The following is a 144,179-nucleotide window of genomic DNA, read 5'->3' on the forward strand; positions in this document are numbered from 1 at the left end:
CAGCAGCATCAGCTGCTTCATCCACAGATCCAGGGGAGAAAAAACACCCAAAAGCTCAGGGAACCACACGGGGCCTGAGCAGAGCAGACCTTGATGTGAAGGAGCAGCATGGTTTCTCTCCCTCCCCTTAGCTGGGAGCACATTTCTGTCAGAAAACCGAGGTTTGGGAAGCTCAGGAAGAAGGGTTTTGGAAGCGCGCGCGAGCATTTCATCAGAGTCACCTCCTGGCTCAGGAGGAATTCATCACGAGAGCAGGATTTATAGGAGAGCTGGGTAAAACCTCGGAGAAAGAAAACAAAATCTAATTAAGCCTCCTGTTAGGGCCGTGGTTTAGCAATTTTTGCTCAAATTCAGCATCTCAGGACATCACCCAGCTCTGGCTCGCCCTGCCCGGGCGGGATGCTCTGTCCCCCTCCAGCACTGCCTTTATTCCCTCCCAGCCAGAGCCCCCCCAGCTCCCATTCTCCTCTGACATTTCCCTTCCCCTCAGCTCCCCCAGCAGGTTCCAGCCTCGCCAGCTCCAGGAACTGATGGCTGGCAGAGTTTTTCATCCAGCAGAAAATGAGCAGTGCCCACGGGTCACCTCTGCCTGTGGCTGCTCTCCGGATTGTTCCCAACCGAGGGGAGCCCACAGCCCATTGTCACCCCGAGCCACGGCTGGTGACACTTCAAAAAAACACTCCTGCCTTCTTTTCAGCATTTTAAAGAGGGATTGTCAACAGTAAGGAAAGAAAAAGGGCTAAAAATACCGTAATAAACCCAAAATGCAGGGAGGAATTGCAGACGGTGAGAGACAAGGGCACAGGCACAAGCTGCTGCTTCCCTCCATCAGCTTTATTTTTATACCAAGGCTACACCGAAATTTCCTGCTCATAATTCTTCACCTGCAGATGCCGAAGGAGCAGCTTGTTGTGAAACTCATCAGCTGAGACGTTGGTAGCACGGGTTAATTGTAATTGGGTACATAAATCCCAGCCTGCATTACTGTCCCTTGGAATCACGTTCTCGACGCAAATATTTGTTCTCATGAATTCGAAATGATCTCACCATTAATATTTTTCACATATTTGTTGTTTTCTGGCAATACTCCTGAGCTGATTTGCAGGACTGTTGGAGATGTTGAAGACCAGAGTGGGGCACTTTAGACCCAAAATGCTCAGTCTCAGCACCTGAATAACAAAACTTCTCTGTCCTTGATCCTGGTCCTCTGGTCTTTTTAATCAGCACAATCCTGTCTATTACAAGGACTCCCATTTTAAATTAGCCTCCTTATTAACATAAAAAAGTAAATAAAATGTGAAATGCTCAGCTGTCCCTGGGTTCTCCCAAATCAAAAGACAATAAAAGCCATTTACATTCTTATGCCATACTTCATTTTTTTTTAATCTCCCTTTCATTTTTATGACACAAACCCAGCAATATTAGTGCTGCTGTTGAACTTTACAGAGGATGAAATGCCAGCTGATAAAAAATCCTGGTTGCTGCAGGGACACACCCCTGCTCTTCCAGAGGGTCACTGCTCTCCTTGTGTTAACAAGGAGCAAGTCTGCAGATGTCTCGTTTTGATCATTTGCTTTTAAAAGGGAAGAAGAAAGACAACCTCACAAATTCCAACAAGTTCATGACACACACACGTCTTTATAGGAACTAATTATCTGATATTGCAGTCACTGTCCCTCAAAGCAAGAGAGGAGACACAAACCCCAGCGACTCGGAGCCAGCTTTGTTTTGGGGCTGCTGCTCACAAAACAACCAATTCCCTCCTTCCAACCAGGGAATAACCACAGGAAAAACAGCTGCTGTCTGATGTGCAGAATCCCAGCTGAAGCCACCCCTTCCTGTGTTTACCTGCAGCAAATCTCCTGTTCTGAAGGACACCAGGTGAGTTTAGAACAGAAGCTCTGACTTGCAGTGGAACATTCGTGATGAACCAGGGCATTGGAGACCTTGGGATTCAGCTCCTGCTCAGTGCTGGGGAGGAGGACAACACACCAGGACATGGCCTGAAGGCCAAACTCTCTGAGGAAACCTGTGTTCAGCCAGCTTGGGGCTGATCTGCCCCCCTCTTGCACGGGTGTGAACTAAACCCATGCAGGGATCCGTGCTGGGGTCACACCAGTGGAGGTGAGGGGGGCAGGAGGAACTTTTGAGGTCTCCCTGCAATTGTGGGTGACAGCTGGAAGGGGACCCTGAGCCTCCTGCTTCACTCCATCCCTGCCAGCATCTGCCACCTGCAGGGGCTCAGCTCTGGGTGTCCTGGCACGGAGTGAGGGATTCCAGGTAGGTGCTGGTGGAGAGTCCAGGCACAGGGGTGTGAAGGGCCCAGTCCTGCACTGCCCTCGTGCAAACCCTCCATGTCAGGGGACTTTTGGATGGTTTTGCCACATCTTTGGAATTCGCAGCTCTGGAGACACCAGAACAAGCTGTGGAGACAAGGCTCAGGATGGGGATCCTGCCACACAGCAGAACCCCCAGTCCTGCTCACCCCAGCCAGGGCTGCAGCCCCACAGCACAACACAGAGCCCAGAGGCTGCCACTGAGAGACAAATATCCTCATATTTAAGCTGCATTTCTACCTTGAAAAGCAATTTGCAAACCCACGGAGCAATTCTGCCAAGCCTCACTGAAACCACGTTCTGAGTTTGCAAGAAAGATGCTTTCACCCACCTGCCAGCCCTGGGATTCATCATCATCAGGCCTTCAAAGTGCTCTACAAGGCAAGCCAGCTCTCACATTTGCACAATTCCAGCAGTGAAACCTGTGAGCCTTCAGGGGGCTTAGCCAAGGATGTGAATTTGGGGTTGAAGAAGCTGCAGGAGCCCTGTCAGGTACCCAGAGCCCAAGAGCTGTTGGTGTGGCCAGGCTGCTGCACTGCTGATGGGATTCTACTCACTCTTAACATTTAAAGCTGTTGGGAGAGGCCAAAGAGAAAAAGGAAACCTTTCTCACGTGTTCTTCGAGCCCTTCTCCAAAAGGTTTAGCTTTGAAATGGGACCACAGCAACAGCACTCACTCTCTTACTGCATTCCTGGGGAAACACTTCCCTGTGGATCCCTCTGGCTGCTGCACAGCACCAATTAACCCAGGGCCTAATTCAAAAAATGTATTTGTTTCTGAGCAGACCTTAAAAATTTTGGGAAAAGGCAACAAATATACAAGAAAGGAAAGAGAACTAAAAGGCTTTGGTTAGAAAATTAAAGTTGTTTGCCATGGCTTGATGGCTTAATCAGTCGATCAATATTGTTCACAGGGCAGGCAGGGAGGGAGCCATGAGCTGTGATGAAAAATGCATGAGGGGACAAGGGAGACCTGGGAGTAGAAAATTAAAAAGTCAGCCTGTTACATTTGTCCAATATTGGCAGAGAAATTAAAGCAGTTTGGGGAGGGGTGCGGGGAGGGAAAGGGGAGCGGCTGCGAATCTGCTGCGGGTTCCCTTCACCAGAGGAACGTGGACATTAATTAAGTTGCTTTCTTAGCAAAAAGATGGATTTTGTAACCTTTAGCACTCGCCAGCACCACGAGCACAGCGGGAGGGGGCTGCACAGGGAAAATAGAAGGGATTTCTTGCCAGAGGAGCAGGCTGGGCTCAGGGAGGTGACACCGAGTGACAGTGCCCAGGGCGAGGGGCTGCACCTGTCCTGCAGGAGGAGCTGGATGGATCCTGCACAGAAACAACCACACCGGGATGATTCAGCTCTGCCACAGCCAGAGCCACCACTGCAGCTCTCGTTTCTGCGTGTGCATCACTTTCCTTTTCTCTCTCTGCTCAGTTTGGCCACTCCTGATTCTGCTGGCCTTGCAGAAATGAGGAGAAGGACAAGTGCAGGCCTGGAAGATGCTCTGGAAGAGGTGAGAGCCAGCCACTCCTTGTGGATCACGGTCCTTGGTGTTTGCCTTGGAGATTGGGGCTGCTTTAATACCTGTAAAAAACTCCAGTGGTAAAGAGCAAAGTCACTCATTCTTCAACTGAACTGCCTTTGGTCACCCATCTTTTCTAAGGGTGACAAAAATAATTATCCAAAGCTGAGAAAAACCACAGGAATTCTGTAACAGTGAGGATGGCTCTGTGCTTAGGAGGGACCTGCCAGTTTCCAGCCCTCACACTCAGAGCAGGCTTTGCTTTCCTTGGGAATCCAATCCACATCCCAGGGCTCTGCTTTCCTTGGGAATCCACATCCCAGGATCACAGTCCTTGGTGTTTGCCTTAGAGATTGGGACTGCTTTGGTAACTGCAACAAACTCCAGTGGTAAAGAGCAAAGTCACACATTCTTCAACTAAACTGCCTTTGGTCACCCATCCTTTCTAAGGGTGACAAAAATAATGATGCCCTGTATGCAAAGCTGAGAAAAACCACAGAAATTCTGTGAGAATGGCTCTGTACCTCCCAGTTTCCAGCCCTCACGCTCAGAGCAGGCTCTGCTTTCCTTGGGAATCCACATGCCAGGGCTCTGCTTTCCTCGGGAATCCACATCCCAGGGATAACCAGGCCCTGCCACCAGGCTCTGGACTGCCAGGACAACGAGCAGGGACAGGCACAGACTGAATCCAAACTGCTGCAGCTCCTGAGCTGAGTTCCAGTGCCCCTCATGAGAATATCCCACCCTGCTGCCCTCCAAGGCTTGTAGGGACAGAGCTCCCTGGGAGGGGAGAGGATCCTGATCCCCCTGCTGCAGCTCAGGGGAAGGGATGTGACAAAGGGGTTTGTGCTGCACTTCAGTAAGACAAATTATTTTTGTACTGAGGTGCTTACAATGAATTGTGTGACTCCCCAGTTACAGGTTTAAAATTTCAGGCTCAATTAACAGACTTGGACAACGCTGTTTTCTGCAACTAATTATCTCCAAATGCCAAGACACGATTCCACACACTTTTGTGAACCTCAGGATTTGCTTTCTACACCATTATTTAAGCATAAACAGAAGGGAGCAGCCAGCAGTGCCTAAAGCAGGTTGGATATCATATTATGACCTTTATGGTAACAAAAAAAAATGCTTATGCTATCAGAAAGCCAGGCCTTCTAATTAGCACAGGAACATGATGGAGAGTGGGGCTGATTATTTCCAAGGCTTGGGCTCATCCAAGATGCAAACATTGTTCTGTCTTGGCTGATCTTTGGACTGAGAAGGCTGCTTGGGTCAAGTAACAGCACAAAAAGTTTTCATTAGGTAATTCAACTGCAGCTGGGTTTGAAATGGCCATTATCCCAGTGCTAAGGTAATTCTTCTGTTTGGTGACTGGGAATGTTATTATTAATGTGAAAAAAATATAGATCTCACTATTAACATCCTCAAACACACACTCTCATGCTTCACACCCTATGTTGTGCCTCCACAGTCGTAAACATGCATTTTATTTCAATTTCTCTCTCCTTCATACGAGCCAGTGCTGTAACAGAAGCGTGTCCAAAGGCAGAAGGAACCTCAAAAATGACTCTGCAGCACTGTCAATTTATTTGACAATTAATGGAGGGACAAGAGTCCTCCAGAGCTCCCCTTCCCAGCTCCCAAATCAGCTGATTACTGAAGCCTGGGTGGTCTGTAGCAGCAAAAGTTGGGAATGAGAGTGGAATTAATCAAATTGGCTGTAGGGGTGACACAGGAGGTGTGGAGTCAGCAAAATACCAGAGGAGAGACTTCACCCCCGACACCCCCTGGGACAGGACCAGGGACCTTTCCCTGTGTCTGGGGAAAGGAAAACCAGGCAAGGCTCACAGGATGGAACTCTGCCATCCCTCCCAAGCTCAGGGATTGCTGGGAGGGATCCTGCTTCTCTCCAGCGTGTTCCATGTACATTTTAAATCATTTAGGAAACACGCTGGGTATCTGTGCTGCAGAAACTCTGCTTTAGGGCTGAATTATTTCAGTTGTAGAACACGACTGTCACTGCTCATCACACGTTTCCTAACCACTTAATACATGCAGATTTTGTTAACGTTTCTCATTACAATTTCAGTAAAGAGAAACATCTGTTTCCCCCGCATTAGAAAGTTACACTGCATCTTCCAAGCTGCCACATGCCTTTGAAACTCTGTGTTTAATCAACTCCATAATCTGCTCTCCCACAAAAATACCCCAGCACTCAGATAAGCAGCCTTGCAACAATTCCCTCCCCCCAACATTTCAGCATGTTTAAATGTTTCCAGTTCTCCCAAAGAAAAGAGCAGCACTGAAAAATCCACACCAAACCCAAAGGTTTTGCTGACCAAACAACGAAACAAACAGCACAAATTTTGAGAATACAAAATTTATTTCAAGCTTATAAAAGTCCCCAGCATTGCAAATTCTGTCACAAAACGCAAACTGTACAGTGGATATTTTCATTAAATTTTGGAGTAATGGTAATTACTGCCAGGTCTTTGCAGGCAGATCATTTCAGATCACACACAGCCTCTCCTCCAAGATGCATCAGTCTCATGTGTGCCTCTGGCTGTTCCAGAGTCAAATGTTTCAGGGCAACCTCACTGCTCAGGACAGGGAGGTTCAGGGTGGAGGCATCAGGGCTGTCCCACACCCCCAGTGCTGACTCCTCTGGGCTCCTACTGCCTGCAGGTGTCGTGGAAAGCCTCCAGGGTTCGGAAGTCCCTCCACGTGGGTGGCAGGCCATCCTGCAGGAACTTCCCACAGCGCTGGCACGGAGCCTGGAACAGCTTTATGTAACTCCTTAACCAGGTCTAAAAGGAAAAGGGAGAGAAAGTAAAGAAAACTGGATGGGGATGTTCCACTTTGGCATCACTCTTGTCAAACAGGAGCAGCAAGGACAGAGGATGTGCTTTGGCCAGGCCCCAGTGAGGTGCAGGGTGATTTTATCAACACAAGCACACTGAAGACTACAAGACCGTTATAGAGCTGAATTCCCACCTTATTAATCATCTCTTTCTTTTTTAGTCACTTAAGCAAATTTGTTAATAGAAATTCCTGCCCTGTGAGCAGGAGGCATTTGCAGAACTGTGAGGGGAGGCGAGTGCTGCCGTGCCTCACGTTTTTACTGGGATATAATTGTTCCTCCTGGTGGTGCCTTCTCCAGCTGAGCACTGGTTTGTGTCTTGCCATGAGCATCTATCACCCCCTGCTGCACTCCCACTCCAGGCTGGGCTCTCTGAAGACAGAAGGACTCCCACATCCAGCTAATGAACTTCCTCTCTAATGCGATTTCAGGATCAATACTCCCTGGTCATAAAAATACTGAGCCATTTTAAACCTGATTACACTGATGACTACATATATATAAAATAAATAAAAGGCCAGTGGTGCTGAACAGCACAGGGTCAGTTCAGATGTTCCCTCACAAAGTTCCTGCTCTGAAATGGGTTGTTGCCATCGTCACACGCAGCAATGAGCATTGCATAACCCAATTCCCCACTCAAGGAGATACACAAGTAAAAAAGCCCTAGACCAGCAGATTTATACTGTGAAGGATGCACATGAATCTTGTCATTTAAAGTCCTATTGAGTTACATCGATAAGAGAAAATTGTTCTCTAAAGAAGAGGTCAGCTGAGTTTATTGAAACAAATCCTTCCATCTTCATCAGAGTCTTCTCTATAGCAACCAAACCTTGGGCTGTCAATAACTCTCCTCCAGAAGAACTAGATCTTGTCTGGGTTGAGCAGTAAACGTGGGGACAAGGGCAACACAACTCTACAAGTAAATTGCTGTTATTTACTTCAGCCTGGATGGGTTTTGCTTGCACTGTCGAGAAATCGAATTTTCTGAGCCATAATACAAAAATAGGTAAATGAAGTTAAATAGTGCACTTGAGACGTGTGTTGACAGAAAAGAAAGGAATGGTTTCTACATTCCCATCAGAAAATTAGGGCTCCAGAAGATCCTGTCATGTGGACTGCACAAGAGACAGCTGAAAGGCCCAACATATTGACACTTGTGCTGGTTTTGCTTTGTTGGAAGCTGTGGTGTTTTCTCTGATCAATACAGCAGGGCCTTGGCTCACACAAAGCACTTGTTCTACTCAACATTCATTTTCAGGACCATGTTGAACATGGATCTGACCAGTAATGGTTGCTTTCACCTTTCAAAACCTATTATTTTAAGATGCACTTTGCAAACGTCTCATCTTAGTGGCCTTTTTATTAAATAACCAATCCAGCACAGCAGGGAGGAGAGCCTGACTGCTCTGAAATTGCAACTGGAAATTAAGGATGTAAGAGAAATGGTGCTAGACACTCCTAAAGACAGCGAATGGCAAAATGAGATTTCTGTTTCCCAAAGTCTCAGCTGCATTGCTCCAGGTGAAGGGGCAACATAAAGGAAGGAAGTGGAGGAAAAAGCCTGAATTGTAAAGAAAATCTCTCCCCAAATCCTCCTCTGACTGTAGCAGAGAGAACTGCAAGAGCCTCCACTGCCAAAATTCATCTTGGTAGAAGGAATTCTAAACCTTAATTCCTTGTATTCACCCTCTGATTAACACGGCTGCTTCTTATGCAAGTTTATATCACAAATAGGATTCTAAATACAAAAAGAATTAAAGGGGATAAACTTAAATCTGTACATCAAGGTAGAATTGCACTGGATTAATTTTATTCAGTCAGAGAAGATCTGAATACTCCTGTATTTCCTTGCTTCTCCAAGCAGCTGCTGCTGCACAGGAACAAAGTTTGGATAAAAAAGGAACCTTCTGTAAATAATGCCCATCCCTTCCCATACTGGGCGAGCTCCTCAGCTGGGTTACTAATACTGGGAATTTCAATTTTCTTTTACCAGGGCACTGCCAGTGGAGCAGATTTTGTACATCCAGGGCTGGGCCAAGGACAGAGTTTGGTTGAGGGAGTTTTTCCTCCTGTTGTGCCAGATAACCCAGACCTTTGCAGACAGGAATCATCAGGCCAATGCTGAGACCTGGACAGAGGAGCCATTCCCAGCTCAGTTTTCCAACACCAATTCCAGGGAAATGGGGATGGGCTCTTCATCCCTGTCCAGGCAGGAGACACAAAGCATCAGAGTCTCCAGTTTGTTTGATCTGGGGAAATTCCAACTGCACCAGAACTGCCTGGTGTCAATCACTGCCAACACACTCAAAATGGGCTGGGAAAAGGTGTTTTCCAACACACTTACCATGAAAGACCTGACCACCACATCTGGCATCTGGGGCAGCTGGTAGTGCAGCAGGGCAGTGGTTGCATGATCTGTCACCTGCAGCAGACCAAAGGAAAAAAATACCTTTATTCACTCCCCATTTCACACAGAGCAGGAAAACTATGAATTCCACGGGGAGGTAGCAAAGCAGGGAGTACAAGAATTACTCAGTTTCATTTCCTCTGACATCAGGAATCAATTAATATGATTATGGTTTATAAATACGTGCATTACTAAAAGATTTCTGATAAAAAGCTTTTAATTTCCCAGACAGAGCCATAACGAGATCACACATCTGGGAATTGCACATGCACACAATACATATAAAATGTGTATTTATAATAACAAGAATAATTAAAGAAAAATCAGGAAAACTAACCAATGCTGACAGATATATATATTTTTTAATAAGTACAGTTTTTCAAATTATTCTGAAAGGGACAGTTTCTGACAGTTATGATACAATTTTCTACCAGTATTCAGCCTGTCAGTTGTTAAGCACAGTCAACAGCTTACTGCTTCTTAGAAATTCCATGTTGAATGCAAGAAATTATTGGAAAAACTCTTTATGCTGGACAATAAAGAATTCAAAACAACAACACAACCACAAGAGCTCTTTCACAGATTTCAACTCATGAATCTCAATGGTCCTCATCAGTAATGTCAAAGCTTCCAACAAAACACATGACTTTATAGAGAGTGATTTAATTGTATTTTCTAGTTCTGGCATGGGGAAATGGAACTCTTCTCAGGGCCAGTCCACAGACTATAGCAAACTTTGAGCAAGAGGAAGTGAGAACTGAAATTCCCACTGAAATTCCCACTGCTATTCCCAGCTAGCTCCAGTTGCTCCCATTTGCAGTCAAGTCCAATTCAGCAATGGGAGTTGCAGCTCTCCAAGCTTCACTGGAGACAAGAGAGGCTCGTGCTTGAAGCTATTCAGGGAGGTGGTTCTGCCAAAGATACATCCCTGAATAAATCCATGCATAGCCAGGCTCTCATTCACACCACACAAACTTCCTCCACAGAGCTCTCCATCACATCAGTCTGTCTGAATCCAGTTCTGAGTTTTCCTGCTATTTCAGACCCAGGATCTGCTCCCCATCATTCTCACACACCCAGCTCCCTCACAGCAGGAACTCACATGGGATTCTGACATTTGGAAGGAAAAACTTTCAGGACTTTGCACATCCTGGTGAGTTTGCAAAAATATTCACAAAAAGGACCTCGGCCTGTTTTAGCCATTTCTACGTTACCATGTAAAAATAAATATGAGAAATAATGTGATGAACTGTGCATTAATAGCACAGCATAACTCAAACCAGCCATTTCTTCCAAACACATCTCATGCAGTGCTCAGAAGCCCCACCAGCTATCTGAATTTTTTTTTGAGGTGGTGCTTTTACAGGATAGTAGCAGACATGTCAAAGAATAGGAAGTTCTGAAGATATTTATGAGCAGCCGTTCTCCTTCTGCTGTATTTCTACTTCTAACAAACTGTGGTTTGTTTTTTGTTTTTTTTTCCCTCCTGAACAACAAAGTTGTTTTCTCTTGGCACCCAAGGAAGTTGCTTAAAAAATACTGCTATTAACAAATTTAAATTGACTGGCCACTTTGGCAAAGTTGCCCATATGCTGTTGCTATTGTAATGTAAAGATAATGAGATTCCTGGGGGAGATGAAAGCCATCCCAGCATTGCTGGAACACTAATAATGCCTTCTGCACTGAAAAGAAGGCAATTTCTACCCTAAGCAAGAGCTGGTAGCTAAAAAAGATCAAAGTGGGTGTCACATTTGAGGAGGAAAAGTCAAGGAATGACTCCCCACCCCTTCCCAAGCCAGCAAAGAACGTGATGTCAAACAGAAAAGAGCTGGGCCATGGAAAAACTGCCCAGGGCATGGGAGTGAGAATTTAACCCCCCCAGGATTACAGACAATGAGAGAAAACACAAACTGAAAAAGATTAAAAAAGAAGAGGAAAAAGGAAAAAAAAGAGGAGGGGGAAAAGAAAAAAAAAAATCCCGAAAGATCAATACCCAGCTTTCCTAATGGCAACACAATTTCACACCAAAGCAAAGCAAAGCAAAACAAACTGTGGATGTGCCAGCTCACTTAAGGGACACACTTTTTCTTCCAGCCAAGCTGGAATCAGAAACTAATTTATTCTGGGTGTAGGATGATATTTTGTTCATCTCAGGGTTTTATTTTATTAACTCCACTTTTATCATTGTGCCTTACCTACTGCTGTCTAAGTTATCAGTCACTTTCTAATTTCTGTACTTTTTTTTTTATAGGGAAGCATATTCAGGGGAGCACACATCGATTGGGATAGCTCTGCTCTGGACCTTGAAATGGATTTTCAAGAGATCTTGCAGAAGAGCTCAATATTTCACAATTCATCTATTGAAAAGCACTTGTGTTTCTTGTCTAAAAAAAAAGGAAAAACAAGGCAATCTCCTGCAGCAAAATTCTGCTAAATAAAATAGCCATTGTTTAACCAAGCACTTGGAGACTGAGGAAAAGAGACTTCAGTGACATGGAAAAAACAAATTTGGCAAAAAGTCTCAATTTTTCACAAGAAGAGTTGTAATGCTTTGGAACAGTAGTGAGTTTTCCAAAGGTGACACATCCAAAAATGGCTTTATTGGGCTTTGATGACACTGGTTAGTCATACAGCATTCCCAAAGCTGGAAAATCCATTTATAAAAATAAATTATACAATTTACAGGGGGAGAAGGCTGAGCAAGTGCTTCCTGTAACTGGGAGAAGCAGCACAAAAGCAAAGACCTAAGGCACAGCTTTGCTCCACCACAGACCAGGTGAATGCAGCTACACCTGGCTTAACAAAACCATCCCATGACTGAATTATAAAAGCTCTCCCTCTGCCCAAGTATTCATCTCACTGCCAGGAAATATCCTTCTCAGAAGTGAGTGCAGAACTTCCTTTAAGAGCCACAACTTTCCTTGCCACTAACTGGTTTATCCCCTCAAGCATGGCATTGACAACTCCATCTAATATAAAGGGATTCTTTAAATCCCCTGGAAGGTTTTAAACTTTTTTTTCCCCAAACCCTTGTAAGTTCATGGCCTTAACAGTAGCCTGTAGCAATGAGCTGTGAAGGCTGATCACAGCACTGAGGGAAAGAAAAAGAAGGAAGTTGTTTTATTAGTGTTTAGATCTTTCATAGCGTGGAAAACTGCACGAATGCCTTTGTTCATTTCCAAGGATTCCCATCACTCAATCTTCTCTCCAGGAACACATCAGAGCCTCTCTGGAGGGAATGTGGAGCACAGAACGTGGTGCCTGAGAGGTGCTGGGAAGGATGATGGATGGAACAGGCACTGAGGAACTCACACAAATCTTTACACACCCTTCCCCACTCCCAGTTCAGGAAAACCCCACTCCTCTGAAACACAGGATTTACCCATTCTTTTCAGAGCTCACAGAGTTTAGCTATTATTTTGCGTGTTCTGCTTACTTGGACTGGGTCACAGAGGTTTTATTTCACTCAGGGAGGTCTCTGAGGAGAGCCAAGGGCTGATCCTGCCCAGGAGCAGCCGTGCAGGTGACCCTGGAGCAGCCCAGCTCCTCTCCTTGAGCAGCAGCAGCAGCACAGCCCACGCTTTGTCTCATGCATGCATTCATCCTGCATGTGATCTCACTCTGAGATTATTGACAAGAATACATCTTCATACATTACAATACTTATGTGCCCTTGTGCTGGTGAAAATGGCAGCACTTTGGGATCACACAGCTCACAAACAGCTTCTCCAAGTTCTGGTGGAAATCTGCTTGGGGGAGAAGCAGATCAAGCAAAACCACAACCAATTTGTGGCACTGCTAGAACTGGTGAGACTGTTTAGGTGAAAATAAGGATGGGACTGAATGAAATATATGGGTTTAAAGCCTCTGAATAAGATTTAAACAGCCAACCTCCTCATAGAACCCAGCAACACCAGCTATGCTGCTCTTAACTGAGCAGCTGTTTGACACCATCTCCCAGTCTGATCCCCTCACAGCAGCTCCAAAATTCTGTTCTTCCCTCTTTTTTTGAATGCAAAGTTAGGAATATTGCACACCATTCTTTACAATTAGAATTTTGAACCCTCTGGAATTATGCAGCCTTCATGTACACCAGGATTTAAGCCTCAAAATCTTTCCTGATTTCCTGTTTTATTCCTCCTCTTGCTTTAGTGGATCAAGAGGCACGAGGTGTTAAAATTAGGAGGTTTAAGATGAAAACATTTGCTGCTCCTGTGGAGTTTAAATGTCACACCAACATGGAAGCCTGAAAAACCTTTTCTTTGCTCCTTGTGCTTCTGCCCTTTCAGCATTCCCCTCTCTTATTTCCCAGCTCCATTCTCTGGATCTAACCCTGCTGCTGCATTCAGTGCCTGTAAGGTTTCTTCACCCCAGGACCAGATTCAGGAAATCTCCAGGGAACTGGGAAAATAACTGTACACTGGAACAGTAATGGGCCCTCCAGGAGCTGGCCCCCATCAAATCACACACACCCAGGTCCCCTGCCTAATAAGAAGGAGAGAGAAAAGCCTTGCTGACACAGCCAATGTTTGCAAACAAAAAGTCAGGACAAATTTAGCTTGGTTTGACAGGGTTGGATTGAAGATCAGAGGTCTCTGGTCCTTAACCTAGAAATTCGTGCTGCAGCCCTGTGGGGATTTGACAGCACTGCAGCTCCCCCAGGCAGGGACCTGGGGAGCTCCAGATGTTGCTGTGTTATCATTAAAGACAGATTTTGGGAACTTTGGTTGGGGTTTTAAAGAGGAACAGCCTTGTCCTTCTGTACATTTAAAGGCAGCAGAAAGGGCTGCCCAGCCTCCTCCACGGGGGCAGCAGTTACTCATCCCTGTTTTTCCTTCTTCCACATTGCCATGCTGGTGACTGCCATGAGAAACACATTTCAAGAACATTCAGATGTGCTCTGACACATTTACTCATGATTTTTTAGTGGCATGAAAACATTTGTTCAGAAAATCCTGCAGTACAGATCCTACCCTGCTAACAGTGTGTAATAGTTTCTGTAACACTATTTTATCTATTTCCTTCATTTTGCTACTCCTAAATCACTACTCCTGGGTATTGCAAATAGACACAAGTGCAGCTTTAGAGAATAAAGAGGAAATCAAACCAAGCACTGCACCACAGAGAATTTACTATGCTGAGCCACAGCACTTTCTATCACCTGTTTGAAAACCTGACGTGGGTCCCAGCCTTAACTTCTTCAACTATCAGCTCAATCTACACCACCTATTGATTAGAAGCTGCCATCACCTTGCATTTTTATCACATTTCTCAGGCAAGAATCTGAGAGCTCCATGCAACCAATTCAGTGAGAGCTCCTGTGAAGTCAGCAAATATTACCCCAGCCTGAGGGATGAGAAACTCAGCCAAAGAGAGGTGAAGGTGTCCAAGGTAACACAGAGACAGAGCCAGCAACAAAATCTATGAAACTACTATAAAAACCCCCCACAGACAGTTGTTCTGCTGGTTACAAAACACCCTTTCCCTCAAGTCTTTCTGGGTTGGATTTATTTTTTGGTTAATATTACTAATTTAGAGAAAACTGAACAACAGGAACTTAGGAAGAGAACAAAGATTCTCATTTATCCATACTGCAGCCACAGAGGTAGCAGGAAGAGGGGTATTTTATGTTTTCTCACTGATCTCTTCCAGCTTTTGCTTTAAAGCATCACCTGGACATGAAGGGAAATTTATTCCACTTATTTATGCACCCTGAGCCCTTAACATGGACATCTAAGCAAACTGGACATTTACTGAACTCTGTTATCTTGCTAGAGACAATTTTATCATCAAAACCTGATTATTTATTATCATTTAACACAAATTTCAGCAATATGACTTTACCCTTTCAAGTTATTCTAAACCAAAACATCCAGGAGGACAATTTTATGCCCAAATGAGTGTACAACCAAACACACACATTGGGAAATTGAGATGATGCAGGTCATTCCAGAACCTTACATTTACTCCACTGCAAAAAATCACTTTAAAGCAGGCTGATAAACAAATGCTGTTTTACTTCCTGCTCTATTACCCTACTTGATGCTAAAATAGAAAGAATATTTAAACCACTAATCTCCGGGGTAAAGAATCAACTGCAGCAAAAATTCGCTTTAATGCCAGGCAGAGAAGGGAGAGCAACCAAGCTCCCCAAAAGCTGTCCTTTGATCTGCAGCAGGGAAACATCCCAGATCAACATTCTCCCCTCCTGAGTGCCTCTGAAATCCTGGAAGGGAGCTGCACAAGCACAGCCAAGATGCCAGAGTTTTGACCCCTGTTTTTAAGCCCTTTCGAGTCCCTGACCCCCATTTGCTTCACAAACTCCAAAGGAGGATGAAAGGAGCCAGAGCAGCAGCTGGAGGCTCCAGCTCCTTGAACTGGGGCTTGAGGGTAGGGAAACTGGAATTTAAACTTGGATCAATCTGAACTTACAGCATTCTGACAAGAAGCCTTCAAAGAGAAATCTTCCCTTCCTTGAAAATAGCAAGATATAGATCTTTCTAAAACACACTTTAACCTTCTTAGCAGTTTTATTTTTATGGCTGCCATTCTCTCATCAGGCTGCTCTTACTTTATGGCATAACATTCATTCCAGTAAGTCCCTCCTCTTGCTTACACCATCGTGGGAGGAAGGGCAGGCAAAAATAATGTCATGGAAAATATTTCCAAACTCATTTTGGAAAGGGGTTCCACTGGTTTATTAAACTCAAGCTCACAGGAATGCGAGGCAACCAACCCCAATGAAAACAACAAAGCAAGATCCAAATGAACCTGAAACAGTCCTTTCTCCCCAAAAAGATTTAAACTGAAGAAGGGAATGCTCAAAGATTTCTCATGAAATTTTAAGTCTAGTGTAGTATAATCTCTGATTTCCTATTCCAAACCATGGACTGGAACTGTGATGGGAAATAAATCCAAATTAAATAACACTAGAAGTGATCTTCTTTTCTACTCACAGTTTTCCATCATTACAGATTATTGTTTGCTATTTGCAAGTTGTGATGACAAAGAATAAATTCTGAATTATTTAACATAAGAGCCCAGATATTTAAAACCAATTCCACATATGTGCCTTAGGTAGAGAGAAATGATGTGAGGCTTACCTTCTGAAAAACTTGATAGTTGGATTTAGACCATATGTCAAGCTACAGTAGGAAAAAAAAAAAGAAAAAAGTTATCTATTACTACAGATAAAGAAGCAGCTTTGGAGAGAAAAGGGATCAACAAAGATGCATCTCTGAGTTCACTCTTTTGACCCCTTGCCCTCACCTGCTGCAATCTAAGAAAGGGAATTAATAACATAAGATTTCCTTTGTATTGCAATGAAGAATGAACATAGTTCAGCAGAGTTTCAATAAAAACATTATACATACAAGACCTGTTGAATTAATGAGTTCTCTTTAAAAAAGCAAAATCTTCATTTGTATGGGGTTGTGGCTGATCTATGCAAATATTCATCAGCTTGAGTGTGTTTCTAAAATGAGGGCATTTTTATTAAGTTTATGCTTGTCTTGTGTTGAATAAGTGATTCAGTTACCAACGACACAAAGAGCATTTAGCTGAATTAAGCCAAAGCTTTGGGTCTACTGGGGCTAAATAAAACATCCCTCAGGAAACTGCATTTACATTTGCAGACAAAAATCACACTACGAGAGATTTAAGGTTGTAGATAACTGCATACATCCATGACTTCAATGTGTGCTCAGCTACACACAAACTAGAAGTACAAAATTGAAATTTAAGATTTATTAGCCCAGTGGCTCTGGTGTTTAACAATTCCTACTGACATGTTAATGCTCTCTTAGCCAGCCCTGTGGAACATCTCAGACTCTGTCAAGGAAAAGCAGCAGGGAAAAACAAGAGGAGCTTCCATCAACCCCAGACTTGCAAATCACTTTTTTTTTCCAACAGATCCCAGTGTACTCAACAATTCTGTATGCACAGAACTTGTCATGGGAAAGGTGTTTGATAAAGCATTAATCTCAGGAGTCTTAGTCTAGACAGAAGAACTTCTGAGTGTATTTATGAAGCAGGGTTAGCTCCTCTAGTGCCTGATACCATGGTTGGACACACGTGTTCTCACAAGGGGGGTTATCTCTTTTTCTGGTACAACTGATTATTTCAGTTCTGCCTTAGGTGCCCATCCTTTCTAACTGACAGTACAAGATTCTCCAAAGGCACCAAAAGAGGCTGAAATGAAGGAAGTCATATGAAGTGAGTAAAACACATTAGAGGGAGGTGAGGGAAGCGAGGGGGAAGGATGCTGAGTCCAAGTGATTAATTCACCATGCTAAAAATGGTCAGAATGCTAAAAGCTCTCACTCTTTTAGGAGCAGCAGTGTGAAGTGGCCCACGTCCAAATCCTGCCCAGCAGTGACTCCTGAGTCCCCAGTGCTCAGAGTGGACAGGACGTGCTGCTAAAACTTCCAAAGCTGCTCCAGGATCGATGTTTCACGGCTCAGCACCGCTGACCTTGCCCTGAGACAAGAGGCAGCTGATGTCTCAATGCCTTCTGCAGGCTGGATGGACACAGGAGTACCCTGAGGCACCTCCCTGCAAACCTTGTAACACTGCCTGGCTCTTGGGGTGAGATCAAGAACCTCTGTGAACGCTCAGGGTGCAGCCCAGACCTTGACCCAGGCTTGATTTATTATCCCACCTGGGCCTGCTGGGAAGGCATCACTGCACTTCCAGATCAGAAAAGCCTACATGTGAAAATAAAAAATTAATGTATATTTTAAAAAACCCTCCTGTTTTAATGTAATTTACAGGTTTTCTTTGACTGCAGAGTTGCTGTAATTGGAATGTATAGATGGTTTGCTAATCTCCAGTGATCAAACCAAGTATGTGATCCTCTCTAGTTAGGCTCAAAAAAAAAGTCCACTTCAGATGCTGCTTTAAGATGAGTCCAACAGGTTCTGAATGTTCATTAGTTGGCATGGAGATGGGAATGCTGAAAAAGTAATGAATGCCTGTCTTACAGACGTGATGTTATCCATGTTAAAAAAGGAAGAAAGAAAAAGAAAGAAAGAAAAAGCCACTAGCCCCTGCTCCACGCATACATCCTAAATGAGTGCCCACCTTTCCCTCCTGAAATTGAGGATTAAGGCAGAGGCAGATTAAAGAATGCATCGTTATAGGTCTATTATTCTTCAACTTTTCACTTTCAATCAAGACACACATTTGTAACTAAAAAACTGCTGAAAGCACAATTTCAGGGCATCCTCTGCATGTGAATGAAACAGGGGCTTTCTCTCCCCAGTGCCCCTCTCCCCAGCCAGCCCCAGCAGCTGGAACAAGAGGCCGTTTTCTGAAGGTCGCAGAGCGATTTCAAAGGCGATAACAAACCAGAATGTTCCCTGCATCCCATATCAAACAGGTCCGGTGCCAACACTTATTAGAGAAATCAGATTCAACCCCCCCTTCACCCAAACACACACACAGCCAGCTTTGAAGTGGTGAGAATGCAGGGATCAGAAATTACCCCAGAGACAGCTCTGCCTGTCTTTGAAGCTTTCCTTTGATACTACTATTTCTTCTCCTCTCTTACGCTAGGAGGCTAAAAGCTGCCTTTTCTTATTGATATGGGGTAATTAATGAAGCCATAGCATTAACATAACCCAAGTTCCTGAACATGAGAATTCAACAGAGACACTTATGTTCCGTTAGTTAAGTCTAAGGGATGCAAAATAGGAATTTGGCTAGGCAGTGATGTGAAGTGCCCACATGCCCTGTCAAGGTGGTTCTTGGTCTCTGCATCCAAAGAAAAGCACAGCATTATCATGCCAAAAAATCCCAATATGATTTTTTTTTTGTTGGCAGGCCAATGACTCAGCTGCCCTGTGAAGATGAGCTGCATAGCTTCATTTAGTCAGGAATCAGGAAAACACTAGTAATTAATTACCATCCATGGTTAAATTTCAACACACAACAAGCGTGTCACAGTCTGAAATTAAGGGTGGCACTGTGCCACCACTAAAATCATGAGGGTAATTAAAATGCATCAGTCTGTGGTGGACATGAAGGGTTAGGATGGTGAGCAATATCAACTGTGAGCAGGTCCAGCACCCACGACATGTCAGAGCCTGCCAGATCTCACTTATTGTTTTTGCAAAGTGGCACCAAAAATGTCCAAGTTATGCAGCTGGCAGCTTGGCAAAGACATTCTGCAGGGTCTGTGAATAATTCACGAGAGAGGTACACGAGGCACTTAAGAAATGCAATGATTCTCTGTATAAGCAAAGCTTGAAAATAAAACCTCAGAATGGCTGGTCTTGTTTTACTCACTGCAAGCTTAAAACTTCTGCTCTTTCACCTTAATTTCGAAAGTATTTAAATGAGTAAGAGGGAGAACCCAATTTAGGGAGACCTCGGCAGAGACCACGTGAGGCTGTCATGTAATCACCTGTCAACCTGCACAGCTCAATGTGTGAGCACACAGCAAGATAAAGCAACCTGGAAAATGCAATGTCAGCTTTCCTGGGTAACTGCTGGTGTGTCACTGTGCAGCTCCACAACCAGGAAAAAAAACCAGATTTTGGGGTTTTTTTGGCAGGCTTGGCTGTATGAAGGACCAGAGAGTCTCAACAGCTCTGCTGCTAGCCCTTCTCCCTTCCTTTTTTCTTCCCAGCAACGCAGAATTTGCTAAAACCCAGTGTACTTTCAGTTATAAATGAGGACTGCTCTGATCAGAGCAATCTTTGGCCTCTTCTGTGCACAGCCCATTTCTCACAGTGTCTGTGTGACCAGTCTCCCAGTGATGGCCAGTTCCTCTTTTTTAAATACCACTGAATACATCCTCTCTACTTATAAAAAGTCTTCTTCCACTGAATTTCACTTTTTGTACTTTCCAGTGTGTGCAGTTTGGAGGGTAACTCAACAGAGCCTCATCCAGTTATTTAAGTGCAAAGAAGATTTATCCAGTGTCCCTTCTTCAGCGTGCCTTACAGAAAAGAGGCACTTCAGCATTGCCATATTGCATGTTAGCACCTAATTCCTCATCTCCCTCTTGTTTACAAATATTAAATGTTTCCTAGGAATACACAAGCTAAGTCCCAAATCAACAATGACTGTGTAAACTGCTCCCTGGAAAAATTATCACCGCCTACTGTGTTCCTGAGGGTTCTCCATATTTCTGTTATTTAATAAGGATGATACTCACTGATCTTTTTCTTACTTTTTTTGTGTGTTTCTCCTTAATTCTGGTGCATTTTTCATGCTATCAGGCTAGCAACTGAGAAGCCAGAATGGTGTAGAAGCCTCACTGAAGTACCTTCCCAACAGCATCTGTTGTGACAGGGAAGGAATTGCAATGGACTCTGTTCTTAACTGACTGCAATCGCTCATTCCCAGCAGGCACAATAAGGAAAGCAAATCATTGTGAGAGCACAATCTTAATTCTTATTCTCCAATTACCAGAGTAGTTAATTAGTGACAGAAAAAAAAGGAGCTCACTGTTTGTCAATATGTGCTCCAGTTGGCAAAACTAGCAAACTACGCATTTATTTAATCTTCCAAGCCAAATTTGCTCATGATTTAAGTGGCTCCAACTCCAATTCTACTTCAGTCAAATGAAATGTTCCTATTTATACCTAAAACAGAGACCTTCAGGTTTGCAAAATCTCTGGGATGCCCACTGGAATAGCAAAGTGCCACGTAAAGGTCACAGGTTGGTGCAGCCTTGCAGGAGCAGTCACACAGCCCAGGGTTGGACACAAAGCTAAATGAGTAAAGAACAGACTCCCCTGCAGACTGGCTTAAAGCAAGAAATAAGCCAGGTGTTAACAGCAATGCTCTGGAGGAGCAGAACTGCTCCCCACTGACACAGGCAAAGGTTAGTGCCCCGTGCCCAGAGCTGGCCTTGGCAAGTCCTGCTGTCCCCGGGCAGCAAACGATGGCAGAGGAACAATGTGCAGCTCCCAGGAGAGTTCACCTTGAGCTGAACAGAATCCCAGTGCCAGATGCTGAGTTTCAGAAAGGAACTCCTTACTTAGCTTTTCAGCATATATAGCATTATTGTATTTCAAGGGAGCTTCAAAGGAAACTGGATTCATCAGAGAAAACGAGCACACCCAAATGAAGTGTGACATGGGAATCCATCACACACTGTCAGTGCTCTCTCAGCAGACCATCATTTCACTTCCATGCAGAACTTGGGGTGAAGAGGGGCTGGTGCTGGAGCTCTGTATTTATATGCAAATATACAGGGAGTAGAGAGCAGCTGCTTCTGTGGCAAACTGGTATTTAAACCTGCCTATCTGAAAAAGGCAAATCAAAATTAAGCAATTTTTATTTTACGACTTCTTAGGCCAATCCTCAGCCCTTTGAGGAAGAATGTCTCACCTGGGAAATGGAGCTGCACTATTTCCTTCAGCAGCTCAGCTCCTGGCCTTTCCCAGAGAACAGAGGTTCAGACCCAGAGCTGCTGAACTCTGGGTCAGCACACAACGTGCTTCTGTGTGCTGAAACACAGTTATCACTTTTGAAAGGAATAGAAGTCTCACCTCATTATAACATGGCCTATGGGTGCCAAATATTCATCTTGATATAATGAACTTCTTATTTTAATAGGCTTCATAAGCAGAAGAGAAAGCTCCAGAGAGACAAAGTGAAACATGGAGGTATTTAGTGCTGTTAGTGGAATGGAGAGTCCTGGCAGATTTCTTGGGAACAGAGATTCTTCCACCCTGGAAAGAGACCTGAGCTGAGCTAAGGCCGTCAGGTCCTGTTAACATCTCCTGATGTGCTGAGGAGAGCCATATGGAGTGTGTGCAGGAACAGGAAATCTCAGGGTTCAAGCAGGGTGAGCTGTTCACAAAATAAATCACTTGTGGAATCAGGTAATGCTTGCTGTAGTAGCTGCTGTTCAAGATGTGCTGCTGCTGGGAAGCAAATTCTTGAGGAGCACCTACCAGTGATCCTCTCGGTTGTGTTTACCAAGCCAAAAAAAACCAGCCCAAGGTTTCTCAATGGCTCTCAGAAAAGAGAAAGCTGAACCTTGGGCTGTTGATGTGCTGGTACACTGCAAAAATGTTTTCTCAGCAGACACTACACAAACACAGCAACTGAGGTCTAAGGTGATCAATCAGAAATTCAAGCTAAGGCTTCAGAGCTTAGAAAGAACTCAGAGATTTAGGGATGCAAAACCCAAGCAAAACAAGACAGATTTAAACTGGAACATTCTGCCGACATTCCGAGTCTTTTGCCAGTTTTGCATTTCCAGGGTGCCCGCAGTGGGATCCCAGTTTCCTGCCATGTAAAGAGATAAAGATGAAGTGCAGATGAAGAGATAAAGATGAAGTGCAGATGAACAGATGGAGTGCAGGGCTGCTGGAGAGGCCGTGACCCACCTTGCCATCCTCGGTGTAGACGTTCTCGTTGTAGCCCTTGACGATGGTGCGGTCGATGAAGAGGCTGCGCATCACCACGATCACCTTCAGCACCTTCCCCAAGGTCACCTGGCAAGGGCACGACAAGGACACAAACGGGCTCATGGTGTCTCTGAATCCATAAGGCCATCGAGTTAACAGCCTAAGCTGATGCGATTTCAGTTTTCAATATTTTATAGAGAGACCAAAATAAAAGATCTAAAAGCAGTGTGTGTTCTGAGGAGGAGAGCTGCTACAAAGTGCAGAACAAACAAACATTCATTTGCAACTGAAAATGTATGAGTTCACAGAATTCCCTTGTGCAGACATGACACTGCCAAGCAATTCTCTCCATTTTATTAACACCACAACTCAATAACTTGTCAAAAACAATGGGCAAATGTGATTATTTTCGATGAATTTGATATTCACCAATATAAGTCCACTTAGAGAAAAACAACTTGAAAGAAGAATTGGACTCTCCTAATGCTGGCTTGTAAAAGCATACCATGAGTTTAATGGAAAACATTTTCTGTCCAATAAAAATGTAAAATTATTTCAAAGGAAACTACAGCTTAAAGTAAAAATGTTACATTTTCAAAGGTTTCATTTCCTTCTGTGAAAGTGTTAAAGTGTAAAGAATAAAACTAGTATAATGGAAAATACAGAGGGTCAGTCAGAGTATAACAACAGAAACAAGCCTAAATTATATTATTGACAAAAATGCAATAATGAAGGCATTTTAATCTAAAAATCAATTTACATTTCAAAGATGAAGTTGTACTTCAATACAGTTAAGATGTGTGTCTAACAAGAATCTCCTCTTTGTATTTTGTTATGCAGAGATTATTAGAGAGTTTTCCTCACCCACAAAAGCATAAAACTGAGATAAAAAAGAAACAATTAGTTCATTTTAATATTTCCCAACCAGGAGCAGCTCATTTTCTGCCTGTGTTCCAACATTTCATCCTGTATAGATTAACACCCACTAAAACAAATGCGTTCTTACTGCTGACCTCAGCAGACAGATCCACACCTAAAGAAACCAGTCAATAGGCACCTTTATTGATCTGTTGGATGTTATTCCTTTGTAACTTCTGTTAATGACTGCTGCCCATCACCTTGTTCCAACACCAGCAGCCCCAACCTGAGCTGATTTAATCAGGACAGAGCCACAAACCCTGGACAGAACTGATGCCAAGCCTTTGGCACAGCACAGGGAGAACTCCAGCAGGGAAGAGTCTGAACTACAGGGCAGGACAAGAGAAAAGACAGGGGAACAGGAAGGGGAGACAATGACAGCCATCAAGCAGACAGGCTGCCAGGCATAATGCTGCAAGAACATAAAAAGTGGGTCAGAAGAACGGGTAATTTGTGAAGAAAAAAATGTGAAAGGCTGAAGGACAGGAACTTGTATCAGGGCCTGAGCCATGCACACACCAGGCACCATGAACATGTAAGGAAACACCATGTTGTGCCATCATGTGCTGTGAATTTTGGTTTAAATGCAGTATCTTGCCAGGGTACTCATAAATAAGGTCTAGTTGGTCCTCATATACAAAAAACTGGCAGAGTTATTTCACCACCTGGCACTGTATTAATTAAGTTGGAAATGCAAAGTCATTACCCAGAGGTGCCCAAGCTATGATGCTGATCACCCACTGCAATCACAGTTTTGTCATAATTGCTAAGAGGAGGAAGTGAATAAACTTTGAGAAAAGTTGCCAGCACATTAAGAGTTAACAGTTTTCAATTTATTTTTCTGCTTTATCAAAACTGGCACGTCAGTGGGATATTGGTCTGCTGAGAGAATGGACTCTTATTTATAACTTCACACTAGGCATCAACCACACATAACAAAATTAAAAGGAGGAAAAGAAGACATTTTAAAGAAAAAGAAATCTTAATTGAACAAGGATAAGGCTGCCCTACAAACACCCAGACCCAGCTTTCTGTATAATATTTCCTATCCCCATTGCCTTCACACACTTTAGTTGATGATCTCTTTCTCTTTCCATTGTGCATTCACAGCACCTCCCATTGCTGCCAGGTAGAAATAAATCTGAGGTTGATCTGAAGCCTGTGTGTGATGTTCCTGAAAATCCTCAGAGTGAACAGTGGAACATAATGCAGTGAAAAATCCTGTGTGTGGCACTCCAGCTTGCTGGAGTGAACTCCCTGCTGGCCTCAAACCTCCTCCCCACATGATTTACCTGCACAGATGCTCCCTGCCCTTTTCCAGGTGATCTGACTTCACACCCTTCCAGTGGCTCACTCCCCACTTCCAGAATCCATCACAGCACTGGAATGTCACATCCTGCACAATGTCCAGGACAGAACCTTGATCAGCCACTTACCTGACCACAGAAATTCAGAATTCCTGTCTCCCACATGGGTAAGGAGCTGTGGAAACCCAGCTCTAGCTGGGTACCTCAGTGAGCTCCCTGAGAAAGGTCCAGCAGCTGAACTCCCCCTTTACAGGATTTTTTTGTAAATCCAAACTTGGGCTGGGTTGGTGCTGGGTTGTCTAAATTAGCTCTTACAGTGCTCTGGTACTGAAACAAAATATTTCCCTCTTTTGTACCACTCTTGTTTTGACAAGAGATTCCTGCAGATTTTACTCTGGAGAATGGAGACACTGAGATGATTTCTGTAGGACTGTATCATTAGTTAAGTCTGACAGAAGCAAGAATTTAGTAAAAGAGCAGCTCAGAGAAATTGCAGTTCATGGTTTTGAGAGCACTGAAAGAATGAGGGTAGTAGCACAAAGAATGAACAACAGCCTGTCACCAGACTGGAGGATGCTGAGAGACGTGGAAGCCACAACTCTGCTCCACAGCTATTTTCAGGGTGAAACACATTCCACATTGTACATACAGCAAATGCAATAGCCTTTATTTTTTTCCTCCAGTAATCAAGATTCATAACTATTTCCAGGGCTTAATGTTTTTGCTCAGCTCTGCTGTATTTTACAAATCATGTTTTTCAGCAGATCATTTTATTCCAATCCCTGCTCAACTTGGCTGCTTGGAGGCTGTGTTCAGAACAGATCTATGTATGGAACATAATTTACACTTACAGCCATGCAGCTGTGTCCCTGCAGATCACCTGAAAGCAGGTAATAAAGCACCAATGCCTTTGGTAAACCAGTAATTTGATAGTTCTACTCCCAGCTCCAAAAGTGCAGATGTCTCCTGGAGGTCCAGACTCACCCAGATGGTCCCTATTTAATGGGCACTGAAATGTCCCTGCATTTCCACAGGTACCAACTGAGAGAAATTTCCTTCCTTGTTCAGAAAAGATACCTTTCAATTGTGACAAAATGGCACCAATTTCCCTTCTAAGCCAAGTTTTCCTATTAAATTTCAACTTCTCCTGTCGATATCCTGTTAAGACAGCACTTGGCTTTTTAATATTTTGCCTGAAGGATATATGCCAACTCGTCCTTGATGTAGAAAATTTTAATTCAAATCAATACATGTACAAGGTCACTTTAAAATTCAATTAATATGAATGAAAAAATATGCCCCACAGTTCTGTGAGCTGAAAATGGAACAGTTGCGAGTTAAATACTTCTGTAGCTTCTGTTTTGGGCTGTGTAATAACAATGTACATCTAACTTCCTTTTAACTAAAGTATACTAAATTCAGACAGTTAAGTTATTCATAAATCCCCTGCTTCCCAAAATGGCAAGCCCAGAAGAAGGTAGGACAGGCAGCTGATTGAAATCTGCAATATTATGCAGCTTTTCTGACAAAGACATATAAAATAAAAATCTTCTTGAAATATCCCAGTTTTAAAAATATTTTGTCTATCACCAAGATAAATCTCAAGGAGCATCTGACAGACACAGTATGCCAAGAAAGGGAGAGGGGGAAACAGAATAATCAGGGAGAATGACTTAGATAATTTCTTGTAAGACTGCTAAAGAAAGTTCCCATTTAACACCAATTCTAATTATCAAAGAAGAAAGTACCTTTCCAAATAAGTCAAAATCAGGGTCCACATGAGTTTACAAAATGAAAAGGATCAAAATTAATTTACCATGCCAGAACTCTGCCTGGAGGAAACAGTTTGAAATCCCCCCTTTAATTTTGCCTCCTCACTGAAACTAATATCAAGTGAAAAGCCCTTTTATCAACCATTGAAACAACACATTAACAAATGTTCTTTCTTAAAATTTATTGAAGTTCGATATCAGGAAAATGTATGCTGACACCACTGAGCTCCCATATTTTGTGAAATGAAAAATTCCCAAAGCTGCAGATTTCCCCTCAGCATTCCAGGGAATTTGCTGCTGATTTGAGCTGCAGATGCTCTGCAATGCAGAGCTAAAAGAAAGAAAACATTCTTTTCAGTTAACATGGGCACCTCCCCGCTTCTATAAAAAGGAGCACAAGTGTGTGTGTGGTTTTTATTCACCTCAGAAATAAGGCAACATCCAACCAAAGATGTAACCAAGCTACAGATTTCCAGCAAAAGGCCAGACACCTGCTCCTTGCCATGGAACCAGCCATAAGCTCAGCCTCCCACTCACAGATCCTTCTTACTAATCAGTACAATGCATGGAAATGGTATTTATATATGCTGGGAAAAAAAAAGGTTTTGCATTAAAAATAAAGTTTTTTAAAAAACCCAACACACAGACTTTCAACTAGATTTTTTTCTTCTCATTTTTTATGTCTCATCTGCTGCTGGTATGGCTGCGTTTTCCCTCACATGCTCATTATTCTTTAATGATGCCTATTTGTAAATAGCAAGATAAGATGCAATTAAGCCATTAGAGTCTAAATAAACAAACATACTAATTAGGTTCTTTACAAGGATTTCTTTTTTTATGCAAGGGCTGGAATTTACCTTTCATTAGTCTAACCTAATTGCAATAGTGCCTGATAAAAAGTCAACATAAATGAAGGACTTTAAACGCTCCCACCATATGAAGGATGAGCTGGCTCTTCTCCCTCACTAACATTCCCTATTCTCTTAAAAAAGCAAAAAAAACTGGCACAGGAATTTTGTTCAAAGGTTCAAGGGCAGATTTTGCCAGTGGCCAGTCACACTTTGGGAACACTCACACCAGTCCAGCATTGCTACAGAAGATGAAATGGATTTTGTCTCTTTTTTCCTTTCTAAATTAAAGCATACCAGGAATTTTACATGGATGAAAATGATGTGTGATCTTCCACACTATAAATCTATGGGAATATCAATACACACCTGAGAGCTTTGGGCACAGTAACCCTGTGGAGGGAGCAAAGCTGAGGACATTTCTCACAAGTCTTTGTCTACTTTTTTCTATTCTTGTTCCCTTTTCCCAATGGAAATGACTCTTCCTCATCTTCCTCATCTTCCTCATTCTTCATTAGACAAGCAGAGAACACTTTCCAATTTACCTGCCAACCCCTGCTCATGTACTTTGTTAATTCAAGACATCCTCCCCCTGCCCATGTCACCTCAAACACTGACTTAATGCCCTTTAAATGCTGATTTTAATGCCTTTTAAATGCTGGTTCTCCACCTTAAGGCACAAACTGTGAAGCCACTGCAGTCACTGTGAGCTCAGGAGGGATTCCTTAAACACCATCCCAGGAATTCCCTTCAACACCAAATCCAAATATTGCCTCCAAGGCAGTAAATCCCTAAATGAATATTCATCCTACAGCCCCAAAAATCAGGTGTCCAAGCCACCAAAGGTGACCACCAGAGCTACACCCCTCCCATGAACCTGCCTGCTTTCATCCCTGAGCACTGCTCTCCTGATAAACCACCCCACAGGGAAGAAGGAATGAAGGTTTACACTGCAAAGCACTTTCAAATATGAAATAGTTTTGGAAATAACAGCACTGAGTTGTTTCCAATCAATACAACATCGATACTGATTTTTAAATCACTTTGCAAATTCCTCCCCATTCCTCCCAGTTCTCCAACATCAGGTTCTCATGCACAGAAATCAGTTTGGTGCCTTTCTCAATGGGCAAATAATACATTTCAGCATCCATTTTCCCAACAAAAATAATAAAGGTTTTATGTAAAACACTAATAAACAACAGTGAGACACAAGGAATTATTCAGATTCAGGGAACAGATGTCTGGCCTATTTGCAATTAATACAACCCACTGCCACACAATCAGACTGCTGCAAATGCCGGGAACAAGATCTGAAAGTTCAAATGCAAATGTGTCTGGTTTTAAGGAGAATGAATAAAACTCTATAAAAACCTGCTTCATATTTTTATATGACAGATCTATTAAAAATCTAGGCAGCAGTATAAATTTATAAAAAAAAAATTAAAAGCAAAAATTTGTAAGATAACCTGGAAAGAAAAAATCATGATTTCTGACCTGAGTTTGGCAGAACAATTCAGTTTTTTGGGTTGGAAGTTACTTATACATTTCATTATGATTTAGAAACACAAATTACATGAAACAGTTCCATTATCTGCAAAAATATTTACCAGTGCTTGTAATTTCTGCAGTAGTTCTTTACAAATATTGAGGACAAAAAGAATTTAAAGACAAAGTAATTCCCAGATGTAGATAAGAAAATAAGCTTCTTCCCTCAGTAGATTGGCTGGGTACTAAGGAACTCAGATTTCTCAGCTGGAAAAGTAGGGCTGAAGTTTACTGCCTTCTACAATCTTTCTGTTATTAATGAGTAAATTGTACACAGGACTTGTTTCACACAAAAATATTCTGAATTTTGATAATGGAAACAAGGTATGTGAAACAATCACAAAATAATTTGATTATTATAGTAGGAAAAACAATGTATCTAGGATACGACTAACCATTCAAGAAAAAAAATCTAGGTATTTTCATTCATTAAAAATTAGTTAATGTTTTCTTAATACACAAGATAAGGTTTATCTATTTACAATTCCTGGCATTTGACCAACAAAATCTCACAAAAACCTTAAGGAGTCCACATTTCCCTGTGCTGCTGCTGGAAATTAATTTTGCATTACACAGTTATTAGAGCTGATATAATTCTATGTTTAGTCTATTTTCTACATAGTGCTATTAAAAGATTAATTGAAAAATCACTGGTGAAGACTGGGATTAAACAGCACCTTGAAATGCCACAATAAACTGCTTTTAAAATCAGCTGAGGATCTCACACAGCTCTGAAAGGTTTCAATTATTTATGTGTTTGGCCTGCGTAGCATAAATCCAGACTAATGAGGTACAATTGCTGTGTATAAATCTGAAGCATAAAACACCTCCTCATTGTCTGGAGGCAGCAGTTCATTCTTCTCACAGGAGTTTGCAGCTTCTGGTCAGGGAGAGCCCAGCTGAGCACGACGATTATTTGCCAACAGAGTTTGACCAACAGGCTCACACAGCTCCTAATTATTAAAGAATTCCATAATTGTTGGGGTTGGAAGGGACTTGTGGAGATCATCTCATGCCCAAGGCAGGGTCACCTGGAGCAGGTGACACAGGAGCACACCCAGGTGGGTTTGGAATGTCTCCAGGGAGGGAGACTCCACACCCTCCCTGGGTTCCTCTTCCAGAGCTCTGCCACCCTCCATGGAAAGAAGTTTATCACAGATTATTCTGAGCTGGAGGGGACCCACAAGGATCAATGTGAATGGCCCATAAGGAGATGAAACCCACAAACCTGGCATCACTGGCACCATGCCCTAACCAAAGGAGCTCATCTCAGGGCTCCTCCTCACGCTGAAGTGAAACTTTCTGTGGTTTCTTTTAGTTTATGGCTCTAACTCCTTCTCCTGTCACTGGGCACCACTCAAGAGAGTCTGGCACTGACTTGACACCTCTTGGAGATGTTGACATGGATTGCTGAGATCCCCTCTCAGCCTTCCCTTCTCCAGACTGACCCGGCCCAGCTCCCGCAGCGTCTCCTCACCAGAGAGCTGCTCAGCCCCAAATCCCCTGTGTGCTCCCACAGGAGCCTCTCCAGCAGCTCCTTGTTCTTCTTGAAGGGAAAGACATCTTCTTGAACCACCAGATAAATCTTAGCGGTGCAAGTCCCACCTCCAGCTAAGGACATAAACAGATTTCCATGTGCTCATGAAGTTGTAGAGTCTGGGGATGAAACTTTCTCTCTTGGGTCTTTCTCCTAATCTGTTTGGCAAAGGCCCCAAAGTTTCTTGAGTTTCAAAGAGTCACCCAGACCTCCTTTCCCCTTCTTTCCCATCTCCCTTCAATCATTTACACAATTTTAAGGTATGTATAGAGCTTACCAGTGCCTTTGAGGATGAATGCATGGGTTTTCTCTAGTAGATGGAGTAATTGTATTTAAAGATGCTATAAAAACCAGACCTTTGCATCAAGGACCTTCGAAGTTGCAGAGTCTGGGGCTGAAACTTTCTCTCTTGGGTCTTTTTCCTAAAGATAATTTGTTTGGCAAAGGTCCCAGCGTTTCTGGAGTTTCAAAGAGTCGCTCAGACCTCCTTTCCCCTTCTTTTCCATCTCCCTTCAATCATTTACACAATTTTAAGGTATGTATAGAGCTTACCAGTGCCTTTGAGGATGAATGCATGGGTTTTCTCTAGTAGATGGAGTAATTGTATTTAAAGATGCTATAAAAACCAGACCTTTGCATCAAGGACCTTCCTAAGACACCAGGTGTGCTATAACAGCCCAAGGATGAGCATGGTTGAGATTATAAAGTTAGTTAATTAACTCTGGGCAAACAGTTTGGCTGTGAAATATTTTGATAAAATGAGCATTATCTGGAGCCTTTGGCTCTGAGGTAAACCATGCTGCTGCAGGGGAGCAGCTCCAGATGTAGCTTGGGCTAAGTTCAGAGTGAGAAATCACAAGTGCTGGAGAAAGCTCCCTCCTTCTGGGGGAGGTGCTCTTCACACTGCCCATCCCTCAGCACCTTTTTCACTGAAGGATCTGTGGCTGAAAACAGCAAAAGCTTTTGTAGCAGTCAGGGCCAGATGGAAAGTGCCATATTGGCAACATCAACTGAGACAGATGGGGAAGAGGGAAAACCTGGCTAAAAGCAAAAATGATAAACCCATCACACAATCACACACAAAAATACTTTAAAAACAATCTTTTTGATCTCTGATCCAAGGGAAATATGCACACCACTGGTTCAACATGGGGCTGGGATCTTGTAGGAGCAAAAATGTCCTTGATTTAGAGAGAACTGCCACATGGAATTACTGCTACTGCTGCTGGTGAAAGGCACTTCCTTTAGTTACCACCCAGCCTTGTTCCTTGGCAGTCACATCCAAGATAATTTACCTTATTTCCTAATTGTGCCTGAGTCTTGAAAAACATCATCTATTTCCTGACCACTTCAAAAAGCCACCAAAAGTGGAAGGTACTTCAGTATGCAAAGAAGAGCTCCAGGAGAATGGAAAGCATTTCAAAGTAAGGAAGCAAAACCAGACTTTTTTTTTTACAGCAAATTAGATAAAACACTAAGTCAGCTTAAGAGGAAACACAAAAATTTCTAAGACTTATAACTTCTTAAGACTGCACTGATGAATTCCATTCTTTTCTGGAATATATTTTTCCACTTGGTGAACCCAACAATTGCAGATTAAATGTTTTAATGCCAGCTGTTTATTTTAACCTCTGACTCAGTTAATCTCTTCTGAATTTGTGTCTGTTCAAAGAAAGTTAATAATGAGATGTTAGACAGTTGATTAATTACAACTAAATACAACTAAAATATTTAAAAATTAAACATAATCACAGCAATAGTTGTATAGGGAAATTTCCATGAGAAATGTGAGATGGAAAAGACTGAACTGGCCTCAGTTCTTCATCTGTGCATGTGGTGTATTTTCTAGTTTTATTTAAAATTTGGCAAAATATGTGACTTCTGCCTTTCCCTAGAAGGAAATCAGCATCCAGCTGCCACACCATGGGCTCTTCTTCCACCTAAAGCTTTAGAGCTTTGAAGACTTCTTTTGCTATAAGCACAACAGCTGCCTGTAAAAATGGATGTGAACAATAGGTTCCTCTGCAATGAAATCTTGCTTGGTCAGGCAGAAATAAGTCTGCCTGAAAAAGAATGTATTGGACTTGTTTATCTCAAACTGCTCATTTACTTCAAAGGCAAATTCCTAACTTCATCATATAACAGAAATTCACTGACCCAAGAGCAATGTGAACAAATTTAAATCATATTGGTTTCCTTCTTCTTTTCTTCTTGACAACATTCTCTTCCTTCTTAATTATCATGATTAAGATTCACTCATTGCCAAGTCTGCCAAAAACCACAGTGAATATTTGAGTTTTGTGCTCATATTTCTACAATCACATTTAACAATAAAGCAATAGATCTTCTGTTTAAAGGGGAAATTATTTTTATCACTTATTTGCCTAAGAGCAAGAAAGATGCTGCATTGCTGTGGCAAATGAAGAATGATATGTTTCTGGGAAACAAAAATCTTTAATACCCTGCGTTTTTGGGACAGTAATTCAGCCTGTGAAGAAAATAAACTCAAGGGATGAGCTGTTCCAACTCACCAGAAGCATTGCAGAGGTTCCATTTGGCCGGGAGAGCTGGATGGACATTTCAGGGAACATCCTATCAATCCGACTGATCACATCATCAACGTACCTGCCAACCAAACCACACAGCAGCATCAGCACAGGGGCTTTCTCACACACAGATTTTAAAAATTATGCTTTTAAAAAGCATTTATCCTTTTTAGGAATTATCCTTTTAAAAATTATCCTTTTTAACCCTGTTCATGGGACTTTCCTGAATCAATTTCTCTCTGATACCTGCATATTCTTCAAAACCACATGCAAGCAACAATTCAAAAAGTTGTTGATAAGAGGAAACAAACCAAAGCCCTCTGCAAGTTGTTTTGAAAATCAATTACTCTGCCCTTAAAAACATGCACTGACTTAAATTTTAGTCCAAATCTGTCAGCTTCAAAGTCCTGCCATGGTACTTCTATACTTTCTCCTCAGCAGGGTTCAAGGACACATGATTACAATTACTCTTCCAGTGCAGGAATTCACAGGCTGTCATGTCCTTACTCTCTCTTTGATAAACTTAACAGATAAAGGTTTTATCAAAGTCTTTGGATGATTCTTAGGGGTGGTTTTTTTTTTCCCCTGAATCTTTCCAATTTATTTCATGCACTGGTGACTCTGAAATTGGCTGGTAAATTCCAGATGTTTCTCTGGAGCAATCAAGCACAAAGATAAAACAACATGCTTTCTGCTGGGTGTCATCCCTGTTTCTGCAGGCCAAAGTGAGCTGGCACACAGTTGTCCTGTTCCCTGGGATCAAATTAAGAACTGAGCTCCATTAACACTGAAAAGAGCCTTGCAGAGACCTTGTTTCCCAGGACACATCGCCCCAAGCCATGGACATGCCACTTCAGCCACTCCTCTGGACACATTAAAATCCAAATATTTGCTTTAGCAGAGTTTCATCTGTGCACTGATCTGTCCCCATTTACAAACTCTGTAACTTGAGCAGATCCATGAATGAATTTGTAAATAAAACTGCTTTTATGCAAATCTACATATGTGCTCTGCAAAAAAGTTAGATTAACAGTAAAACTCAAAAAAAGCACTAATTATTTCCCTTTAATCTGCTTAACAAAGGCAAAAAAAAAAAGTTGAATTCTTGCTCTTCAAAGTAATTAATTTCTAATATTAGTGCTAAAACCACCTGAACAACAATGAGGTGCTATGCTCCAATTGCTACTTTGCAAAGGATTAAAACAGAAAAAAAATAAAATCAAATCAGGAAAGCTACACCTCCTCAGCTGGTAAAGTCAGCTTTTAAAAGTAACCAAAGAATGAAACGAATTATGACAATTTTGCACAAAAACCTTGATCCACACTTGTCATAGTGCAGAAGAAAGTTCCCCCATTCACTGCAATGACTCATTAACACTTGCTGCTGATCAGAAAAGCCAAGACCATCCAGAACTGGGAAAGAGGAGGCACAGCAGACCCTGCTCCAGGAGCAATCAACCACACATGGACGGCACAAACCCAGCTCATTTCAAACCCTGCTGAATCCCAGACTGATTTCATACAGCAGGAGACTTTATACTGCTTCATAAATGCCATTACTCCAGGCTCTGCAAATAAATTAATCTCTTGCTTGTGGGGGACCAGGGATGACTGGCTGTGGTGCAGGCAAGGAGAGATTCTGTGGTTCTGAAAATGTTGTGATGCAGATTTTTGCATAGCCTAAGTTTTCCAATTTGCCAAGCTTTAGGCAAGAAGAAGTTAAAACAAAATAAGAAGTTGTAGAAAACAAGACACTGGCATAGTCAATGCATTAAGGAAGGAAAATTGAAGTAATTTAGAATCATGTGAACAACAGTTGGACGTGGGCACTCAATCTGCTTACGTCCTGAAAATCCCAGTGGACATGCACACTCATCCTTTGAAAATGGGATCCAGGCTGGCTGGAGGTAATCAATTCTTCAAAGTCTTTCTTAGAAAAGATTATTTCAAAATGTAAAACTTGTATTGAACACGAGGCTTAAAATCTGACTCAAACCCAACTGTCACCTTGTACTGAGTGAGCAGTGTAAGGCAGAACAGGGAATTCACGGGGTTCTGGAATCTTCCCTTTAAATGAAATCACACATACAGCAAACCAGAAACCTCCTAATTTGCATTAACCACCTTCTGAAAGCACTTAAAGGTGAATTACTGTGACTTTTTGGGCTTAGATGCCTGTTAATTTTGTACCACTTTTCACAGATAAGTTGATAGAAGAAGGAAAATGAAAACCACGTGCTCCAGGAAATGTGATGTTTTACTTTGGCAGCTCTGTCAGGACCATCACACAGGGAGCATTGTTTTGCAGCATTGTTTTGTGCCCCTATGCCTTTTTTCAAGTAGTCATCAGGCTTTCCTGAGCACTCATCAGAACAAAGATTCTTCAAAAATACATATATAATTACTCAATTAGCCTGACTGGATTGTGTATTGTATCAAATACAAAACTACAAACAACCTTATATAAGGCAAAATTCTGTAGATTTGTCCTTCTGAGAGGACATCTGCTAAAACATCTTGTGAAGGGATGGACATGAGAAATCAGGTGCAGTGAAGTAATGTAGAAGTGTAACTGGTGATAACTTCAGAGAAAACTGAGGAACACGTTAAAGAAGAGAAAAAGTGCACTCCTGAGGCTGTTTGGAAAGAGGGTCAGAGAAAAAGCTGCTGTCTGGAACTTGTTTTGTAGAACTGAAATACATACATTTACTGCCAAAATAAGCACTTACAAAATTTACACATCTCTGTCCAGTTTTAGCTCAAAAATACGATAGTTCCTATTTATGTTACAGAACCTCTTGCCCAGTCTCAGAGAAGCAAAGCACTTGAGGATGGAGAAAAATCTAATTTTACTTTGCCAAAAAGCACTTCTAACTTCTGACATCCTCTGCACATCTCAGTTTTCTCCTACATACAAAAGATGATGAAGGAAGGAGCATTTACAAACCCAGATGAAATTACGCAAAGCGGGGAAAAGCAAATGGCAATAGATTTGTTCAGACATTTGGCTTATTTTAATCTTAAGAAATTAATGGAATTCTCAGAATTAAATACAAGCTGAAATTTCATGTCCTAGAACAGGCATTGTTCCACCTACAAAGGGCTGAAGAGAGCGTCTAGACAAATTCCCTACTGCTTCTGTGGGATGCAAAGGTTGTTCAAAAAGGTCTGAAGCCAGACTGCTGAAGATTGTACCCAATAACCCCCATTTTACAGCACAGAGTTTTAACTCTTTATAAACAGAATTTCATATTATTAACTATCCTAGGTCTCAAAAACATTTAACAACTTCTCATTGCAACATCCTGAGTCAGTCCCATTCTGTTTAAAAAAGCTTTAAGTAACTTCATCAACACCTGCACTCTAATGCAGATCCATGTTTTCTCCTCATCTAGATCCACATGTGCCTCCTAATCCAGATCCATATGTTTCTCCTCATCCAGATCCATATGTGCCTCCTAATGCAGATCCATATTTACCTCCTAATCCAGATCCATGTTTCTCCTAATCCAGATCCCTAAGTGCCTTCTAATCCAGATCCCTGAACATCCTACTCAGAAAAGAACAGACTCAACCAGCAGGTCTTCATCTCATTAAACCTCATCAAGTACTAAAACATTTTCCCCAATGTAATTTTACTTGGTCTGGGGGGAGAGATTTACAAAGCATCTTCAACAGCAGGTTTGTACCAACTTCCCCCTCCCATTTTTTCTTCTTCTTTCCTTCATGACACAGGTTCATGATTTTTCAGGAGGTATTAAAATTGTGTTTTAGATACAAAATCTTTACTTAAAAAACCCCCAATATTATCATTCAGGGGTTTGCATCTGAATGTGCAGAGCCAGCCAGTCAGATGCTCTCAAAGGCTGTCAACACTATAAATCAGTATTTTTATTTTAATGTAGAAGAGTTATTTTTTTCCACAAACATGCCAGATTAATACTACAAAAGTCAAAACAAATCTACTTCATGAACATCAGCAATGACTAAAATTAATTCAAAATATTACACTTCAAATGAAGCCTTGTTATGAACATGCAGAAAAAAAATAGAATAAAGTCATAGAGATATTAGTTGAAAAATCTCTCTGCTGTTTTGCTAGTAAGTGTCCACAAAAATCCTTTAGTCCTTATTAGAAAAACAATGCCTGGGACATGTAGAAGACACTTTGAAGCCAGTTAGAAAACACTGTTTAGAAAGGCCTAATTAGCTATGCAAAACACTCACTGAGAAATTTCATGCTAAAACATCAGGTTGACAATGTAGAAATAATTCAGGAACCATTTCTGTAGATAAATGGTCTTGTACCATCTCTTTGATTCACATAAAGGCCCCCCAAAAGACAGCAATATAGCAAAGTAATTCATTATAAATGCCTTTCAATTCCACACTGGACAGATGGCTTCACTCTCTAATGTGACCTCTCTTTTTAATTTTTTTATTTTTACTGGATTAGATCCAGCAATCCAGTGTTAGTGTGATGTTTAACAGCTTCGACAAGACTTAAATAGCATTTTTCCCACACAGTGTTTCACTTGCATGCTGTTCTTTTTTTCCACACAATACAACAATTTAAAAATTAGAAATATAGGTATTAATAGTAATTTTCTTTTGGAAGAAAGAACATTTTGCTAAGTGATCTTGGGAAGATGGAGATAAAGAGAAAAGGGGTAAAAATACACATTTGTGACATGAAAGAAGTTAATCTTTCCTATACACTTAGCAGAAAACACCACACATAAGACAAAAATAAACTCTACAATTCTGTCAAATCTGGATTCATTATATTTTGGAGAGCAACAGGGGAAACTCTCCACACATCCTCTCACTTACTAGCACAGTATTTACTTGCTCACAATTATTTTTTTTTTGGCTTTCAGTTAATATTTTCAACTCAGTTAATAATTTCTTTTCACATGTGTGATATTTCAGAAGCATGAGCTGGCCCTGCTGCACATGTTGGGTTGGTTGATGGAGGCACTGGGGGACAGCATTTGCCTGCACTCATTCCAAGACCTATGGAACAGCTATTTTTGTCAGAACCAAGACTCAATATACAACTTAAAACATTTTAGCAGCAGCAGAATTTAAAATATTATAGACTTTCAAAGAGATTTAATAGTTTTCAGGCAGCCTGACTGGAGAAATAGTGTATTTTAACACATACAGGGTAATCACAGTCCTAGTGCGATTTATTCATCATGGAATTTAAGTTTTAATTTGATTCAGCTACCTGCTAGGCAAGTCTCTGCAGGTAGCAAATTCAAGTTGATAGAAGGCTTTTCAGAAGCATCAATTAACAACAGTTATTAAAACAGTGACCTCTGCCAGCTCTGGTGAGATGACACTTCCTGCTTGGATAGGCAATGAAGAGCGTGAAAAGAAAATCCAACACCACTCACGCTGAGAAAGCGACTTCACGTCTCAAGACTAAATGAGACAGCTGGCACCATCCCTGACATCTGTACAACAATCCTGGAAGTCTCTGCCTCCTCCCCCAGATTCCACAGGTTCTCTTGGCTTTTTAAAAATTATTATTGTTAACACAAGCTCTTGCTTTTCATTTCTGCAGAACCTCTATAAAATGCTCATGGTTTCCTGGCTCCCGTACTGAATTCTCTTGTTTTGAGCAACTTCTCCTCCAGCTATGAGTTTCCTTGCCAGGCTGTTTTCTCATCCAGTTGTTAACACCGTCCTCTTGTCCTTTCTGAACAAACTGCTTCAGCAGTTTCGTCTCTCTTCTCACCCAATTTCCAAGTTTCTCGTGGTGGAAGATTCCAGCCAGGATCCTCTTGGCTCATCTTCCTCTTCCCTTCTCATCTGCACATTGATTCTCTGCTACTCCTGCAATGCCTCTGTTCCCGCTGCAAAATCTTTATTCGTGACACATCAGAAAGGAAAAATGTTCTTTCAAATAACTAACTGACTCCTAACTACCAGGGGGTGAGGTGAGGGCAGAAGGAGCAAATCTGAGTTGTGCACATTTCTTCAGTCTTGGGGCTAAACCACAGAATGAGCAGGAAGGAGTTTCAGCACTGGAGAGTCTTGCCAGTATGAATCCACAGGTGTGGGAAGAAGTCAGGATGTGTGGGCTGCAAGGAATTGATTTGCTAAGACACCTTGAACAAAGGTCCTATGGAACAAATTTGCTAAAATTCTTGCCCAACTCCACTCCAGCTTCAGAGGAGTGGAAGCAATGCAAGATCCAAACCTGAGCGAAGGCAGACTTCCACTGATTCTTAAAAATCCTCCTGTTTTCAACTTTGCTATGGATGTTATTTTGGTCACAGAGGAATTATGCTTTATTACTGAGTGGATGCAAAAGATTAAGTTAAGTGCTTAAATAGTCTAGCAGTGTTTACATATAAACACAGGGTGGTCTGCTGCAAAAGCATATGCACACAGAGCTGTATCAAACACTCACCATCTGCACTTCTCACTCACAAAAGGCCAAACCTGGTACAGCACTTAAGGACACATGTGGAATCGTCTGGACAGCTCTCCAGAAGCCAAGACAGAGTGTTTAAGGGTTGGATTTACAAAGAAATTTAGAAACCTGAGGCTGTGATTCAACAATTTTCAGGCTTCAGCAGCAATAGTGACATAAGGCACTGACACATCCCCTCCTGCACAGCATTCAGCCCCCTCAGCTGTGCTGTGCTGTGCTGGAGGAGCTGGATAGAAAAACTGAGCTGGCTTAAAAAAAAAAATAGAAGTATTGGTTTAAATCTAAAGCAGTTTCATGATTCAACTCCCTGTGTGGCTGCACAGACAGCGTGCCAGCACAATTCCTGGCACCACACACCATGGGCCAGGACTGCTGCACACTGGGGTCGTTCTATTACAACAATAAAATATTGGTTTATGGTAAAATGCTGTTACTTAAGCAGCATTGTTTATACAGCAAACACAATTCAGAATTCTTCAGTGCCACCGTGAGCCCACTGCTAAGTGACGTGGTGCAGACCTGCCTGGAATGTCCTCAAAGGTCTGAGCTGACAGCCATGGCACAAATGAGCACAGGTTCTCCTGCTGGAATGCAAACCTGCTGCTGGATCAAACAGTCTCTGGGCATCTGCACATTTACATTAAATATGAACAAACAGCTCTGTAACACACTCTGAAAACACACATTGTCAGTGCATACTTTGTTTTTTAATACAGAGCAAAAAGACATCTCTTCACAATGCTGAATTCCAGTGCACCACCTTAAAAAGCAGAACTTTAATAAGGAAAACTTTAAGTTACAAATCGAGACCTTGCAGTCCAATTCCCAGGGCTATTTTATTATAGTAGTGAAATAGCTTTCTTTGTACTTATGTGGAATGCTCTTCAAAATGCCTTTAATTCACAGCAGTAATCACGGGAGGAATATGGATATTAGAATGTGTGAAAACTGGTTAACAAAACAAGCATGCATCTGCTTTACAGTCATCACCAGGATCCTGCCTGAGCCTGCACTGGGGTCTGTGCTTTATGAAAAAGAAAAGCATTAACTCCTTTATACACACCTTGAGAGGAAAACCAGCCCTCCCATAACCATTCAGCATCAGTGGTAAAATAATTTCAGAGCCAAAATCCCACAGCACAAATGCCTTGTTTATATTTCCACTTCATGAAACATGACGTTGCATCACAACAATAATAATATTGTTATTATTAACAACAAATGCTAAAAGGAGTAATTTTCAGGGGCCTGGGTAAGAATCAGAATTATTAGTGTTTATCTACAAAGATGGTTCTTGAATTATTCCTAACTTTTTAAGCAATTTGTGCTCCACACATCAGCCTAAATTTGCATGTGCACACACATTTCTATACAGCAGAGCTGTGTCAGAATTCCTCAGGAGAAACTCAAGCCAGAGCCCTTTAAAAAGGAAAAACAGCCCTTGCACACACACAGAGCTGCCCCCACAGTGTTCCAAAGCTGGATAATGCCCCCACCCTCTCGGGGCTCACCTGGGGCTGCAGGGTCAGTGCTGGGAGGTGAAGCCCCCTCTCCTGCACCCCCAGCCCTGCAGGGAGGAACAGGGGGTTCAGCTGATGCAGAGTTCAGCCCTGCCTCGAGGAAATGTGAGGGGCTCGGATGGTTTCTTGCCCAGCCAGATTCCCAAGGGAAATGAGTGGGGCTGTTTCCCATCTGGGAAAGGCCCCACTGTGTGCACTGACCCCCTGATGGGACCCTGACACATGCATTACTCCACACTGTCACTGAACTTGAGTTCAGCCTCCTCAAGCTAGAATTCATTATTTTATAACATGTTATTTTCAGCTCTGTTATTGAAGATTTACTGCAACAGCAAAGCCTTCTCACTCTCTTTCTTTGTGCTTTATTTCTCCCTCAACAGAGCAGAAATTACAGTACTTACCTCCTTTTATGAACAGCAACAGATGATGCATGATACCTATTATTTATTCCATACTTATGGGAAGCAGAGAGATGTTACCTTTGGGTGCAGTGAGTGATGAACAGGAAACACAGGCTGTTGTGCCCAGTTAGACCTTTTCACACACTGGGCCTGACCATGACAGGCACTGCTGGCAGGAAGAGATCTCAGTGATCACTTCTCTTAGGCACATCAACTCCCTGAACTTAGTGAAGGCATCACAAGTTCCAGAGGCTGGGAGGAAGGGATCTAACCCTCTGGAGAATAGCTAATACATCAAAACAGGAGAGCAGGGCAGACCATTTCATACACAGGACTAAAAACACACAGAATTAGCATGTGAAGACTCAAATTTTAGGCCTCATCAATAGAGTTCAAACAGCCACTCCAAAAAATCATCCACTTCAAGGTCTAGAGCTTTTGTTAAAATTATAAATTGTGGTAGAAACAGGCAAGTCTTAACATCACTACTTCTAAGGGTACTTAAGATACTTGATATCAGCCTTTAAGGATCCTTAAGATCAATTTGTTCTGTAATTAAGAGGGAAGCAAAGGTGAAGAAAAAAGCAGAAAAGATGAGATATAAACGTTGCTACAGCCCACTGCAATTTATTACACAAGCTTCTACCCATTTCAACTTTTGTGATCATGTACTTTAAGTTTTCTTGAGGGAATTTCATAATTAGTCCTGGTTTTTAGCTCTTCAGAATTATGATCTGACCAAGTACTTCGATCTGCCTGTGATACTACAGAGATAAAAATCTATCTTACAACTCAGAGGTTTATCAAAAGACTCCTTCAAGGTCATCTTCACACTTCAGTAGAAAAACTGGAGATAACAAGAACAATTAGGCATTTATAAACTCAAGACTCTCCAGTACAAACATTTAGGAGAGAGAAGCCCTTCAAAACACTATTTTATAAAAAATATGCTTTCATCACTTCTTCCTCCAGCATGACAAGCTGTTCCTTAGGTTGAGATTTTTTATAGGGCTTATGGAAATTAATTGCGTGGCTTCCGCTGAAAGTCAGCGTGGGGGAGGAGGGCGAATTCCCTGAGGAAACTCTCTGAGAAAAACTCTCCTTGAACAAGAAAGTTGGTTAAAGGAAAGGGCTCATCATGGCTGTAACTCCTGGGCTTGGTGAGCACAGTGCAGACAAAGTGACAGCAGAAATTCACTGCTCCTTTCTGGCCAATCCCCACTCCTGTAAGCAGAGTCCCTCTCATTTATTTATTTCCACTCACACAAGGATCATGTGCAGCCCCAGCAGAGATCACACAGGTTTTAAGTTCACTGTGGCTTTGGAAATGTTGGAGCTGCTGAGCTGGAGTTTAAAGTCTTTCATAGGGCTGAGAGCTAGACTAAAGCCAAGTATCAGAGTAAGAAATACAGAAATTCAGAAGTGCAGTCCTGTAGCTGCACTGCTTGACATCACTTGCAGAGCTTCCCTAAAAAATAAAACCTAAGCTAGCATGAATGCCAAATATATCTAAAGTAGAATAAGCCCTGCAAAATTACCATGTCTGGTGCAATTTGGGAGAAAAGCTCAGCCTACTAAAAAATAATATGATTTTGTTTATGTAGGCAGACTAAGAGAGGAAAATGTCCAAGTGAAATCCAAGGAATGAAGATCTCCCAAGGTAAACACAAATATTATCATTAACACTGCCTAGCTTAGTTCCAAATATGTTTCCCAATCCTCTTCATGAATATCGAGCTCTAAACTTGGGAAGAACAAATTCCTTTAAGGCATGTCAAGTTGGTTATTCAAAGTAAAGAAATTCCAAGGTGCTAGATAATTTCTAATAGTAAATAGATACAGATTTAAAAAAAGAAGAAAAAAAGAAAAAAAAAAAAAAGGACAGTCTATGCAACCAAATCCAAAGTCCTTTATCTAAAAACAAAGAAAAACTAAATCCTGTCCACTGCAATGTGAGTGAGTGGTACAAAATAACCCACCTGTCCCAGGGTCTGTACTTGGTCAAAAGCCAGGGTTTGTGCTGTGCCAAACATCTCGGAAGTGCTGCTAGAGAAGGGCCAATAAAAGATTTCTTGCAGACCCTGCAGACAACACGAGGCTGCTGAACCCTTTCTGATCAGCAGCCCCAGTGTCTGGCCTGTCTGTCAATGCCAGTGGCTCTCAGCAGGGAGTGGTTTATTATTCCAATAAGATGCTCCAATGAAGAGAGGGTCAGCTCTGAATCACTGCCATGAGAAGATTTAATTAGATTTTTACACTGACTAAAGACATTCCCTGCACACACACAAAATTTTAAATATGAGATAAATGACAGTGTCTTTTAAGGCAAGGTTACTTTTGTTTTCTTTCTGTTTCAAACTCCCTGTTTCTATTTTTCCTTTTCTTGAGATAGCTGTTTACATTACACAGTTACTGTGTCCAAGCTTAAAGGTTTCTTGTGAAAGAGTTCAATAATTTTCTGATTAAAAACTCTCTGGGCAAACCTGAAGTATTCCACCCAATACACAGCTCTATAATTTCCTAGGAAAATGTCTGAAAACACATACCCAATTAAAAATTAGAAAAACCCAACAAAACAACCCAAATTTTCTTCATCACACAGTAAAACCTGCAGAACAGATTGATACTGAATACATGCACATTACATACCAATGCATTATTGCTATTAATATGCTGTTTCAATTAAAAATATACTGGATAAAGAAAAGAAAGAGGCTCAGCTGTATCTGATCCACACAGCTGCAAACTACCTGTATGAGCAGACAGAATGTTCATTAAGGGTAACCTCACATCAAAGATCTTTCTAAAAGCCACCAGAGGAACGCTGAAGTCAAGCACGAGGGCCAGAGCTATTAGGGCTGTTTCAATCATTAGGAAACCATTATCTCCAATTCATGCTGCTACCAGGATACAGGTTCACCCAGTAACATGACAGCAAATTATATGATTAATTAGCTCCCACATAGCTACTGTGAGTCAACCAGTTGAAACTGATGCCCTACAGAAGCAGATAAAATATCAGCCATTGGTAGCTACTGGCTGTGCAATCTTCCTGCAGTTACACTCCCAAACATCAGTGAATTTGCAGATGTTTTAAAGGAGCTCCCCAGCCATGCCCATTTTGTATTCACTACTCAGTGTACAGATGTGCATTTCTGTATTTGATTTTTCTTTCACCATTTAATTATTTTCACTTTTTTGCCTAATTGCATTCATCAAGTTTCCTGCAGATTCAAAACATGAACTACACTGGCATTTGTCTAATGGAACCCGTTCTTAAGAGCACTTCACAGGCATTTTTAAAAAGGAGACAAAATATTTGCCTCCTTTGGCAATCTGGCAAAAGACACAATGAGACAAACACTGCACAACAACTCTGAAAAGGATGATGGGAAAGCTGGAAGAGAATGCTTAACTGAGAACAAAACAAATGGAATTGCATCCACCACTGAGAAGTTCCCTGCTCTGACTGGTGTCCTGCACCCCATCCCACCAGCTGAGTCAAGTGGTGAGAAGTCAGCAACAGCAAAATAAAAACAAACATGGGAAACAAAACAAATCTTTTATTTTATTCTTTTCAAGGGTTTAAAAAAAACCCCAAAGGACATGTGAGAACAAACATTACCCAGTATTTCAGCAGTTAGTGCTCCCTGACACATGGAGAGGCTCTGCTCACTCAGAGCTGAACTCTCCTCAGTACATCCTCTCCTTCACACTCAGGAGACAGGAATGAACTATTTATTTAGGATCTGAAAACACCACGAGTCAACAGTGGAGAGACCTTATGTGAGAGAAAACAATTTCATCCTTGAAACTCTCCAAAACAAACCAGAGGAGGTTAAGAGATAAGGAAATATTTGAAACAACCTGAAAATCTAAGGACCATCCAATAACCAGGTTCTCTGTGTACCTTCCTCCCACCAGAATTTTCAGGTATCTTGAGAATTTCAGCAGAATGTATTTGAAAGACTTGCAAAATGCAGACCTTTAAGATACAGTATTTATTTACTGACACTTTAACAAAGCAATTCATGCAAAAGCAAACTGTTCACTGGAATTAAGAGTTCTTTGATGGAGGGTGATGCCTAAGGCACCAAAAATTAACTGGCTTTAATACATACCAGCACAGAAAGAGATGATTCAATCATGGCACTGATGAGAGATGCAAAAGAGCAGGACAGAAAGAAGGATATTACAACACTCAGGCTTCAATATCAGAATCTTTATCCCTATTGATGACTTAATAAAAAACTGAGGGAAGGCAGCAATTGTGGAACAACAAAAAGAAATTAGCAGCAGCAGATAATATTTTAGTTGTACTAGCAAAAATTATAATTGATTTTCTGTCTGTGATGTTAAAGTTGCTATCTTTGCTCTGAAAATAAATTTTAATTTTAAAAGCACAATCACATGTTAAAATAGTTCTACCTGGCATTTTCTGTCCACAAGCTCATTTTACAAGAAGGATTCAAGGGCCACCATTGCTCTGTCATGTCAAGAAATCCATTTCACTTCCCTAGGAATACCTAAGATTAGAAAGCATTAAATTTGCTTATCATCTGCTATGCTGTAAAATCAGCTTGTTGAAGAAGGAACCTTTTGTTTAAATGAAGAGCAACTTTCAAACTAGAAAAGATCATGGAAGCATCAACATAGAAACTGTTTTTAAGCCAAATTTCAGATTTAAAATAAAACATGCAACTATTATTTTAAATGCCAAGCCCTCCTCCTTGTAGCACTCCTTTCAATTAACTCAGCTTTTCACTGTGGGATTTTTAAGCAGGCTACTACAATCCACATTATTACTTAAAGTAATTTCTTAAAAAAATCTGTTTTCTCCTTCCATCAGCCGCTGCCCTCAAACTGTCCTTCTCAAGGGTTCACAAGAAGTGGGCTCAGCTCTTTTCAAGACCTGTCTACATGGCACACACAAATCTGTCATGAGCAAAGGCATCATCTTTGCTGAGCAACTGTCAAAACGCAAAAGCCAAAATGAAAGAAGGTTCTGCATGTAAAATAGGGAAGTAGAAAAGCCTGGGTTTGGCTTCAGGGGAGCTCAGCTTTACAGGGCTATTTTGGACACAGATATTACATTCTGACTTAAAACACATCAAAACCACGGAGTATTTTTTTGCCACTCCTAGAGCACATTTGATTTTAATACCAAACACTGAATACCACAATCAGCAAAAGAGTTCAACAATTTGAGGCCACAGAAGTTTAGGCAGCTTGACACAGACTGACAGGCTCCAGCCAGGCTTGTGTGGAATTATTTCATGTGCTGGCACTTTGCCTTCCATCACTGAAATGAGTACCTAAAGGCAAGAACACAAAGGATACAGGATAATACATCACCACTCATTTATCACAAATGCTGGCAGTGGATACTGAGAGCTTCCTATCAGGCCCTGCAAGCAGGAATTATCTGGTCATTCCTTCATTCCTCACCATGTGTCATTCCCAGACTGTGGATTTTAAAAAATATTTCCTGGTCTTGAACAAGCAAAAATAAAAGGTAAAAGTCCAGACTCTCCCCCTGGATGAAGGCATCTCCTTTGTGGTTAATGCCTTCTTGCTCCATTCACTCCCAGCATTCCTGCACAGCTTCCAGATGATAAAATTCTCACCATTCCCATGGGGAAACTGAGGCACAGAACAACTCAAGAAAACAGTAATCTGCTCTGCAAGAACTTGTTTAGGAGTCTCTGTATTGTGAAGTGCTTTCAAACACACATGGCACAGAATGAAAAGGCTGAACACTATTCCACAATCACATTTTGTGAGGGATGGAGTCAAAGCATTACAGGCAACAGAGGAACATAATGATCCTACACAGAATGCAATCTTTATTTCATTTCATTCCAGGTAAGCTCAGCAAACGTTAAATAAGTGATTCACTACCACCAACTCTGTGCCAAACTCTTACTTTCTTTCCCAAAACTGAGTTTCAAAGAACAATCCTGAGCAACACTAAAGCACAAATTTAATTTCAATGCAAAACCTGCTGCATGGAGGTGCTTTTGGTTGCTAAAATTAGAGGGCTTACTACAGGATTCCCCTGGCCATGACTCACAGACAATAAAGACAGTGTGCAGCCACAGAAAAAAGGCAACCCAAGTCTCCAATGTTAACAAGGTCTTCCCTCTGCAGTTTTTCTCTGTGTTACCCATGCAAAGGTAAGAATCAGATAATAATAATAATAATGAGGTGAATGTATATCAACGAGCAATGTGCATCACACTATTAATACACTTATTTTCCCAGTAACATACACATACTGCTGAGTGACATCAGTGAAATTGAAAGGATGGTGTTACTCCTGTATAGGTAAAACCTACACAGCACAGAGAAATGCCTTCCAAAATTAACCCATCAAGAATGGAAATAACAGTAAAGCAGCATCTATAAAGAGATGAAAACTGAGTCAACTTCACCCAGTGAAACTTATAATGGTTCCATTTTATTTATTTTTTCCCACTGTGTGTTGGGAGAGTGGGACTAGAAAATAAGTGCACCAAAATACTTCAAATCATTTTAAGTGAAGATTATATTTAGAGGAGAAAACCATGAAGTCATCAGCTGGAATTTGCCACCTCAAGCTTTTTTCATTTAACCTATCCACAGGATTCCTTGTAAACACATGAATACCCAGAGAATGCCCTACAGTGAAATTAAAAAGTAATAACATTTATTTTTAACAGCAGGTAAAGAAAGCAGAGCAAAGCAGTTCTTTTCTGTAGTTAGAAAGGACAGCCAGGCATCCTCTCAGACCCTGCATGTCAGGAGCAGGGCCAGAGCCTGGCACCACCACGGTCCCAGGGATGGGAAGAGCCCCCTGAGCTCCCAGGACACCTCCATGGTGCAGTTCATCACTTGGGAAAACCTTCCCCTTTGTAGAGTTACTGCTGAATCTACTTTAATTGTCTTTATTTCCAGGTAAAATTTGCATTTTTGAAGTTTTTTTTACTGTGATACACACCTAGAGCTTCCTTCTCCTCAAGGGTCCCATTTGAAAGCACTTTTATCCCCCTGCCAGTGCAGCTGTTTAGTTTTCCTCTCAGACACACAAAGGTTATTTTGTAGAGATGCAGAAATAAAGTTATTAATTAATGCATTCACAATGGCCTTATACCACCCTACACAATACAATTATACAATAAAGCTCATCTGGCTAAGCCACCAAAATATAAAGACCTTTTCATTCCACCTTATTCCAGCTCTGCTCCTCCTCTCTGACAAGGGAATATACAACCAATGCAGATGGAAACACTTGCTGTCATAATTTTTGAATTTGGCAAGAGGCAGTTTTAATTTATTCTTTTCAGACTGACTGTCTGCTGCAGTAAAGCAGCATAGAATTCCCAACCCCCCAATAGCAAAGCTCAAAAAAAAAAAAGGAAATGGGGGGGTTTAAAGCAATCTTATTATAAAATCACAGCTTTAGCAAAAGCTTTGATATCATTATTAGGTTCATACAAATTTCCTCTCTTATCTAGTTTGTTCTTCATTGTCTTAATTAGTTCAACCACACGTAGTTTGTGTTCTTTTTAACTTTTTTTGACACAGAAACAAGCAGTTAAACTAGTATTTGCAATCTTTAATTACACATTAAAATCTTCATCCTTGACTTTCTTTTTTACTGAAAGTACAGGGATTCCCTACAGTGCAATATTAATGTTCTGCTCTAAATGCTGCAAGGGCATCTTCTAATGGTAGGGACTGTGGAACAACTTTTAATTAATTGCCACCTTTTAATGGCACGGTTCTCACACAAACATTACCTTTAAGGCAAACATACATCAAAGAGTCAGAAATTTGCTCTTTTACAACAGAGCTGAGGTCCCCAGTAATTTTAAACTCGCTAAGGGTCTTCTGCTCTGGATCTGTGCATGGTTTGGAAACAGCAGATCAACACAGCTACACGGCCCAGAGTCTCCAGAAAGATTCATCTTTTTCACTTCCCAAACACACTGCTCCAGTTAATCTTCCCCAAAGTGGATGGGAATGATTTCAAATCGCTCTGCTCGGTGACACAGGGCTCCACATCACACAACAATCCTGTACTGGGGATTATTCGTGGAATTTGACAACAAAATATCAACAGCACCAGCCCCAGGTGCTTTTTGGCTCGTGGCTCCATGACAGGCACATGCACAGAGCTCATCACATCAGTCCACAGTGGCTCACAACACACTTGCAGAGAAAGCTCTATACACAATAAATTGTGAAATCTTAATTGCATGCAGTCTTTCCACAGTACTTGGTTGTAAGAGCTGCTGAAAAGTAAATAAATAGATTTTTTCTCCATGTTAAAACAGACTGTGAAGTTTTATCTCCTAAGCAATGTTTGCTGCCCAGAGCAGCTGTGGCTGCCCCTGGACCCCTGGCAGTGCCCAAGGCCAGGCTGGACAGGGCTTGGAGCAGCCTGGGACAGTGCAAGGTGTCCCTGCCCATGGCAGGGGGTGGAATGGGATCAGCTTTAAGGTCCCTTCCCACTCAAACCATTCTGTCATTCTTTAATGCATATTTCAGTAATTTATTACAGATAAAGCAACATCCAAGATCCTTTTGTATTGTATGGATAGAAATTATTCTGCAGTTAATGAATATCATAAGGAACATTTAGTTTCAGTCAAAGTATTTCCTTTGGACAATCTATGTTGATCAATGCCTGCTGGTTTTTTGTAATTACTTTGTAAGAAAATATGCAGCTGTATAGTACTTAATGGAATTAAATTAAATTCAGCATATAACTGCAGCCAAAAAAAAAAAAAGCACTGATTTGGCATAACAAAACAAAGAAGATTACTGCAGAAACCCCTGCTGTCAGATATATCAACATATTAGAAGATTAAATCAAGATTAGAATGTTTAAAAGAATTGTGTTTCTAAAGATGCACAGAGCAGCAAAGCTCATGTTCTGTATCTTTGGCATCTACACAGGTTACAAAGCATCTGTCAAGTCCCAAAGTTAACATGATACATAACCCAAGTGAACAGCACTGAAAACATACCAAACAATTTAAGAACACCTATTTTAAAATTTACCTGTTGCACTGAAATAAAATTTTAAGTGCATTACCCCTTCTCTCTTTTCTGGAGCAGAAAGCTTTGGCTACAAGCTGTGAGATGACCACTGTTATATCCCTGGTATGTTACTGGATTTGATCTCACTGGAATTGCCTCATTAAGCCCTTCATGAATTAAAACTGTACTGTGGAGGTTTTTCTTTCCAGCTGCATCATCCTGAGTGCTCAACAGTAAATGAGTGCTCAATGAAACAGATTGCCATTACATTTAACAGCAGACCCTTTCCCCCTCACCACATTTAAACAAAACACACCCAAAGCAACAGGACAAAACAACACCCAGTCACAGAGCTCTGGAACAATACATTTGTCCCTGCTGCTGACATGGGCAACTGGGAAGGAAAAATATCTGCCTTTAAAAGCTCAGAATCATCTCTCATCCAATTGACAAGGACTGGGTAACTCACTTGTGTCACACCTGAAATCCAGACAGGACAAACACCCACTCAAGGGCTGTTCTCTGGGAAAACTCAGCTCAAGACAGGTTAGTGATGTGTCATCACCCTGGAACTGTCCCTGATCATTTGTTACACAGATGGGTTCACTCAAGGGAGATGCTTCCCCAGCTTTGGGATCCCAAAACCTGGCTCTACAAACCCTGAAATCAGTGTGGCAGTCAGGGGTAAATGGCAATAAACTGCAACTCCCACTGGAACAGCTTCACAGAAGAGCTCTGCAACAGGAGTTCAACAATTTACTCAAAATAAAAAGAAAACAGCACAGTGATGTGATCCAGACCGTGCACAAGACATCAAATACTAAAATTAATGTTCGATTGGCATGGTACATGGCTGCAAAGTAATTAAACTTATTCTTGTAAATATTATTGTCTTACAATATAAAGAACTAATTTTTAATCTTTTTTTCCTTTCATATAAAAGGGGATTAATTTATGGAGCAAAAGGGTCACATGTTTCAGCAACATGTTCTTTTACAGCTCCTGTTGCACTGTCTGGCTAAAATCAAGCTAAAGAATTCTGTGAGAAACTTAAACATGAACAGGGATATGAAATGAGCTCCCAGTCTTGAAAGTTATTGGAAACTGATCTCTTCCTTATTAATACAATTCCCCATCATGTACAAAAAGATATCTCCATGTTCCAGAATGCAAACAGAGTTTTAATCTTTAATTATATTCTCAACCTCAGCTCTTCTGGAGAGAAGTACAGATGTGGGTCTGAGGATTATTGCTTTATTACATTATCATCTCCGTGGTATTTAATGAATATTGATACTTAATGCAGCTTTGCCAGTACAGGCAAAGAAGAATTTCAGAACTGCACAAAACTTCTGATGACTTTTCTCAAAACAGAAAATACAGCCACACACTTCACTCTTCTACTCCTGAACACTTCAGGAAGAGGCCCAAAGCTTGGAGTCCTGACACTGAATTACTGCAATAACAACACTGGCTGTTAAAAAACCCCACCCCTACTCCAGGTGTCACACTGAACTCTATCAGATTCACCACAGAATTTGGGTTGGAAAGAACTAAACACAGCATAACTTAAGTTATCTTATAAATTACAAAACTTACAAACATTTATTGGCTTAAGCATGTCCTGCCATTACCTTTAGAAAAACCTGCCTCTTTCTTACATACATCCCTGAAATTAAGAAGCAATTAGATGATGCTGTTTATAAAACAAAATGCTGAAAAAATGCTTTCCTCCAAAAAACTCTTGGCAAAGGGTTCAGGATTTTTCCTTAATGCAAAAATGATAAATTATACAAGTTAAGTTCCAGAGAATTTATTCTGGCACATCTGATAACTGGGTGTATAGTTTTTTATATATATATATCTATATTAAAAAAGCTGTTAAAACCAGCAACTATTTAATTTAATAATAAATCCTTCCTTAAAAGTCAATTTGAGAATCCTGAAGAAAGCTCTTGACCAAAGCCAATGGAATCTGACAGTACTAATTATATGACAGAACCATGGAACAGGTAAGACATTAATGCTGTGACAGAACAACACTCTAAGTATGCTGGTATTAAATTAAGCTCCAATAAACACAGAGTTTGGGATATCTGTACAGCTCTGTTCCAAATCCAGATGCACAAATACCTGCTGAGCCAGGAAATTAACTTTTTATTGAATCCACTCGCTATGCAGCATCTTTAGCTAATGCAGTTCCAAAGGATGCAGAAAATATGGACTTCTTTTGAATATATAATTTTCTTTTGAATATATCCTTCTCCTCTAGAAGAGTTATCCAGATGAATCCTGAGGGGTAGAGAGCAGATCAGAGACCTCCTCCATCTCACCCAGAAAAAGTAGAAACAAAGTGGCCATCCAGAGTCTCTATCCTTGTTATCTCCTAAAAGAAAAGTTATCTCCACAGATTTTTTTTGCTCATTCATCTAGAACAGTATCATGGGCAGCACTGTCTTTTCCTTTATTAAAAAAAAAAAAAGTAATTTTGCTGGTGTGCTCCTAGCAATAGAGTACAAATTTACAGAGATTTTTACTCAATCTATTACAGTATTTTCACTGTCAAGTCAGGGCATACATCAGACCACAAGAGATTTACAAGACAAGTTGAAGAGCCTTAAAACAAAGAAACTGGACTTTCTTTTATTCAAACCTCTGTTCATTGAGCCTGAAGTTGTCAAAAAGAACAAGACTTCCACTTGTTTATTGTTTATAGTGTGCTTATTTCTTCAAAACCACTAAGTGACAACAAATGACCCTAAAAGGCACCATAAAGGGCAAGAGTCTCAGTACCTTCTGCGGTGATCAAGTTCTTGTTCTGGCAATTTTCTTCCAGACAGAGAAGACAGACAATCAATCTGGGAGCACTGACAAAGCCCCACACAACACAGCTATCAAAATCACAGGGTTTCCAACTGAGACCCCTAAAAATTCCCATTAAAACTGACTGACTCTTGTGTGTGCCACTGAACTCCACTGCAAGAATACAGACAGCATCCTGGGCTTCCTCTTTTCCTCCTGCCCCAGCTCACAGTGGCTCCCTGCTGTTGTTGTCCAGCTGGACAGTGACACACCAGCAGGGTGGTCCAGGAGCAGGAATTCCCCTGTGGACACCCTGCTCTCAGCACTCCCTGAAAGAATTCTCCTGCCTCAGGGTCTCAAGAGACAACTTCCTAAATGCAAATTTGCTTTTGACATGTGGTGCCAAGGAAAATAACACCAGATTAATTAACTGCACCAATTACTGCATTTCAAGAGGAAAAGAAAAGCCACGCCATGGTTTCCTATTGTCTTTATTTATTGATTCCCAAGCAGGAGCACCATGGTTTTCAGCAGGGCTGCACACAGACACTTCCCCAGGCACTGAGAGGAGCTGACAGCTCTCAGCACTTCAGCAAACACTGCCTTGAGATTCCTTAACAGAAGGAAGGAAGCAGCAGCCAGATGAGAGGCATGTGAGGGAACGCATCCATTAGCACGTACAGGAGATGTCTTGTTAATAGAAGACAGAAGGAGGGACAAAGCAGGCAGAGCAAGCAGCCAGCAGTTAGTCATTTTCTCACACAGATCATTTGGCTGGGAATGAGACACACATCAATCCAATCTTCCTTTCTGCGCTTTCAGAGCCAGGGAAAACCAATACTGAAAAGCAAAACCCAACGCCAAAAGGCCTCTCTTCAAAACCGCTCAGCACCCTTACAACTCCTCAAATAAACAGGGAGAAAATGCAGATTTTCCTCACAGCAGTTGCATAGGACAGAGAACTTCCATTTTCAAAACCATCTTTTGGATTCAAAATTGCTGCTGTTTCAGATATTTACTAGTGAAGAACTAGAGGCTCTCACCTCCAAACCACAGCACATCAGAAGACAGCCTAATATTGGGGAGGAAAAAGTGTGGTACCTGCCAAGAATCACTTTTGCCATCACTAAAACCCTTTCTCCAGCTCCTTCTGCGAGCATAAAATAGGAAGAGATGGCTGAGCTTCCAATACAGGCTTGGGTTTGCTTTGTTTGGTTGGTTTCTTTAAAAATAAAAAGGCATTTTGGAGGGGAAAGAAGAAAAGCAGAGCAGGGATAGAGACTGAAGGCTCAAGTGAACAGAGAATTGAACAAAACTTGATTTTTCTGCTGTATCACTCCCTTTATGAGATGAAACACCATTTGGGATTTTTTAGTTTGTGGACTACAACCCAAGTCTCACCCCAGCAGCACAGATCAAAGACCTGGATGAAGAAGAAAATTGCTCAGCTTGCACCACTGCCATGGAGAATGTGAAGTGCAAAAGCAAAAGTTACTCATGCAGTTTCTTCAAGGACCATAAATAAACACATAGTAACCTGCCCTCTAATAATACCTGTAACTCAAATACAGACATGTTTACTATTAAACTAGCCATGTGCAAAATCTGCATAAGAATAAATTGGTTTTAGGAGATTCTTTGCCCAAATCATCACCTCTGCTACCTCCTGAGCAAGTGTTTCCTGCATTCCTTTGCTGGCAGAATGGATTTACTGCAGTGTTGATATTCACTCCAAGCTGCTCTCCTGAAGTGACATTTTGGCATACAGCTGGTTCCAACTACTTCTGTTTAAGAAAAGCTCAAGATAATATAGCTGCTCTGAACAATTTAATAAACACTTGACTCATTGTTACTCAGCCCAATGACTTGTCACTGAACTTAATTTTAATAGCATACATCAAAGCAAAAATAGACCAAGAAATAGTTATCCCTTTCTTGATGAATTAATAAAGCTTAAAAAAAAAAAATCCTTGAATTGCCATGGGAATATTAGGATGCAGGATGTCCTTTCAAGGAGATCTGTAGTTTTGCATCTGGATGTTTTCTTCTTTTGTATTTTATAAGGCAAGAAGGGAAAAAAAACCCCACTGCATGATTCATCACTATTTGCATGAAACTACAGCAAAATCAAGATATTAAAATCCATTTGTCACACCTTTTTTTTTTCTTTTTTTTCCCCTAAATACTTTTCATAAGCCTATTTCAATAAGTCTTTTCATAATCTGCTTCTGTCCTGTGCTGGAAACAAGATACTGAGCCCAACAGGTATTTGATTTGCCTTAATATCACTATTATTCTCTTAAGACACACTGAGATAGCAAAGAAGAACAAATATGGAAAGGTCAAAGAGGAGCCAGAGAGGAGGCAACCAGTGACAGATAAAGGGCCAGCTCAGCAGAATCACATTTTCCCTGTGAATAATGCTGGAAGTGGTAATAAGATACTGAAACATAATTCAACTACTGCTTAAAGTTTAGCTACCACACTAAAATTTCAGTCTATTTGCAGATCCTAGGTAAATGCACCACTGAAGGAAAATCATCTACAGATAACAAGACATATAATACTTATGAATATGCATATTATGTATCTCACATTAAGACTTATACAGCTGCAGCTGTTAAGGAACAGATTTTTCTATGCAAAAGTACAAGTTAGCTCTTTATACATATTTCTAGTAACTAGAAATGCCGCGATTAAGAAATAAAACAAAAAAACACCAAAATACTTTAAGACCTCTGAAAAAACTGTGTTAACTGATATATCAGTACTCCAGTTTATAGCCTTCCTGGAGAAGGAAGTCCATTTGAAGCTGCAGACACCCCAACAAAGAAGGAAACCTAAGCAGCCAGTTTGTCACAAAATACCCCTGTTCCATCCCACATAAAACAACATCTGGGTTTCAAACCACTGCTGGAGCCCCCTTCAAACCACTCTCCTTTGTCTGATATATTGGTGAAACAATAGAGCATTTTATGGATTCTTGAATTACCAGCACTTTAAAGTTAATATACAAGGGAAAAGCTCTATTGACTCTGATTTTTTTTCACATTTCCTTTAAGAAAAAACCCTCTACATGTTGACCTGTGAAATCTGGTGACAACAGGGACTTTTATTATTACAGCTACAAGGTCTTTGGTAGCACAGTGTTTATACATCAGTGACTCTTGCTTTGTGAAGAAAAGCAGGCAATTTCCACAAACTACAAGGATGCTCAGCACAATGAACAATTGCTTAGCACTTCATTTTCTACATAATAATCATTTTCTTACATGGAACTAAATATATTTCAGGTGGTTTATTAATTTATAAGCTTTGTTGTGCACATCTCTGTGTTTCTGGCATCGCTACACAGAGGCTGCTCAAAGTGTTGATACTCTCTGTCCTCAAACAGTTTCTAAGTGTCCTCATAATTGCTTGTCACCTGTAAAAGAGGTTTAGATCTGATGCAAAATTAACATATGGTGAACAGATGGACTCAGAACAGACGTTTGCCGAGAAAGTACTCACACCAAAGACTTTTTGGCTTCAGTCTTTCAGGACCTTCAGAAAAGTCCTGCTTGAAGCTCCAAATCATAACAATCAGGTGAGCATCATTCCTCAATGACAAGCTCGTGTTGCAAAAAGTTTTTTAATGACCTGCTACAAAGAGAACGTGTACGGAACAAAACCGCAAGCACGAGGTCGCTTATTACAATGACTAAAAATTAAACCAAAAAACCAATAAGTTAATAAGAAATATTTCACCCCCCAGCATGGAAACTCTTCCAAATATTCCATTACTTACTGAGGAGGCAGGACAAGAGTTGTTGGCTGGGCTTTTGGTCTGCGCTTTGCAGAGACTCCCATCTGGTTGGCCGAACGTTTCAGAGACTGCTGATTCAAAAGGCCAGATGCCAGCCCAGCATGGTACTGCAACTGGATAAGAAAAAAACATATATATATTAAAATACACACCACTGCAGTACTCTGTCTGTGTCAGAGCTCTGCTACCTGTGGCACCTGATTCAGATTACAGCCAGTCAGGAAGTTAGTGTGTGGTATTTCAGATAGATTGCTCCGTGGAAGACAATAGGGACATGGAAAAAGTCTCTGTGGAATGGGTATGAGGAGCAAGTTATGCATCAGGGCAAGTAAGATGGTGAATCAAGGACTTCCTCTCAACTCTCTCTTGAAACTTGGGTTTGCTTTTAAACATTGAAAGTGTTTGTCCTCTCTAGGGACTAAACATTCTCACTTCAGGAAGAAGATAAGAGGAAGACAGATGCAACCCTTTCACAATATAAACCAGCTTTTTAGAAATAACATTCGTTTTTTTCTTCATAAACATAAAACCACAAAACATTTGCAAAGGAGTTTCTATCACTGTAAAGAAAAATCTTGCTTTTAAAATACCTGCTTGTACATCTCCATAGCACTGCAGAACAATTCACATTCAGTAGCTTTCTCCTCGAAACTTCTCTTTTCCTTGCCAATAAAAGACAAATTTTTGAAGGACACAACATGAATCGGCAGGATTTTGAGTGCACTCCCACAGCTCTCAGATTTAAGAAGAACTACAGGGCTCTGCCTGTCCTGCAACCACCTCCAAGTGCAACAAGTTCTCCTCTGAACACTTTCAATTACATTCTGAGTTCACCATTTTTGAACTGGAAGGGGGAGAAAGATTCATTGTCAGACAAATGCGATTTTCTGCATCATTCCAGCACCTGGATCTATGTGTTCATTACATTGTCTGAAGATTTGTTCTGAAAAAGATGAATTGTTTCACAGTTAACCCCTCTAACCCCATGGTCTGCACATAAAAAATGGGTTACGGTCAGGAAAGTATGACTTTAAAATGTTCAGAAAATGAAGTGGTCTTAGACCAAGCTGTTCTGCAGGGGCTGAGTGAAAAAGAGGGAAGCAAAGCTTGGAATGATGTACTCAAAACCACCTGTGAACAGGAGGGGAGCAGTCCACGAGCCAGTTTGACTCAGATGTCACTGCTCAGCACATCCAGAAGGATTTCTAACAGGCTCCTGCTTCCCTTGGCTGCTCCTTGTGCCACGTGAGCTCAACATGAAGACACATCACATTCCTAATGGGAAGAGAGCTGTGCTCCACCAGGGAAGGGGGGGATTTTACTCCCCCAACCAATGGATTCTGCTCAAATTTGTTTTTCTCCGACAGTTTTCTGAAATGAAAAAAAATCAATGAGAGCGATGGAGGCTCCATGTTTGAAAGGCCATGTTTCAGTGTCAGGGGCTTAGTTTTCAATCTTCACTACCTCAGTGTGCAGGGAGTGCAATATGCAGGGAATTAAAGGCAAAGACAGCTCTGGCAGAAGAGCCATTGACTCCAGGAATATGCTTTTCCTTTTCCTTCCTGCATCTTTTTGTGCTGGTGACACCATCCACTGATATTCCCTGTGCAGGTATTTCAGGTAAACAACATTATTTGGACACTTGCTCAGAGATGGAGGTAATCACTGGTACTAATCAGAGATGCATTTTAAAGGTAACCTCTTAAAAACATTTCATAACCTCCCAGCTAGTGACATTTAGTGGTCAGGTATTAAAAAACCAACAAAAAAACTACTAAAGGAATAAAAAAGAAATAGATTTTAAACCAAAATTTTGTCCTTCAATGTTGACTCCCAAGTGATTAAGTTATTTTTATTAATTATAAGTATTTCTTTCTAATCTACCTTTGCTCTTAGGAATGCAGGTCCAATTGTCAAAACCTGTAAGGGCCATTAAATATTTACCAAACCATCTTTATAATGGGAGAAAAGGTCAAAGTTAATAAAACTGACAGGCAGCTTCTGTCCAGCTTGATTTATACATTATTAAAGCATCACACACTGTACTGCGCAGAGTGCTCTCCTTTTTGGGGACAGGGGGTGTTCACTGAAGGGACCAGGAAATTGTTTCTTAATCATTTTTCTGAGGAGCAGAAGCAAGAATGAAAATAGTGCAGGTATCAGAACTATGGCCAGGAGATTCATGGTCTGATGGATAATACAGGTGCCATTCAGTTCCCTGTTCTTAAAAAACCAACACCTTTGCCAGCATCAACCATGAGAGAAATGTCAGCTAAAAACACACCAACACCCCACCCAACTTTTGCTTACTAACAAGAGAATGCCATTTCCAAACACATTCTCTCCACTTTAGGGAAAAGTGCTGAAATGCTCTGTCAGAGGATGTTGTGGGTGCTAAAAGGCTCCTGCAGGGAGGCTCAGATGAGCTCAAGGGACACAAATCCTTTTTGGGGTTAATGAGCACACAGAAACCACATGGAGCTCAAGGAATCCTGAATCCAGGGAATGCTGGTGGCTGCAAGAAGATTGGGGAGAAGGCTGTGGGCACAGGGGGTGACAGAGCCTGCAGAGCTGTTGTGTTCCAGCACCTCTGGGGGGTCTGAGACCCCACGGCCAAAAATCACAGAATCGCTGAGGGTCAAACCTGCCCTGCCCAGGGCATTCCCAACAACATTCCCAACAACCTCCCCGTTTCTGCACCTGTGCCCAGCTACAGCAGCACAGGGAACACTCAGTGAAATCCAACAACCTCCCTCTGCTTCTGGCACCTGTGCCCAGCTACACCAGCACAGTGAGCACTCACTGCAATCCAACAACCTCTCCCTGCTCCTGTACCTGTGCCCAGCTACACCAGCACAGGGAACACTCACTGAAATCCAACAACCTCCCTCTGCTTCTGCCACCTGTGCCCAGCTACACCAGCACAGTGAGCACTCACTGCAATCCAACAACCCCCCTCTGCTCCTGTACCTGTGCCCAGCTACACCAGCACAGGGAACACTCACTGAAATCCAACAACCTCCCTCTGCTTCTGCCACCTGTGCCCAGCTACACCAGCACAGTGAGCACTCACTGCAATCCAACAACCTCTCCCTGCTCCTGTACCTGTGCCCAGCTACACCAGCACAGGGAACACTCACTGCAATCCAACAGCCTCCCCCTGCTCCTGCCACCTGTGCCCAGCTACACCAGCACAGTGAGCACTCAGTGCAATCCAACAACCTCCCCTGCCACCTGTGCCCAGCTACAGCAGCACAGTGAGCACTCACTGCAATCCAAGAACCTCCCCCTGCTCCTGCACTGTGCCCAGCTACACCAGCACAGTGAACACTCACTGCAATCCAACAGCCTCTCCCTGTTCCTGTACCTGTGCCCAGCTACACCAGCACAATGCTAAATACTCACTGCAGAGCACTGCTGCAGTGCTAGGCAGTTGTGGAAACCATTCCCCTATAACTGCAAAGGAATTCCCCATCACTACTGCAAATATCCATGTTTTCCAGCTTTGGGAATTCCACCTGGCTTGTGTGAGGCTAAACTTTCCCTAATGGAATACTTCTCTGCATAATATCAATAAGATCGATCCATTTTCCCCAATACATGCAGATGAAACAGAAAATCTATTTCAGAAAACCAAGAAATCAAAACCAGCAACAACAAAAATCAATTTACAACATTTAGCAGCCAGGATATACCCCAGTGCCAACATGTACAGGTTTATGATGAATCTCATGATAGCTGATATTTTTCTTAAAACTGCAGTTCCAAGTAGATGTGTGAATTCTACATTTTAAAATCAAGTGACTCTTCTTAGGAATGTAGGAAAGGTACTGAAAGTAACACTTCAATTCATACAAAAGCTTTACATGAAGCTAAATAAAAACAGAACTTAGAGTACTTTTAAATTATTTTTCAAGATTAATTATTTTTCTATGTTAACGGCCACATTGCTAGATTTTCTAGCACAAAATGCTATCACTAATATCTCACATTTTCAGTGTTTCTGAGTATAGGAAAATTATATTCCTATATTAACAGCTCTTAATGTTCCTCACTAAGTGAAAAGCATCAACAGAGAGCACTTGGGAGTCACTTTTGTCACAGCTGCAGTTGTAAGGAGGACAATTTCTTCTTCTACACAAGATGTCTTTGGCTTTCACAGGAACTATTGAAACAAAAAAAGGTGTAGTAAAGAATGACAGATCTGATTTAGCACTGAAAGCATTAATATTTTTAAAGAACTTAATCACATAATATCTTTCCCTCACTCTATTCTAATGACCCTTCTTACCAGAAAAAAGGTAACACATCTCCTATAACAATAAAAATAACCAAAAAGGACCTCTACATCCCCCAAAAAATCCTGTCTTGTGCAGATGATCTTTAAGATTTGGAGCAGACAGAAAACTTCTGCTACAACCAGAACCCTGCAGAAGAGGCCCCTTTGTTCAGCTGAGAAGCACTGACCAGATTGTGACAGGTTTCCATCTTAGCCTGTAGGGTTACTTTGCAGTGAATGTTACGAAACCACAAACACGGGCACAGTGCTCATTTAAAACTTTGAAAACTAAAGCTTCATCATTAGAATCAAGCTGGGTCTAGAGGTCTTTAGTTTACATAATTCATGGGCTGGAGATTTTGCATGTGCTGACTGCTGCCCAAACAAGTGAGTACACTGCACTTACTGACAAGGCCATTGCAAAAATTGGTTGAAAGAAGGTAAGAATCAAGGAAAAAAAAGGAAAAAACCAATCAATTGGAGCATTAGTAACTGATCACATCAGCTCACAGCTGCACATTACATTTACATTTTGCCATTAATTAAAGCTTTCTAAACACCAACACTTTAAAAAGTGAAATCACAGGAATTATTTTCTTTGTAATCACATTACCTTGTTATTTATTATTCCATTCTTATGTAAATACTTAGTGATCATATATATAAGCCGAAAAATGTTTTCTCAGATCCAGATAATGTAAAGTTTATTTCCAGTCCTCCAAGGAATGACTTTCAGAGAGGTGGCTGACAGATACTCACCCTCTGTGGCATTTTCTGAGTTCACTGCAGTTCTGGTGATGCACATTTGCCTCCCTTAGGATGCACAGTGCTCTGCCCCTCATCATTAAACAACTTCTCCCTTGCAGATGAAAAGGGATTTGTTTATTATGATAAAACTCTACTTGCTCTTTTGAAAGAGCAATGAGCACGCAAGCAGGACACTCCCACAGTTTCATCTCTGCAGACTAAAGTAGGCAAGAGAGAAATTATACTACCTTAATTGATATTTTTAAGCTTTTTTCAGATAATGAGGCCTGTTTGGAAATTCTCTTTTCTCCGAACAACGTTTGATCATTTCAGGACAGCTGAATTCTTGACTTGACCAAAACAGCATCAATAAGCCAAAAGGAGAGTCTCCAATTTCTTTACTCATTGGTTTTCCTCTTGTTGAGCTGGGTTGCAGGCTTCTCAATTAACAGAAAAACTAGACAGTATGTCTTAAATTTTATTTAATTTCATTTATTTAATTAGGACACTTTATTCTATTTTTTTAAAGCGTTTATGCCCTCCAAACACTTTTCAGTCTACAAGAATATTTAAGCAAGAGACACCTAGAGAAACAAAGGCTGCTCCCATCCCATTCTTTTTTAAATCCCTGTGGAAAAGTTATTACCCCTCTTGCCAAACACCCTGATCTGACTAAACAGTGACAATAACAAGCTCACATTTCTCTGAGTGTCCCTTCTCATGCCTGGGCTGTGAGATGCCAGGTCAATAAACTGGGATATGGAACAGGCTGGGAACATCAGCCCTGCACAGGGCTTCTCTCTTAGGCCTCTCTCCTTCCTCCCTCCCTGACCTAGGGAGTTCAAAAACAAGCTGAGACATTTTTTTTTATTTATCTATATAATGACACGATAGTAAAAATGCATTGATACACATCCCTGTTTCTTTTAATGCCTTGTCTTTGCTTCAGGTTCTTTTCCATTGTCTCTGAATTCCTATTTTTGCTGAGAGTGCTGTTTTAATTAGTGTCAGATTTCAGCCCTAAAGTGTGCTCTTCCCATACTTTTCTTTCGAAAACACAGAAGTTCTGCTGATGAATGACTGCTGATGAATGCTCCTTCACTCCAATACTGCTTGCAAGTCTTTGGCTTTTAACCATGCAGAGATAGCAAATCTCATGGCACTTTCTTCAAGGAATTGGTCAAAATTTCAGCATCTGCATCCTTGCTGCCAATAAAATGACCTGCACTGGTCAAAGACTGCAAAAGCCTCTACTCCTCCTCCACCTTTTAAAAAAATGTTCTGGAATCTATTTAATAGCTACAAAAGTGACATATTCTTGCTTTTTGGATAATGTCAATATAAAGGGACACTACACAGGCACCAGACTGGATTTTAAAGGGATCTAGTGTTTGAAATGGATAAAGAGGCAGAGTAATCATAATCTGGGGTTACGAGCTACTTTATGTACTCTTTAGAAGAATAACTGTATTTTATACTTAAAATGTTTATACCTCCAGGTATTCTGAAGGGTTTGAACATACATATTTACTGAAAGATAACCAAATGAACTGGCATTTATTTCCTTGTATATACAGCTACAATATAAACACATAACAGAATTACAAAAAGCAAAGTAGAATTATTACATTGTGTTCTGCATCTAAATGACAAAATAAACCCAGGTGCAGTAACAAACAGCAGCAGCAGGTTATTTTCAAGTAACCCTGAGCTGAAGACAGGTGATGAGTACAGAGATTGTCCAGAACAAGTAAATGGTCTCAGTGTCACTCTGTGGGGTGTATTCACAATTGTGCGTTCCTTTAATGGACTTCATTAAAGTCTAAAATCCCAAGAAGTGCACATGATCAATACCTGACAGAAAATCCTAATTCCTTTTTGACAGCAGCATTATCTTTGTATAGAACAAACAATCCGTAGCAGGGGAAAGTCATCATTAAACTTCAAGATAAGGACACAATTAGTACCTTCCCCCAGAGCTCCGTGCTCCCTTAAACAGCCACCAGAACTCTGGAGACACTGCTCTCCTGCTAAAATGAGTATTTTCTGAAGTCCTAGACTAAATCTTTGGTGTCAGGGGCTCAGGTGGCAGCTGTGTCAGTATGAAGAATGACCTGCTGCCTCTGTCACAGGGGGTGCTCAGGTGCTCAGACAAGAAATGGGAAGATAAAGCTCAAATGGCAGAATAAAGGGCTGCAATCAGGCACAGAAACACTCCCCAAACTGTCCAGCACCATGCCATGATTTGCAGCTCTTAGGTGGGCCTTTACTATAGCAAACAAAGTGCTTTACAGACAAATCAAGAAATTAATACTCGTCAATAAAATGTCTACATGGTGCAGCTCATGTAAATCCAACCAGCACAGTGCACAATGAGAAAGGGGCAGCCAAAGCAGAGATGAGGGAAATCCATTAGTGGGTAAGCAGTGGAACAGTAATAACACCACCCAGTACTTGTGCTGCTGATTTATTCTTTCCCTAACTCGTTCAATTTAATTATTTTAACTTCTGTTAAATGCCTTCCTTAGCTTTGGCGACTTGCACAATAATTAAAATGCACAATATCTTTAGACTTTAGGCAGATACCCATACTGAGTGTCTGACAACAGCCCAGCTGAGGGTTTCCCTGCCAGCACAGGGAAACCTGGCTTTCCTCAGCGTCCTGTGGCTTTCCTGAAGGGGAAATTGGAAGATCACAACTCCACAGTCCATCCCAAGGCTCTGCCAAGCTACACCAGACATCACCACTCTCTTCTGCCCAGGTGACCACCCCACTGCACCAGCACAGCAGAAGGGGCTGAAGGAATATTTAAACTGAGCTGAAATTGCCAAATTAGGAGGTAATTCCTCCTCAAATGGTTACTTTTGCTAACATCTTTCTTTACATCCAGCAGGCATCCTGAAGCAAGGCTGCAGGGGATGCTGATTTCCAGCCTGTCAGGGACAAGCAATTAAAGCTTGAAGCTGGAGAATTCTGGAACAGAATGCACGAGGCCTATTCCCCTACAAGAACATTCCCACTACAGCTGCAGGATATTCATGACCGGATTAATTTATCCATCTTTTCTAGACACTATGAAGTAAGCCACAGAAAATATTCATCCACAAATAAGAGCAAAGCTTAAATTTAAGGCCACTGTTATCACTAATTAAAGTAAGAGGTTTTAACTCTCATCCTTCCCATGTAACACCAGGGACTTTTACAGAGACAAACCCTGGAATCACCACAGGTGTCTGGAAATTCTGAAAAATCAGATTAAAAAGACAGACATCCAAAAAATAAGTAGACATTTATAAAAGTCTTAGGCAAATTACTGCTTCAGACATCAAAGAATTAAGTTATGAATGTTTTTGGGAATGCAAAAAGAATCTATCAGGTTTGATTGATAAAAGTGTAGCTTTTAACTAAGACTGAAAAAATGGAAGACTGGCAACATTCTTTTCCAGAATAATATGCTTCCTCTGCTTTTTTCCAGCATAGTGCACATAAATCAAAGAAATGTTAAAGAGGCCCATACATCACAAGTTGGCATTTCTAAACTATTTACAAAATCTGTTATAGTCAAGAGGATGGAAAACATAGAAGTGTGACCAGCAAAGTTCCTGAAAGAAAAAAGGTAGTTCTACCATCCCAGCAGGGTAAAGGTTGGAAACTCTGGATTGTAGACTTCCAAACCATTAAACCAAGACAATCCTCACAATGCAGGGTTGCAAAACAGGATGGTGTTATCAGCCCAATCTGGTGACAACTAAACCAGAGGTGTCCAGGGATGGTGACTTCACCTTCCAATGCCTGAGCAGCCTTTCTGTGAACAAATCCTTCCTCATGTCCAAGCTGAACCTCCCTGGAAAGTGCCCTAGGGAGGTTTGAAGTACAAAAGCAGGGCTGACCTCACTGCAGACAGAGAGCCCCAGGAACAGCAGGAGCTCCAGTGCTGAGCTGTGTATCCATCACATCTTCACATCCTCACATCTATGCACACAACAGATTTCGACAGATTAGGTTTTCCTCCACAACTTTTACAGATGAGAATCTCATCTCCTCTTCTGAAAGGAAAGAAGTGGATTATGGAAAGTTTATGTGTCCATCTGTTGGAGATGTCACACTCTGACTAGAGAGTGCAAAAAGCACAGAGATGTTTTACAACCAAATCCCAAACTTACAGTAGTCTGAACGAGTGAAGAGCCATATGCTTTGCAAAAAAACACCTCTTTTGCTACACATTTTTTTGCCACAGCACAAAGAGTAACAGTTCGAAAGCTGCTGTAATCTTTATTTCTGAAAATAGATCACATATTCTTACTCTCATCTGCCACACTCGGGTGAGTTACTGATAGGAAACTGGAAAAACAAGGAAATACTACTCTGGGAAATGCAAATTAAAGACACTCTGCACTGCAAGGAGATACCTGCAGCTACAGAAAAGGGGCAGCTCAAGAGAGCCCAGGCCTGGGATGATGCACAACAGAAGGTTTGGTGCAATGACACATGAAATGCTGTTACAGTTTTCTCTGTTGGAGACTTGCAGTGGGAGCATTTGAGACTAAGCTGGGGGACCTCAGAAATAACTTAAAGAGTAAAACAAATGGAATACACTTCATCCTATTTTCATGGGAGCTTATAATGATATTATAATTAACTCAATTACACCACAAGATTAATAGCCTTTAAAACGCTCCCAGTCATTCATTACAGGCCTAATTAAAACTCTCTTTTGGTGCTGAGCCAGCAAGAAATATGAAATTACTTACTAGCAACCATATAGAAGTATACAAGATATTACCTTTACTGTGGTGGTGTTTCCATGGTCACAATTCAGTGAGAAGTTTGGGGTTGGGTTGTTTGGGTTTTTGGTTTTTTTTGAATATCAAAAACAAAAAGAAAAAAGGACAAGATCTACTTTAGAGGCTCCAACACCTGCAGCAGCATATCAGCTCACTACAGCTAACCAGTTTATTTCTAGTTTTGCTGCAACAGTTAAGGGCTTCTACAATAGCAGATGCCTTTCCTCCCACACATCAATTAATTTGCAAATGCGCTCAGGTTGTAGAAATAATGAAGTGCTGAATGCTTCTCTATTGACAAGTTTTGCTGTCAGGAGGTGGATGCTGTGGGCGAGGTGTTAAAATCCTCTGCTTCTCTCTGCATGCCAAGGGAAAGACACCACACGAAACTTGGACATGAAATTTGCTCAACAGCTAACAGGGCACATCAATTACTTTATTTACTCCTCTCTCGCTGGAACCAAAAGGAAGATATCCTCTCCAAAAGCTGTTTATTGTATTTATTTAGGTATTTATAACACACCGTTTTACAGGGAGGTGGGAGGTTTTGTGCTGACCCAAGAAACGTTGTGTATTTGAGGAGAAAAGTAGTATTTTTCATGTATTTTTAGGTATGCTAAAAAAGTTACATTAAAATTAAGGTTACAAATGAAGAATTCCGTAACGAGGAAATGCTTCATAATGCCTGTGCAATCTAAATCAGTCTGCCTGTGCTAAGGATTCTGACTTTCATTATGTGCTTCTTTCCAGACCTCCAATTATAACAGTCTGCAGGATCTCATGGATGAAGAGGCAGTTACTCAGCACCGTTTTCATGCACAGAATGTTATTTGCAGGATCTCACACAATGCCCACACTTCTCCTCTCAGATGCCTTCTACCATATTTTCCTGCTTTATTCTGCTTCTTTACAAATACTGTTAAATTTACCTTCACAATTCTTATTCCACTCATGCTGGGTGTGGATCTGAGGAATCTCAGATTTTTAAGATCACTAAATGTTTTTACTACATATTTACTATATTTGTAGTAGTGTTTCCATAGATAATGACTGCAGTCAGGTGCTGAGCAAGTCTTTGAAGCAGCCAGAGGAGGCTTTCAGCCAGGTCATGGCAACGTTGGAATTTCTATCCCCACTTCTATCACTCGAAATAAAGGATTAGTCTGAAGCAGTTAATTGTAACTTTCTGTCTGGACCAGCCACTAATTGGAAACAAAGCACATCCTGCCAGATATTCTCTACAATCAAGTTAAAAAAATTAAAAGTTACTGAACTTTCAGACAGATCCCAGACTATTCCTCTCCAATTCTTCCCATGCTTAATTACCACAGGTGTTTAAAACATCCACCTCAGCAGCAGTCCAAATTTGTTAAACTTTTATTTTCAATTACTAATTTTTTTTTGTTTGTTTGCTATAATGAAGATTCCTCTTACCCACTTTCCCCCCAGTAGATGTTGGTAAAAAGCCGGTGACCCCACCATTATCTTTTCTTTCATGAGTGGAATAAATTGAATTGTTTGATCATACAGTAGGTGCACAGGAACCCAAATGCTTCTGGCTCAGTTCTCACACCTCTCAACTAGAAAATCCCATATTAATGAGCACTAGACAAATGGTAACTAGGTAGTTTTACAATTAAAATGATGCTTAAAACCATTTTCAAGTGTTAATAACTGAAAATGTTATTAGTAAAGGTACTAACAGGTAAGGAAATTTGCTGTTAAAAATAGATGATTTTCTGCTTTTTAAAATATGCAATTTTCAGGCTGACCTTGTTCCTTTTAAATTTTTATAGCATCTTCAGTTCCAATTTGAGATTTTCATATGGGGTAGGCAAACCTTCTTATGTTCTGTATTAAATGCAAGACACCTCCTTGGCATGATGTGCAATATTAATAATATAACAGTACCAATTTCAGGAGCAGCACTGTAGCATCAACACATGCATACCTACATGAATCAAAATTTAACCATGTACATCATGGAAATCTTTAATATATCACAAGAAAAAAGCAGTTCTAAGACAGCTCAAAGACAATTTGAGATTTCCTCTTTTGCCACACAAACACATGACCTTGTCATGCCTCACAAGGTAACACCGAGGTAGCTGATGCAAGAAAACATATGCTTCTTTTTACTGGGCTCAAAATAGGAACAGAGGGGAAGGAGAATCATACTCAGGGCCAAACCCAGGTTTCAGAAGACCAGACTTGCAGCTGTCACTGTACTGAGCAAAAAATGTCCCCACCCACACGAGCCCTACAGGATTCCTAACACTGACTGCCACTACAGAATCGGGAAAATACTTTCTGGAAATTACAAACATTAGGGATTCATTACTTAGCCAGGAATTTGCACTGGTGTTATCACTGGGTTTTAAGACTTGGCGACTGAGCCATTTTTATGTTGCTGTGGGACACAGTTAAAGCTACAGGAAAATAGAAATTATTATTTTTCATGGATTTCAAAGGAGACTGACATATATTTGATTTTCCATGCACTGGCTGTCTTGCAGGCACTCTTCAACAATCCAATTACTACTTAAATGTTGGCCATCTAGCCCACAGACATTTCAGATCCTCATTTAAACCTGGACATACCTTATTTCTGTATCTTGATAATCACTATGAAAATCCTACCAGATCAAAGCCCAGCAGTTTATCAGTACCTCAGTTCAAGGCACCAAGTAAACAGACATTTCTCTCACTGTTTTGTGGACTTCATTACTAATGAAGTAAAAATTGCAGACATCAATCTATTGCTTCAGATGGCCATCATCAGAAAAATAAACAGGAATGTGGCTGCTCACAGTGGCTCATCTGGCACATTCACTGGAAAGTAAATTAAAAGCACTAATGACCAGAGCACAACAAGCGAGGGAATAACATTGGATTTGAATAGAAAATGCTTTTACAATGCTTCATTCAACCAAGGCTGAGTTTTCTCCCTCAGTCTTAAGATAAACAACTATCAGTGATTGTTTTAATTACTTCACCCATCTCTGCTCAAGGCCATGCTGCCTACAAGCCCCTACAAAAGAAATGAATACTACGGGCATTTTTTTCTGAATGTTCCCCAGTATCAAGAAAAAATAAAAGGCAGGAAAATTTAAAAAAAAAATCATCACAATATCTGGCTCTGGGAAACAGCACTGATCTCCCTATACATAGTTTGTGTGGTACCAAAATTTCAGCAACACCCTGCACTGGTCTCAAATTCATCCTATTGACTGCTTCCCATAAAAACCTCAATGCATCCCATATATATGGTCTGCCACTTTCCAAAGCTTGCCAGTCCTGAAAAGCCACAGAATACCTTATATTCTCACTTATTCTTCTTTTCCTCATCTCAAAACCTAAAGTAACTCCTCCTCCAACAGTTCTGAGCTGGCCAGAAGCAAACTCCCTATGGAACTGAGCACAGGATGGGGCCTGTCACTGCAGCATTGTGGGTGCAGAACACTGGAGAACCACTGCAAGTGGGAATGTAAAAATTCATCACACATGTAAGAAAAAGGAAAACAAAACCCAAACCTGTATGTTTTGGTCCTGAAAACAGATGAGGAAATCACATTAAAAAAACCCAATGCAACTTACATTACAGTTACAGTTAGAATTTTCCATTACAAATACAAATTTGAAGTAGACATGAGCTGATAAATTCAGCATTAAGTTTTCTAGAAGTATTCTCAACTCTTCAGCAGTGCATGTACTTACACAACCAAAAAGGATCTTTCTGTATGAGCTCAGAGCACCAGCAATATGACAAACTGGTGTGCATTTAAGGAAACTGGGGCGGTGGGGGAGCCAGACACTGCTTCTCACAAATGATGATTTTTGAACTTGTTTCCATCACTTCTCCAGCTACAAAATCTTTTTTAATGAGGACACTACCTACCTACCTACCTCACAAAGTTTATCCCATCAAGCCAGTAATTCAGCAACATGAACAACTGACAATTCACTCAACTATAGTTTTTGCCTGAGGCATTCACAAAAACATAAAAGAGCAAGAAAAACTTAAAAAATGGTGCTGGAGAGCTGAAACCTTGCTGGAGGCACACTGAACAAACAGGAACAATTGAAAGCTGAGGAGCAGTCAGTAATTTATACTACTGAGCCCAATGCCTGGACAGTAAGGAAAACAGATGGCTCTGCAATATGGAGATGGCTCCATGAAAAGCAGTCAGCACAGGGATGCTGCAAGAGCTCAGCAGCAATAGTTTGCCTGGCTGTAACAGCCACAGCAAAGCAAATTCCATCATTTCAGAGGATAAAACAAAAGAAAAGTAAACGAGAGTAAAAGAAAACAGAAGTTCTTATTACAGTTGGCCTATATTCCATGATAAAGCGTGGGCTCCTTCAGAGTTTTTCCAAGAGTCCTGCACAGACAGATCTGTGCAAATAAATGAGCTCCATCCACCCGGCAGGAGCAGAGCTCCTCTTCCTGTCCCAGGAATTCTGCATCACACCCAACGGCTCTGAACGTCAGCTATTTAGTTCTACTTTTAGCTCTGCTTTAAATAAAAGTGTGTGGAGTGCAAGCTGCATAATGAAGGCTCAAAACCATGGAGATGGCACAGACTGCACCGGGCAGCATTACCAAGCTGAGGGGGTTTTAGGGTTTGCTTTTCTTTCTGGCAGACTTATTTACATGGAACAAAACCAGAATTTGCCAAAGGAAGTTTCCAACTCCATGTTGGAGGAGACAAGAATTTCCAAATGGAAATGGCCCTGTTTGAGGCTTGAGGACAAACCCAGAGGCAATGGCAGGGAACTCATCAGCAAACACATCAACACAGGAAGAGAGGGCGAAGGAGTTCTTGACAAATGCGTAAGGACCTCAGACTCATTTTTTTCAATATTGCATTTCAAGGCCATCGTGACTAAGCAATATACCAGTTATGCAAGGAGTTAAAATAAGCTAAAAATCTAGCACAAAACTTTTCAGAAAGGCCAAAACATTATAAACTCTTTGACCGTAAGAACCTCTAAAAATAAATATATACTCACTATGGAACCAGAACACAGGTGAAAGCCTCAATTTAAAGCCAAGCATAAGATCCTTCTTCCTCTGCAAGTTTCCTGTGATAAATCAGGTTGTTTAAAGGGCAAGCTCAGTAGCTGGATTTAGCAGAGAAAATATCATCTTGCCTTGCACACCATGACAGGTGATGCTATTCAGCTACAGATTATGCTGACATATTCCTGTTTCACCTAGAGGATTGTTTTAATTTAAAAAAAAATCCACCAAAATGAGTGTATTACTGTAGAATATGTCTATTATTTTTCTTAAATCAAAACTCAGTGACACAGTTGCTGATGTTGGTAAAAGGCCTCTGCACACAGTTTTACCAATGGTTTAGGATTCAGCATGAGCACACAACTGCCTGAACTTGGGGTAGGCTTGTAAAACTCAAAAGCACAAGTTTATCATCACTCTCAGGGAGTAATCAAATGTTATTGTTCTTTAAAGTAATAATCAAATAGAAAATCAAAGCAAGTTCTTTTTAAGGAAGATATTTCAAATATATTTCTCTTTTTCCAGACTTAAACCTGAGACATCGTACAAGAATTAGAACAGAACCTGCAGTGAACAATCCCAGCATCCTCCTGGCAGGACTGTGGCCACTGGCATTGCTCTTCTCAAGAAAGCAAACATTTAGATTGATTAAACACCTTTGTTCAAGTACTCTTGATAATAAAGGGATTATTCTTCTCCTTTTCTCATGGGTATTTTATTCTGGCAACTGATGGATCATATATTAAACTGTTTCAATTCCAAGCAGCATCTACTGCTACAATTACCAAACTGAAGAAAGAAGGGATATAAAGTCCTGTGATTTGAAGGAAAAACAAGAAGTGAAAAAGGCATAAAGTTTACATGACACTAACAAGCCCACTGACAGGTTTTTCTGACTTTGCAAACTTCCTTTCACACAGAAGCATTCTTTTATAACCTGACAATTCCCTGCAGCCTGAAAACCTCATGAACATGTCACAGATTTTTGTTTTCAACCTCTCTGAAGTTCCTGCAAAATCTTTCTAACCTACTGGTCAGGATGACATCCAACTGCAGACATGAAATTAATAAGTGCATTTGCAGTACCCTTCTTAAACTACTTCTGCCCTTTACAAGACTCATTGTTTTGCTAAGTACCCTTTTTAATGAAGACAAACAAACATCAACAAAGGTTAAAAAAAATAGATTTAAGCAACTTGCAAGAAAAGAAAAACCAAATCACTCTCTCAAGGCATGTTTGACTTTATCAGCCAGAGAAAACCACAAAGGACGTGCTGCTACTCCAGTTTGATCATGCAAGTCTCTGAAAACTTTCCCTGGTCCATTATTTATTCAGGAAAAAAACCCTTTCCATCTTTACCATAAGAGCAGTGAACATGAGACATTAGTTTTCCAGACTTCACAGTGGCTGACAAAGCAAAACACAGACTGAATTTAGGCAGCCAGCAGAGCAAGAATCTCTGAAAAAGGGCACCTTAAATAAATGCACAATAAATGTCTCCTCAGCCCACTCAAGCAGAGCCTTCAGCCACTGCTGTATGTCCATGTCTGCTTTAAAAACAGGTCATGGATGCTTAGAGAAAAGCCACAGACCCTGATTTCCATCCATCTGGGAATTACTACATTTTGCAAGTTAGCACATATGAAAATGCACTAAGGACAGTACTCTCTGAGTTCATTTAGGCTCACAGAGTTCTACTGCAAATAACCTTTGTAAAACAGTTAACATGACCTACAACAGATTTTTTGAAGGAATGTGACTCTCAAAGAGAATAATTTTTCTGTGTTCTGCTAACACAACAAAACCCTTTTCATAGCCTGACCATCAGCAAACATGCATTTACTAGCCACAAAAAAACCCAAAAACAAACAACAAAACAAAACAAAAACCCAAAAACCCCCCATAAAGTTACTTTGAAATTTGATAAAAGATTAGCTAAAAGTATCTGCAATGCTCTGCTCTCTGATTCAGGAACAGTTCCCATGCCATTGAAGTCTATTCCATTTTAAGCTTCTCTCTTATTCCATGGAAGATCCACAGAAGTTTATCAGTACAGAAAAGAGCAAAACTTCATTAATGAAGTCCTATCAAACTGAAATAGCAAGAATATGGTACATGAGGGAACAAACTTTAACAGTAATGTGTTTTGGTTTATCAACCTAAATTAAATCTCTTTCCCCCCATCAACCCCTTTTTCATTTCAAAACTCTTTTACTTTGCAGGAAAAATTAATTTTATCTGAGCAGGTTAATATTCCACATTCCTGCAGCTTTTAATTCATGCAACATTCATGGCAACATAGTTGTTTCACTTGGGCTCTTGCAAAAAATTAACAGGAAATTTATTGACCTGTGTGTGCAGATATTGTTGCCTATTACATGGAAATGCCACTTTGAAACACCATGTTTACAAACCAGAATATTCCACAGCTGCTTGGTCTGTATGTACATCTATACAACACCAAGTGCAGCATAAAACAGGAGCAATGAGAAGTTCTTTTGAAGGTCCCACACATGAAAGGGAGTTATGCTGACTCTGCACCTGTGCTGCTCTTTGAAGGGACAAAATCATCCCTGGGATGCATCAGCTCAAGCAATTGTGTGGATTATCTAAAAAGACAGCCAAACTGCAGCTCTCCTCACAGCTTCTCCCTGGAAGAGAGATTTGTTCCTTCCAAATCCTCTCTGCTTCAGCTCTTCCAGAGGGAAGTATTGGCTTGGAGGAAATAACAACTAAGTATCTCCCTCATCGACAGCAGAAAGAGAGCACATTGACTTGTGCCCTTTCTGTATTGATGCCCTGGCTGAGTAAATGAAGATGTACAGGGGAAAAGCAAAGAGCACCACAAGTGGGTATGTGACCCAGAAAAGCACAGTAGCAATTTTATATCTTCTTCAATCTTCCTGAGATGTGATTACAGTTGACCTTTAAATCTAGTAGATCAACCAATCGATTCTGCTGGAACAACCCTGTGTGTGATCTAAGAGCATGCCCATGCTGAAAAAACTTCCCATGCCTGGCACAGTCATTTTATTTTGTTGTAAAAGTTACCAAGATTTGTCTGAATTGATTTTACTTGCAAGAAAAACACACTATCAAAACTGCAGCATCAGCAGACACTAAAGGTCTTAGATTCTTGCAGGATGAATGCAATATCAATACAATCAGGATGTATCCATATGAGGTACACAAGAGAGATGGAAAGAAGATGTTTCTAATCTCACTTAATCCTAATGCAGCCCCAAGCCTGCTTTTTTAGACTGTGGGAAAAAAATAAATACAAGGGAAACTACAAACACTCCAAAGTATTTGCCAGGCAAAACATTGAATTTGGAACAGAAAACATATTTAACAGCTCTTTAGGAAGTAAAGCTTTAAAGCTTTCCTGTTGTGTTGGATGAGAGTTTTATTTCAGTTGATAAATTGTCCTTTAAAATAAAAAAACAACCCAAAAGAGACTTCAGGATGGTGTTTGTCAGTGCAGTAAGATGTTCATGTGCAGTATCTCCCTCAGATTTCTCTGAGCACTCACTCTGTAGCACAACCCTTATTTCAGAGTTAGATATTTTACAGATGGAAAAAGACAAACACAACAAAGACACTTGTGAAAACTCATCCAGCAAGCTAAGGCCAGAGGAAAGAGGAGGATGGATCTCTCCAGTCCCATGACAAACTTGGCAATGCTGCTGCTCCCAAAATCTTCATCCTCCCCTTCAGAAGCGTTCTGGGAAGTCCACATCACACACTCGTGTTCACAGAGTCAACTACACAGCAAGTTCTTTTAAGCTGAAAGTTTTTAACTTCACTCCATATTACATGCAGGGTGTCCAAAAGAACCAGAAAATTGGAAATGAAAGGTTAGCTGGTGCTTCATCAGGCACAAGAGAGCTTACAGACAGACTTGATCAGCTCTGTGATCTACGAAATTTCTACAAACAGCTTTGGAAGAAGCATCAAATAGTGCAGCCAAAAAAAAAAAAAGGGGGGGGGGGGGAAAAGATGGCACTGAGCAAACTGAAAATGCTACACAGAAAATTCTGAAAATACAAGATTTGACTCCAGAGTAAAACTGAAGCAGACGGCAAAGCAGAGAACTTGTTAAGTCTGAGTGCAGAGACAACTGCAGAGAAGACTCTAAATAGAACCCAACTGAAAGCAGATGGGTAGGGCAGAGAACATCAGAATAAAAATCTAACTAATGGTAAAACACACAGGGATGTTTTTTCTCAAAAGAGAAACATATATCCACCCTCAGTGAGGGATAACCTCGGAGGGAGGAGGAAACCATTATCTTTTTAACTGCAGCTTATTTGATACAAAAGTGACATATTCTCTGAATGAGGAATTCTTTTTCCATAAAGAAAAGCCACCATCTGAAATGAGACAGAGCCCAGTAACGCTGCAGTAGTTGAGAATGTCATGATTTCCATCAGAAAACTGTTTTGCAGAGATCAGGAACAGCTGTTTCAAACTGAATTAGACTAAAACTGGAAACAAGCTGTCAAAACCCAAAAAATGTATTTTATACATAAAAGAATGTATTTGATTCAGCTGTTTTATCGTGGTGGTCAGCCAAAAGAGAAATAAAGTAACATTCTGAGATCCAGACGTTGTCGCAAAGACTCTCTCATTTTAACACTCTTTATGTAGATTTATTCCTTTGAGCATTTGGAATAGGAAAAATGTCAAACAGCTCATATCACAGATTCTTGAATATTTTCAAACCACGGGCAGCTTAAAACCGTTTAAAGACACCTGAGGACTCTTGCTGCTCCAGTCCACATCCTCTACATCTTCTGTAGCAGTAACGGGCTGGTGCAATAAGGAAAATACACTGAATTGATGTTGACATGAAAAGATTAAAATAATTCACTTTAACCCACCACTTGTGGGTAATAGCACATGCATCCAGCTCCTTTTTGTGCATACTTGCAGATCCTGGGAGGCTTTTAGTGGGTATTTTCAATATTGATTTCCCTAGGAATTGCAGTTTCATGTAATGAGAAGTAAATACATCTATTTTAGAATATACTGCAAAATGTCACATCAAGATACAATTCCTTTGTGTCTAATGGCCCACGCAGTACACAGAGCACCTTTAGTACTCTGCCACTACCAGTTAGAGGAGCTTAGAGAATCCAGATACAACAACCAAATTAATCAAGACTCTGCTGGTTTTGAATACAACTATTTGTTGTAAAGCACAGCTCTGAACATCAAAGACCTCTGTGATTTCATTATGTGCTGTAAGATGTAGCCATTATACCCTGCCTGCCAACCAAGTCTGAGGTAATATTGAAAATACCCTCAGCATTTCAACATGGTCATTACTTCTCATAATGATGATTCATGCTAATTCCATCTAATAAGGATATTAGTTTTTACTGTCAGCTTCTCAGCAGATGGGCTTTTGAAGAAGAGGTATCTGAGAACAAGCAAATTCATGAGCATGTAAAAAAAATGTACACCCCAAGAAACGCATTTTTAACTCTCTAGAAGACCAGGCAATCATGCAACAGCAGCCAGGTGCCATTTCTCCTCTCAGATTGCTCACCCAGTCCAGATTTAGGCATTTTAACTCAAGGGCTTAAGTTTTCAGCACACTCAGTGCAGCTCCAAAGCATGACTGAATGCTTTACACTAAGCCAAGACATTCACAAAAGAGCACAACAAGGTAACTGCTGCTCAGGATACAGAAACTTTTGATCTTTCTTTGAAAAGATCAAAAATGTGAATGACTAGCACCTGGTAGAATCAATCAGCTTTCATTAAATCTTCTTTTATTAATTCAGAGGACATCTTTTTCCACACATACTGTAACTGAACAAGTGTCAGTGGTTAAAAGATTTATTCATGTTTTTTGTTTCTTCTTCAAGAATCATTACATTCAGGCACTTTAAAATTAGATTAAATGAACTGCTATAAATGCTTGGGCTAATCTTGTATCAGCAAAGGACATGATAACATGTACTGATAAGTGTCTTTATTTCCAGAACTTCAGGATTTGACAGCTCTAGTAGATTGAAATGCTAGCTCATACCAAGAAAATACACCAGCAGCAAATGGGTTTGGGAGGAAGCAGCTCTGAGTGTAATGATCATATTCTGGTCTCTTCTCTTTTTCCTATTAACCCCCAAACCAGCCCAACCATGGCACCACTGAGATTGCAGAGAGCCAAGACATGGTTCTGGAACTGCTCAAGAAGCCTGGCAGCAGGCACAGAGCTACACAGCCTACAGCTCTTCTCCAGTAATGGTCCTGATGTCTGTAATCATCTGTCATTTCTTATCCACATTCTTCAGCTGTCACACAGCCACAAATCACCACCCTCTGCCCAGGGCAGGATTACTTTTCCCTCCCAGGAAAATAAAAAACAGTTTGCATTGACCCCAAGAGATTTCATGGGTCACCACAGACCCTCTGCTTTACACACCTTCAACATCAGCAGCTCAGCATTAACTCCTGCTGAACACACAACTGCTGGCACCTTTCTGCCAAATGCACATTTTCACAAAGCAGCAACCAGTGGTCAGAAATGCACTTTTGATTATATGCTTACATAGTTCTTCACACAGACTGGTCTCAATTTTATTAGCTGTTAAACCATCTCCATGTTTTGTTACCCAATTATCAACAGCATGAGATTAAGATACAATGGGGAAGAACTGAGCATTGTTTATATGCAATTCAAACAAATAAATCCACTGTGAACTGTCTGGGGGGGCAGCTTCAGTAACTTCAAAAGAGAACTCAAAGAAGAACACAGATGAGTACACTTCTGCATTAAAAAACCCAAATAACAGGCACAATAAAAGACCTGACAACAACAAAAGTAGAGAGCAACAGGGTGACATCATTAAATTTTCCATTTTATTTGATTTCCTCTAGAAGCTACAAAAAAATCTTTTCCATACAAATAATACCTGTGGGATTTTTATCACCTGCATCAGTTATTTTATATTAGTGTTCATATTCCTTGAATGTCCTTCATATGAAGGTCAGTGAATACTCTACAAACATCTTTAATTTGCCTCAAAGAAAGCAAGAAAGGACATTGAGTCTCTGAAAACATTATTTATGGTTTCATGGTGGCACCATCCACGAGATGGCCAGGCTTGTTCACCAGCAGTCAGACTGAGCCATGGAGAGCTGAGGCAGAAGAGAACTGGAAATTCAAAGGAATGCTGGCTTTCTCTCAAAGCTGTTCTTGCTCTGCAGTCCTGCATATTCATCAATTAATCCCCAGACAACATGGATTTCCAGTTATACTTTGTTGTATTCCTCAGATTCTGCAAGTAAAGCCCTTTCTGCTGCTCTGATGGCTGCACTGTGAGATACCCAGGCCACATTTCTGTGTCTGTGCCTGGCTTAGCTGCACTCAATACACAGCAAGGCAGTTTTAATTTGATTTGATGACCACATTACACAGCTAAGAAAGGGAAAGTGATCACTGCCTTATAAATTACATATTTGAGCCATCCAGCATGAAATGTATGAGGAGTTCTTGCAGAGGGAGAGAAGGAGTTAGAGGAGGAAGAACCAGGAGTGGGCAGAAGTGTTTTGGTTAAAAGGGAGCCACATCAATCATTTCCATCCTGAAATAGGCTAACAGCTAGGACATTAATACTTATCAAAGAAACAGGGGAAAAAAACCCACTCATTAGCAAATAAAGGTGTTGCAAAGCATTAAATAATTCCCACCAGCTGACAAGGGGGCTGTGATTTATAATAGTGTGTTATTGATAGATCACTTCCCATAATTAGGAAAACTGAGACTGGTACTGCTTACAGCATTATTTTGATCAGAGCCTTGAAAAATACTGTTGAATAATAACAAACACTAGGCACAACAATAGAAAAAACACCATAACATTGCTCTCAGGCTGCTTCAGATTAGAAACAAAATATTCTAAAAAAAATTCAGTAAGAAAGGCAATTCTGTTTGGACACATAACCTTATTTCACAACAGCATCCTGGTGTGAATTATTACTATGATAACTCTGGGAGGATCACAGACATAAAACATTCAAACTACACAGCAAAAATAAGTCAGAACAAAAGGCTAATTATTTCTTATTTTTTAAGCAACAAGTTACTCCTCATAACTCTTCTTCTCTTCCTGAAGAACCAGAATAACCTCAGTCTACTAAAATGTTAAATAAATTCAACTAACTTCCCTAGTAGCACAAGTCAGCAGATGCAGGAAATTCTCAGCTGCCACGATAACTTTCCATAGTGCAAGGAAAAAACACACTGGCAATTTTCATTCCTTTCAGTCACATTATCAGGTGTCAAAACCACTTTTATAGCTAACAATAAAATAGTTACAATAGCCCTGGCTTGAACTTTTGTCAGAAACCAACATTAAAATCAAAGGCAAAGAAACAGAGAGCCCAAGAGCTGAAGATTGCAGGGACTCACAGCTGAGGAGGGAAGATACATTTCCAAAGAGAAGACATCACTGATGTTATCCATCCCTAGTGCCCCAGACACTGCTTGAGGCAGGATCTCCAGGGAAAACAAACCCTGTCTAACAAGCAGAAGCTGGTGATTCTGCCTTTACTGTTGCTATTATTGTAAGCTTCCCTGTTTTCCTTATGGTTTTCACCATTTTCTCACTATATTCACTTCGTTTTTTAAAACTATCATTGCAGAGCTCAAAGACCCTCAGAAAAATTTCACATCCCACCTTTTTCCTTCTCCACTAAAGCACATGTGGACTATTGAAATTACATTTTGGTACAAGCACTTTCTTCCTCATCACAGCTTCTCCAGTGCTTCTTCCCCCCATCACTATAATATCAAGAATAATTTCCACACTACCTGAATTTGCCATCCCTGCCATGGCTGGTCACTAAAATTAACCCTGCAATAAGAAAAGTCAGTATTCTCCAGGCAGACAACTGAGCAGTAATTAATAACTGCAGCAGTTGGAAGCACAGAGGTAACCACCTGTTTCCCAGTCATACTAAAAAAAAAGAAAGAAAAACCAGAACATTAATGTAATTCTGAACAGCAAGGGCATTTCACCAGATATTTACCCAAAAGCACACAGAATTAAAAGCCCATAAAGGACATTTTTTCCAGACTGCCAGGCAAACAACATTAGTCACTGGCTATATAATACTTGGCACCTACAAAACGCTTCTGTCCAAAGAACCCAATGCACTGGAGACACATTTAGACTAGAAACTCTCCCAAGAAGTAGGTTAAGTGATATTATTCTCTTTTATCTGCACCAAAAATGAGGCACAGTAAAAATTAGTGTGTCCTGTTCAAGGTTACAACAATTAGTGAGAAAAGCAGGAATAGAATCCAAGTGGCCCAGCTCCTATTTTGTGTCCAGGGTACAAAACCCACCAGTCTGTGCCACTCATTTCTCCACTGACAGGAACAGAAAATCCTGTGGCTGATGTGCACAGGAAAGGAGCCCACAGCTGGAGTTCCCCATGCAGCTCCCTCCAGGAAGATCTGATTCTGCTCTTACAAACCAGACTGCACCAGAATCTGTGGATCAACACATAACAGGATGTCACAGTATTATAATGCTGCATTTTTGTAAGAAAAAAAGTCCTGAAAGGACATTTTGGCCACCTGCCTGAAACTCCCAAGAAGTACCAACACAAAAATCCAGTTACATTGTCCATGCTACTGTAAAACTACAATGAAGTCACAATGTTTGAGCACACCCAAAATTCAAAATTAACGTTCCTTGGGATGAACACATCCTTTTACAATCAAGATGAAGTGATTTTTTTTCCTATTCTGCAGTGCTTCTCTATTATCATGGTTAACATTTAATGTCATTTATTGTCATTAAACTCAGTATTTGTGTCTAATCAATACTAAGCTACCAAGTGCAGCTGTAGCAAGTCTGGTCTTTCTCTACATGCTCTATTGATTGCTTTTTTTGAGCCCTACAATAAACACAATTAATACAAATAATTTATCAGGGAACATATCAAAATAATTTAATAAACAAAACCTATCTATACCTTTTCTCTTCAGTCATGTGACAGAAAATCATTTTAACTCATTAATGGTAATCTTAACAGTTCGATTTTAAATTTATGTAAAAACAAGAGGAAGCTATGAAGCAACAAATTTAAATCCAAATATTTTTAGCCTATTTCCACATGCAGATCAACAGTAATTTTTTTTCATTTTGTAATTCCCAGCATATTACTTTCAAATAAATTTATGACAACTCCCGTTCAGCTTTGTTCACTTAAAAAACTTATAATTCACAGATATTGTAAAGTTTGTCCAAGTTGTCAGAATAATCTTTTCATAGATGAGTAAATTAATTAATTTGATATAAATCCTACTTCTCCAAAAAGTTACAAAGTCAGAAAAGTTGATTTTTTGCTTCCTGCTTGAAGCAGGAGAAAACAGCCTTCCCAATCCCATGGTTATCACGTTTTGTAAGCAGCATCTCATGAAGATAAAACAATACCACCACCCCTACACACCCCCACACGTGGGTTCAAGAAGAGCTGGAACTGGAGCAAAGCACATGGATAAATGCAACTCTGAAAACAGCAGGGGATACAACACTGCACTTCAGTGAAGTTAAGAATCAAGAAAAAAATTTAAAATAACATCACCTGCTCAAGACTACAACTGCTCTTAATTTCCCCACTTTTACTGCTGTTAAAATTACTTGAAGGTCTGAACACAAACCCTTCACTGCAAAGGAAGGGGGAGAAGGAAAGATGACTTGCACAAGACTATTTTTACTTGACAAGTGAACTCAGCTGATGCTGCTGTCACTCAGCAATGCAGGGGAGACTGAGTTTGCTGCTCTCCAACAAACACAGCCTTCCTTCACTGGCTGAAAGTCATTCTGGTTTGGGAGTTGACCCATCCTGCACACACCCTTCACCTCAACAAACAAGCAAAAATCCTGTACAGTGGTTAAAGCTCAAGTGTGGGGCATGAACTACTTAACAGCATCCCAGCAAGGAAGGGGAAACCTGCCCAAAAAAGCATTTTCCTTGCTCAGTGGACACAAAAGACACTGTTTTCTGTTCCAGTGGAAACCCCTTAACAGGCACAGCCTCGGGCACTCACAGGGCGAGGGCATGGAACACTTCACCAAGGGCAAAGGATGAGCAAGTACACACTGCAGGCCATAAATAACCTCACTGAAGCTGCAGATGGAAACCCAAGGTTTACACCACTCAAAGAACGAGCTGACACTCCTGGCTTCCAAAAAGCTGCACCTGCTCTGACCACCTGAGGTGCAGGTGGATCAAGTGACCACACCACCAAAATCTTCACTGAACATTTCATGTGTGGGGAAGTATGATACTGGATTAATCACAGCACCAACAAGTATTTTCTTCCCCTACAAACCTCTTTGTCACCCAGTATTGAGAATAAATATTGAGAAACAGGCAGTTGCTTAGTAAAGGAAGCTGATATTCATGAGTTGGTGGTGTCATCTCCTGCAGGAAACAAGCAGCACTGGGAACAGGGAAGGGTGGCACAAGGGCCCTGGCATAGAACCATCCTGAAGAGCAAGAGAAGAGAGTTCTTGCAGTATCTACCACAAATCTGAGGTCACATCTCTTAAAAAAAAAACAAAAACCAAAAAAAAATTAATCAGTATTTCAGTCTAGAAAGTGACTTCCAAAACTTCCTTTAATCTAAGCTTAGCTGATGCCTTCTGCTCCATGGTGATTCCCCTTGAATTCCAAGATAATGCAAGATGCAGGCAGCTGGGTAAGGCAGAGCCTCTGCAGACCCTCTGACTGCTCCAGGCAGCATCAGGTCACACACACCCTGACCAGGAGCCCTCCTGGCTGCTGCTGTCATCTCAGATTGCACCTGCTCAGACAGAACAGTATATAACAAAATAAAAAATAAATCAACTGCCATGATGTACATAACTACTAAACCCAGAATTCAAGTGCAATGACTCAACAGAGACAGCCCATGAGAAAAACAACTACTGTTATCTACACACATCCTATCTTACCCATAATAATCTCTCTGCATTAACCTTGCAGAATGATAGCTCATTTTTACCTTATCTAATATTATATCTTCAGTATTACATTAGAGGGTACATATGGATCCTTCTGGGAAGCAGCACTTCAATTGTAATAAAGATAACTTCTTTTCTTAAATAAAATTGAAGAGGAGGGGGAAAGAAATTTAACAGCTAGACCTAAATACTGTTCCATGGCTACTGCATGTCTCCATGCACCCCACAGGCAGCAAATGACTTCCATGATTTCTACTGATACATAAAATAGGTTAAAGCAAAGAAGAAAAACCACTTAGCTGTTACTTGCAATAAAATAAACTTCCTGTGTTTTTCAGTTATGGCTTGGTGAGAGCTGTTAAACACCTGAAAAAGAAAGTTCCTTTACAGCTGTGTGTGTATGCAATTAATGCATTTGACAAGCTGTTGTGTTCCCAAACAGCTGCTTCCATTACACAGACAACTTCACCATCTGCAAAACTATTGGATAAACTACAGTAAGTAAATATCAGGAGAGCAGGTGCTCATAAATAACAAACGCTGCCAAGAGAACACACTTCTGTAAGGGAAGTTTTCATTCTTCCCACTGGACTTCTTCTTACTCCTGAAGCAGGTAAACTTACAATTAGAAATGGAGGAACCAGTGCTGTGACTCACAGGAGCAGGAAAAAAGGTTCAGGGCAAGTAGCTGTGAAATCACACAGTTAAATGCAACTCATCTCTACTGCACTCAGCCAAAGGGGTCAGTAAATTTGCACCTGAAAGAGGGTCTTCTCCAAATACATAACCAAGCACAGCTACAAGTATTAATCATGGTAAACAAACCAAACCAGTGTCAGCTTAGTCTCATGTCAACACTCACATCTCAAACACAGCATTTTCCATTTATGTCTGTGACTATGATCTTCATTTCACATCCAGCACTGCTACTTAAACCAAAAACTTGTCCATGCATCCAAGACCCAAACAAAATCAGGCATTTGCTGGACCCAACATCAAAACAAAGCTGCAAATAGAAAGAACCAGCTATTCTAACATCCAGTACCTCATGAACCACAGGACAGTGCTTTGATATACTGAACACTCATTTGCTTCTCACAGGTAGCCCAGTTATTACCAACCTTACTTATTATTGTCCTCAAAGTGATTTTTAACAGTCACCTCATGTCTTAAAAAGAAGCAGAATGCACTGAGACATGCAGCACAGCCCGTGCACTCATTTTCCTTGTGTTTTGTGAATGTTCTTTTGGAATGGCACCACAGCCCCAGAAGTCTCCTCCCCTGGCAGCCATGGGGCTGTTCATGCCATCAGTAATGCATGAACAATCAAAGGCAGAGGAAAATGCCCTTATCTCAGCTCATCAAAAATACAAGCAGGCAAGCCACAAAGGGGTCACAAATTAAAAATTAAATGCAGGCAGATCTGAAGTGTATTGACAGACCATCACTTCCAAACCATCCCTGCGAAGCAGCTGGAAACAGGAGACACATAACAAGAATAGAAGGCAGCCAGAAGAAGTAATGAAATAACTCTTATTCCAGAGGTGTATTTAGCAATGAAGAATTAAGCAGGAACAGAAGGATCTGTGGTGGTAAAGCCAGCAGCTCACACCCTCACACAGGCAACACATTTCCTGCAACTTAGCCAGTGTTTTTCTTTATCTCTGTTGTCTCTGACTTCAGTTTCACAGCTAAAATCAAAGGTACTCTTCTTCTCCTGCAATATTTCGGATGCTGAAACTTCCAGCTTTCTGAAATCAGAATCCAGGATTACAAAAAATTGCTCTTCAAAGCTCCATAACACTCTAAGTTAATAAAAAACTACATTAGAACAGCTCTGTAAAACTATTTCATTACTGCCTGAGTTTACACTGATAATGACCTAAAGAAGTAATTAAATCCCTGAAGACTTAACTGCCTTACAAGTTTATAAGTTTTCCTACTTCTACTTTTGCTGAAAGTAGCAAATTAATTATTCTTTCTTCAGTGCCAATAATCTGCTGCTAACAGCAAGGAACACAAGCAAACATGAAATATTTTCTCAATTACTAAATCTCTACTTAAAAATCTTTCCTGTCTCCCCATTTTCCAACCATATCAAATTTCTCTCAATGCCAAATTCTGCTGATTTTCAAAACCATTAACACATATTTGTATTCTGACCCATTATTGTACAAATATATTGTGGTATTTATACAAACATTACTGCACAATCCTATCTTAAATCTGAATAATATTAGAATGGTTGGCCCAATGTATAACAAGAATTTGCCTACAAAGTATTTGTGCACTCTCAAAGTCTTCCTGGCTCATGTATCATAATAAATAATTTAAAGTGGAACTGTTTCTTTTAATGCTCTAAATATTTTCAGATTTATTATTCCTGCTTACTCCTGCTGTCTTGCATAAGGGTATTAAAAGCTACAACTCCGGACACACTTACTACTGATAATTATTGTAACAGAAATTAATCCATCTTTTATATTTCTTAATAGTTACGGTATTTCAAATGTAACTTTAAGAAAGGTTTTAAATACTTACTCATCTTCATATTTCTATAAAAAGTAATAGGCATGCTCAAAAAAACCAGGATGGGAACAGGCAACCTAAAACATAACAGTGCTCAGAGGCCAGCAATAACTGCAATGCCACTTTTACTTACTTAAAAAAATTAGGTGAGGAAAGGAGTATTTTTGACCCGCAAGTAGATTGTTCAGAGTAGAAAAGGAAACATACCTATCCAAATCCTACACATATTCAACATACAGGTTTATGAAACTGAAATATGCTGCTGGGAAAGAGGTTTCTTTCAGGAAAAACCAATAAAATTTTAAATGCAAAAGACTACATTAATACTATCTGCCTTTTTCTTTTACACTACTTAAAATTCAATGCCATATATACGATATGAAAACAGGAGGGATGCCAAAGCTGCTGAATACAAAGCTGCTTTTGAGACCATGGGCAGAAAATGGTAGGGAAAAGGCTTCAAGATTTCTGATGATGACAACTTCCCCAGAGGACTCTTTCCTAGAAATAGTTTGGAGGTGACATAAGCTGTTGATTCTCTGCTCTTATATCCCACTGCAGTGTTTGCTGCCAGATGCAAGGACACAACATACTTTTAATTTATATCTGCAGAAGATGCTAAATGTGGAAATGCTTGGGAGTTAATACCCCCTTTGAGACCCAGGGCAGGCCTTGGTATCACAGAAAAGTCTCCTCTTAATTAAAACAACATTTTATCCTTGAAAGTACATTTAGGTATGCATTATGCCCCTCAATTCCAAAAAAAGTCAGCCCTTTTGGCAGCCCCAAACACACAGAAGTCAGCTGTATGGCTAATGCAATGAACACAGAACTAAATCCCACAGATGTGCTTGGTTACCTTGTTTGACCATTTGTAGGCCTGGAGGAGCTGGCTGTACAGGGGGGTTTTGTCCTGCACAGGGTCCAGGCTCAGGAGCCCACTGTTGTGCAGGGGGTGGTTCTCTGAGGGCTTCCCAACGAGGTTGCTCAGACGTTCCAGTTCCCTGGCACAAAGCAGAAGGGCATTTTTTAGAGTCAGAGCTGGGAATCGCAGATGTGCAATCCTCCAGGGACAGCAACATGCACCGATTCTATTTTAGTAGCTAAATGAGATTTAAATATGTCCCAAATTTCATTTCAAACATAATCCCTCTCATTACCCAAACAATGTGAAGCAGTCTGTTGGTTGTTAAGCTCAGCTCTTCTTCAGAGAGAAAGTTCAAGTCCAGAGTCTTTGAAAACAACCTGGAAAGAGTCAGACTGTGGCAGGTCCTGCCCACAGCCCAGGGCAACTCCTGAGCAAAGCAGCCCCCCAGAAACCACAAAATTCTGACTTCAGCACTGCCTGCAACACTAGAAGTAATTTTTTTACCCACCAAGCAAGCAGACGCCTCATCATTTCATTAGAGAACTCCAAATTAACATTGTCCTCATATAAATATACACAAGAACTGGCATTGGTCCTAAGCCTGGAGACAATCCTGCTAAGGCTGTGATTGCTCTAATCAAGTATCTGCCTTACAAGTTCTCAGGACAAGGAAGGATCTTCTGATTTCCATGAGCAATTTGTATATCTGTAGGGTAAAATACTCAAATGAAGCATAATAAGCACCATTTTCCCATGAAAAATCCCTCACTGTGAAATGATCTATCATTGCTTCATATCTCATTTGTCAAACACAACATTTAATCATAACAAAAGTTAAGCAATTTTTCAAACTTGCATTAATCAGCTGTAGAAGAAAGACTGCCCACTTTGCACAGATATAAAAAGCAGTTTTTCAAGTGACATGACTAATCAAGAGCTTTTCCTTCTGAGTGCCCAGTGCTACACCCAAGTCTGAACTTCAGAACCTCCACTAAATTAAATGCAGCACTCAAAAGGGAGCTTATGAAAACATCTGTAAAGAAAAATCCAAAATATCTCCATTTACATTTAAGAAAGGTTACAAAAATAAACTCCCAACAATCAGAGAACTGACAGTTAAAAGACTTCCAGACTTCACTAACACAAAATTCTCCTTTATTAATCATCATTCCTTGAAGTTTCCATGGCCTACATTCTTTCCAATCCTCTGGTGCTGTGAACACTTGCAAATCTGCTTAATACTCCTTGACAGAAGAACACAATAAAACAAGTGTGACTAGGCATAATAACTGAGGATTTGCTGAACAGAGATACCAGTCAGTATTTTCACTACATAAAAGTCCACTGGTGATATTAACTCCAGCACACCTTGGAGTATTCCCTTGCTCCTTGAACAGGCCAGTTCATGGAATACCCTGGGTTGGAAGGGACCCACAAGGATCCAAGTCCAGCTCCTGAGTTGTTGTCTGTTATTGTCTGGGAATGAGATTTTGGGGTTATACCTGATTACTCTTTAGGAAGCCACAGAGCCAGGCAAGAAGGGAAAACCAAAGGAACAGCTCATCTTCCATGGAGCAAACTGTGAGGCCTCCTCACCTTGAAAACTAAAAACCAAAGGGACACAACACCTACCCCTAGAGCTGGGTACAGCATCATTCATGAGAAGGGTTATCCACCACCTTTCCCAACAGAAGAGAAGTGGGTAAAAATTACATTACCCTAAAAATCAGCAAGGCCTTTTAATTGACAAGAAAGAAATTCTTGTACACAAGACCCCGAAGCAGAAGATGTTCTGGGAAGGGGTGGTTAAGCACCTGGGGACACCTCCCTGGACAGTGCTGATGGCTCCAGGAGGGTAAAGCCAAACCCAGCAGTGGTGGGATCAACATGGACAATCACTGACCCAGTTAGGCTGGAAAACACCTTTATGATTGTTAAATCCAACCATAAACCTCACATTGCCAAGTTCACCACTAAACCTTGTCCCTAAGCGTGCATAAAGAACTCAGTTGCCGTGTCTGTGTAGGGGTTTTCAATTTAAATACACAAAATTGCTGAATGAAACTGTGTGCCTGCCTCTCTCTTCTGCCCACAACCTTCCTCCACACCTTCAGCCTCAGCAGTGTGTCTCTGCTCACACAAAACACACCTGCTGGTACAAGCAACTACGCTTACCTGGGATAACTTTCCAGCCTGACAAGTTTTGGTAATAAAATTATCATTCTTGAACCCCTTAGGTGCCACTGAGTAATCTGCACCTAGTGATGCTACTCAGTAATGCTACTGAGCAGTCTGCACCTACAAAGTGTCTTAATTTTTAACAAAAAACCTCAAATATAGAGATAAATCTCCCTGCAGCCGAACACCTTCACTTTGTCAATGCAATCCCACCAACAGGTCCTTCGTGAAAACAAAACGAGAACAAAACCCAGGTAAATATTTTGGGCATATTCAACCCTTTGGAGACTCGGGAGCAGAGCACCACGAAAGGGTTAACGCGCACAGTGCTGGGGGGAGAAACAAAACGAAGCATTTTCGCATTTATTTGCCTAAAACCTTGCCCTGGAGTGAAAACAGCCCCACCGGGCGCTGAGAGGAGCCAGGACAGCCCGGGACCCCCTCCCTGCCCACCGGGGGCTGCCCCGCCGGGGCCGCTGCTCACCCCAGGTCGCGGCTGACGGAGTGCAGGCTCTCCTGGAAGGCGGCCACGAAGCCCTTCTCGCGGCCCTCCAGGGTCTCCTTGTTGCGCATCCCATCCTTGAGGCAGTCGAAGACCCTGGTGACGCTGGAGCGCAGCGCCTGGATGGCGGCGATGGCCTGCGAAAACGCCTCCAGGTTCACGCCGGGGCTCAGCGCCCCGTCCGCCATCTTGGCCGGCGCCGCCGGCCGCGCCGCGCCGCCGCGGTGCGCGCTGGGAAATGTAGTCCGAGCGCCTGTGGGGGGACGGGTGTTGATCGCCACGAAGCGATTTTTGAGAAACTTTTGTCTTCTTTTCCTGGATTGTTAGGGCAATAATGACGGAGTCGGAAAGGTTGGAAGAGACCTGTGAAATAATGGGATTAGCTCAGTTGGATGCTAATAACTGGGTTCGTGTGTGGGTCATTTACTTGGACTTGATGATCCTTGTCAGTTCGGGATGTTCTGTGAATCTGTAAATCATCAGTTCTAACCATCCACCCAGTACCACTGCCGTAACCCCTAAACCACATCACCCAGTGCCATGTCCAGATACCTGGAATCACAAAATTAGAGAATGATGGAATCACGGCTCAGTTGGATAGAGCATGGTGCTAGTAACACCAGGATTGTGGGTTCGTGTGTGGGTCGTTTACATGTGACTTGGACTTGATGATCCTTGTCAGTTCGGGGTGTTCTGTGAATCTGTAAATCATCAGTTCTAACCATCCACCCAGTACCACTGCCGTAACCCCTAAACCACATCACCCAGTGCCATGTCCAGATACCTGGAATCACAAAATTAGAGAATGATGGAATCACAGAATATCCTGAGCTGGAAGGGACCCCGGGACCATCCAGCCCAGCCCCTGGCCCTGCATGGACACTCCAACCCCTCCATGTCCCCTGTTGTCCAAACTCTCCTGGAGCTCTGCAGCCTTGGGGCTGTTCCCAATCCCTGGGGAGCCTGGGCAGTGCCAGCACCCTCTGGGGAAGAACCTTTTCCTAAATCCAATCTAAACCTCCTCTGGCACAGCTCCAGATCATTCCCTCAGGTCCTGTCACTGGTCACCAGAGAGACGCAATCAGTGCCTGCACCTCCATTTCCCCTCTTGTGGAAGCAGCAGACCACAATGAGATATTTGTAGGGTTTATTCCCTCCCTTGGATGTTCTGTGCATCTGTAGCGTGTTTCCCAGGCACAGAACCAGAAATAAAACCATTTGGAATGGGAAGCATTGGCCCCAGTCCTGCTGCAATAAGTGCACTAATTATGATGCAGGCAAGAGCATTTCCATCCTCCTGATGCTCCTGGGGAGATGAGAGATGTGCAGGTCCCATTTTATAGTTCCTGCCTTAGTGATGGAGCCACCTGGTGCAGTGAAAGGTGTCCCTGCCCATGGCAGGGGGTGAAATGAGATGACCTCTAAGGCCCCTTCTAACCCAACCCAGCCTGTGATTCTGGGTTTCTATATTTCAGTTGTGATTACTGCTGAAACAAGGCCCTCATTGCCCAACCTTTGCAAAGCACTGCAAAGTTCAGGAGTGCTTTCACAGCACTGAACAGTACTGGTTTGATTTTGTAGGAGCTGCTTGTGTTTTCTGTGCCACTGCCAGCTCTTTTCACCCCAGAATGCAGCTAAAATAAATAGAGCTAAAGTAAATGAAGCACTGCACAGGCCAATAGTCGCTCCACACAGAGTAAACTGCAGCACAGGGATGGGTCCTTTGTTTTCTCAGCTTCTAAAGTAAATAACAACCCCTTTTGTAAAGGTATTAATTAAATTCAGTAAGCAAAATCCACACAGATTCTTTAGCCATGGGCGATCTTCCTTTTTCTGTATGTAAAATGGAAATGAATACAACAAGGAACAGCTGAGGTGTCAGTGGCCAAGTGAAGCGAAGCTTCGCCCTCCACTCTGTGACACTTTTCTGTCTGTCAAGTGATGGATTCTGAAAATTGTATCCAATCAATTAAATGTTCTCAGAACACCATGTGAGGTATTGGAAAGTGAAACCCTATTACTTAGCATGAAGAATGAGAAAATGAAAGGGCTGCGGTTCCTCTTCAGCTTAGGGAGGCTGTTCTATGAGTGCACTGGGGTAAAGCAAACCTGGAAGCAACAGGGGCTGAAGCAATGGAGTTCAGCCTACACAGCCAGTGAAATACACAGCAGTGTGCTTCAAAGAATCAGTAATGGACTGAGCACACATAATAAGGTAAATAGGGACAAGGTAGGAATAATTCTTTGTGTTAAAAAACACTGAATCAAAGAAAAGCAGCCAGAGGCAGAAAGGACAAGACTATCTCAGCCAGACCAGCAACCCAAACTGTTTATGGATCGGTAGTGCTAGTTATTTTAAACATAAAATACCTTTCTTTGGACTGAAATAGATCGATCAAGAAAGTATTGTGTTATAAGGGAATACTTGCAGGCTGAGAGATCATTCCTGCATTACATTATTGTTTTTTCTTCCCAATACAAAGTTTAGAGTCTCAGTGCACATTGCAGATGTCTGTAACTTATTTTATGTGTTATTACTTGGAAATGGATGATTCTTTTCTATTTAATAGTTACTACTTTAAAACATATGGGTTTTTTATGTCAATACTGCAATTATTTTAATTATCTCCAAGAGCCCTGTCATTGTGGTGCCCAAATGCAAGGAGTTCTGATTTCACATCCTACCTGGAACAGGAAAAAAAAAGGTTTGACAGTTGTTTTACTATTTTTAAACAAATGACAAACCAGTGGCCTAAAAACAAACCCATAAATATATAAGGAACCATTTGGAACTTGCCCCTATAGAACAAAGTGCACCACATAGCTTTGCCTTAGAAACTCAAAGGAGGGCATTCACAATTTTTTGCTCCAGGGAACTGCTTTTTCTTGCATAAATGAGGAGCCAAGCCCTCCTGAACAGACAACAGGCAATTCAGAGCACTCAGAGCTCCACTGGCTCCGTGGGGAGTTAAGGCAGGCGCTGCTTCAACACCTACAGATAATGGCTGAAGAAGAGAGCAGGAGCTCCTTTTCCTCTTGTTGTTCCTCCTCCTGTTTTGCCACATCGAGAAGGAAAAGGCTGCATCATTTTGTGTGCTCATTTGTAGGGCATTGCTGTGCCGAAGTTGCTCGTTTCTTTTAAGCAAAATTCCTTAACTGGCAGCTTGCCCAAGCCAAGGCAGAATGTTCATTTCATCTTCATTATAGGTGCATTGTAAGGGGGCATTATGGAGAGAAAATATGTGGAACCAGATTATCTCCAAGGTACCGATAAAAATCTCCTTGCCTTAAAATCATTAATAAAACATAAAAGCGAGAATCCAGCTGATGTTCTGAACATCCAAAAATCTTATTATCTGACAGCTGTTGAGTGGGCTCCTGCAAAATTGTATAGGTGACTCGATATGGGCAGGTTTCCACACCTGAGCAAGCAGCAGAACTGGTGTCTTTTATCCTCTCCACCAGAAGTTCAAGGACCTGGTGAACTCCCACAAAAAAAAAAAAAAAAAAAAAAAAAAAAAAAAAAAAAAAATCACATTTAAAGCATAGGGGGTAAATCCACATGGCACAACTTGGTGTCATGTGGAGAGGTGCTCCCTTAGTGCCCACACTAATTAACCCCGTGTCTCAGCCTGGCTAATTAGCTGTGGCAGACCCCTGTGCTAACACAGTGATGCTCCAGCCAGCTCAGTTCTCCCCATCAGTGCTGCTCCATGCCGAGCAGGGACACTACGAGATGGGAGAGGGAAAGCTGCTCTGAGCTGCCAGCTCTGGATCTGTTCTGTGGCTAAAGAGAGAATTTCATTTTGGGTGCTGTCAGTCTCGGAACATGCAGAAGCTCTGAACTCACTTGGAGAGAAGGGAGGGGTAAAAAGTAACAATCCAGGCTGGCATCACATGCAGCAAGAGAAGTTCAGCTCCCTTCCCAAGAAGAAGCTTGGCTGGGGGAGTGTGTAATTAAGATGAACATTTCACAGCAAAGTATGTTACTCAAATTGCAGCTTCTAAGAACCACGTGGGCTGTAATTAATCAGCAACATCAAAGCAAAGGGATGACTTCAGAATCCTTGCAGAGGTACTGTAAACAATTTGTTAGGGAAGAAAGTGTCAAATTAGAAATGCATTCTCATTTAAGAGAAATTAATTTTGTTGTCAGGAGAGACAATTAATGGCCACTATTGGGTTTCAAAGCAAGTGCAGATAATCTCTCACAAAACATCCGAACAGGGCTCAATATTTGAAATAACTTATAACATAAGAAATTATCTTTATCTTCCTCTGACAGAGATAAATGCTGATATTTATTCTATGGCAAGCTGGACTGATATTCATCACAAGAACCTCTTCATTTCTTTATACTTCATTGCTACATTCTTGACAGCACTTCAGATAAATATTATAAACTGATTTTCTTGTTGTTGTTGTTCAAATAATTGTGATGCTCAATAACGCAATTGGCAAGATGTTCTTGCTATTTTTACATTCCTATTAATTTCTTTCAGGTTTTCAGTCTTCAGTTAGCCACAGAGTTTACTACACGATGCATTATTGAAACAGAAGAGGAGCTGAGGGGTTATCGACTCATGTTTGAGGCTTCTGCCAAGGGAAGGGAATGAGTCCTGCCTCCCTTCAGAGAAGGCTGGAATGGCAAGACATTTTCTGATGTGGAGGAGACCTGCTCTTCAGTGCTATTTCTTTCCTATTGTTCCCTGAATCAGAATCCCCCACTATATCCAACAATAGTGAGCAAAAATCTTATCTGAACACTCCTGCCAGAAGAAGCAGTGAAATAATGAACCGAGCTGACAATGATGTAGTTATCATCAGATTTCCTGTGGGATGAATAGAGTTAGCTGCCTATTGTTTCATGCTCTCAGGCGACCAGGCTCACATTCCAAAGGATCTTCTCCCACATCATGCTGGATGGAAAACAGACCTGGAGGCCTCCCTGTCCCCTTAGGGGGTCTCTGTAACTGTAGGAACTACAATTTTCAGGTGGCTATTCAGTAATCCAGAGAGTTTTCTTTCAGTTTATGGTTATAAAGTGTCCCCATGACACAGAGAGAATCCAGATTTGTCTGCAGAACCACCAAGGGCTGGCTGGACTATGACTCTTCGATTCCCTCTTGCCTGATGAAACTGGTGCTCTTGACATCAGTTTTAAGAAACTTGAAAGAGATCTGCTGTTGTGTTGTGCTGCTTCTGGAACTTGGTTTCTTGGAGATGTCAACTTAACACCTTATCCCAGCACCCAATTTACATGAGAAGTGTAAAGCAAAATACAAAAAGTAAACCATACCCAGCAAAACCCGTGGTGTTATTTTATGCATGAGGAATTCTGTCCCAAAATATGTCAAATTTTACTTGCAAAAAAAAGGCTGCTGTTTTATTCTGTATGTGTGCAATCTGCAGAGAACTCAGTTACTTCTTTTCTTTAAACATTCAGTGATCAAATGGGGAATCTGCTGTAAAACCGAATAGGAAGAAAGTACCATTATTTAAAGGCTACAGAACTGCTTAAAATTAGAGCTGTGAAGGCACCAAAAAATACCAGAAATCACAGATGGTTTGCAGATAAATTCACATTGCATTTAGTCCACTCAACATCTAAAAAAAACCCCTATGCTTTTGCCTTCCTTTTCAGTCTCTCTGTTGATGCCTGCTCAAAACGTACTTTCTTTAAATTGGGCTTTGAGTCGTGTTCTGTTGCCCTACACATTCAGATCCCAGTCATTTTGAAAGATCTGCACAAATATGTATTTTTAAATGATGTAGTTAAAATTTAATCTATTCTGCATATTTGCAAAATCACAACTATCCTGAGCAGGTTAAATAAGACATTAGCAGGGATGAAATAATAGCAAGAACAGACAAGTAGCTCTGCAATATGCAAGTGGCTGAGACAGAATGACCCAGTTGTTTCTTCTTGTCTATACTGATGATTCTGCAGTATTAGAGTCAGTTAAACATTGTTTTCCCCACTCAAAGACTGCAGGATCAGGCTTTTACATAATTCTGGGATATTTGTGCATTCTGCAATTTAACTAGTTAAAGCCTATTTGTTTTGAGGCTTTTTTAATGCCTAGGCCGTATTTTCAAATGCTCTCTCTTGTCCCCTGGGTTTTCTCTCTGATACTGGCTTGCTTAGGGGAAAATTCCGCTTCCATTATCATGAAAGATCAGGATTTGGCACAATCATTCCAGCCTCACTGCCTAGCAGCAGTCAGCAGAATTTGTTGAATACATAATGCTCCATTCTCCTCCTTACCAGGTTCTTGTGGAGGGATTTTGCAGCAGGAGAGGGGAAGCTCAGAGCGTGATGGTCCTTCAAAACCTGCTTGAGACATCCAGGAGCTCTTGCTCTTCATTGCACAGGCACAGGGAAGTTTTAGATGGCATTGTACCCACTGTTAAGAGAGTAAACATGATGAAGTTCATGGTACAGTACATGGCCTTTCTTCTTGCCAGGAGCAAACTCTCACCTGCAGCCTGGAATAGCCGAGGCTGCTTTTCCTGGCTTGTTAAAATGCCTGACACAGTAAAAATCCCTGAGACAAGTTCAGAGAGTTCTCAAGTCCCTGATTAGTAAATATTATTTGTGCAAAATGTAATCTCAGGACAATAAGGCCTGACACGAACCAGATTCGAGCATGTGTTTGGCAATCCTCAGCTTTATTCCAAATGCAACATGCCAGGCAGCAATCCTCTAACTCCTGAGCTTAGCCTTCCCTGTTCCACCAGCCACTTGCCAAGAGTCATTTGCTCCAGTACTTCTCACAAAAGCCAAGCTACTTCTCATAACTCTCCATCCTAATTAAGCTACTTGCTGGCTTTTATAATCACCTCTCCATACACCAATCAATCTCAGCAGGATTTTTAACAGATGAAACTTGGCTGATTTCCCCTTAAAGCACCAACCATCCTGAAACAATAAGGTCGGGTTTTTTGCTCTTTACTGCTTTTCTTGCAGGCCCTTTCTCTTCTCTACCTGTCAAAAGAGGAAGCCAACAACAAAAATAAATATAGTCAAGTATGCTGGAGGCTGAATGAGGGCATGGAAACCTGCTGTTTTCCAGATGAGTCAAGCAGTTCTAGCAACTGCACAGACCAGTATTTTCTTCAAGCTGCTCCATACTCACTATTGTTCACCAACCCATCAAAGAGGACAGCCAGCCAAACTATTTAACAGCTATCCAGACAAAACAGGCAGAATAAAGCAAAGTTCTGGGATATTCAGAACTTTAGCATTTCAGAAATTCATTGCTTCATCTTGACCTTTACTTAGGAAAGCAGCTTGAACTAAACTTGGAGAACATACAAAGGGAGTTTTCAATCAATAAGTCCTTCTACAGCACTGCTGCCCGCTTCACAACCCTACCTTGGAATTTGCAGGGCATCTAAACAGAGCTCAGTTCACAGAGTCTACAACCAAGAGCTCAGTTCACAGAGTCTACAACCAAGAGCATTTCCTCTGGAGGGGGTTTTTGGTGGAACACACATATCCAAAAAGTGCTCACAGCATTCCTGAGTCACTGCAGCACTCAATGTGTTACCAGAACCCAACTGACATTGCTCAAATTGTCACTGGACTGGATTTACCCAAAAGCTTCTAATCCCTGACACTGTTATGGAACATAAAAGTTAACCAATTTGATGTCAAAGGCAGCAGAGTGTTCCTTGCTGTCTCATAATGAAAGGGACATCAACGCTTGGAGACAGTGGAGGCACCAGACGATGTGGAACCAAATCAGCTTTAAACAAACACCTGGCTTCTTTTTGTCAGCACAGAACTGGGGCAGATGCCCTCACAGTGGGGTCACAGAGCTTCCAGCACCCCCAGGCAGGATCAGCCCTTTTGGGTCTTGCCCCACTGAGAGCAGCAAACCCAAAAGCCACAGGCAGGACTGTGAGCAGTCAGTGCCTGCCCGCTGCCACACCTGTGCCAGCTGACAGTGCCCACGGGGTTGGGATGTGTGGCATGGGCAGCAGATGCAGAACGGATTGGATTGTTTCCAAAGGCTATTATCTGAAAAAGACTTTGCTTTATGCTTGGGCCAATATGGTAAACTGCATCCAGTTAGCTCAGGGAAAGGTCAGACATATTTTAAAGCTAAGAAAGGCCATCTCTGGCAGGTGTATCCAATTCAGAGAGATATATTATCCCCAAAGGAACATGAAAAAAAAAATCTTTATTTATTTTATTTCTGCATATTCCACTTAGACTTACCCTGGTGCATTGATGATATGGAATTGTGCAATGTTTTTAAGCAGAATCCAGCCAGTCTTTCCTAAAATGAGACATAGTTTGTCTAAACAGACAATCACTTCCTGGAATTTGCAGATCTAATTTTGTACTTCAGTATTTAAGACCTCCAAAAAAAGTGACATCCATCTTCCCTCTTATAAAAAAAAAAAAATAATAAAAAAAGAAAGATTTTCCTTCTATCTGGAGATTATTTAGTGCTCTGTTATTGACACTGCTTCTATTGAAAGATTTAAAGATAAAAATGCAGTGTATTCAAGTAGTGCTCATTTTTCATCGTCACTTAGTGACAGAACAGCCTGTAGTCAATTCCAACAGATTTATCTTTTCTGCTATTGATCCTGTGTGGGGCTGAGCTGTGCACAGGGACTTGGCTGTGGCGCTTCAGAACTGCAGCAAAAAATGCAAAAGGAGTGGACAAGAGAGGTGCCAAGCAATCTTATTTTCATTATCAGGTTGTCTAATTATTTCCCTCTAAGTGGTGAGACAGGCTGCTAGAAAATATCTTGTGTGTAGACACATGGCACTTCCTGATGGACAAAGGGAACAGCCCATAAATGCTATTTCCCCATGTAGCTCAGTCTACAAGGAGTTCCAGAGCTGGGTTCAAGACAATTTGGATGCAAATCAAAACTTCAGGTACCAGAGGGACAGATGTTTTGTGAAAAGTAGGAGCTGCCAGTCAGGTCCCTAAAGCAAATCTCCCATGACCTCCTGTGGTGAAGATGCTCTCTTGTGCTCTCATGAGGATGCCCATCACATCATGGAAAGAATCTTTCTGCTTTTTGAAGCTCAAAGAGAAGGGAAAGTATTATCCTGAGAATTTGTGCACTCCAGCCTCCAAAGTTCCATGACCAATTTTTATACTTAAGACACAGAGATTAATTCTGGTCATCTTCTGAGTACAGAGTGAAGCTGAAGGGGAAAAAACAACAAAACATTTAGATGCAGGGTAGAATGTGCATCTTCTCAAACAGTTCAATACTGGATCCCAGACTATCTACTATTTTAAACAGAGCCAGACTTCTATATATGCTCTTCTTCACTTAAGCCAAATACATCGGTAAATGCTGATACAGAGGCTGTGAATTTGATGGCTGAATAATTTTTGAATCCTTCAGAGACCAAGAAAGCTTTCTCCAGAAGCTGTCATGCACCTCCTGATGGATCACTGCTCACAAACCATAAAGGCACTTACTGTTGGGAGCAGGCAGAACCAGAGCTCCAGCTTCCTACAGCAGCTGCTCTGTTTTGAGCTAAAAGGTGCTTTTGGGCTTGCTTTCCTTCAGGTATTGGCTGAAATGTGATCCAGATACCTTTAAAGTTTCTATACATCAGGTGTAAGTTTTAAATATAAGCCGGAAAAGAGGCACACAAAGAACTGAGTGAATGAACAGACAATGGTGCCTCTGTGCTATTTGCAGCTTTCTCATCCTGCTGATGCCATTTATCCACAGTTCCCACCATGACTTTGGGTCTGTTTTTAAATATTTCCCACAAGGGTTAGGAGATGGAGACACAAGCACTGGCTTGAACACGGAGAGCTGTTCTAGTCCTTGTGGCTGGGGACACCCGGCAGATTAATTCAGACAACAGCAAGACCCCCAAACATTGCAACTGCAGGAGCTACACCAGGATGAAAATCACAGACCCTATTCTGGAGGCAATGACTCAACCAAAGCCCAGCAAACGATACAAATAAAACACATGTGCAGGTTCACCTCATGTATGAGCTTGACAATGTTCTAGCTCTTCTCTCCTTCCTTGTTCATCGTGAGCTTCTGAGGTTCCTTTTCTAACCACTTCTGTGAAAGACATTCTCCTACAGAGACCTAATCTTTCACTCCTCTGCAGCTCTGACTGCCTTGTCATTTCCTGATCCAAACCCTTTTGATTAATTATTTCTGAACAGGTTTATCAGTCTGTTCTGCAACCTGCACACAGGAACATACATGTTCAGCAGCTATTTCCTCCGTAACTTTCTCTGCTACACTATTTTGGAGAACTGTTCCAAACTGTGCCAGCTAACTCTTGCTATTTGCAGACATGGGAGATGGGACTCTAAAAGCTGTGAGCATTTGCCAAGGTAGCTATATGGGTATACTAGCAAAAAGATATTTCTCCTACTGTATAGCTCATTCCTGCTCTTCAAATAAACTGTACTAGTAAAAAGACTTCCATTGCCTCAGCAGCAGGGTTTTGTTGATAGATAATTTACCTCTTTCATTGCAAAGCAATGTAACAGTGATAATGCAGCTTTTGAACAGAGTGAGTTGTTTTCTCCTCAGTATTCACAGCTGCCAGAGAAGGAATATGATCAGTGTCTTACAGATAACAAGTGGTTTCATTTTGTCCCCAAAATAATCTGCACCTTAGATCCATTCTGAATTCTTTCTCTTGCAAGGCTTTCCTGCACGTTAAACAAATTAACAAATTACTCTCTCTGCAAGAGCCAGGTCATATTTCATCATTAGAGAAGGAGTCTGATTTTGGTTGGGTGAAAATAAATCCACAGTAACACCATTTGCTATCATTCATGTCTCAACATTTCCCCTCAAAATAGTTTCATTTTGTTATATTTAATGCTTCAGCATTCCATCTTAAAATAATGCCAATAATTACAAATCTCACTGTTTTATTTTAGGCGCTGTTCTCCTGAAGTGACAGAAGCACACAGATTGAAAATGTTGCTGAAAGATTGCTGGAAGACAGGAAAAACACATCCAAGCTTTGCCTAAGTGGTAAAAAGGAAAGAGATGCTCTTTGGACACAGTAGAAGGAGATAAAAAAGTTTGGAATATTCGTCATCTGCTTAAAGGCTGAAGAGGATTTTGGGACAGCAAACGGAAGCACTGCAGTGTCGTGGGTTCGTGGTGCAATATTTTGGTCCTTGTGGGATGTTACACTGCAATATTGAAATGAAGGATCATCCTCTGAAGTCTGCAATCTGGTGCCCCTCTCTGGCTGTCATACCCAATTCTAGGCACAAGAAACCCAATAAGGGATATCGATCAAACTGTCTGATGTGTCAGTTAAAAAATAGCCCTTCATATGTAAACAAAACCTATGCAGAGCAAGAAAGAAATAAATTCAAAAACTTCTTCTTCAGGTTATTAAAGCTCTTTCTGTTGCTATACAATGAGAATCTTTGTATAAGTTTTATGAGCTCTATCACTGATCTATTCATTTTCTAATGCCTGAAAAATTACAGATCTTGTGCCTATTGAATGAAAAAGCAAAGCCCTTTACAAGCCTATTAGGAAAACAATATTTACAACAAAGCACCAAGGAAAATTCTCCCATTAAATTTTACAGCAATTTCCTTGGAAGAGTCCTTTCCACTGAGAACAGCTGGACTTAATTGCAGATGAGCTGACTGAAGGAAGTACCTCTGATTGCAGATGTAATAAAATTCATGCTTGACACCTTAATTTTTTTAATATATATTGGCCACCATCAAATCACTGCATTTGCTGGTTTGCAGGCTGAATCTATCAAAGTTTTGGCAGGAGAATAGACAGGGAAGGGAAAAGCTTGTGGAGGCCTTCAAAGCTTGGTGCTTAAGACACAGCTTTTTAATGCTATTGATTCCTAACAATCAATATTTTTTTTTCAATAAGAAGGTCTCATATTACCCTTTTTTTCCAACCACCCTTCACAATGAAGTTAGTTAGGATGAAAAAGCACTTAATGGCTTTCCTTGGAGATTTTTTCCCCATGTTCATTGCAGTCTCTTCTCCCTTACAAAGTTCACCTTGCTCAGTCCTTCTGGTTGATGGTTGTGGAGTGGTTGACCAGATGTTTTTCAGCACAAAAACCTGCCATAGGGTTAAGCTTTGACCCAGAAGAGCTAATTTCTTTCAAATAAAAGACATCGCAACCACATCAACCTCTAGCATTTAAGGTTATTTGCTCAGAAAGTACCATAAAATCAAAGAGCTTGCTCCTCTTCCTCATCCCTGTCGAAATTCTGTAGATAATTTAATTCTCAATGAGTTTCACAAACAAGGTTTTTAAGTAATATCTTACCATTAAATTTGAACCAAAGCAGTTATTGCTGTTAGGAGTTTTTTACAGTGACTTTTCAAAAAGTAGGGTTGGTCATCTTCTGTTTTTGCAACACGAGGGTGTGGAAATTGCTTAGAGAGAGAGCAGGGGGTGTAGGAGCTGTGCTTGCTGCCACTGGAGATTGCCCAGGAACTGAGTTGCAGTGCTGACTAATTGCAGGCAAATTGCTTCTGCTGGAATATATTGAGTGAACAGCAGCAGCAGTGCTTGCCTGGAGAGCAGAAAGTTTAACAAGGATGGAGCAAACACTAAATGCTGCCTGAATCCTCCTGCAGTGGGGGTATAGAACCCCTTCCCTCTTCAGTCTGTGGCATGGGAGTGTGGGATCCCCCTCCCATTTGCCCAGCTGTTCCATTTTCTGCTGAAGAAAATATTGGGATACTCCTCCAATTCTTTCCTGTCTCCCGACCTAACAGGATTATTCCTGGATAGAAACATACATTTCTGTGAAAGGAAAATAGTTCTATTTTATCCCTGTGTTGTGAGCTGAAGCTGGTAATCAGCACTCATTACAAACAGAGGCTGCTTCTCATGCCTGGGGGGTTTTTGTTTGCAGAGTAACACTGCGTGGGCATCCCAACACTTCAAAACCAACCTGCTGCTCCTCAGGTACCTAGCATGCCACTAATAACAGCCTCATGAACGTTGCAGAATCTATAATAAGAAACTTAATTTTTTTTTAAAGGAGTAGCATTCACTGCTTGTTTCTGTAAGTGGCTGTTTAACCAGGCCTGCCAAACATTGCAGATGTACACACAACTGCATTTTAATCAACCACAAAAACACTCTGTAGCATAAGTAGTTAGGCAGCTATGCCCACAAGAGCACAGGTAAGTGGGCTAGTAAATATTTAATCAACTATTGTTGCATGGGATAGTAAACATTAATATTTAGTATAATATTTACTTACATTTATATCCCATGTTTAGAATAATATTATGTTTAAGGACAAGTATACATTCAGATGTTTGGTCTGGTAATACTACTCATAAACACCTGCTTAGGTAAGTTATTTAAACACTGCCATGATGCAAGCAAGAAAAGGAAAGGATTAGTTTATAAGATATAGACACAGGCACACAGCTATATACACACTTAATTTTCATTGTGGAGTAATTGCACTGTGAGAAACAAATGCAATGTACACATAGAATCTCTTTGCAAGGTGGTAGATGTTGGGTTTATAGCATCAGACTTGTTACCTGGCAGGGGATGACCTTGGGGGGCTGCGTTACAGAATGCTGGACTGGCACCAGGACAGTTTTCAGTGAACACAGCACGAAGTGCAAATATCACTCCCACAAGGCACAGCCCCAAGCGCAGACAGACCTCATGCCTTTCTTAGAAAGTAAAATGGAGGGGCTGGTGATTCTTTAGAGAAATGCAGGATTCAATCACACCAAAGAAAAAAATCCCTTATCAAAAGCCCTGGAAATGCACCAGCTCCCTGGCAGGACTGCAACTCATCCTCCATCAGGCTGGCTTTTGCCTCCATCCTGAAATAGAGGTGGCATCCAGCTTCACACATTAATATTTACTGCAGCTTGCAGTGCAGCAATAGTCCTACATCAGAGCTGACTCTATTATAGCAAGGACCTGCATTATAGCAAGAGGTGGCCCTTTACAAGGGTTTGGGTTTTCTGCCTGAGAACACATTTTGCACTACCGAGTCTCTACATTGAAAATTTCCTGTTACAGGCACCTTCTATTCATGATGACAGACAGCCTTTCTCTTCAGCTGGGGGCCTTCTGAAAGAGTTCCTTAAAGTCTTTTTTTTTATTTATGAACTAAATGAGACTTCTTGTAAAATGTATATCTGTATGTGGATGTGCAGGCTTGGGTACTGGTTAGTGCCATTTACATTGGACCCCTGACCAAAGGCACATCATCAGCTTGACCAGAATATTTTGTGCCAAAGTAGAGAAGTCATCTGAGGACCAGTAAAGCAGTGACAAGCATTTAATCACTATTTCATGGGCTTACAGATGGCCCATGTTATTCAGGACTGGTTTCACAACCATGACCTCAGCGAGATGCGGCGTGGCAGTGGGGCTGCTCTTGGGGGATACAAGTTGTCTGTTGTACAAACAACATTGTCACTGCTGATATCTCTGCCAGAAGGACCTGTGTGCAGCAGCACTGGGGTTTGTTGCTTCTTTCCTTAGCATGCACTGCCTTTTTAGCAATATGCCTGCTGAATATTAACCACCCTAACGATCCCAGCGCAGCTCCACAGCACTGCTGCTGCCTTTAGTTCTGGCTGAAGTGATTTTCTGCTTTTGTAGCAGTTTCAGTAGAGGGGCCAAGGACTGGCAGAACTACAGCAGCTGAGCAACCTTCCTCCTCTTCACAGGCAGCTCACAGCCAGGCACCAGTGCTGACGCACAGGGCAAAGAGATGCTCTGTCCTCTCAGGCTGTTTTGACAAGGGCATTTGGTGGTAGGACAAGGGGAAATGGCTTTAAACTGGAAGAGAGTAGGTTTAGATTAGGTATTAGGAGGAAATTCTTCCCTGTTGCCCAGAGGAACTGTGGCTGCCCCAGCCCTGGAAGTGTTCAAGGAGAGGTTGGAGCAGCCTGGTTGAGTGGAAGGTGTCCTTGTCCATGGCAGGGGTTTGGCATGAGATGACCTTAAAGGTCCCTTACAGCCCAAATCACTCTGTGCTATGATTCCATGACTTGCACAGCCTCCTGTGGCTGCAGCTGGACTGGCTGATGTGGTGGCTGTGTTTGGATGCCCATCACTGCTCTCCCCTCTGTCTACCAGCCTGGCTGGGTTACTGGGGGTGAGGGCATCCAGGGGAACTGACCCAGCCAAGACCCTCCCAAAACAGCATCTGCTCTCTGTCTGTCCTGCCCCCAGCCTCTCTGCAGGCACACTTCATTTTTCATTGACTGCCTGGTAGCATTGTGCCTGACTTCATTGAGAGGCTTTTAAAACCTTCAGCTTTGCTATTAGTATTGATTAGCTTTGTCCTCTTAGCAGGCTATTCTTTTTTTGTGTGTGTGTGTGTCTCCTGGCTTGTTGCATCACCACATTCTATATTGCTCTTTAGGGTCCTTCCCATGGATTTATAAGTGTGAATACAGCTGGGGACAGCTCTGGGAAGAGATGCTAATCTTCTGAACAAACCCCCCAGGCCATCTTTCAGTGTTTAGGAGAAAATTCACAATGAGAAAGAGGACAAACAATCTGGTCATTGCATCTAGGCAAAAAAAGAAAGAAAGAAAAAAAAAAGAATAATAAGAGAAAAGAGGGAGAGCAAGTTGCTCTTCCAAAGGGAGAGAATGAGTATTCAGCAACTTAGAGAGCCAATGCACCAACTTCATTCCTGCAGCTACAGGTTCTGAGCTTAAAAATACAGGAGTAGTAATTAATAGTTTGCACTTACATGGCATTTTTGCAGATTAACCTCTCCACCAAAATTTCACCTAAATCTAAATGCAACAATTTCTGGAGTGGAAAATAGTGGGAGTTTAATAATGCATAGAAACACCATGCAAGAAATCAAGTCAGGAATACTATACAGATATAAAAATGCTGGGGCAACGTTCATAGTGAGAGAACTCAGCTACTCAGGCTGAAATTGCTTTGTCCTGTCCAGCTAATAACTGCCTTACAAAGTTGTTGCTGAATTGTTAAAACACTACTTGTAGGTGTTGCAAGTACACTTCAGTTCCATATCTCCTCTTCCAGCCAGCATCTCCAGACTGTGGTGCCTCCAATCAAATCCCCCCGCATTAATCTGATATTTATTCTGAGGAAACACAGCTTCTGAGCCACCCAAACAATGTTTTGCAGCCCAGAAGGTTTCCATTGACATCTGACCCAGCACTCCTGCAAGTTGTGAGAACAGTAAATATCACTTTGCAAGGGGCTGGGGGTGCAGCCCATTGATCAGATGGGCTCATCCTCATCCACTGGGGATGCATCCATTGCACAATTCAGCTCGGATGTCAGAAAGGTACTGCAGGCAAGAGAGCTGCCTCAGAAACTCAGAAATCATGGTTATTCTGCTTCCCCTATTGCTAGAAAGCCTTCTTTGCCATCTCTATTCATTCCATGTCCCTAGTCCCCAGCATTGTTTGTTTGTTTGGTTGTCCAGTGGAATGGGGATCAGGAGACATTTTTAGCCTCTTGCTTGGGTGCTTGTGCCTGGGGATGGGTGCTGAACTGCCTCAGCTCATCCCTGTGCCTGTCCCTGCAGACATGAGCTCTCCAGCAGCACACACCTCATCCTCCTGCTGCGTGGACAAGTCCTGTGACACCTGGGTCTGGGGATGTTGCTCATGCACAGCGAGTTCAGCTCATGGAAGAGGGAGAAAATAATCCCTAGGGGGGTGTTCACTCATTAGCTGACCCCAGGTATTCCTTAATTGGACTCTGCTTCCCTCAAAATTCTCTCTTGAGGGTTGAGCTCTAATCAAATTAATTTGTCTCCTGGCTGGTGAGGAATAACAGTAAATCTGAAGTCCCTGAAGGCGTATGGAAATTGGCCCACATGAACCATATAATTTTTAAATATGAAGGAGAAAACGGATTTGCAAAGGAAGTTTCTTAGCTGGCAAAATAAGCTACAACAAAGAGCACAGCGAAAGGGAGAAAGTAGTCAGGAGAATAATGCAACACAGCTGGAACACAAGGTTGTGTCTGAGAAAAGCACTTTCTTGTATTTTACCAGAAAGGCATTTCACTCTGAAAATGAAATCCAGACAGGATGTTACTGAAGGTCCACATCTTATTTTCAATAAATGATGAACCTTCACGTCCCATGAAATATGGAAGTATAAAGCTGCATTTCTATCATATTCAAGGGGGGTTTTTTTCCCTTTTGTTTAAATAAATTCATTATCAAAGGTGTAGTGCCCTTGAGAAGCTGAGACAGTTGCTTGTATTGCTGTGCAAGGAATTTGAGAGACTTGGTAAAGTTTTTATGAACAGTGCTGCAGAGATGTGTAGTGTGTCTTTCAAGACCCCTGATCCATCCATCCAGAGCTGACACTTGAGCTGTAAAGAGACATCCTTGTCAAACCACTTAAATATTGCATATACAATGAGATAGCCCTTCACTTCTAGCACACCAGTTGCAGGAGGTAGAATTTAAAGCAGGAGGGCTCCAGAACTCTTCTTTCAGATTCTTGAGGCACCAAGCGTGGAAATCACAGTGGCAATAATGAAAGGTCAGTGTCTGAATGCACACTTCGTGAGAGGGCATGGAAATATTTTGATGAAAAAGAACACGTGCTTCAGAAATTGTCAGTGTGCTACAAATCTGAGGGGTGTGGAGGGCCAGTGCTTCTTTGGGATGCAGGTTATCCCTGTACATCCTTTGTTTTGTCCTGCAGTTAGGAATGACCCTGTGGAAAACAAACCCACCTGCATGTACCATGTACACTTACAATACAAAGGAGAGGGAAAACTGTCTCAAATGGCTGGTTTCTGAAAGTCAGTAAGAAAAATAAGGTTCAATTCAGCCCTTTGATACACACCAATGGCCTTAAGATTCTTCTGCACCTTTTACACACTTCACTATTATTTTATTTTAATAACACTTTTCTACCTTCTCCCTGTCCTTTAGACACACTGATTACTATTTCATATAATATTTCCATTTTTAATTTGCGTGATACCCTCACACACGGTTCAAATTCAGTGAGAATTACTTATCTTCTCAAAAAGTAACAATGGTTGCTATTAACCAGATTTTGGTCTCTGCAGTGCCATTGGGAAAAGGTGGCTCGAGTGACTCCAGTTGTAACCCAGGAACTGAAGCAACCACAAGTCAATGTCTGAGTTGACAGGGAGCTTTCTCCTCTGGCTGTGTGTTTCCAAGGAAAGTGCAGGCACAGTCATGCTGGGTATTAAAGGAGATCCATTTTATGCCAGTTTTTGTCCATGACAATTTCATCAGCAGCCATAGAAAACGATATGAAAAATCTGAAGATGGATGTTAACAGTTCATTTATTAAATTTCCATAGTTAATGTAAACTTAATAACTTCCACATCCAACCAGCTTGACTGTGCCTGCTGGAGTTCACTGCTTAAATAGTTCTCCCTGTAAGGAAAATGCACCAGGGGCATCATCTGGACCAGCTCCTTCATTGCCAGGAACTTGGATGATTTCTTAGAATAACGATCTAGGCAGGTTTTTACAAATCACTGCAAGTTCAGCCCCTGTGAAAAGGGTTTTCTGAGGAAGAACTTGCAGGCACAGCATCTTTGGAGGCAAGCAGGAGTTGAAGATTCCCCTCTGCCTCCATGGGAGCAGTGCCTTTCCCAAGACACCTCTCAGAGCAGCAGAAATCCTGCATGACATCAGGTCAGCCTTACCCAGGGAGGCTCCAAAGGCTGATCCAGCAGCTGGAAATCTTTAGAGGTGCTTTATAAATACGCCCATTCTTACAGCAGGTGCCACATCCTGGTCCACCAAGGAATTTTCCTGCATCTGTTCCACAGAGAGATCTGTGCAAGGCTGAAGGTCACAGCTCTGAGGAGTCCTTGTGTTAAGTGACCTCAGCTGGCTGGGATGTGGTCCTGGCTAATGTCTAAGGGGTTTCATATGACTCAGGTTTTTCTCCTTTGTCCTTCCTTCTCCTTGCCCAGCATTCTGCTAGTTAGTGGTTTTGCAGCAACAGCTGCAAAGGACCCTTTCAAGGCAAATTATTATTAACATCACTTTGCCAGATTGGCACAAACTATTGAACAAGGAGCCACAGAGTGCTTTGGATTGGGAAGGACCTTAACGATCATCTAGTTCCAAACCCCCTGCCATGGGCAAGAACATATTCTTCCAAGCATCATTCTTCCAAGCAGCCTGCTCCCTGCAACCCTCTAAGCAGAGCACGCATTTTTAACTCCACACGCTTTTTTCGCCTAGAAGAGGCGGAAAGGCAGGACCGCGGCTGGCTGCAGCAGAGCCGAGCGCAGCCCGGCCGGCCCCGATCCTCTCCCGGTCCCGATCCCGATCCTCTCCCGGTCCCGATCCTCTCCCCGGTCCCGATCCTCTCCCCGATCCCGATCCTCTCCCGGTCCCGATCCTCTCCCCGGTCCCGCTCCGCTCTCTCCCGATCCCGCTCCGCTTTCCCCGGTCCCGCTCCTCTCCCCGGCCCCTCTCCGCTCTCCCCCAGCCCTGCTCCTCTCCCCGATCCCGCTCCTCTCCCCCAGCCCCGCTCCTCTCCCCCATCCCCGCTCCTCTCTCCCATCCCCTCTCCTCTCTCCCATCCCCGCTCCTCTCTCCCATCCCCGCTCCTCTCCCCCATCCCCGCTCCTCTCTCCCATCCCCGCTCCGCTCTCCCCCGGCCCCGCGGCTCCGCTGCAGGAAAGCTGCGGGGAGCGAGCGATGCTCTGCGATGTGGCAGCTCCGGAGGTGCCAGGCGAAGCTAATGCTCCGGAGCGATACTAGAGGGCACTGTAAACCTGGCAGTTTTGGCTTCCGAACGGGACGAAGTAAAATTTGAAGTGTTTGGTATTTGCGGTCGTTAAAGCTCTCCTGGTATTTAGTGCAAAATTAGTGCTAACCCCCGGGTCCTGAGCAAATTAATTGGTGGAATTACACAGGAATTACTCCCTCACAGTCCGGGATCCTTATTCATTGCCAGGCCCTGAATTGTTGCATCCACTGCTGGAGGGGCTCCTCTCCCAGTAAATGGGCAGCCTTGGAGGAAGGGGAGCAAGAACCATTATGAGAACTCAGCAACTTCTTTTTTTTAAAACCCATCACTTAGCAGTAATGTGTTCATTAATTGGCAGCCAGACCACTGCCTGGCTTCATTTAAAACCTGATAGTTTCCTTTCATTGTGGTAGCAAAGGTTTCATCCTGCACCTTCCCTATATGCCAACGTCATTTTTTTCCCTGTGCCTGATTAAGGATACACACCTATCAGAGAGAAGCAGAGTTTCTGCACTGCGATAAAACCAAATTGTTTTTAAAGGAGTCTTTTAAAACATATTTAAAAATAGGAACATGCTACTCTAAATTAAACACTCCAATCAATGTGATCAATAGATTAATAGGTTTCAGTACCTGTCTCCTCAGACAGTCCTCATACACCCATCACTGTAATTTATAATTCAGTGTTCAACTTAAATTAGTAAAATTTAAACTGAAACAGCAACGGACTGACAAGTAAACAAGACTTCCCAATTTAAATGTAAAATGTTTACCCAATGTGCAGAATCAAGCTCTCCGCCCTCGCAATATCACCGCCACACAAAATAAACACTGAGCCACAGGGGATAGGAGGAAAAGGCATCCTGAGAGGTCACCTAGTCCATCTCCTTCCCCCGGGGTAGGATCAACCCTGCCTAAATTGGTCTTGACAAGAGAGTTTCTCTAACCTGTTCATCCCTGGAGGTTTTAAAGGAAACTCCACAGGCTCCTCAGATGGTCTCTTCTGGGTGTCAGCTATTCTTATAGATGGAACATTTTCCCCAAAGTCTAACCCAAATTACTTTTACTGCAGTCTAATCCCACTAATTCTGTCTGTGAGCAACAGTTCATTACTTTTGTAGCATCTTTTATATTTGGGGAGATTATTACTGTATCTTCATCAGCCTTAGGCAATGGACCATAGTTCCTTCCCCCTTGGGAGGTTTATTTTCTAGACTGTTCTTTTCATTTTCTGCATTTCCCTGGAAGTCTGATGACAAAACTGCTCCTCCCCAGCACTCAGCAGAGATGGGAGCATTGTACCAATGTACCACAACACTCTCTCTTTATGTACAAAGCAGTGTCAGCTTTGCTTTGCTCACACCAGGGCACCACAGCTGGCTCAGGGTTCATTTCTAGCCCATGGTGTTGTCCCTTTCTCTTAGAAATGCTGCCTATGCAGCCATTTCTGGACACACATTTCAATGGTTTTAATATATTTATCTTTGCTGCTGTGCCTGTAGAACCTCAATCTCTTCTTTCCAAGCTGTTTCTTCAATTTGTTAAGATTTTTGAATCTTTCTCGTGTTCTCTGAGAGCACTTACAGCCCCTCTCAGCTTGGTGTTGTTAACAGCTGCAATATGTCTCCTCTGTATTCCACTACCCAATCACTAATGAAAATATTGAGTAATGCCAGAGCTGCACAGACCCCTCCAGCACCGTATTCAAGCCATCCTTCCACTTGGACAGCAAACAGCAAACAGTTTTCAGTGTGTTTCCCAGCTGGTTTGGTACCTCACAGCATTTCTCCCCATCCATATTCCCCCACCTCGCTCCTGGAACACCCCAGGAGTGAGAGTAAAAGCCTGACTGCAGTCAAACTGCAGCTCCTCCTCTCTCAGAGACCTGCTGCCCTGCCACAGGAAAATTAGATTGGTTTGACATGATTTATCCTTGACAAAACCACAGCTCGTGGGGCTACTGCATCCCTCATGCCAGTGCCATGCCTTGCTTTTGGATCTAGTGAACAAAATTCCGTTCCCTTTGAAGTAAGGGACAAAACTCCCACAATCCAGGGACTTTTTAATGTCACTCAGCCCCCAGAAACAGTGGAAATACCATCACATTACTGCTCATTTTGGTAAGCAAGGGTTTATTTCCACGGAGAGCTGCAGAGGCAGAACATAATCAGGGATATCACAGCTGGCTTTGAGCTTTGAACCCCCCGAGTACCATCAGGCTGTGGACACACAGCCCCTCCCCAAAACTGGTGCTACCTCATTTCCTTGGGACAGTTAAACAGAGGTGGGAGCAGGTGTAATTTACACTCTGAAGGGAGCTGCAAGGAGGTATAAATTACTCAAGCATGAGCTACCTAAGATTCACTTAAAATTCACTCTGAATTTGGCACCAGAAATGTAGGAGATAATCAAGTTTTCCTTTTTGAGATCTTGTGTATTTAAAACCTGCTGTGTTTAATTTTTGCAGTCACAACAATGCTCATTCATAAATATTTCCTAATGTTTGATCCTATTAGTATGTACAGTGCAGTGTTTGATTAATTGACTGGAACAATGCGATCAAATATATTTTGGGCTCCAGAATACCACTTTGTAATGCCTAATATTTGAGGAAATATTACAGATAGGCTTGTCTTCTGACTAGAAGCGATTGCACTTGAATTCTGAGAATCCCAGATAGAGATCTTGGATAAGATCTGAATTTCAAGCAAGTCCTAATTACAGAGCACACTGGACCAAAGCTCGAGGTCTGCACATTTCCAGCATTGGATTCTTCACAGCTCAGATGCAAATGTTGTTTCTTAGCCCTCTCTCTCAGGAATTCATAACATATTCATCAACTTGTAGTACCTAAGAGCCCTGTCCGACTGTATTTGGAAGACCTTAATTTGACTCCAGTAGGAGTTTAACAATATTAATAACTAATATTAAACTGGATTCCTAACGGGGATGCCGGGACAATACTCTTTGATCACTGCATTAATCTGGTGCAATTGTGTTTATATCAGCCTCGCTCATCCCATGTGAGCTCAGTGCCATCTTGGCATGAATATGAAATATGCAAATCTGGGGGATACACGTTAATAGTGGGTCCATCTGCTTGGATCTTTTATTAAAGGGAAGTGTGAATGCAGTTGCCATGCAATAGACTCTTACACACAAAGACCACGAGTTACAAAAACAAGAGAAAACATCTCGTGCTTTGGCCTTATTGGTATTTCACATTTGTCGTTTCTGCGTCTGGGTTTCATTTTAATTTAGAAATTTTCCCCAAAACGAAATTTGAGTGAAAAAGCTCAACAGTTAGGAATGACTGTGCGTATACACGCACGCACATCTCTTCCTCTCTAGTGACAGACAGGATATTACTTTTCCACTGCATATGAAATTAATACCAGAAGCACAAGAAAAAACATGTAAATGCCATCCCTTAAAGCCTGATCTGGATCTCATTTTTCCTGCTTAAGACATATATAACATCGAGGAAAACTAGTTGTTGGAGTGACAAAGAAGGTAATTCTGAGCTGGTTTGGGAGAGCCAAGCCCAAATATGAGCTCAGCCTTGGCTGTGGAGTCATAGCCCAGTGCCTCCACAGGATGTGGATGAGCTGCTGTGTTCTGCTATCCCACTTTCTCTGCAATAAACAACTCTCCCAACTCCATCCAAAAGGAAAAAGCTCTTATGGCTCATTGTTCCTGTGCACTGCTGTGACTTTAGCTTGTCTCCCTTGGGTGTGTGCTGTTCCATGCTAATGGTTTGGGGGGAGTGAGCTGTGATTTATTCAACAGCTGGCAGGTCAGACCTCCGTGCCCCAGCTCTGCAAGTTCTGACTCGCATGTGGAGGGCAGAGGTGCCCTGATGGCACAAAGTCAAAGTATCCACCTTGCTGAGCATTCTTAATCCAGGAGCAACCCTTCATCCACCACCCTGCAGAAATGGAGAGCTCCTGGCACCACAGTTGGTTCTGAGCCTCACACTCATCCCAGAAGGCTGGGTTGAGCAATCATTTTATTCAAGGACACTGGGATCTGATGTACAAAAGGGCCCATTCTCCTCCTTGATTCACAGATATTTGAGTAGGCAGCAGAGTAAGCAAGAGGAGTTTTTTCCATATCTTCAATATGCAAATAGATGAGTGAGCTCAGCTCTCTATTCATTGCTTCCAACATACATGACACAGATGATGCTGTTCCCATTGTCACGCTAAAACTGGGGGCTTGATGACAAGAAATTCACTGAGCTTCCATCTGCATAGAGCTGAGATGGTGCTTGGGTAGGGAAAGTCACTGCACTGGATTATGTCAGCTCTGCTGTTTGCATCCACAGTTTATTAGCTGTGCTTGGGATCTGAAAAGCCAGTTGAAATCTCAGTTATTCCTGCAGGATCAGCTCTTGGTGCCACCTGGGGTGGGCCTCATTTGTCACTACCCAGGACTGGCACCTTTTTCTCTACTAGGGGCACAAGGACTGTGATCTGGGAGCCAGCAAATGTCTGAAGGGAGAGTTCAACCAGCATGTGACCCAAGAAAAAAGTGTTGAGATTTATTACATGTGTATTTCTTAATAGAATCTTAGCAGAACTGGGTCAGTTATCTGGGAATCAGCTCATGTGTGCCTGGGAGGGGGACATGTGCATGGGTCTGCTGGTTCTGTGCTGCTCAACACATCACCTGCTTGGGAGAGAATGAATGTGTTGATCCCAGTGCTAAGGAAAGAAGGAAAAAAAGAACAAGTCAACCTTCCAGAGCCAGCTGATTATGCATTTTCCACATCAAATTGTCAGCATTTATTCAATTACTTCACTCATTACAAGTGTGTTCTTCAGCCACTAATCTAAAACCCCTCCCTGCTGCTGTCAGCTCCATTAGAAGTGACACGTTCCTTCCTCAGGTGAAAAAGCTTTTGTGGAAGGAATCTCCTCCCAGGACAAGGCTTGGGGCTGCTGGGGGAACACAGCCCTGCCCTGAAAATTGAGCTCCTCTCCCTCTGCTGCCCTCCTTGGGCACAAGAATCCATCCAGGAACTGAGGTGAGACCTCCAAGGGGTAGCAGGAGTTGTTTTTAAAGCCAGACACTCTCTCAGACAGGAATTAGAGGAATTCACAAGGCTCAGCCAAGGATACAGAGGAGATCCCCGGAGCCAAAACTGTATATTCTCCAAACACTTCCATTTTAATAGTAAGTTAAAAGGAAAGTTCCCCTTCTGAGGGGTTGTTAATTATAGATCCCTCCTTTAAACAGTCCTCCTGTTTTTATCCACGCTTACACCCCCACAGCTGGTAAAGAGGAGGAAAGCTCTACCTTCCCCAAAAAATCAAATACATCCGAAATGCTTCCTGAGCTGATTCACTTGGCTGGGCTCCTATTTGATATATGAAACAAAAGACAAGGCAGCAGAAAGCAACATATTTTCCCTGTGTCAAGGTGAAGCACTTCCCATCACCCAGCCCATCTCTGCTGGGGTTAATGCACATCAATAATATTTAAATGATCAAAGTTTTTCAGCACAGACAGTGATGGTTTGGTTTTTTTTTTTTTCTGACTTGTCATGCTTGTTTTCCTTAAAGAGGCAATGACCTGCTGTAGTCAAGGCTTGCAGTTTGGCACGCAGGAGCGTTTTGAGAAGCGTTATCTCCCGAACAGAACAGCAGCCTCATGTTTCCCTGCACAACAACCTTCCTTAGCCTAAAATGCTTTGCATCCCATTTCCTTGATCTGGCTAAGTGCTTGCATGCTGAAAATCCCACCCTCCCTCCAGCTGTCCTTCTGGCAGGAAAGAGACAGCATCTTCTCTCTGGAGTGTACAGTCACTGCTCCTTTGGTTATCTAATCAGGGAGGGCAAAATTCACTCAGGGCCCTGTGAAAGCGGCTGAGCTGCAGAAAATGCATCCCGAGGTCTTGTGCGGGAGGGTGGGAGGAGGCAGCCGGGGAAGCCTCCCCTCCCAGAGCAGATGCTCTCTGCCATTTCCCCAGTAGCTTTCACAAAGGAAGAAAAATGTGGAGTACTCCAGGGACTGAAGCATTCGGCTCTTTCCTCTCCTGCTCCCCGGCTCTGTGTGTGCCTCCGAGCAGGGCAGGGCAGCCTGGGCAGGAGGGCAAGGAAATAAATGTCCCCCACCCATCCTCCTGGCCTGCGTGTGCCAGAGCTCAGTTTCTCAGGCTTTGTGTGGGTTTTCCAGCATTTCTCCTAGCTACAAAATATGTAGTATGCCTCTCTGCCTTCTAAAACTCCGTGATTTTGTCTTTGCACCAAGCACAAGGAGCTGGGAAGAACAAACCTTCCCATCCTGATCAAGCTGGGAGCTTTCTTCACATTCAGCTTGCTGAGAACAAAAGGGCAGTACAAGGGTGGTGAGATGAGACAAATCCCCCCTGGAAGTGCGAGGTTCAAGCAGCCTTCGCCTCCATCATCTGTAACATCCCAAACAAAAGACTTTTCAGTCACTTCCTCCCTTTTCCTGGCAAACTTCTCCCCAGAGGTCCTGGTGGGCTGGAGAAAGCCACCACTGGAACAAGGTTTGGGTAGAGCTGTGCTTGGCAGGTATCACCCCTCACAAGGGGGTCTCTCGCCTGCTCCTGGGCTCAGAGCACATTTCCAAGCCGTGTGTTCCCACCTAATAAAATGCTTACTCACTTGCAGGAGGCACTTTGACATCCTTGGCCACACACTGCTAGATAAGGAGCATAAAAAGAATGTATTGCTGTTATAGGGGATACAGCAATATGTATCCTCAAATGAAATATCCTTTATAAGCCTGCTTGTTATTCTGGCAGTGATCTCGGGTCGCTCTCAGCTCAGCTGAGGTGTTAGCGAGCTCATTGCCACGGCGAGTGGGGACTGCCAGGTGTCACGTTTACCTTCTGCTGTTCCAGTGCATCCTCTATCATCCCAAGTCGGGAAAACACTTCCCCCTTCTTCCACGCATGTCAAAAACACCATTTAGGGAGCCAGATATAGCCCTGGTATAAACAGGTGCGAGCCCACATATGTCAATAGAATTACACCTGATTTTAATGGGCTTGCATTTGGCCCTTGAGCCCTGGGGATCCCTCTGGGAGCAGAGGCTGTATTAAATATTAAGGGCCTTATTCTCCACCCCTGCCTATGCTGGAGTAATTAAATCTCCATGCAGATCCATTGATTTTCAGCTGTGCTCTCCTCGTGTGAGGAGGCAGCACTCGGCACGAGGGAGGGAGCAGAGATGTTCCCCCAAGGAAAAACACATTTCTCCTCCCCAAAGAAATTCCATCCGGAAGAAAACTATACCCAACTTTAAGTGTTTGCAAAACGTGCTCGGGTAAAAGAATGGAAATGATCTAAAATAAAGCAATGGCTCCAACTCTTCCCCATTGCCTCCAGCCTGTGAGAGCAGCGCTGCCGCTGCTTTGCCGCTTCCTCCGGGCTCCCGGGTCTGAGTGCCACACAATCCCTCTCCTTCCCACATCAGCACCTTCCGAGCCAAACCTGCCCGAGCTGGGTGATTTCCCACCCTCCAAGGATCTCCTGAACCGCGGTGTAACCTTGGACAAGCCCCACAGCTGTTGCCAGCCTCTCGGGGGTGTTCAGCTCACTGCTTAATTCCGGCGCTTTGCCTGGAGCTAGCGCCTTTTACCTGTGTGTATACAAGTATTATTGCCAGCTTGTGATCTTTTGAGCTAGCAGGGCTGTGAAAAACGACTTTGCTTTTTCCTTAAATGCCACGGAGTTTAGAAGTGTGACGGCTCACACTGTGCTGTTATTCTTTCCAATTGAAACCTAATGATGCGTGCATATCACTTAACTCTGATGTCAATAATCAGCACACCACTTGGTCTTTGCCGTGGCTATTAGAAGGAATGAAAATGAAATACCAACTCCGTTTTATCCTGTTACTGTACCATAATAACTAATAAAGAAGTAATAAGTGAGACGTGGGGAATTTCCAGGGGAGTCATTACTACAGAGCAGACCTAAAGGCACAAAGTGAAATCCAGGAATATCAGCCAGCCCTGGATTCCCAGCCAGTGCTTCTCACTTTAGCTATACTGCTGCTGTAAAATAAGTGTTTACAGAAGAAGTTACCATGTGGAAAGTATCAGACCGTGTTCTGGAGTGGAAACTGAGCCAGAATCAAAGACATCCTTGCAGGTAAAGACCACCCTGTGCATCAGCATCGTGTTTAGGCTGGGCCACAGTCAAGACACAATGCCAGCATTTCATAAATCTCACTTATGCTCCAGAATACGGGAAACATTTCCCAGAACGGCTCTAAATCACCTCTGTCTGGTTGCAGGATGAATCGTGGGCTTTCCAGGGACTCTTATATGGGAGAGGCCACCCAGAGACCTCAGGGCAATGGGTCAAAGGAAACCATATAACAAAATACTGAGTATATGAGGTTCAAACCACGTGTAAGATGGACAATGCATTTTCTGGCTCAGAAATAACTGAATTCTTGGTTAGGAAGGAGCAGTCCTTTTTGGGTGGTTGCATACATAGGAGGCGGTGGCGATTCTTTGGATTTCCTCCCCATAAATGAACTGTCGTTTATCCATGAACTGTCAATTTATCCACGTGTCAAAAACCTGTCGCTGCTCAGCAGTTCTGTCTTCAGCAGCTGCCTGGTGCAGGGAAAACTTGGACCTTTACCTGCCACAGTTTTATCCACCTTTTCCACGGCTGGAACCTCCTCTGCCCCTCAGCATGGACACAACAGAGTTGACCTGAGCAACCCCAGCTGCTTCTCCAGCCCCGAGCTGGAAGCTGCTGTCACACCTCGCAGTCCCCCACCTTCCCAAAGCAAAACCTGGTTAAATCTCACAGCACATTCCCACCAAGCATTTCCCAGCCATCTGAATTCCCCATCTCCGAGTTCCCGCTTTGTTTATCCTATTAATTCCAACCACCCCCTCTTCCCCCAACACACACGCACGCAGCCTCATTTACAGCATCTTCACCAGCAGAAGCCTCCCCAAAATATTCAGGGCACACCAAGCGAGGACTTACACGTGTGGGGAAACCCTCGTGACTGGAGATTTTTTTTTTTCTCTCTCTCGAGCAAACATGAGCTCATGATTTTAATTTTTTTTTTTTTTTTAAGGTCTTAAAGGGAAAAAATAGAAGAGAAGCCCCGAGGAGCGGCATTCCCGCTGCCGTTATCCAGCCGGGGGCAGCGGGACGGCGCGGATGCTGCACCGGGAGCCGCGGGGCCGCCGGGGCTGAAGGCTCCCGCTCGCAGCCTCCTCTTCCTCGGGTGCTTTTCCCTCCCTCCTCCTCCTCCCCCCCCCCTGCATTTCCTCCTGCACCTTTAAGAAGCCCATTGCCGCCGGTGGGATGGTGTGTGCTAAAGCTGCACAGAGGAAGTTACGCAGCCGGGATCAGGCACGGAGATAAAAGCTCCGATTGTGATTGAAAGTGAGAGCAAAAGGGATTTCAGCCTCGGCATTAACTTGCGAGGGGAGCCGGGATTGCACAAAGCTCCCCCGGCCATCTGCCCTTGGGGGCCGGCGGCGCAGCGCCCGCCCGCCGCGCTGGGCAGGGCAGGGCAGGGCTGGGCAGGGCTGGGCAGGGCTGGGCGGTGTGTTTTGGGGGTTCCCCCGGCCCCGAAGTTCGCTGCTCCGCCGGGAGCCCCTCGCCGCAGAGCTCCCTCCCGGTAAGGACCCGCAGCGCCGGGGATGGGGGGAAAGCGGGGGCGGAGGGGGGGCGGCCAGCGCCGGCATCTGCCCCAGCAGCGCGTCCCCCGCGCCTCCCGAGTTGTTCCCACGCTTTCCTGGGGTGTCCCGCTCTCTGTCCCCCTCCCCGGAGCATCCCCGGAGCATCCCCCGAGCATCCCCGGAGCATCCCCGTCTCCCCGCGGCGGGATGGGGTTTATTTTCCCACTTCGGGAGTTTGGGAAAGCGGGGGGCTCCCCCAGCCCAGGGCGCCGGCTCCCCCCTCCCCGCCGATTCCCTCCCCAGTCCGTGCAGCCCCCCGAAGTCCTGTAGTGTAAAAGAGACCGGGGAGGATGGGGCGGAGCGGGAGCGGCATCGGGTTTTGCCGGGAACCGCGAATCCATCAGGGAGAGCGGCGGGATGCGAGGGGCATTTCCAGGTTTTCTGCCGGGAGCCGCGCAGCGCTGTCGCGGGGTTCGGGCTCCCGTCCCCCCGCGGTGTCCCCAACTTCGCTGCCCAGGGTGCGGGGAAGGGATGGTCAGCGTGGGAAAGAGGAGAAGAACTCCGCTCCCCGAGCGCGGGGGGAGAGCGGAGAGTTCGTGGGGAGAGCAACACTTCTGAGAGAAAATTAAAAACTCCTTCATTGAGTTTACTTTCTGCTCTTAATCCGAGAGCAGCTCAGTTGTTGCTCAGCGTTGTCCCTTTATTTCAATAGGGTGTTAATCCAATAGTAAGAAAAAAACCCGGAGCCGGCTAAGTCAAGACACAATCTAATTTTGTGTTTTTAATACTCTGGCTATCAGTCCCCAGTGAGTGCTGAGTACTCTTCAAAGAGAACAAAGAGCATTGATTCTATTTGTTCCCATGAACTGCAGTTTCTTAATAATATCAGGTGAAGATTTATTTTCTGAGAACTAAACCAAATCAAGCAGGGTGAAACCTTTAATTTGGGGAGCCTCTCTGCCCCGTTTGCAGTATGTTGACTCATTCCAGAGCAACATTCCAACTATTTCTGCAAAGGGACGGGACTGGCTAAGTGGGTGTTGAGCTGCAGACTTCACCCCAAACCCGCTTGCCTGGCTGGTGGACAGACAGTAAATTCATTTTTTCCCAGCAAATTTTCACTTCCCTGGGAATCTGTGACATTTAGCCAGCATAACAAGACACTAATAGATATTATAGATCCTTTCTACCTGGGTTTTTCCCTGACAGCCATTCATGTGCAAGATATAATTGTTGAGGCTGTGAAAATAGATCCATAAACTTAACAGCACCGGAGTCCTCATTAAAACTACCCTGCTTGTTTTCTACACAATACCAGAGTCTCTCACTCTCACTGTTATCAGGCACTTGGCAGTGACCAGTTTGATGTAATAATTAGGAACTGACTTGTTATAACTGAAAAGACAGCTCTGATGTAAGTAGGACTTATAAACACTGTGTCACACTGGCTTATTATTTTTACTACATTTACTCATAATATAAAAATAGCAGCCAGTCTATTCTTTTTCTGGGAGTTTATTCAGGTCCAACGCAGCTATAACAGGCTCTTCGTTGAGAGCTGGCAACGAAGCATGAGAGACAGCTTCTCTTTTCTGAACTCATTCATCTCAATCAGCGATCTTTCAAGCAAAAAGGGGGGAAAGGGAGATGGTAGCAGAGCGGTGTGAAGCCCCTGAACACGGATCAATGCATCTGTTAACCTGGAGTTTCTGAGCTTGAGTAACTGAGCTTCATGAGAAAGGAAATGCTAAGCATGCTGTTGAAGCAGATATGCCTCAGTTGTGAGAGAAAAGTTGGGGAAAGAAATAGAAAGGGAATTATCCAAAGGTAAATTTCTGTTCTGGATATGTGCCTCCCACCTTCTTGGATGAGATCTGCCTCCTGAATCTAATACTGAGAGAGGGTTTGACTTTTCCCCCCTCCCCGCTTCGGTTCTTTGTCATTTTGTTTTGTAATTACTTACAATTTTTATAGCTCTACTGGAAAGACAACAAAATTGCAGAAATGTTGTTCTAACCTGAAATGAATACTGGGAAGGTCATTGCTCTTTGTATTAGGTGAACCTAAATGTTATTAGGACTTTAAATTGTTTTTTATTAAATGTTATTGTTCAGATAAATCATATGTGGGGATGCTGGACAATGTATCTGTCTCCCCAGCTGTCTTATTTATTTGCTTATCTTTTTAGGACTATCAATTTGTCTGTCTGTCCCTTCTCTGTCTGCATATTCCCCATCTTCTAATGACCCATAGCTGCTTCTTGATATCATTTGAAGACCCATTAGAGCTCCTGTTGTCCAGCTGCTGTTGCAAAGCAGATACCTTAAATTGGGCAGCGCTCCTTCCCTTCTCCCAGACAGCAGAAAAGCCATAAGCATCTTACTATGGATTGCTTTTTATTAAAGTTGTATATCTCCCTGTTACAAAAACCTGTCTGGTGGCTTGGCAAGCCCAGCTGAGGGCTCTGCCTCCTGAGGGACTCCTGTTCTTCCTCTTGCTCCAGCTTGTCCCCCCTTGCTCCCACCTAACCTGTCTTCCAATTTCTCGCAGGTCCCTCCTGCTGATGAGCTCTGCCTTTGTCCTGACCATGAAAGAGAGAGGAGATCTCAGGTAGCCCCATGGATTGCAGCTGAAGGCTTTGGGAACTTGGTGCTCTGTTGCCAAAAGGCAGAACTGGACAGGAATCCTTGCCACCACCACAGGACACAGCAGGAGAAGCCAAGGCCAGCCCTGCCCCAGTGACCACCCAGCACCTGCCGGGACCACCACGGGTCTGGGCACCGACCTGCTCACGCTGACACAGCCATCCTTTGGATGGGAAAAAGGAATTCCAGCTCCAAGCGGTCTCTCTTGTCAGAGTGGTACTGATGACCAGATGCTCTCTTTATTTTATGTGCTAATGTTCTAACACCCCAAGAATTAAGGCAGACACAGTTTAAGGCACTTTCCACAGCGACGCATTTGGAGCAGACCAGAAGGTTGAGGAAAACCTGATCCAGCACCATCTCACGGCCTCTCCAATTTACTCCTATCAAATTTCATCAGCAGCTCAGAACTTGATCTTTGTATTGATTGACTGGAGTCACCTCTAGATATTTTCATGCTGATTTGGAAGACCTTTCGTACAATAAAAGGGGGAAAAAATGAGGTTAAGGAAGACTTTTGACCACTGATCAGCAACTCCGGCCAAAACTTTCCCAATCAAGTGAATTGCAAAGTTGGCTTCTGCGCCAAGAGGAACTTTCCACGTCCAGACCCAGCGTGCAGAGTGGGACCATCCCTGTTCCTGGCTGGATCTCCTTCGACTGGAGCACTTTTAGATGAGGAGTTTCCATGCTGATCCCGAGAGCCACCCCTAGCCCAGCCGCCGCCTTCCTCGGGACTCTCGGCCCTGCCCTCGCCCAGGGACCCCGCGCTTGGCCGCAGCTGCCATGCTCTACCTGGCTGCTCTCCTCGTGCACTGCGTCCCCCTGGCCATGGGCCAGTATGACATTTGCAAGTCCTGGGTGACCACGGATGATGGCCCATCATGGGAGTTTTATGCCTGCCAGCCCAAGGCCATGCGGATGAAGGATTACGTGACCGTGCGGGTGGACCCGGCAGGAATCACTTGTGGGGACCCTCCGGAGAGGTTCTGCACCCATGTAAGTGTTTGCTCCCTTATTTGCTGGCTTAGAATGGGCTCTGCTGGTGGCTGGAGGCAGTGTCCAGCCCAGGTGCCACTGGGAGGATGTTCTGGGTCAGGGTGGCCACGGTGGCCCCTGCCTGGAGCTGTCGGTGTGCAGAGCACCCTGCCCATCCCAGGGCTGAGCCTGTCCTGCAGCAGGGATGGGGCTGGCATGCTGAAGGGAGGGTGAGGAGGAGCCAGGGAGGGCAGAGCAAGTCCTGCTGAGTGAGGTCTGGGTTTTGGAAAAGCTCTGTCCCTGCAAGCACACAGCCTGAGCTGCTCCTCTGCTGGCTAAAGTGTGGGCTGTGCTCTCCAGTCCCATCCCCAAGGGCTGCTCCAGCACTGTGGGATTTTATAGGATGTGGGCAGATGGTCTCAGTTTGAGGCAGCATGAAGGGCAGGGCAGGAGAGTTTGGCCCCTGCACACCCACAGCTCTGGCAGTTGGTCTGACAACCACAAACTTCACTAAAGCCCCTGAAAATGTGGTTCTCCCTCTCTTCAAGCCTCCACATGAAAGGGCTCTGTGGATAGACATTTGCCCTTGTAGTTAAAATCTTTAACTTATTTTCTCTTAAATATTAATCATTGCATTTCATTCCGTGCACCACAAAGCTCAGCAGGAGCATTTGATTTATAATTCACAAGGCTTTACATTGTTAAAGAGTTCAGGGGTCAAAGCAAAGAGCAAAACAGTAATGCCCCCTCCCAAAGGTCCCCCAGGAGTGGTCCAGGCACACAGTTAAGGGACAGACACCAAGCCAGCCCATGCTGGCAGGGTTTCCACTGGGCTGAGCACTGGACAAGGAGTGTCTTCTAAAAGAGTATATTATTCTTTTATTATAATGAGAAGGGGAGTTCTCCCTCTAAATCAGTGCAGGGAGTCCCATTTTCTATTGCCAGTGCTACCACATGCCTCAGTTTGCCACCCTGGGCCCAGCCAGTCAGGGCACCTCTTGAAAATCCAAGAGAAAAATGCTCCTGTGACACCAAGGAGTGCCAAACATTTATGATCATCAGAACATGCTGTCAGTAGTTACCCAGTTCCCTCCAGCCTAAGGGCTCTCATTAGTACCAGGGAAGACATTTCCACTAATTCCTGATAAGTAGCAGCTTTTCCTTTTAAAAGATCGTTTGAAAAGAAAGATTAAGTCCAAGGCTGCAAATAAAACTGTTAACTATTGATGGGTCAGTCTGTATTTCCATTTATCTGACTGACTGCAGGAGGATTAAAAGGAGAACACCAGATTGCTTCCCACTACACTCACTGCAGGTCTTTGCAAACCCTCTCTGGTTAAGGATGCTCCAGACTTCAGCTCCACTGACCTCCAAGGAAGCAAGAGACACAAACTGCAATCAGCTCCCTGCATCTCTTGATTCAGTCAATACTGAGCTGAAATCTTTCTATTCTGGGCACCAGCAGTATTTCCTTGTAGCGTACGCCTGCCATGTGCTGTAACACTTGCAAACACCGTGTACAGCCGTGAATGAGAGCTACACAAATGCAAAACATGGATTTGCCTCCCTGTCCCTGCCTCACCCCAGCCTGGCCCGGCTCTCGCCTCCCAAAACAGAAACCAGCACTCACAGCACTGTCCCTGAGCAATTCCCTGGTGAAGCATCAAGCTAAGAACAGGAATAGTAAACTGCAAGGTATTTTTTTAAGATTTTTTGGGGATGGGTTTGTGAAATACCACTGTGTTCATGGCCCTTTCTCCCCATCTTACGCCAATGCTGTTCTCTCCAGAGGGGTAAAGAGTTGTGAAAATGAAGCAGAGGAGGAGCAGCCAGGCTGAGGTGAGCAAGGAGCCCACCCAGCACCCAGTGCACAGGGTGGCTGCAGGAGAGATCCACCCTTAGGACTGGAGTGCTGTGGGCTGGGAGGCCATCAAGGCAAATTTTCACCGCCTCTGTCACCGAGAACGACACGTGGCCACCTTCCTGCTGAGCATCCCCTTATGGTCAGTGGAAAGTGGACTCAGCAAGAAGCGGCCCTTCCGTGGCCGGTGCTGGGGGGTGACTTGACACCTATCGACGTGCAGGGGAGGGAGAGGAGCCCGCAGAGGATGTGAGCCGAGTCCTGCTCCCCTGCTCTAAGGAAGTGCTGGGCAGAAATCGATGTCTCTGCCCACAGATCATTAGAGCCCCCGAGCCCTGCAGAGGGGAGGGCCAGCAGCTCACAGCAAGCCAGGGCAGCTCCTCGCTGCCAGCCTGCTCAGGTGCCTTTTGGTGTCCTGTTATCCTTTCTCTTCAGGTTTTTAATTATTTCCCTGTAACAGGTGGCTTCTCATAGGAGCCTGGCTTTCCAGCAGAGAAGTTCTTACGGTGACTGTATTGCTTTCTTAGGTGTCTTTCAAAACAGCAGGGGACTGTCCGTGCAGTTAAACTCGCGTTACTCGGAATTAAGCGCAGCCCAGCGGGGCTCCTGCCCTGCTCAGACAGCTGCAATCAAAACTAAAGACACACAAACACCGGTCCGTGCTGAAGGCAGCCAGGCAGGGATGAGCTGAGCCGTGTCCCCGTGCAGGGCAGGCCAGGAGCAGAGTCCTGGGGACAGTCAGGACCTTGTCAGACAGCGAGCGTGCCCTGCCAGGCTGCACAGCCCCCGGGGTCACACCCTGCCCTGCCGCAGCTCCAGCAGCACTTCTGCACAAAGAAACCTCAAGAGAGGGCAGGGATTATTTGGAGGACCGTCCTTTGTGTTTTATAGCAATTCTGGTCACATCTGGCTGCTTCCTTCTGATTGGGAAGCGTTTTGCTGCTTATTAAAGTCAAGGGTTTTGCCTTTTCCACAGTTTGTGAACCCCTGTTCCTATTCATGGCAATGCCTTCCTGGCAGGGTCACCTGAAAAATGAATTGTACTTTGCCTCCTGGCAGGGCAGGGGGAATGGTGGGAACAGGAAGACAGATGGATAAGTAAATAAAAGCCTGAATGAAACTGAAAGTGTGACTGAAGACTAATAGGGAACAGATCTTTTAAACCAAGGGTGTCGAGGGAGGGGTGAGACTTCAAAGATCACAGGCAGGGCATGGCACAGAGCAGCTGAACGTGGATTTCAGAGGAGAGGGGTTTGCAGGGCAGGCCCAGCTGGGAAATGGCCAAGCTGCACATCCCCATGGGGCAGAGGGGAGATGTGGTGCTCCTTCACCTTCCCACCCTCCTGGGCAGGAGCAGGAGGAGGGTGGCACAGCTGGCAGGCTGCTCCCAGGTGTTGAGATGCTCTGAGATGCTGAAGCACTCCTTTGAGCAGAGACCTTTGGGAGTTTCACTTCCAAGCGTCAGCGTTTTGCACGCAGGATAAAAAATTCCTCAGGTTTTGTGGGGAATTCACACACAGGGCGTGCAGTGGGGAGCAAGCAAACAGCAAAGCCCAGCCCCAGCTCCTTGCAGCTCGAGGGGTTTCCAAATCATTCCAGCAGAAACAAGGAGAGGTGCCCATAACCGACTGTCATTATGGGATGGCTTTGCTGCTCCTTGACATCCCAGTGAGAGCACAGGGAACCCCCCTTGCTGCAGGAATGGGAGCTTTATCTCCCCCCCTAAAGTGTCAAGACAGTATTTCTTGTTCTGACAGCACTCTTTGATGCAGGGCTGAGCTCTCAGCCCATATTGATGGGTCAGGGGTATTTTTATTTGGCGTCAGCATTGTTTCATCAGCTAATAGAGCTTGTTGACTTTGGCACGGGTACATGAAAGGAAAAGGCTTTATTTATTCATTACACATGCAGCCAAATTGGATGTTTAGTTTAATTCTTAGCTAAACTTTTCTGAATGACATGTGGTTATAAGGCTTGTACTAAAGGACTGTTTCTCCTGTGGGCTGGGTGCTAAAATTGGAAAAAGCAGAGAAACCTTTGGGCTAAGAAATCCTTTTCCCTGCATTTTTAGCCCATCTCATACAACTCCACCCATCTATATCTTTGTACACCTGTTTAGGTGCAAACAAGGGATTGTGGGTTTAGGGATGATTAAAAGCCAAAGATTTTAAAGTAAGAAGGGAAAAAGAATTGCTTCAGCAATGCTCTTCCAAAAACATTTTTAAAGATGCAGCATGTTCTGGTGGTTAAAGGATGGACTCATCCCTTCTGGTACCCTGAGCAGAGACCCACAGCTCCTTCCCAGCCCACCAGAGTTCTGTCTTGTTTTGAGTAGAACCAGGGCCAAAGAACAAGGTATTCTCAGCTTTTTGGCTGCCCTAGGGTTCAAGGACATCCTTTGGGCTAAGCAGAGCCTGTATACAAGTCCAATGGAAAATCCTTTCCAAGAAAAGCGGATATTCTCCCTCCTCCTTGAATAAATCAGCACTACCCACTGCTGGTGGCAAACCCATCCTTGGCTGTAGAACTCCCCTTTGTCCTTCATTGTGGAACCCCTGTGGCCCTGGGGATGATCACTTTGCCTTTACGCCAGAATTCAGCAGCACAAGAAATTCACTCTGTGCTGTCAGATCACCTGTACAGCCCGGGTGGGGCAGCAGGGAGAGAAAGAAGTGACTTTCTTTTCCCAGCTGCAAAGTGCTAACAGCCCCTCTTCCCCCCTGGAAGCCTCCAGTCCCTTAAATTAACACCTGGAAAAAGCTCCCCTTTCCTTGAGGAAAGCCTGGAAAAGACAACTTGCTGCCATTTACACCCAGAGGAAAGTCTCCCAATCCACCCCTTGCACCCATGTGGCACTGCTTTTGAGTGTGGGAGAAAGAGCTGAGGCCTTTTGGTTCTGTTCCCACCCTTAATCACTCCTCAGCATCAGGGTTGCTGCAGAGGACACTGTTTGAAGTCAGGATCAGTGGCTCCTTGCCCTTGGGGCCAGACCCTTGGGTTGTACATTATTAGCTGCTCAGCAAATTACACACTGCTCTTCTCCTGCCACTGAGGCCACTTCAGAGTGCAGCAGGATCTTGGTGTTTTAAAAGGAAAGGCTTCACAGAAAAATGAAAGAATACAATTCAGCTTCAAATTAGAGAGTGCTGAGCAAACTGGATTTTCCCTCAACAGCCTGTAACAACTTCCTTAAATGCCCAGTTCGGGATTCATCTTGTTGTAAAGTGGGATGCAACTCCCCTAACAAGGATCATTTCCAACTGCTGATGGAAAAGACACAGTGATAAAAATGAAGCTGTCAAGTAGATTTAATTGGTACAATGAGCAAGAAAGTTTTCCCCTACCTTGAAGGTATTCAGGAAGAGTAAACTACTTTTAAGAAAAGCTTTGCTCTTCAAAGGGAACATGTCCGGATGGTTAAAACAGAAGAGAATGGACTAAAGACTTGAGGGCAAGTGTGGCCAGAGCTGGGAGAGCAGTTCTTGCAGCAGCCCTTATACAGGAGCTCCAGGTGCCACAGCTTTCCATAGGCAACTTTTGAAGCCAAAGGTATTCAGGGAAATCTTCCCTATTTATTTATTTATTTTAAAATCTGTATCATATTCTATAGCATAGATATGATTTTCCAATAAACTTTAAAAGGATTTCTCCCTACAGGAAATCCTGCCTGAGTGGGAAGAGGTGCTATCCTCCCACACTGTGGTTTCCCTGAGTGAAAGTCCAGTTCTAACCTTAGTTTCAGATCCCAAACCACCCTTTTACCCTTTTGAGACGTGGAGCTTTGGCTGGCCCAGTTACTCAGGCAGTTTGACACAGAGCACAGGTTTCTGTGTTGGAAAACCCCAAAGAGGCTTTTTCCTCCCCAAACCACACAGCACTGCTGGGTGACCATTCTGAAGAAGTCTTTGGGGAGAAGCAAAGCCCTGCAAACAGGGATTTGGACTCCCAGCCGCCTTCACCCCAGGTAGATGAGCCATCCCTGCAGCCTCAGCCATGTCCCATGAGGTTCCCACTCATCCCCCCTCTTCCAGGCAGGGCCACCAGCACGCCCAGAGGGGACAATGGCAGCACTGACCCTGCTGGTGCCCTGCTCCACTGCCCTGCCCCGTTTGGCAGGGTGCCTCTGCACATCTGCTCAGTGCCACCTGCAGCCAGGCTCGGGGGAACCTCTGCCTTTTGCCTCGGGGGGATTTCTGCTTTGGTCAGGCTCCAGCCACAGGGGCTCCAGCCACTCTGTGCTGCAGAGTCACCAGGCTGGGTCTCATCCCCACCTGTGCAGGAGCCTCTGAGGAGCAGCTTTCCCTTCGTTCCCCTCTGTGGAGCAGCTCCAGCATGGTGCCACCCCTCCAGCCAAGGTGCTGCACCCCCCAGAGCAGTGGGGTCCCTGCTGCCCCGTGCTGAGCCCCACAGGGATGCTGCCACCACTGTGTCCAGTCCTGCCCTGGCACCTCCACGTCCCAAAGGGAGAATTAGCACTGATTCCACTGGTTTCTGCTCCAGCCAAAGGGTTTGTAGCTCCCCATCTGCTGGCTGAGCCAGCTGCTCCAGCTCTGTAGTGCTGCCAGTCAGGAGGTTTGGGGAGCCCTGCCTGAGGACAGGATCACTGTTGGGGTCTCAGGGACAGCCAGGACCTGTTTTGGGCTGACACAACTCAATCCAAACCTCCGACAGGCACCTGCTGAATTGCTCCCCTGACACAGAGCATTAAGCAGCCAAATGCTTTTCCCACAACAGCCAAGGCAGAGTGCCTGATGCAGCAGACAGCCACAGGAGCCCTGCTCAGAGGCTGCCGTGGGTGCAGGGGTACCCATCACCCAGCTGTGCCCCCTCCACACAGGCTCTGGGCAACATCTGCACCTCCATTTGAGAAGGTGCAGAGCCTCCACTCCCTCCCCTCTCCCACCCCCGGGCTCTGCATCCTGCCCTCCCCCATTCAAACTATCAGGGCCTCTCTTGCAGAATAAATTATTAATAGCGGCGTAGCGAGCCTCTCTGCAAAGGCTGCATGTATTGAGCTTACAAGGCGCACAGGCTTTTAGAGAGCAGGACACTTTTCCTACTTCCTAAGCAATTTCTTAGTCCTGAATCAATAATGCACTCGCAGCCCTGCACACAGGTCGCTGCTGCTGTGCTCCTGCTGCTGGGGGCTGCGGACACAAATACATCTCTGTAGCAAGATGCAAGGGCTTAATAATCTGGCAGGGAAGGGATGGGGCGGAATCCAAGCAGCTTAATTTGTAAACAAGCTTCAGGGAAGTGCCCTGGGAAGAGCAAAGCTTGCAAGTCCCCGGTACAGAAAGTCTGAGTTTGGAGACAAGCTAAAAAGCAGTCAATGGGATTAATCTGCTGGTTTTGAACGCGTGCCCGTGGCTGCCAGCTGAGGGGTGTCTGGTTTATCTGATCCCAGGGCTAGGCCTGATCCCAGGCCTCTGATCCCGGGCTCTGGGTCACCCCAGAGCCCAAGGGGGAGGTTGAGGGGTGCAGCCCCGGCAGGGAGGTGGGGGTGGAGGTGAGCCCAGGGCGGCAGGAGGGCTGGGGTTAGAGCAGCTCACCGGGGGATTAGCAGTTCACAAAGAAAGAGCTGCTCAAAAATGATTCCACGGGAGGCCGGGCTGCTGCGGGTGGTGTGTGTGTATACCCAGCACAGATGAGATTATCTGCTTAGGAGTGGAATTTTCCGGGCAGTGTTAACCCTTGTGCCGCCCCCAAATCAGCTGCAGATGCCTCTCAGGACAGGGTGCTGGGCAGGGCACCCAGCAGCAGCAGAGCTGCTCCCAGGCCATCCCTGGCCTTTGGACGTGGAGGTGCTGCTTCCAGGCCACTCTGCAGACAGCATGCTTGGAGAGGTCACCCATGGGCTGGGCTGGTTTCAGGCTGCAGGCTGAAATTCCTTCTGTAACCAGATTTTCTGTTTCTGGCTCAGCCAGAGTGGGCGTGAGGGGATTTGTGTCGGTGCAGGAGCTGCGTCGCCAGGGTGCACAGGTGACTCGGGTCAGCCTTGAGTGTCACAAGCTGCACCTCCCTCTGGATCCTCCCTCTGTGGAGAGGATGCTTCCTGCCTGGATGTCACCCTTTTGCCGAGGCCGTGTCATTTACAGTGCAAAGACCAGTTCAGACCCTTTTCATGAGGTGCTGCCAGACCACAGGGAGAGTTTCAGACACAGCGTGGGATGAGAGCAGAGATTTCCTTGAGCCTCACATCCAGGCTGGGTGAGGGAGACACTACTTTGCCCTGCTGCAGGTGCCTGGGGGAGTTCAGTCCTCAGAAAGGTGAAGCCCACAATGCCTTGTGAAGCCCAGACCTGCTCCTGAAATCCTTCCCTGCCTCAATTTTCCCATCTGGATGGAGACAGGACACTGCCCTGCCACCGGCCCACCCTGTCTGGCACGGCAATGTCTCCCCAGGGCTGGTGGAGAGAGAGAAGGGCACGGTGCTGAGCCTGGATGAAATACGAACGAGATGCTTCTGGAATTCAGAGCAGGCTGGAGGGGGAAGGGGCAGAGCAGCCACTGTAGGGCTGGAATCTCTTCTCTGGCGGAGAGACGGGCCCAGGGGAGCCCGGGAGCCTTGAGCGAGCGGCGCTGCTCGCTGAATGAGTATCTGCTTCAGGCCAAAGGCAAGAGGCAAAACAGCAAAATGTCTCGCTGAGCGCGTCCCAGAGTCTCACCCAGAGCCGGCGGGGCTGGTTCTGCTGACTCACGCTCTGCCAAACCCAGCACACGGGCAAAGCCTGTCCTAACGCCCCGGCCAGGGGTGACCTTGTGCTCGGACAGCCTCGGATCCGGCAGGAAGGGGAAGGAAGCGGAGGAGCAATCAATCCCCCAAACCACCATCAGAGGAGATGGAGGGTGTGACATTCGGCTGAGCCAGAATTAGCAGCAGATCTGTGGAGGGACCCCATTTCCACCCTATTAATAATTCATCCCAGCTCTGCCTTTACCTGCTCATAAACAGCAAACAGCTTGTTAGCGAGGACGGTTTTCTCCCCTTTTGCTGCCTCTGCCTTAATAAGAGCCCCTTGCAGATGGCTGGGGGAGGGAGGGGGCAGAGGAAGGGCACATCAGTGAGCAAAGCACCCCACCAGCCCTCCCTGAGCTCTGAATCCCATCCCAGCCCATCCCGAGCTGCCCTTCCCCTGCAGAGGTGAGGCTGCAAAATAACCTGGGTGCCTTGCCAGAACCTTCCAACCCATGTGGGCCACCTCAAAACGTCCCTTTGGAGGGGCACTGGGAAGAGGAGAGTGATGCCTGGAGGATGTGCAGATGAAGGCTTTGCTGGAGCATTCCCAGGTGGTTCTTGGGTTGCAGCTGCTCGAGCAGCCCATGGGAAAACTGCATCTTCTACCTTGTGAGACAGCTCCTGTCTTATCTAAAATATGACTTGACCAAAGAGGTATTTTAAAAACAACAACCAAAAAAAAAAAAGCAGAAAACATAGCATCTTGAGGAAAGACTCCCCAGAGTCTCCACAGTCCAATGCTGTGGTGCTGGCCCCCTTAGGAGCCTCTCCCTGCACGCTGACAGGCATCCCAAAGCTGCTCCTGAGATGTTCTCCAGCTTCCAGTCACAGCTGTGCACTGGGGAAAGCCCACTGCCCGCTTGGGGGACAGGGGAATCCGTGCAAAACCAGTGGACCTGGCCAGGCAGATCCCAGTGTCCCCCCATGTCCCTCAGACGAGGGCACAGACCCTCACCTGGGCTCACAGGGAAGGGGATTTGTGGGGCTCTTTGGCATAAGAGGGGCCTCGTGTTTCTCCTGATCCCTCTCCATGCTCCCAGCCCTCTCTGCAGTGAGTTGTGCCACTTGCCAGCTGTTGGAAATAATCGCTGTAAATTAATTACGGTTGTTTCACCCCTCTGATCCCTCCCAGCCCATGAATAGAGCGAAAATTAATTGTCAGAGAGTATTGTCAGAGAGTATTTCCAGCTGTCTTAGAGTCCCACCCTGGCCACTGGCAGGTTACAGTTTATGCCCTAAAGCATGAGATTTAATTACTCACAAATGTTATTTTTGATCATAAAATCACCTTGTCTTGTCATAAATCCAGATAGAGCAGTTGAACCCTCAGATCAGGAGCAGCAAGAGTGAAAACTCCCTGAAATGTCATTAGGACGAGGCTGTGTTTTCTCCTGGGTAAATGCAATTCTGTTTGGGAAGCAGCACCATGTCCTGGAGTGATTATTGGAAGAAAAGCCAAGGAAGTCTCCCAAAACACACATCACTCAGGGTGGCCCTTGTCAGAAATTTCTGTTGCAGAAAATGGGTTGAACTCTGTGTCACTGGGGAGGTTCAGGGTGGCTGGCACTGGAGCTGGGTCAGGCACCTTCCCTGCTCAGAGGGCGATTTCCCTGTGCTGATTTCCCCACACCAGAGCAAACCCAGCAGGGGAATGGAGAGCCCTGTGGAGCCCTGGCAGTGAGGAAAGCCAGGGCAGGGGATGGAAGGGAAGTGAAGCCCTGCAGCTCAATCTCAGCGTGAGCTGGGGCACTCAGGAAAGGAAATGTGCTGGGAAGGTCATTCCAGCTCCACCCCGCAGCCTGTGGAGCCAGTGCATCCAACGAGGTGCTGGGCAGGGGAAGGGAGAGGGGAAAATAAAACTTTGGGAGGAATGTGGTCCAGAACATCCACAGGACGGGCAGGGATGGAGTGGGCTGGCCGTGGTCCCCTCTGCAGCTTGGGGACCCCTGTGTCCCATGGCCACCAGCCCTGCCCGTGACAGACAGGGGAGGGGAGGCTGCAGGACACCTGCAGTGGCACTGCTCCACAGCGAGGACATTAGCAGGGCAGGAGGGATCAGGTGCACATGGAGATTTTGCTGATCCCCTTGTTTTTTGCAGGATTTGGAGGAAATTTGATACCAATTTCAGGACTCAGTTGCAGCACGAGGAAAACGCGGGGACTTGGTGAACCTCGCCTGCTGCCCTTTGAGCAGAAACTCAAAGGCAGAGTCGTAGGTGTGCCAAGGGAAGCTCAGGGGCCTTGGGTGTCCCAAGGGAAGCAGAAGGACCTTGGGATGCTCCTGAGAGCTCCTTAAGCATCACAGCTGGATGTGGTGGGGGCTACAGAGGGAATTGTCCCCTCCTGGGTGGAGGTGGAAGTTCAGACCAAGGTTTCCTTGGTCACAAGCAGTCCCAAGAAGGAGGGAAGGAGGGAAGGAGGTTCCTGTGATATTACCTGCTTTCCTGGCTCTGCAGACTCTCTGGGGTTCCATCAAACAGCCCCCAGTCCCAACCAGAGCCAGATCTTGCAGGAGAGCCTGGAGACACCCAAGGTCTGAGAGGTCTCTGGCTGGGTTTGAGAGCCAGTTCTTAGAGAGAAAAAAATCACTCCAAAAGAAAGTAGCCAAGAGAAACCCAGACAGCAGCACTGATCTTTGTGCTGAAGAAACGCTTTTGACTTTTTCCCCTTTAATAAAAATCTTCCTGTAATGCACCAAGGATTTCCACCCCCCACCCCCAATTAAAAAATTACAAAGTTTTGTTTTCCAAAACTCATCCAGGTTGATGAGACCTTGTCATTACTCTTATTAGGAGACTGTAATTAAAAACAAGTAGTCCCAGGGTGCTCTAGGTTTTGTCAGAGGCCTTGGTTTAAACACAATTCCATCAAGCAGAAGAGATCCCCAAAAGCAAAGGAACTTCAGGACAATTCTCAAGACACCACTAAACAAATCACACCAGGTAGGAGCATCCTTGGCTGAGCAGTACAAACTCTCACATCATCTACTCATTGTTCCTTGCTCAAATCTTGTTGGCTTTTTCTCCTTTAATATTATTATTATTAATATTATTATTTTTTTCCTTCACTGTGCAGCTAGTGGTTGCAATTGCTTTCCAGCTTCCCTTTGGCATGGAGATCTAAAAGCTGCAGTCCTATTTCTGTGCAGCTTTCACCATTCACAACAGATGTCTAGTTTGTTTAAAATATTCAACAGCCTAATGATTAATCAAGCAATTGCACCTACAAAATTATATAATTTTATGCTATGAGGCTTTAAAATGGTATTATCTGCTAGGAAAAAAAAAAAAAAGGAACTTTTGCGCTCATTAAGAGCCCTAAAAACCATCTGGGCTTTGTAAAACTGAGGCTTTTGTTGTGGCTGGTTTCCCCCATTCCCCCCTTCCCAGCAGCATCCTGGATTCCTGTCATCCTGCTTTGTCAGACCAATATCTCGTTTCTTAAGAAATCCTCCTCAAGGAGCAAGTCCCTGCTGTCACCTTCAGAAAGTCCCTTTTGCAGCATTTCTGCCCAGAGCTGACTCCAGGCACCAAGAGGAGGCAGAACCCAAGGGCTGGGTCAGCAGCACCAGGGCTGGGACACAACTCCAGCTCAAGGACTGGGCTCACGGGAGTGCACCTGGAGCAGGACAACCCCCAGAGTCACCCCAGGCTGGGATGAAGCACTGAGAGCAGCCCTGCCAAGGAGGATTCAGAGCCCCAGGGTCTGAAGAGGGTCTACAGGAAAGATGGGGAGGGCTCTGTATTATGAATTGTAGTGTTAGGACAAGGGGTAATGGCTTTAAACTAAAAGAGAGCAAATTCAGATTAGCTGTAGAGAAAAAAACCCCACTTTTATAAAGAGTGTAATGAAATACTGGCATGGTCAAACCTCAGAGGTGATGGGTGTCTCATCTGTGGAAACATTCAAGGTCAGGCTGGATGGGGCTTTCAGCAGCCTGACCTAGCAGGAGATAGCCTTGTCCATGGCAGGGGGTTGGACCAGATGACCTTTAAAGGTCTGTTCCAACCCAAACCACTCTCTGATTTGGCTCACAGAGGCACAACCTTACCATGATGCCATTTTATAGGACACTGTGTCCTCAACAAGACTCTCACAGTTTGTCCCCTGGAGATTTACCCTTTTGGACTGAACTGGGGCTAAGCAAGGCTGCAAAAACCCCAAAAAGTGCCCAACCAGAAGAGCTGGAGAGCCTGAATCTGCAATGTTTAGTTGCTGTGAGGACACTCACGACTGATTTAATAGCGTGAGACTCAAAGTGAACTGGTTTATTTTAAGCTCACTGAGACCAAGTTTGCCTGGCTAATGCATCCTGACTTTTAGATTGAAGACTTAAATATCTCAAGACTTTGGACAGATTCTTTGGAGGACACACAGCTTGGAGGAGGAAACCAGATTCAAAAATAATACCTGGAATTGTTTCAACGGTGCTATATCTGATCTTACCAGGACCAGGGCAGCAGCCAAAATATGGCCATCTGTTTCCGCTCCCCCCTGCCCTCCTGCCCGACTCCAAACCACCCCCCCAGCAGAAAAGGCACTGAGCATCCCACAGAGGAAGGACAATTCAATAAACCTAACCCCAAAAAGGAACATTTCATTTTAGCACAGGAAGCTGTAGTGGTGTGACTCTTCAGAGGCTTTTGAAGCTCTCCCCCACCTCGTCACCTGGAGGTTATTTTTGTGTTTGCCCTGTTACAACCATGCACTTCTTGAGCCATTTTCCCCCTCCCAGAGCATCAGGGTGGTTCAAGAGACCTTTGGGGGTGCTGCCAGGCTGGGATACACAGGAGCCAGCAGGGATTCTGCACCTCCATTCCCTGGGATGAGCATGTGGCAGGGTTTTCACTCCTCTGCTCCCTGCTCCTGACCTGCCAGGACCCTCCCAGGGCCAGCCCTGCTCCTCCAGACCATGAGGTGGGAGATCATGCTTGATCAGACTCAGCTGCTCCAGGGAAATCTGTCCTGCCTCCCATTCTGGCCAGCCTTTTGTCTGGGTAACGTTTCCTTGGTGTGGTTTCATCACAGAGCCCTTAATTTGTTTAATTTGGCCACTCCAAAGAAAGCTTTGATAGGAGCCCTGGAGGTGGCCACTGTGGCCATGCTGGGCACAGCTCAAGTGGAAAATACTCAGTGGGATTCATCTCACACCAGCTTGAAGGGCAAATACTCAGTGAGATTAATCTCACACCAACTCAAGGGGCAAATACTCAGTGAGATTCATCTCACACCAGCTCGAGGGGCAAATACTCAGTGAGATTCATCTCACACCAGCTTGAAGGGCAAATACTCAGTGAGATTCATCTCACAGCAGCTCAAGGGGCAAATATTTGGTGAGATTCATCTCACAGCAGCTTGAAGGGCAAATACTCAGTGGGATTCATCTCACACCAGCTCAAGGGGCAAATATTTGGTGAGGTTCATCTCACAGCAGCTCAAGGGCTGTGCCTGCTGCACACAAGGAAAGCAAGGCTCATGGCAGGAGCTCCCTTGCCAGGACAGCTCTGAGACACAGACTCTGCTCAGACAGAGCCTCTGAGCAGCAGGACAGGTTTGTCAGGGAGTTTCCTGCTGCCATCCCAAGCCCATCCTCCACCTGCTGCCCCCTCCTCCAGACAAGAGGCAGGAATGGACCTCCGGGATGGTCTTTTCAGGACTGTCACATTAAGCCATCTGTATGGCCACATTGACAGGAGGACCATACTGCAACACAATATGTTGCCTGAGCACAGGAAGCACACTCAGAGCCCCCAGCACTTCAGCTGAGGGGGATTTTTGTGCCTTTTCCCTCAGCCACTGCTGTAAAGCTGAGCTGAGAGGCAGCTCCATCCCCCAGCAGGAAGCTGTGTCTCATTAGCAGAGGTAAACAATTCCTCTGAACGTGACGAGTCAGGAGAGCATATTAAATGTGTCAATATCTCAGGGTTTTTTCATCCCTACTCCAGAACAGCTTGTTGTGGCAGGAGAGGGCCCCCCAGCGTGGCTCAGAGCCCCAGCACAGCCCAGCTGGCATCTCCCCATCTTTGAGGGGGTTGTGGGGTGCCTTCACTTCTTAACCTCACCCACCCAAGCAAGCCTGAGCATTCCACTGATTTCCCTTGGTCAGTTATCACAGCTGCAAACAAACAAAATAAATAAATAAATGAATTTAAAAATAAATAAATAAATAGATAAATAAATAGATAAATAAATACGTAAACAATCCAGCTATTTGCTTTTAAAACATCAACACAAGCACCCTACTGTGAGTAACCTCCCTGCTGCAGGGCAAGCACTCAGCAGCTCCAGTCCCAGCCCTTCCTTCCAGCACACACAGAAGTGGCAAAGGCCACACGTGGCCCAGGCTGAGGCTGTGACAGGAGGAACAAACCCCAATATGGCATTTGCAGCTTCACTGCCAGGCAGGGGTGTGTCAGAGCAAGACTGAGTTGAGAGCAATTTGAATTTTGACCTGTTTTCCCTTGTGCTGCTTTCCCTGGCAGCCTCGTGCACACCAACACAAACACAACGTGTGCTGCAGTCACAGAGTCCCCTCGTGTCCCCGGGGCTGCCTGCCCTGCACAGGAGCCTGGTTCTCACCTGCACATCAGCCTCTCACTGCTTTGTTTTCCCCCGTGCTGACAGGGAGCCTCCTGCCTTGTTTGCACTGTGCTGCTCGCCTGCTGCTCCAGACACAGAATTATTTGTGTCCTCAGGAGTTTCTCAGGGCTCCTGGGTGCCGTGGCCTCCAATGACTTTGCAAACAGTTGTTTGCCTTCAGTGCACACCTCTGAGCTCTGAGGAGGCACCAAAGACCCATTTTACAGACACGGATGGAGAAACTCTAAGCAGTTTGCAAGATTTTTGGTTGCCTGGCAGGAGGTGGCGAAGCCCAGATTTCCAAAGCACGTTGTGTTACTCAGAGGTTTCCATGTTCAAAACCCAGATTTTCCAAAGCACTTTGTGTTACTCAGAGGTTTCCACGTCCAAAGCACAGCCCCACTTTGCACCTGAGAGCATCCTCTTCGGGCAGCCAGATCCCCTCCTCTGCTGTGCCAGGGTGTGCCCAGGGCACCCTAAAAGCAGCTCACAGCACCCAGGCTCCAGCAGTTCCCAGCTCAAAGCCAGCCATGGACACAGGAGCAGCCTCTTCCCACCCCTGCCGCAGCCAGACACACCCAGCCTGCTCAGATCCAGCCCTGCAGCTCATTTTTTTTGGAGCCTCCAGGTACCAACATCAGCTCCCCACACCCTGGCACTGCAGGAAGTCCCCAGGCCAGGTAGGAACATGCTGAACCCCACACACAGCACCTCCCCATGGTCCTCAACCACGCACAGAGCACCCGCAAAGCAAAGAACAATACCCAGCTCAGCCTTACCTTGAAAGCTGCTGTGCTCAGGAGAGCCAGACCTCACCTCCAGCAGGCTCCTCACCTCCAGCCAGCAGCTCTGAGCAGCTCCAGCTGCTTTATCACCTCCTCCTCCTCCTCTGCCAGGTGCCTCTGCCTTCCTGAGCAGGGTCCCACAGCAGCAGAGCCCGCTGTCATACCAACCCCTCTCCCTCCCCAATCCTTTGGATTTTGATTCTGAGAGGGAGGCAAAGTGACAGCAAAGAGATGCTTCATATGCAAAAAAAGGATTTGCAGTGTGATGCAGAGTTTTTTGTGGTGTGTATCCAGTAGAACACAGCCCTACACAATGCCCAAGGCAGGGGTGACCCACGTGCTCACTCCTGGAGGCAGAGGCTGCAGGGCAGTGATGCTGGGCTTTAACAAACATACAGGTGAGCAATAAATGCATTGGCACAGCTGCCCACCCCTAAAACTTCAACATGTGGTGTGTGACCTTGGCATTGTGTCCTAGTGCAGCTCAGCACACGGGGGTGTGGAGGTTAAAGAGATCTTTTGGCCCTGCAAAACACAGCCTGGCTGTGCACTGACATTTGTGGGCAAAATGGGATGGTTGGATGTTCTCTCCCAGTGCTCAGCCCTGGAGGCAGTGGGCATTGTCACCTGGAAGGGATGAGCCATCCTTCCCACCCTGTTCCCTGTGGGCAGGAGCACAAATCTCTGCCCTCTCTGCCACTGCTCAGTTCTGTCCCATCTTGGAGCTGCAGAAATTGGGTTTCCCTCCTCTAGCTGTGCTCAGAGGCACTGGGGGATGGTGTGTCCCAGCCTTTTCAGCCTCAGGAGCCATGAGAGGCAGGGTGTGCTTGGAGGGTTTTAGCCACTCAGCTCCTCCAAGGCAGCAGGGATGAGCACAGCTTTCTGTAGGCTTGTAAATCAGCCAAGCTTAACCCAGGTTTCCCAGAGACCATCTCAGGGAAGGAGCTTTCTATGAAAATTGCCCCGTGCCAAATTGAAAAGCCCTTTCCCAAAGGGCCTTTCAGAGGAAACAGCTCAGCCGTTCTTGCAGCTGAGGCAAAGCCACATCTTTCTGCCTTAAATTCACTCTCAGAAACATCCTCCAGAGCCAGGCCCCTGGCACCCTCCTCAGCCCAGCAGCTAAGGTTGACACAAGCAGCCAAACCAGTGCCCACGCTGCCCATGCCGTGCCCAGGCTTTGCTTTCCTCTCTGGTTGATGGGGTCTCTGGGGTGAGATGACCTCGAGGTGTTACAGGGTGTTTTTTCCCAGCCCCACGACCAAAGAAGAAGCCGAGATGCGTCGGTTCTGCTTTTTAAGGTTGTTTATTTTTCCTTATCTATAACATTCTTTCTCTGACCCACTGAGGTCTGTCTGGCAGGTCAGTTCATGGCACACCGCCCGCCCTTGGGGTGGTGTTAACACTTTATACTAAGAACTATGTGTACTTTATTTACAATCATTTTCCAATACCTATCACCTATGTTAGACAGTCTCTAAACCAATCCAAAAGTGCCACCATCACACAGAAGATGGAGGCTAAGAAGAAGAAGGAGGAAGGACAAGGCACGCCCAAATCCCTCCATTTTGTCTCCTGAACCCCCATTCTAAAAACTCCCAAAATTCTACTTTTTCACCCTGTCACAAAGTAACTATCATTCTACTTAATATCTAGTGGCTTGTACGTCTTCAAACAAAGCTGGTAATTTTCTCCATGAGTTAAAATCAAAGGCACAGGTGTCTTTGACTCCGTGCCAAGGTCTCTGAGCCCCCTGCCAGGGGCTCGGGCCATCCAGGCCAGCCAGGGGAATGTCCTGGCTTCCAACATCTGGTGACCGCTGTTGTCATTCCAGGAGAACCCGTACCTGTGCAGCGACGAGTGCGACGCCTCCAACCCCGACCTGGCCCACCCGCCCAAGCTGATGTTCGACAGCGAGGACGAGGGGCTGGCCACCTACTGGCAGAGCGTGACGTGGCGCCGGTACCCGGAGCCGCTGCTGGCCAACATCACCCTGTCCTGGAACAAGAGCATCGAGCTGACCGACGACATCGTCATCACCTTCGAGTACGGGCGCCCCACCATCATGATGCTGGAGAAGTCTCTGGACAACGGGAGGACTTGGCACCCGTACCAGTATTATGCAGATGACTGCATGGAGGCCTTCAGCATGCCAGCACGGAGGGTCCGGGACCTCTCCACCACCAGTGCCAACAGGGTCCTCTGCACGGAGGAGTATTCCCGCTGGGCGGGCTCCAAGAAAGAGAAAACCGTCCGGTTTGAGGTGCGGGACCGCTTCGCCATCTTCGCTGGCCCCGACCTCAAGAACATGGACAACTTGTACACGCGGCTGGAGAGCGCCAAGGGGCTCAAGGACTTCTTCACCGTGACCGACCTGCGCATGAGGCTGCTGAGGCCTGCCCTGGGGGGCACCTACGTGCAGAGGGAGAACCTGTACAAGTACTTCTACGCCGTCTCCAACATCGAGGTCACCGGCAGGTAACGCTGCTGCGTTTCTTTGTCTCCTCTCAGAGGGGTTCTTGCTGGAAAACTGAGCCATCAGCGTTTCTGCCAACTGAGAGAGAACCATTTCTCCCTCTAACAGCCCTTCCCCCCAGGCAGGGCAGCAGATGTGTCCTTGCAGGGGACAGCTGGGGCACCTCCAAGGCTGTGTCCTCCTGCAGCTGGTGCTGGGGGAGCTGGGACGTGGCTTGGATGGACACTCAGGGTCTGAGTTCCCTCCAAGCCCCTGTCCCAGCTGTGCAAACACAGCCAGCCTTTGCCCAGATGTCTCAGGGGTGATGCTGGTGGATATGGGGAGTGGAATGAGGCTCACCCCACTGAGCTCCAGCTCCCTGCCAGTACAAGCAGGGCGGGTCATCCCCAGTCAGTCCTGCACACCCTGAGCGGCCCCAGCCCTGGCAGATGAAGTTTGGGGTAAGGTTAAACCCCCTGACAGATCTGGGGCAGAGGAAGCACGAGGGGGTTTGTTTCTCCTGGGATTTGTTTTTCATTTCTCTATACGATGCCATATGTTACGTTGTGACATCAGCCGAAAAAGCAAAGTAAGGTGGAAAAGTGCCGAGATGGCTGATTTCCCATCCAGCTTGTGAGAGACTTACAGGCGAGAGGGGAAAAATCTCCCCATCACCCACCCCGTGCTAACAAGCATCACCACAGCGACAGAGGAGCCGTTTGTATCGCTTCCAAACGGTTTGCTTCTGAGACTTGCAAGTAGAAATGTTTGCAGGTGCCACTGAGGCTGGCTTTGAACAGGCTCCAAGGGGAAGGAAGCTGCAGCGAGGGATGGGAGAGCCCTTTCCACCCGCCAGGGCAGGCAGGAGGCAGCAGTGAGGGCCTTTCTCACAGGCAGCTGTGGCTCTCAGCTGGGCTGGGGGCATTTTGGGGTGCCCAGCGTGGGGATTGCTCAGGGAGGAGCCCTGGAGGGCTCAGGCATGTGGGCAGAGGAGTGGGAGAGCACCTCCACATGTGTGTGGTCAGTTAGGACTGAATGTTTGATGCCAGTGCTTGTACAATGAGCTTTGGCTTCCAAGATGAGCACAGACAACCAAGGACTTGCTACTGCTCCCACAGCAGCCTGGGGATGCTTGGTGCTTCAAAGAGTTAAAATGCCCTTGGTGTCCCATGAGCACCTTTCTCCTGTGAGCCATGCACCTTTCCTGCCTGCCTTGGGCAGGATTTGTTGCTTCAAATACTTTGATTTGAGGGAGGATTTGTTGCCTCAAGTACTTTGGACTTGAGGCCATGCTGGTGGGATTCTCCCCAACCCAGCACCTTGCTCTCAGTTGTCCTCCCCCCTCCCCAGCCCCCCATCAGCTTCTGAATTCACTGGCCAAATTTAACATAATTTAATAGCAACAGAGATTGGTTCAAGACAGAAAATCCCTAAAAATGTATGAAAAGAGGCAGCTAGGGAAGGGGATGAAAACCCCTTTCAAACACACGCCGGGCTGGAGCAGTCACAACCTCTGCGAGACATCCAAAATTCCAGCCCGAGGGCAGCCGGGGGCGGGGATGGCCGGGCTGCGAGCGCCCCGGGGAAGCTGCAATGCTGCTTTTTAGCCGGGGCCAAGGCGAGACAGGTCGGGGTTTGTTGGCCGATCCCCGGCCGCCGCTCCCGGCGCTGGCGCGGTGCCGCCGTGGCCGCCTGCCCGCGGCTGCTGCAGCGCAGCGGCTCCGGCTCCGCTCCTGGCTCCGCTGCCCAAAACCTGCCCGGCCGCATCCTCCCGGGCACACCCCGAGCGCATCCTGCGGGGCCGCAGCGAGGAGAGGGCTTTTCCTTGGCTGGGAGCGGGGGAAAGGCTGAAATGTGCTTTTGTCAGCTCAAACTCCCAGTTGTGAGCTACAGTAAGATGCTGCTTTGCTGCTCCGGCGTGCTGGGCTGGCTCCCAGGAGAGAGGGACATCGTGCTGGACAGGAAACAGGGCAGTGCCTGTCCTCTGCTGACTTTTCCAGCCCCCACGGGTGCAGGGCAGGGAAGGTGAGCAGCTGAGGAGCTGTGGCTAAGTGCTGTATAAGATGGAGAAGCTCCCTGTGAATTAACTCTGCTCCTGTGATTATTCCAGTCCCAGCAAGCAGGTTTTTGCACTGAAAAGCAATCTAATTCCAGCTGTAAGCAAAGCCAGTTACAGTGCAGGGACTAAAACCAAATTAAATCTAGTGTATGGCTCAACAAGGGATGGGTTATTGAGAGGAAGAGAGGAGAAATCAATGTGAGCCTGACAGGAGCACTGTGCAGGGAAGGGGGGAGGCAGGGTGGGCAGGGGTGGGGATGGACACACACTGCCCCTTCCAGGACATGCTGGAGGAACAGCAGGAAAGTGCCCAGATAAAAGTGGGCTGGTGTTAGGGATCCTCTACATGGAAACAAGAGGGAAGATGATTGTGAAGAAATGAGGGGTCAAGGGCAAAACACAGCCAGAAAATTCCACCTGGAGAGCAGAGTGAGCAGCCCCGAGAGGCTGAAGGAGCCGTGCCTGGCTACAGTGTGTGGCAGTGTGTGCCCTCAGAGTGTGGCATTGCCTGTGTCCCTGTACCACGCCAGGATTTTGGCAGTGCCCACGGGGTGATGAGGCACTTGGCAGCTCATTTCCAGTCGACATTCATGGTCAAGGGAAGAGAAAACTCTTTACCCTCAGAGTAGGCCATGAGCTCAGGTGGTTTCTTGTGCTGCTGCCTTCCCTGGTGGGTTCAGAGCTTTCTGTGATCCCCTCAGTCCGTGCACTCCTGGCCCCCATCCTTCATGCCTCAGCTTCACACCAAGGAAAACCCCTCACCACCATCTCCCAGAGCTTTTGGGAAAAGCAGAAAGAGAGGAAAGGACATGGGGACAAGGGGAAAGAGTTTTCTGCCTTCT

General features: G+C 43.8%; 2 protein-coding genes across 4 annotated transcripts in view; one reads left to right on the forward strand and one right to left on the reverse strand.

Moving 5' to 3' along the window:
* Positions 1–6,228: 6,228 nt before the first annotated feature.
* Positions 6,229–90,103, reverse strand: MED27 (mediator complex subunit 27). 3 transcript variants are annotated; one of them, XM_039720146.1, is made up of 8 exons: positions 89,865–90,103; positions 87,194–87,338; positions 56,960–57,090; positions 32,960–33,053; positions 22,481–22,588; positions 16,235–16,276; positions 9,069–9,146; positions 6,229–6,671 (listed from the first exon to the last, which is right to left on the reverse strand). In XM_039720146.1, the coding sequence occupies exons 1-8, from the start codon at positions 90,068–90,070 to the stop codon at positions 6,537–6,539; spliced, it is 939 nt and encodes a 312-aa protein (XP_039576080.1). In that variant the 5' UTR covers positions 90,071–90,103; the 3' UTR covers positions 6,229–6,536. The 3 variants fall into 3 exon arrangements, with proteins under 3 accessions (XP_039576080.1, XP_039576078.1, XP_039576079.1); XM_039720144.1 differs by lacking the exon at positions 22,481–22,588 and having other exon boundaries at positions 89,865–90,089; XM_039720145.1 differs by lacking the exons at positions 16,235–16,276; positions 22,481–22,588 and having other exon boundaries at positions 89,865–90,089.
* Positions 90,104–118,739: 28,636 nt separating this feature from the next.
* The window catches only part of NTNG2 (netrin G2), a 48,611-nt gene continuing 23,171 nt past the window's right edge, over positions 118,740–144,179 (forward strand). The window contains 3 exon segments of the mRNA XM_039720328.1: positions 118,740–119,238; positions 121,790–122,883; positions 140,658–141,301. Coding sequence (XP_039576262.1) covers positions 122,671–122,883; positions 140,658–141,301 — 857 coding nt within the window. The 5' untranslated portion in view covers positions 118,740–119,238; positions 121,790–122,670.

The sequence above is a fragment of the Passer montanus genome, unplaced genomic scaffold (assembly GCF_014805655.1).
Source record: "Passer montanus isolate IOZ18808 unplaced genomic scaffold, ASM1480565v1 scaffold43, whole genome shotgun sequence".
In the NCBI taxonomy this organism is placed as follows: domain Eukaryota; kingdom Metazoa; phylum Chordata; class Aves; order Passeriformes; family Passeridae; genus Passer; species Passer montanus.

What these genes read in the sequence shown, in the direction of transcription:
- MED27 (XM_039720146.1), bottom strand. Translation starts at nt 90,070, where the DNA reads ATGGCGGACGGGGCGCTGAGCCCCGGCGTGAACCTGGAGGCGTTTTCG. An exon ending in TCCGTCAGCCGCGACCTGGG is followed by an intron (nt 87,339 to 89,864) that starts GTGAGCAGCGGC and finishes GCTTTGTGCCAG; the next exon opens with GGAACTGGAACGTCTGAGCA. An exon ending in CCTACAAATGGTCAAACAAG is followed by an intron (nt 57,091 to 87,193) that starts GTAACCAAGCAC and finishes TTTCTTATCCAG; the next exon opens with TTGCAGTACCATGCTGGGCT.